Source organism: Chaetodon trifascialis, chromosome 9 (genome assembly GCF_039877785.1).
Source record: "Chaetodon trifascialis isolate fChaTrf1 chromosome 9, fChaTrf1.hap1, whole genome shotgun sequence".
Taxonomy (NCBI): domain Eukaryota; kingdom Metazoa; phylum Chordata; class Actinopteri; order Chaetodontiformes; family Chaetodontidae; genus Chaetodon; species Chaetodon trifascialis.
Window position 1 is genome coordinate 6,768,343 of NC_092064.1, and position 144,179 is coordinate 6,912,521.

At 43.2% G+C, this 144,179-nt stretch overlaps 1 protein-coding gene across 3 annotated transcripts; it reads left to right on the plus strand.

The window, feature by feature from the left end:
* Positions 1-47,433: 47,433 nt before the first annotated feature.
* On the plus strand, positions 47,434-99,316 carry epha4l (eph receptor A4, like). 3 transcript variants are annotated; one of them, XM_070970551.1, is made up of 17 exons: positions 47,434-47,751; positions 49,439-49,506; positions 52,475-53,138; positions 71,134-71,289; positions 77,836-78,171; positions 84,598-84,722; positions 84,840-84,999; positions 86,203-86,314; positions 89,001-89,059; positions 89,544-89,657; positions 90,212-90,397; positions 94,024-94,085; positions 95,021-95,230; positions 95,432-95,581; positions 96,032-96,228; positions 98,059-98,217; positions 99,132-99,316. In XM_070970551.1, the coding sequence occupies exons 1-17, from the start codon at positions 47,655-47,657 to the stop codon at positions 99,244-99,246; spliced, it is 2,970 nt and encodes a 989-aa protein (XP_070826652.1). In that variant the 5' UTR covers positions 47,434-47,654; the 3' UTR covers positions 99,247-99,316. The 3 variants fall into 3 exon arrangements, with proteins under 3 accessions (XP_070826652.1, XP_070826654.1, XP_070826655.1); XM_070970553.1 differs by having other exon boundaries at positions 89,004-89,059; XM_070970554.1 differs by lacking the exons at positions 95,432-95,581; positions 96,032-96,228; positions 98,059-98,217; positions 99,132-99,316 and adding an exon at positions 95,335-95,420 and having other exon boundaries at positions 95,021-95,252.
* Positions 99,317-144,179: the final 44,863 nt, after the last annotated feature.

Here is a 144,179-nt window from a genome sequence, read left to right on the forward strand (position 1 = left end):
TGAGTTTCTGTACCCAGCCCTTTGAACGCCCTACAGAGTCTGTTTTACATTTAGATTTAGACCTTCATGTGAAGAAGTTAACATATCAGAGTAAACACAATGTGAAAAATCATTAAAAATGATGTGCTCAGTATTTCTAAAATCCTGGAGATCTCTGCATCCAGCCGGTGAGTGGATTTATGCTTGTGGTGCTCAGCACAGTGAAAAATGCATTTGAAAATTCAGCAGCAGCATCTCTTTCCTAAAAGTAGTTCCAATGAAAACGGGTCAAAGTGAAGTGTGTGGATAATTCAAAATAACTACATTTTCTGGGTGAACTGACCCTTTAAAACCATAATAATTTATTTTCTCTCCTTCTTATTCCCATGATAGCCAGCAGTCCTCTCATAAAAAGGGAAGTAAAGTGAGTTAAATTCAGTTTAGCATCACTAAATCCAAACTTCCAAAGATAACAAATCGTGTTTTTAGGTGTTATCACTCGTGTTATGGTCTCTGCCCAGAATAAGAAACAGTCAGTGACTTATTTTAGGCATCTCTGCTGTTATGCTGGCCTGTGGGGCACGCTGAGATGTCTGAGGGAAATATGACGAGGTTGCCTCCGGATGTCTGTGAGGTGGGTAAACATGTGTTCAGAGATACTGGATACGGGTAAATACACCCACAGGCGCAGGCTGACACATGGCCGAACTAATCCTTCTCTCAATCTCTTCATCTGCCTCTCTCTCGCTCTCTCCTCTCCTCTCCTCTCCTGCAGCTCTCCTCCTTCATCGCTTCATCGTCTCTCACACTTTGAAAACAAAACTGCATAAACCTGAGGATCTAAATGATGAACGAGTGAGAGGGGGTGGGAGGACGATGAGAAGAGTGTTGGGAGGCAACTCTTTAAACATGGTAATGGCTGACTCTCCATCATGTGGAGCCTCTCAGGGCCTGCAGCCCAGACCCATGCTGCTAACGGCCCACCGAAACATAAAGATGAATTAATCATTGCCTTTCCCTCCATGCTCCCCTTCATGCTGTATTCCTCATCTCTTCCATCTCTTGCCTCTGCCTCTTGCCATTCATTCTCTCTATGTGTAAACATTACTCTTCACCCTTCTGTCTTTGCAGTACCTCTTTCTTTTTGCACTTACCTCTTTCCATCTTTCCCATCTATCTCTCTCGCAGCGTAAATCCTCCCCTTCCTCCCCACCGGCGTACTGATATGTACTACTGATGTGTAATGCTGACCCAATTTATCTGGGAAGCAGGGAAGAAGGAAGCAACGACTCAGGGAGAGGAAAGAAGGAAGGAAGGAAGAAGGATTGAAGGACAGCTCTCCTCATCCTCTTCTTCCTCCTCTCTGCTCATGTCCCACAGTGCTGTGTTTAAGGTAAATATTTTTACTGCACCACTCATCACAAGGACTTGTGGGACTGCCCTCCCCACCTTGCCAACCCCTCCTCATCACAAGATCAAATATTCATATGGTCTCCCATCACCCCCCCCCCCATCTCTCCATTACCCAGTGTGTTTAACCCCCACATCATGTCAATTTTTCTTCTGTCACTCCCACTCATGCTTTTTCACCCCCTGACTTTTCCCATCTCCATACTTCAACTCCCATATCTCTCTGTCTGTCTGCTCAGCGTACAGCACACTCTCCACACTAGTACATGTGTGTCATGTATGGCTTCCACTTCACATGCAGTTAACACATCAGCTGAGAGTGATATGCACAGCCCACTCTCTCGTGTGTATTCCTGTAGGTTCAAAGGAGCAGTGCAACACTCTTTCCAACATGATGTGCAAGTGATGACAGAACAAAACTGATGCATCTTCAGTCAAGCTGAAAGCAGAGAAGAATAATCTTGGACTGCAGGACTCTGAGTGGATGCATAACTTCTGCTTGACGTCCTTCCTGCATGTACCTGTGACTTTTTCTTAAAGAGGAAAGAGGAAAGGAAATGCCATAGTTGTGACAAATGTTGTGGCTTTACTTAATGGGAACAGGGTATATACATGATATACAGGAAGCACAAGATGGTGGGGGTCATTAGTGGCCCATCAATACATTTTTACCCGCAGGCACCCTAATATGTCATACATAGAAGTAAGAAAGCAAGATACAGTCATGATGAACTCACCATGAGTCCTTATAAGAACAGGAACATTGTAGTTGTAGTTCTAGTCTGATGGAGTCAATTTAATTCCAATAGCAATATCATAAGGATTATGCAAAAATCACTAAAGTACAATGGGATCGCTAAACTCAATACCAGGGGCCAGAAAGGAGGTAAGTGCATTTGCATAATGAGAATTTTGAGCTTCTTGTATTTTGAGTATTTCCATTTTATGTTACTTTATACTTCTGCTCCACTTGAGAGGGAAATACTGGTCAGCATGTAGAGAACTTAAAATCAGCTCCACCTTAACCCGCTGCAACACCGTCATGCTGCTTCCATATTAATGCATCAATAATATGAATCCGGTAATATGAGTAATGGTAATAATAAAGATTATGAAAGGGCATGTCTGAGTAATCTATATTTTCAATTCCAAAGATGCACTGATCAATAGTTTTATATTAACAGATGATAAAATGACTGTGCAAAGTAAAAGGGCTTGTTTGTATCGAGCAAAAACCCACAGACATTATCACTCAACTCCCCTCAGCTTTGTGGAGCATTTCAGGGTCTCTCAGCTCATCGTTTTGGTTTTAAATACGGCAGCTTTACTGTTTTCGTTCAGTCTCACTGCTCTCATCAACCAGCTTTCCGGCCGCAGCAGGCAGCTGTTTCCAGTGAACCCACCATACAATACCTGCCCTGCACCCAACAGCAGACCAGCTGCTGAACATGGTGGAGCAATTTTAGAGACCTTGTTAATGTGGGTGTCAGTGTCCCCATCAGCCCCAGCTACATCACTGGTGTGGTACATATAAAGATATATGGATCATATAGTTCTTTGAGGATATGGTCAGTGAGCTCAAACAGAAGGAGGTGGAGAGGAAAAAGTTAAAACAGCAAAATCTTTAGTTTCATAACCCCTATAGTTATTTCTTAATATGATCTGTTCAATTCTTTATGATGTTATAATTGAAGTTGTTGGAGACCAAAACTGTGGTAAAAGGAATGAGTCAATATTGATCTTAAATTTCATCATGTGACTAGAAACACTAATCCAAATGAGTGCTAATGTTGCTCTTTCTTTGCTAACATGTTCACCGTAAGAACACTATGAAAGGATAAGATGGCAAACTTTACAGCTTGTCCTGCTGGACCCAGTAGGCCAAAAAATAATACTGATCATTAACACTGCTTTACTGTCATAAAAGAATCAGAATACTTCTGCCAGGGGCAAAGTATTGTACAAACATGATACAAATATTATAGTAGTAGAAGTAAAAATACACTGTCTTTGTGTATCATAGATGTATTTGAAGTCAGGGAGATTTAAGGGGCATCTGAAGAGAGGGATGGAAGCTGGGTGGAGGACAGAAGAGCACGTGGTGAACCTGCCTCTCCTGCCTCTCCCTCTATGAATATTTGATGCAAGGGACTAAAACCGGCGCGGTGAACTCTGAAAAAAATGTGACAGTTGAAAATGCTCAGAGGACAGCGGCTTACAACAGCCATCTAGGAGCAAAAAGAAGGGAGAGCTGCTACTCTGAGACGTCTGAGAGAGGGAGGCGGAAGAGGAGAGATAACACGTGAGTGTGTAGAAGCATGGCAGGGTCGACAGGCTGGAAACTGTTGCGTATACACACACACAGATCTGGATTATGAGGGAAATGGTAGAAAAGATGGGTGCAGGCTTACATGAATCCTTTTCTAAAAATACAATTACATTGATAAGTCAGGTTAACCCGTTGCTTTTTATGGTGCATTACCACTCTCCTTTTGTCTTAAATCTAGTCTTAATTCTGATTTTTAACTTCAATCTATGCTCTCACTCTAACTCAGACACTAGAAGAAGTGAGAACTGCCACGTTGTCCTTATATTGGAGGATTCTGTCTATGCTTGTGAGGACATTTGGTCATTATAAAATGCACTGGAACACACACGGGGGCTTGCACACACTGACACACTGTGGGCAGGCAGGGCCATTGAAATATTGATGGAGGCTCTCTCCTTGCCATAATGAAAAATCGTCCTCCGATAAATGTTTCATCCCTCCAGATGCATCACCTACCCATTTTTAACAGATGATGCAATTCGCTGTAGAAACACAAACACTGGGGAAATGGGTCTCGCCGCAATTTGTTGCCCTCAGCATACAACGGAGAGGGACAAGCTGGAGGAGATTTTGAAACAGAAAGGGAGGGGAACAGAGGAGGCGGGAGCGGCGTTTCACATCATGTTCTCCCACACGCTGATTTCCCTCACACTCTTTACATAAACTAGCTGTCGGCTATTAGCTGTGTATAAGATGGTGTAATGGCCTGATTCACAAGGCCAGGTATTGTTTACTGTAATAACTGGGCATTCGGAGCTTCATTTATCATTTGCTCTTTCTCGATTCAGCTCCACAGGTAACCATGGCCCTGTCAGGTCCTATTTGTTCCAGCTCTACTCTTGCACAGCAATTAAAACCGTGGACAATGTTGAATGCTTCTGAATGAGCATTTGCTAATTAGCGCTAAACACAGTCAGTTAATTTGGCAAGGATTTCCTTCATTAATCAATTCATTGTTTTGTCATAAAATAGCACAAAACAGAGAAAAATGCATGTTAAAATTTCCCATATGTCTATGTGATCTATTTCAATAGCTTGTTTTATTGGAGTCAAAAACTATATATATATATGCACAGTATATGAAGAAAAGCTTCAAATCCTGACATTTGTGAAGATGGAAGCAGCAAATGACTGATTATCAAAACAGCTGCTGATAGATTTTCTGCTGATCTATTAATCAATTAAATCTATAGCACATGATGGCACATGATGACAAGTTTTATGACAATCCATCCAATGGTTAAGTGTAATTTCACTGAAACCACAAATGTGAACCCCAGGGTGGCTCTGGAGGAAAAATCAGGGGATCACCTTATCAATAACGATCAACATATGGTGCCAATCCCCAACAAAACTTTTTTTTCTTGTTCAAAACCACCACTCGGCACACATGTTCAGCTGGCACACCGGGTAATAATCCATCGTAGAGGAAGCAGAGATATCAATATTCCCAACAAAAAACAGAAAGCAATGCAGAGGCAGACATGTTGTGCTTTGCATGGAAGGTATGGCTGAAATGTGGGAACATGAATACAGAAAAAGTGCATCACTTTATCACAGAATAAGCCATAAAACTGAGTTTTGATAACTTCTAGAGAGTAAGAAAGTTTAGTAGCTGAAATGTGGCATCTGGCTATCCTGGAGGGGAAGAAGCAACTTTTCCCCGGGTCTCAATCAAGTGCCATGCTGATTGCTTCTCCCGGTGCTCATATCCTCCCTAAGCATGCATAGGAAGCTCCAGTTTACCGTGCGCCCCTGCTGACGAGGCTTCAGCACAGTGTGCTTGTCAGATGATTTGGCCCTGTGAGTGAGTCAGCAAGAACTTCTCTCCTTAAAAACAGCATCAGGGGAAAGCAAACTTTATATATCAAGGTCCCCTGAATAGAGACGCATGAGTCATTTACCAAAGGGCGATATGTGTGTGATAATTTATACCCCTCTTCTGACTTTAGCCCTTTATACTCTTTTATATTACACAAGTGAACACAAAGAACTCTCTTTTAGAGTTTGAATCCAGCTTGAATTGGACTTGATTTCTCTCCCACTATTGTGTGTGAATGTTTTATTGTGCCTTGGGTGCTATATGCTGACTTGACATATAACGGCTGAAGATAATAAATCAAATCTATACGAGAAGCTAGCGTGTGTGAAAAGTATATGTTTCCTATCAGCGCAGGCCTCTGACCCACTAACCCACTTTAAACCATACCGTAGCCCATAGTTTGGCCATGCAATGCAGCATCTGCTGTTTAGCTCACACCACCTGCTTGTCTATATCTGTACACTCTTCGATATACTATATATATATATATATATATATATATATGTATCTTGCATGCCACATGTCATAACTGCTAAAGTGGCCTGAGTTTGCACACAAACTGTTTCAACTGTCTAACCGTGACAACATCCATAATTGAGTGCATGGTTTAAAAAATGTGCGAATAGTTTTATATGAGTCGCAACACCAATATGCACCCGCTCCTCTGTAAACACTGAATTACAGTTATACTGGAATGATTGATTGTCCGAGGCCTGATATGTCGTCCAAAGCATGAAAAATAAGATGAATGTTTTGATTGTTCATGCATGGAGGGGCTGGGTGTGGCTGCTCTGGGTTAGATTACAGCAGAGACTTGTTTGGGACATATTTTCCTCCTCAGCGACTGTAATTAGAAAAGCCTCTCTGCTCACTCACACAGCAAACGTGTGCTGTAACTCCTCTGGGCGATTTTCCCAAACTCTTGCCAGACTGTAAATGACTGCAACTTGTTTGACTGGCAGTGCATGAGAACTTGACATGGAAAGCAGGCTTATACGCACAACCGGCTGCATTAAAATGCATCCGTCCTTATTAAGATTCCGAAAGGATTGGCTGATTCTGTCTTTATGGTGCTCTCTCTCTTCATTGTTATTGAGCGAAAACCCATTAAAGCCGGACTAAGACTTGGCAAGCTTGCAGGATGCTGCCAATACAACTCCGTTGACATTGTCTGTACCCTTGATACCTCAGCTGGTCTCGCACTGACTGATAGAAGTATTGGAATTCAACTGATTTTCCCTGGCTTTCTCAGCTGCAGTTAAACACAATACGTGAGGTGAAACAGCTAAATTGAAATGATAAAACAGTTACAGCAGCCTCTTTTAGAGACAATAGTGCCAATCAGGAAGGGTCGTAAAGGCATGAATGAGCAATGTCAATGAATTCTGCCACAATATATGCCAGGAGGCTGGGAGGAACATGCAGCAAAATGGCTTAACAGCGTTCCTTTCAGCACTGCAGCCATGCTTATCCTAATAATCTCTGTCACTGTTGGAAGGTCAGTATGACTAGCACTCCAGGGAAGAACACATGGGCCTCTAGTCCTCGCCTGGCTCAGAGGCCTAACTCTCTGTGCTCTGCTGTATTACTGCTGCATTATCCACCATATGCTATTTATTCTACAGCTGTTTCATTTTTAATTGTTAATTCAGTCGCCTGCTCTTTGGCTGGTGCCTGCAGTGGTGTTCCAAACCAAAAGCGTACTGTATGTTGTAGTTCATTTGGGCCGGTGCTGGGCTGGCCACCAAGACAAACACGCTAATCAATGGTGGCAACAGTCCACTATCAGCCGGGCTAATGGTCTGCTTATGCTGCCCTGATTTTTGGCCATTGACACAGAGGCCTGAGCGTACAGAGAGAGCTGTCTGCAGCAGCTGATCTTGCAGAAAAATGACACTAGTTAACTGTTGACTATGACACTCAAGTCTTGAGTCGCAGGCTTAGGGTTACTCAGCTACCCAGTACAATAATGTTAAACAAATAATTGTAAAGTTATTTATGTTTTTTCACAGTCACCTTTTAATAGAAATTAAAAGAAAAATCTTTTACAATCGTATTCCTATGCATTTATCTGCATGTGGGCAGCGTGTGTGCACATGTGTAGTCAAGCTTAAACAATTAGTTGCTGGACAAAAAAATAATATGCAACGTTTGATAATTATTCATTGCTCTTTTTCACTATTTCATCACATTTTATAAGCCAAACTAAACCTGGGCGATAAGGGCAAAAACAGAATCTCGATTTGTTTTGAAATTACAGCTGATTCATGATTCTAATATGTTCTTCAAAACAACAAATCCAGCCCGAGGCCAAACCATTAATTAATGGTGATCATCTTTAGTTGCTGCAAGTTGGGGGGGGTTGACCGTTGAGCAGTCTGAGTGTGAGGTGGCCCAAACTGGCCTGCAGGGGGTGACAAGCTACAGGTGACCAGAGCAGAATAAATGAAGAAGAACTGAACCACTGCCGCTGAGTTGGGACATCTGGAAGAAGACGATCTTTAGAAAGAACACAAGAATGTGAGTCACACTTGACCTCATCTCCCCATGTTCACAGGCTGAGGAGGGACAACGTACTACACTTTAATGGGGAAAAAGGAAATGGCAGTAATAGTAATTGTGTTAATGGGTTTGTATGTATTGATTGCAGTGGTTATAGCTTTTGAGTGAATTTTTGTCAACCCTCTTCAGTTTCCTCAATTGATCTTAAACTCCCAAAAGCATTGCTGGACTCTTTCCTATTTCATTTAAATTGTTGTCATTGAGGTACACCATTAACCTTACTGTAATAAACCATTTCAGGTAAAGGCTATTGAGAAATTGCATTAGTAAACTGAAGCCTATATTCTCGAACTTTCCATTTTCTATTTTAAGCCTTGACCGCAAAGAAGCTGAGGCAGTTTGTTCCTGTATATACGCAGCTCATCCAGATGAATTGTGCACAGATCTATAGTTCAGAGATACAATGTCATGCCTCAGCAGATGAAATAGTGTGACTATGTGTGCAGTGAGAGTTTTAAGCTCTTAGAAACTATTAACCCTGCTGCATCTTTCAGTGAAATTTAGACGAGTATGAAATGTCCTTCTCAGTCAGTTTCCATATTTCCATGAACCGTGTGCATTACTGATAATAGCCATGAATCTTTTAAACATAATAAAGCTTCTTTCATCTGTCACCCAAACAGAGAGTGTGAATACTACTGTGTCTTTGGATTGTATGGCGATGTCTTCTTGTCTTTTCTTTTTCTGTTAAGTGATGGTAGCAGTATGCTAACACTAATGCTAACTGTAGGTCTTATCTCCTGTTGGTTTTATAGACAGATTTTCTTTTGTTGTGATATCTGGACATTTTCAATAATGTTTAACGTTTTCTTGCAATCATACAGAGGAGTTGATAAATACCTGTTTACAAAGTGAACTGACTATGAGGTCATCCCTAAGAACAGTGTGCTTTGTTAAGACAGTTGTGGGGGGAGAGGTAAGTCTGAATGTTGTGGGATTCTGCCTTTGGTCCTCCTCCACCTCCTTCCTGCATTCCCCCTGGACAGCATGCAGGTCATTACTGGCTAAGAAGGAGGAGGTAAACTGGTGTGATGTGCTCCCAACACTTTCTTGAAATGCGTCTTGAAACAACCACAGCCAATGTGAAAGAAGCAGCAAAAGACGTTTTAGTGTTTTCTAGTTTGCTTGTGAAACAAATGCCTCTTTGGAAATCACCACTGTGGGAATCACGCGGCTGAGATGATCGCCTTTGTAGATGAACCCTGGTGCCGCAACCTGCTTTTACTTTTGAATTACAGAAACAAACCTTATGAATAAAAACGCCAATCATGCAAATCTGACAATACCCCATCATTCCATTGTGCATTTCTCCATTCATGCAGCAGCTTGCTGGCAGGCAAATGAGAATGAATAATCACAGGTGGTTGGAACAGACATTGGCATTACCAGAAGGCTCTTCCAGCCTGAAAGCACTGTTGTGTGCCACTGCCTTGCGGCATCAGACAGAACCCATGCATCATAACAATACAGCACTGGCACGCTCAGGACATGTTGACACAGCAGTATAGCCAGGTTGGCAAGGTGGCAATCATGGCCACACACTGTTAAGCCTGGCAGAAACATGATCTGGAAGAGCTGCCGACTGGGGCCTGGGGCATAGCTGTTGGCATGCCTTGGCATTTATAGTGCTGGTGTAATGAGTGTGTGATTGATTGGAACCACAATAGGGGCTCATGTACTCAGAGCGGTATACAGCACACACCAGGCGGCTGGCACTCCTGGATTAGAGGCCCCCTGGGCTCCAACCCAGATTAAAGGGTTACATTTAACAGCATGAATAAAAGATTGAAATTATTCTCTTTGGAGTGTATCCATAGGAGAAAAGATTGGATTGTGTTTACATTTGTGCCTGCTGGTAAGAATGCTTTGGATGAAGCTTTTACCATTTCCTGTTTCCTCTTGAAACACACACACTTACACACACACACTTGCAGCAAAATGTCTCTATCTGTAGCTTTATGCATCCAAGGGCAAGCAGAATTTAAATATGTAATTACCAGCTATAGAGATTGCACAAATGGGACACCCAGAACATGATTATGCCAATGTTAAAGGTTACCTCAGTCATTTGGATAATTACATTTACGTGCTCAGGGCCAGGTTCTCCTTGAGGAGGAGAGGGCGTGGAGGAAACAGTGGTGTCACCTGAACTGTTATGAGGTGGCATCCAGGAACTGAATGTTATCATGCTTTAATGAGGACATTTGCGCCTGTGGTCAACATAATTTTGCTTAAACCTTAAAAAGAAGGATGGCTGCAGGCACTTTTATGATTTTAATCTTTCTAATTGGCCCTGTGGTTCATGAGCTAATGTAATGAAGGAGGAAGGGATGCCTTAATCAACTACAGGAGATGTGGGTATAACCAGTGGGCAGCACGGGCCCCTGGCAGGGCCTGACCAGCCCCTGCCACACTGTTTCATCCTCAACTCACAGATCACTTAAGCAAATGAATATGCTGCTCACATGTCGTCATGGTGATATTTCACACCTTTTTACCAGCATCATAAATATTACAGTCTTTCCCCCACTCCTCCTCATTGTGCTTTGCTAGTTATTTATTTATAAACATTATGGTTTAAGCAGTGTTTTACATTGTTTTTTTTACAGCGATTCATACCCTGTCTTGCCAAGATTGAAGTCAACCACCTACTGCAGGATAAAAAGAAAGGAAAAAAAAGGCTCTAAAAAGTTAGATTCACCACTACATCAAGGGGAATTACAAAATAAAATCCAGTTTCAGTGCCATCCCGATTGGGGATTTATCAAGCACTTTCTATTGATTGGTAATTCATCATTCAATCCGCAGCAATGGGCTAACGCAAGCGGAACAAGAGTTGGCTCTTGCCTCAGATGATGACTCGCACATAATCAATGCCTGATAATACAGAGGCTGCCCTAACTATTGACGACCAGAGCAATGCTCCCCTCTGTTTCCCTATTCATTCACAGATGGGTCAATTAAATAGCCGTCTCCGCCTGCGACTCTGCTGTCCAGTTGGTTAGAGCAGGCTGGGGTCCCACAGGAGACAGAGGTGAAAGGGTGACAGAGCCAGGGATTTAGGGCCTAAAGGCACAGTGGTATGCCGTTGGTCTCTATGACCACAGAGGGATTAGATGCAGAAAAGATTTACTTATCTGTGAGCTCATCAGCAAACAGCTGCAGAATCACAGGTGCAGCTTGGTGTGAGATGGTCTTAGAGCAAAGTCATAACATCACCAGTAACACAAGGCAAGGTTACAGTCTCCTGCTCTGATATTGTCTGTTTTTAGTCTCTGCTTGAGGCTTGTGTGTGAACACAAGTGTGTGTGAACCCTTGTTTAAGTGTGGCATGCTCAGTGGCTTGTGGTTAGAAAACGTTTTCCATTATTTTGCACTTGGTGTGCTGACAAAAGCCTTTCATCGTGAGCATTCCAGACATTTCTCTGTCTCACTTGTGAAAAACAACTCGAACATGAACTGGAAAAATGTCTTCAACTCTCTCTGTTTCTCTTCACCACACACAGCCACTGGGCCAGAAGGTGATGCTTTGTGGTGAGTTGGGAAATTAGGTCTGATGAGGGAGGGTGGTCTGACATTTCTCCTTCCCCACCACAACACTGAGACAAACATAGCTCATAAAGCTGGGGAAATGCAGTTACACAATGAAAGCTACCCACCTTCACCCCCCCCCCCCTTTCCCAAAACCATATCTGCCGCCTCTCCCCTCCCCTCACCCAGTCCTGCAGGTATCCTCTTTCCTCACCAGGTGACCCTTGATCCCTCAGTCCTGCCAAGGGAGATATTAATGTTCAGTGTTACCAAACCACCAGTATGAGTGCCAGTGTCAAAACAATGAATGCTCTCACACGTACTGGCAACGGCAGGAGTTTCTAAAAAGCGGACAGCCATAAGGGAAGCTCTGTTTGAAAAGAAAGGGCTTCTGTAATCTACTCTTGCTCAGTCCCTATATTAAAGGAAACTGCAGTTTAAACTGAGACATTGATTAAATTACTGATTCGGAAAATGATTGCATTTAGTGTGATATTGATTTTCTGACCATTGTTTTCCTCAAGATCGGACTCTCAGCCTAAAAGGTGAATGCAGCTTTTTTACAGCTTACTTTCATAGATTTGGCCGTCACCATCAGTTATGATAAATTGTGTATTCATCAAAGTAACAGATGGTGTTCTAAACTAGCCAGGTTATCTGAGCCAACACATCCAGAGTTTTTGTATTATTTTTTTGTATTGTATTTTTGCCATTTGGAAGCAGTTGATCAAACTGAAAAAACATTTTTTTGAGGTCATTTAATAGAGTTATCTCTTCAATATTATCTTTTAATTTTAGGAGAAAGAGCTGTCAAAAATCCACTGAAGTGGCATATCACATATCACTGGCTCTTGGAAGTGTCAGTCATCTGCATACTTGGCTGTGACTGGCTTGATCTTCACATGGATGAAATGAAGGAGGCCCTTCTGTTCAACTTAGACTGCTATTGGCTTCTCTGGTTGCTAGGCTTCGTATGGCAGATTGTGATTGGTTAAGTGAGGTGTAATTTGAAATCAGACTCCACAGAGTAACTGGAGACAAGATGGCTGCCATCTTTATACAAGTTGTAATGAGGAAAACACAGGAAACTTTCTATGTTTTGGACTAAATATTTTCACTGCAGCAGATCATCTGGATATTTGTTGACTGTTTTTGTTGGTGTGTTTTCGCAATGGTTTTAACTAACTCGTGATGTAGAAGCCTGCTGCTATCCAAAGTCCTGCAAACCTAAATTCTGCGACAGCAGCAAATAAACGCTCTTTTAACACAAACTAATGTGGGGAATCGTAACTTGCCATGAATCATCTGTGAAAGGTTAGGATTATGCACCAAAACTACTTGGTTAGGTTTTGGAAAAGATCATGGTTTGGGTTTAACATCACTTTTACATAACTTAAGTACATTACATAAGATAAAATATGTCAACATTGACTTTCAGCTTCACATGGGACACAAACAGTGGCATCCTGGGTGACAGTCCAGTGTTTGTGTAACCCATCAATCCACCCCACCTCCTCCATATGAGGACTTTCTCACTCTTTATTCTACATCACCTGACTTCCTCCTTTGCTCCCATCCTAATTACTACAGCTGCTAGGTTGCAGCTTAACAATAATCTTAAATATGGGTCAGAATATCCTTACACAAAAAATATATATACAGCTGTTTTTCTGTGAGGATGGCTGCAATAACCTCGTTTTACTTCACGAGGGTCATGAGAATTTGTATCCAGAGAAATTGAATCCTATCTAATCGAATGAAAACTTGCATCATTTGCTTTGATTTTATGTTTCTAGTGATTTTGTTTGTGTATATGGCAGTTAAATAAGTAGATTGTCAAGAATTCATCGTTCTAATGCAATGTATTTCAGTGCCATTTCAGTGATTGATGCCATACTGAGCTGTGATGTCATCTTTCTCATCTGACATGTCAGGCTCTAATTAACTCTCTGTGATAAGAAGCACCGAGTGTAGACAGGATAACAGCGATCAATCTCTCATCCTGGTGTCAGATGTGTAAATGTTTAGATGTACAGCCATGTTACTTCCCAAGTTAACACACACATTCATTAGACAGAACCAGACGATCTATCCAGGCTCCCCCTGACCTCCTGGGCCTTTATCAGTGGGACACTCTGCACCTGGATACTAGACGTTTGTGTCTGTGTGCTAAGGTGCATGTATGAGTGGATTGGTGCACGTGTGTGAATGTGTGTGCGTGTGTTTGCACGTGTTCGTGGGTGCATACGCGAAGGTGTCAGAGACTTCATGAGTGTGACTTCCTGAGCATGAGTTTGTGAGTGTTTTTATGTCATGGGTCAGATTGGGAGAGACTGGGAGGTTGATGGGATCATGACAAAACAACCATAACATGCCACACACACACACACACACACACACACACACACACACACACACACACACACACACACACACACACACACACACACACACACACACACACACACACACACACACACACACACACACACTTCTCCCACCCATAAGGAATGCCATTTTTCAGCCCTAGTCTGACTTTCCTGTTTGAATTTGAGGTGCAAACATCAGCCTGCCTTGATAAATGTTGTTTATCCAGGGCCAAAGGATCAAGGCAACTGTAATGCAGTGTAAATTGATGAGGAAACAAAGAGAGAGAGAGAGAACAAAAGAGAGTGGGAAAAAAACTATAGTCAACACTATAGGCACTGTGTGTGTGTTGAGGGTTGGGGGGGAAGCAATGAGAGAAGCAGAAATAAAGGGATAGATGGATTTTAAGTTAGGTTAAAGAAGAGCAAGGCAGGGGGGCATCAAGAATGTCTGGAGGCCACTCTTATCTCTCTGAATGAAAGGAATGTGCACACCCACACACACCCACCCACCCACACACACACACACACAGAAACAAACAGAGCAGCTAAATTAAGATGTGCACTGAGGGAGAAACATGAACAAGGCAGTTTAAAACCCATCTTCCAGGGAATATAAGGATACCTTTAGGGTAAGGCACAAATGTGTGTATTTGGCTCTTTGTGTAGGTGTGTAGGGGGACTGCTGATTGAGAATTAGCCTATGTACTTTTAGCTGCAGGGGTCCTAGGTGGGAACACACACACACCCACACACTACCTCAATCAACATCCCCCTTCCCATTACTACTCCTGCACCCCAGCAGGCCCGTCTACCCAACTGCCTGGAACCTCTTTTTGTGGGGTGAAAAGAGTGTGGGTACATGTTCTGTGACAAGGGGGATGTTTAACGACAAAGCAGCGGGGTGTCCCTAAGCCACCCGTGGGTGTACCTGAAAGAGCACCACCCCCCTGACTGAGGTTTGAGCTGTGGTGGCTTTGTCAGCTTTGACTTGGTGGGCTGAGGGGATGGGGGAGAATCAGCATTTTATGTTGTTTTGTATGGCAAACTCGTCACATCAAACTGCATTCAAAATTCTGTCACTTTAATACAACCATATTGTATTCTGGCCCTTTTCAGACGTGGAATATGTCCATTCCTGGCTTCCTTTATCTGTTACAGTAATGGGTTTTTGTCATTAGACATTGGTGTTTATTATGTTAATATTCCTTTATTCAGACATGACAGGACATTTATGAAAAGAGTTACAATGCTTGTGGAATATTTTTCACTCGATAATGAACTGGAAATTTATGATGTAAAGGACGCTGATAGTTTTCTGTTCTTTAACAAAGTGCATCACAGATTGATGGATGGACTATGAAACTTTAAGTGATGACCAGGCGAGTGCCAACTCATCAGTTTCAGAATTTTTTGTGAGCTTCATCTGCTGCCTTTTTCAAAAAATAAAATCTGACCATGCACATGCCCAGGAGGACAGGATGTTAAGTTGGGACTCTAATGTAGCTCACATACTATCTATACTATACTAATCCCACCGTTCTTCTTTTACTTTGTGCTGCTGTAGCCTTTACTTTCATGACATTCAATTCAGACTTCTTGCTGAGCTGGAAGTGGTACAGAAATGTAATTAAGCCTGACATTTTTCTTGTGACTCGGCTAAAACATGTTAAATTTCCATCACATTTACAGGAGGTGCATGTCTGAAGGAGGTTTATGATACAGACAAATTGCGCACATGTCAGTTTTTAGACACACCACCGAACATAGTTAATTTTGATGGAGGAAGATGTAAAAAAAAACAGTAAAAAGTTTTCCCTGTGGATAAAAAGTACATTGCATTCATGCAAAATTCAAGCGTCAATCCCAATGATTGATAGGAGGCCTTGAATTATGTGCTTCCAGATATCAATAATTACATTTCAAATGGAGTTGGGCAACAGGTTCTGTAACTGCAAGTGAGAACGGTGCGTATTGAGTCTACTGGGGAATACAGGTGAAAAATAAACATTTAATAATGAAAGTGATATAACAGCTCCATTCCTTGGTTTTGATTGATAAAGTTAAACTACTGTAAATTGTTTCACATTCTGCATTTCATAAGCTGTTTTCCGTTATCTGCTGTAGCAAGCGAGTTTCCCTACTGAAGAAACATCTAACATCTAAGATTTCAGATAGATTTGATTCTTTTAATCACCCAAAAGCTTTTTTTGTGTTTTTTAAAAACAAATGACTCCGTCGGAAAATGATATGTACTCATAAGTTAGACTTATGTCAGAAGAGGTCAGATCAGCGAGGTTAGGAATGCAGCAGAGTGTCTGGTTTCATCGCTTTGGTTTGTCCGAATTTCAGTCCACTGACATTTGGCAGGACAGTTGAACAGAGCGTCTTCTGCTGAGTTGAGGAATTACATATGAACATGGAACATGTGGTGTAATGTGGAACACATCAGTTGATAAGTAGGAAAAGAGCCACTTTTCCCCTCTTTCTTTGTTTCCTTTTCTCCTCTCTCACACTCTCTCACACACACACACTGGCTGACCTCGGCGTTTTGTCATCATCCATTAGTAATTAGGAGCTGTTTCCTGAGTGTGTATCCAGAGGCTTGCTGAATAAAGGCTTTAGAGGAAATAATAATAAATAATAATCAGACCGAACCAATTAAGACTGATTACCCTCTGCATGGGTGCTCCACACTGCTCTGCTGTTGCACACATACCGCATTGACAGTTTTGTGCTGTTATGTGAATATCTATGCATACTTGTGAACACACACAGGCTGCCTGGTTTCTTCCTAAATGAAGAAAATCCCATGCTCCAATTCATAGTGTTGCAGTAATTGGGAATCTCCTGAACATTTTACCCCTCACGGAGACTCAGTCTGACTTCAAGAGACCTGGCCTCCGCCTCTCAGGAAGGCTCTAAGCCTCTTTAAGCTTCAGCCTTAGCAGAAAACAAAAGCTGTGTAGCTTGGGGAGGATTAGTCATCTTGGTGGAGAGGGTCGACATCCCAAAACGTGATTAAGTGTTTGGTAAGTGACTGAGCAGGGCTCGTGAGACTTAAAGTAACGCACTGAAGACGTTTGGGTCCTTTCTGATGTTAAATAAGGCTGGGAGATGCAGCTCAGTGGGGGAGGTGGAGTGACGGTGGGGAGGAAGAGGCAGAAGACGTCAATAAGGAACGCTTGCCATCTGACAAGGAAGATGTGGCTGCTTTTGTTTCTCTGCTGTCCTCGGGGTGGACCATAGGGAGCTGTGATCGCACAGATATTCACGCACATTTTTCACACACATTATTTCCATCTTTGCATTATTGATCCCAAAATGAGAATTGCCAAGCCTTCATGTTGGCCTAACACATTTACAATGACCCTTTAAGGTGCTGGAAAGAATTTGTTTGTCTGTTAGATATACATATGTCACAAGTTTCTTACTTTAACTCATTTTCTTTAAGTATAAGCACATGTTTAACACATGTGTAGTGTCTCCTTCTAAACCACAATGCACACATTTCTCCATATTGTTGCTGCAACATTGAAGATTCATTTTGCTACCACCTCTGCCTGTCCCTTTCTCTCTCTGTCAGTGGATTTTATGGCAGGTAATTGTCATCTGTCAGTGGCCTATGGGCCCATCCCCAACGGCTGGTTTGTGACTGACACCCACAGCCACTCTTCTAAGAAGTGCCATATGGCTACAGTTAGCACTGACATACAGGACTGTAATGCAGCCTCCTGGGAAGAGAGAGACAGGGCTTAAGGATATGGTGTAATGTGTGCGAAAGAGAGTGAGAGCAAACACACAGTAACAGATTGGCTTTCACAGATATCTCTATCTGTATTTGATGGTGGGAGTGGCTCTGATTTGTCAAGATGAAACACTGATTTATCATAATGAAGAACCCAGAAGCCAGAAGAACTCATAAAGTTTAAGCAAATAAGACCAAAAGATCAGAACTAGCTCCTGTGATGTATCGTCAGAACATGAAGGAAATCAAAAGAGTGTTGGTCATACTCGAAGCTGGAGCGACAAGCTGACTGTCAGACAGTCTCTCCTGGAAGACATCAATAGTGTTGCACTCAGTTGTTACCATGAAAAGTGAGAGAAATTGTTGTGTCAAAAGTGAAAAAAAGAGAGCTGAGAGAGAGCCCAAACCCAGCTCATTTCTCACCTTCAGGATGTTCAAGTCACATGACAGGGAGAAGTGTTATTTGTCATCCATTTTACTGAGAACCTAACTTGCTCAGAGGAGTTCAATCATTTCTGTATTTCTTCCTGTTTAGTGTCCCAGTCGAAGAGGAAGGGGTCATGTTACAGTGGAAAGGTAAGTAATATGACTTTGCTCAGCTTTTATCTTAAGTATAAGTAAACCTACTGCATGTTTGAGAACACTTTGAGAGAATATGTTCTATAAAAACGTGAGGAAGTTAGTTAGACATGCGTGTGCTAAAATAACATTAATACTGGCTGCCGTCAATGAAGGCACGGCCAGTGAGCCAGTATTGTGCTGCTCACTGGCGTGGGTCAACGGCACATGGAGCTAGAACAGAGCCATTATTAATGTTGTTTTCACCCTTGACAGAGCTAGGACAACCATTTCCTCCCTCCTTCCAGTCTTTGTGCCTTACTATACTAAACACATACCTGGCAAAGTCAGCAAAAAAGATGACTGCTCCTTTAGAAGCACCTTATTTCAAATTTAACATTAGCATACCCAAATACACACACAAAAATAATTTCTTCGGGTCCTTTCCCCATAAAATAACAAAGGAACAGGTCATTTGGTCATGTACATGGCTAATTTGAGCTGATGGGTGCAGAGAACAATGTTTAAGGACAGATACAAATGAATGAACCAACCAACCAACATGAATATGCTCCACTGCATGCTCTCATTACTCTTTCAGCTATAAAATAACCAACTTTATCACAGGCAAAAAAATATTACAGCAATCTTAAAGACAAAAACTCAAAAGCAAAAAAAGCTTCCCATGTTTTACATTTTGCTACTCCTGCATTCACTGATCATGCATTGGAAAAGTGCATGTGAGAGAGCGTGCTGGCCTGAGTCATTTACCATTGGCTTAGTGTGATAAATATGACCTGTCTCTGCTACGCTGGGTTATGTGCCATTGAGGGATAGCGGCTGTGTTTTGTTACTGAGGAATGAGGCGGGAGAACGGGCCTGGTAAATGACTTTAACCCTGGGAGAGAGCTGGGTTATCATTAACAGAGGTGCAGCACCGTTGCACTGCTGTCAAAGCTCTAACCTGTGACACAGACACGACAAGGACATGAGATGTTGCGCTACAGTTTTGACCTTGTGTCATTTTTAGAGGGGCTGCGTCTCAGGCAGCTCAGCTGTTTGGCTGGCGGGCTTCCTTATTTTTCTGCGCTTTCTCGATTTATGTACCTCGTATGTCCCTGAGTTCAAGAATGTCCATGACTGTGAGTGCAGGAAAACATGCTGACACGCACGCACGTAAACACACATTCCTCAGTGGCTGTCACTTTTAGTTTGTGGGTTCTATTTCATCCGTATTTTCAGCCAACTATATTCTACAGAATGCTCTCATGTCACATCATGCGCTTGCCAAAGCTTGGTTTTATGTGATGAAAAACTTTCAGAAAATAGTTCCTTGTGCAATGTTGCTCAAATGATCCGACAAAGTCCCTTCATTAAGAAGAAGAAGAAGAAGAAGAAGAAGAAGAAGAAGAAGAAGAAGAAGAAGAAGAAGAAGAAGAAGAAGAAGTCAACTTTATTTATCACAGCACACAGAGTTACAGGGAGGGAACTGTACACGCCATGCAAGTGAAATTATTTCTCTGCATTTATCCCATCCTGGAATGTCGTTCCTCCGCGGCAGACCAGGAGTGGTGGGCTGCCAGCCGACAGCGGCGCCCGGGGACCCAGTTTTCCTTCGTCACCATTGGTCAGGTGGTGATATTCCTGCATGTTTTTAGTGGGGGTATTTTATGGAGGATACCCCAGGTGAGCACGGGGAGAACATGCAAACTCTACACAGAAAGGCCCCTTTTTCCTCGAGCAGCAGGCACTGAAGGCATGGTGGAGGACACGCCACCAGTGCCACAGCGGGATTAGAACCAGGACCTTCTAGCTGTGAGGCGACAGTGTTACCACTTGGTCCACCGTGCCACTGACGATTATTCTGTTAATCCACACTCTTAAGAGAATTTTCTAAAAAAACACATTTTAGTCTGTGTCTCTGACCTTTTTAGCCGAGCTATGGGCGTGGTGTCAACATGCTGAATTAAGATGGCGAACATCACACGTGCTATTGTCACTGTGAGCATGTTAGCATGATGAAGTCACCGTCCCTGTGCAGCTTCACAGACCCACCAGTATGGCTGTCTAAGACATGTTAAAACAAATTTTTACTGCCATTAAATTATTGCTGAACTCCTGTCAGCATCGAAGAAGCGCTGCAGAACCTTCCTTTATCTTCGTATAACCCACCTGTCTACATTTCACATAAACCTCTGTCACTGCCGCCGTCTTCTCTTCCTCCCATTCCTGTCTCTCTGTCTCCTTCCCCAATCAGTTTGTCAGTCATTCACTTTCTAAATAGGCTAAGGCAGAGCAGCATTGTTGTTGATTTCATACATGTCATACGACACAATTACATTAATGACTCCATGAATGGATTTCATGGAGAGTCGGTCGGATTTGTTTGGGAGGCAGTCTAGAGACACAAAGAGGCTGTCATCTCTGTTTGGCCATCAGCGCCAAGGCTCTCATTAGCAGATGAGAGATTTGACAGGCCTGCTGCAAATGAAGTGATGATTTCTTTATATTCAGCACAGCAGAAAACTGTTAAAGATTAGTTCATAATCTTTCTTTGTTTGTTTGTTTACTTCTTTCTTTTATCCTCTAAAATGTTAATTTGCAGCTTTAAAACAGGTTTTGCATTGATAAATGATGGTAGATGGGTTTATTAGACATTATTTTTACATTTTTTTGTATTTGAAGGTGTGGTTTTTCTTTCTTTCTTTCTATTAAGAAAAAAAAAATGATATGCACTGTAAGAGGTTTGGATTTAATACTCAAGCACCTGAGGTATTAGAGAAAAGACAAGCAAACTTGATGTTTATGTGCAGATTGACTCTATGCACAGACCTGCTATTTGGCAGGTGGATGTCAAAGCAGACAAAGGCTAAAGTACTCCCAAGATGCCGCTCTGTGTAGGCAGCTGCTGGTTGTCAGATTTTGGAAAGATGCTAATGTCTGCATCCTTAGTTGGGGCTAAATGGAGGTAAACAAAATACCAGAGTATTATGTGGTAATTATTAATTATTAATTCCAGGATTATCTACTCCCAAAGCAGGTCTAATGATGAGTGTGCAGCAGAATGTTAATAAAAAGTTTGACAAAAATCATTTATAGCTACAAATGAGATGCAGATGAGTTGCCCCGAGCAACAGTTTTTGAGAGGCTTATTTCACTTCACTTATTGCTGTACTTATTTCCATATTTGTCATAGGGACACGTGTACATAACATGTATACAATCTGCAGTACTGGGGTCAGGTTTTCTCCTGCAAGCAAGCAAATCTTTATCTATATAGCACATTTCATTGCAGAGTGTGGGCGACCACGGAACTTGCAGCCACAAAATGTGGATAGTAATGCATGAATCCATAAATACATAATACGACAAGACAAGACCAGCAACCGAGCAGTAACAATAAGACATGTGAGCTAAAACCATTAACAGAGATTAATGAAAGGATTAAAGAAAAATGATAATTAAGACCAATAATTGACCAATTCAGTCAAATTCAGAAATGTATCAGAAACCAGTGTAACGACCTCAGCAGAGGTGTTAGATTGTTCATTTTTCCTCTTTTCCAGCGTCTCTCTGGGATAGAAAGCTCCTTATCCTCACAATATTCCTTAAATGATAAAATCTAGTTTGAGCGATGCTATTAATGTGGCTCTGGGAAGTAACGTCAACGCTAGGATGAAGGTTTCTGGCCAAAAGAGTGCAAGACTGAACGACCCTTCCAAGATCATCAGCACTGATAATAAAATAATACTGAATTGAGAAGGAGGCTGGGTAGGAGCATGGGCGATCGTGGGAATATTTGTCCTAATAATCATTATTTTGTTGTGAAAGAAGGCTGCAAAATCCTTATTGGTGGAAATAAAATAACCTGGAATTGGAGTTGGTCTGCAGCAGAATAGAGAGCCTTTATGAACTACCTTGGACATGATCAAATGAAAGGTATGGTCCAGATGCTGAGACAAACCATAGGCCTCCAGCAGGTTGTTTAGCTCCAGAATAGCAGTCCCCAGTGTAATATACATGGATATTAAAGTCACCACAAATGAATTTGAAATCAAAGAAAAGTAGGTCATTGAATTTACCAGTAAAAGAGCTGTTTGTTTTTGGTAGTTGATACACGGCTGTGCATTTCAGTGTCAGAGCAGCATACTCGAGTTGTCTGCATGAAAACATAACAGAGAAGAGTGCAGCCACACCTCCACCTTTCCTGTAAGACCTGAACACATTTCAAATGTTCAAATTCAACACTGATACCTCTGTTAGTGTAAAAGCACCACCAGAGTCCTGCCAAGGTTCAGTTAAAAATACTATGTCCACCTTATGATCTGTGATTAGGTCACTAACCAGCGCAGCTTTACCAGTTTAAAATCTCACATTTAATAAAGCAAGCTTTAATGTGCTCTCATTCATCCCAGTAGCTGAGACTGCAGGCTGTGAGAGAGCAAAGCAAGTGGTGAGCATTGGAGAAATGGCTCAAATTCCCACCACCTTTCCTCTGAGAGGCCTGACAGACGACAGAGCTCTGCGCGGCTCCGAATTGTATCAGACACTGTCTCATAGTCTCACTGGAGCTTAATTAACTGTTTGTCTCATATCGTTTCTGCCCACGGAAACAATGATAGTATGGGCAGTTGGGAAGATGTCAGTAGGAACAGGGATGAGACCGACCACATCCAGAATTTTGGCACCATTCCAGCAGTATCCAATTCCATTTGGAATTTCCACAAGCCGTATGACAGAGTCTGCACAGCCTCCACCGAAGACCGCAAGGTGCAGAGGAGCCCTGCTAAGGCTGCGGACAGCATTATTTCTAACACTCTTCCCCGCTGTGACTATGGGTCAGTCCTCTGCAGGACGTTGAGCTGCGTTAGAATGTTGTCCACATCATGTTCTCAATGGATAGCAGCAGCAATTAAGATCCGATCTAAAACAGGGGCTTAAAATGAAGAAAAATGCTGAACTAACCCACATGATCTGAGTGACATCTATGCACATGCATACATCGGCTACCATAATTGGACATCCGGGATGAAAAGCAGGGAAACTGCCCAGTTCACCTACAGGTAGACTTTTGGCTGAGCTTAGTTTTATTTCCCTCTCTCAGCCGGGAGCACAACAGCTGAGCCTGCTATCAGAGCTAGAACTGCATTTCTAATCAACTTGCCAATAAACACACACAGTCAACAGGAGAGATTGCTCCATATTTTATGTAACCAAAGTCAAAGCAGGGCTGAGTTAATGGAGCTAAGACAGAGGGAGCGGCTCTTTATGCTGCTGCCTGGCGAGCAGCCACCTCAGCAGCAGCCCTGCTAGTCAGGATGTTGCAGACGGGGAGCCTGGAGTATTTGTGCTTCCATTGCCCACCATGCCAACCAAAACTGAGTCACTGCGCTGCGGGGAGTTTCACCGAGAACTGTTAGTTTTTGTTGGATACTCTTGCTGACGCCAGTGCAGAGGAACTTCTGGTGTGTGCGACAGCGCTGGACTTGAACCTCCATTTTCCAAAGATAAAGAAACAACCTCTGCCAACAGGAAGAGGGCAGCTGACTTATGTAACCTAATGCTATGACTGTGTCTGAAATATCTCCCTCATTCACTCACTTGTTCCTGAATGATAAGCCCTCAACAAATTATCGGGCCTATGAGGTTATGAATTGTTATCTTTTGTGTCAAAAAATGAGAAGCACGTCTGACCTGGAGCCAGTGCTTACATATAACAGATTTAACAGACAGCATGCTTTTTGATTTTGGTTGTGCATAGTGCTTATTTTCATCAGTTTCTTTTCAGTTAGTTGGCAGAACTTTTCTTTCAGTGCTAAAGTGGTCAGTGAAGTGGATATATATTTAAAGTATTCTATAGACTACCAGTGGAGACACATAATTAGCTACAAAATGTTCCTTTAATGGCTCCGAGCCTGAGGTTATATGTGACGTTCTCTTTCTTTCTTTCTTTCTTTCTTTCTTTCTTTCTTTCTTTCTTTCTTTCTTTCTTTCTTTCTTTCTTTCTTTCTTTCTAAAAATATAGTTCCATATATTTCTGGCTGAAATTTCTGGTTTCTGTACTTTACTGTATGTTTTTATAGTACAGTAAGTTCAAAGAAAAGTTTGTCTTCTGAATCCGACAACAGATGTATCTTTTCTCTATGTTTAATGTGGCTTAGTTGCATCCCTTGTATGTACAAACTTACCAGCCACTAAAACCAGCTCTGGTTCTGCGGTTGGTGACTGTTGTGGTTCGCAAATGTGTGTTTGTGTGTCTGCAGCTGACAGGGTTTAGAGTCCTTCCGTCTTTGAGGGCCTTTGTAATTACTCTATTGTCTTAGAGGCCAGATGCCCGGAGAGCCTCTCATCTCCCAGCATTAACTCTGCTGGACGGAGCTGGGACGGTGAACAGGAGAGTGACGCACTAAATTAGTGTGCCTGCATGTGTGTTAACCTTCAGCACAGTGACTGGGGATGTAGTGGTGAGTAAAACAACCCAGGGTGTTTTCCATCTTTTCAGTGAGCACTGCATGTTCTCAGACCTCGAGTATCACTAATGCACAGACCAGCTCCAACACTGAATCAGAAGACATTCACCACTTTCTCACTTACCTTTGTATTGAATGATGAACAAATGTTGTAAAAGGATATTTTGGAAAAGGAAGCTCAATTTGGGTATCACTGAATTTTGAACCCCCCACTGTAGGTTGTGTGAAACAATTCACCACTGCATCACATATAGTAATACGTTCATCATTAACACAGTAATGTTACATTCTCCATGTAAGGAACATGTTGCAATTTTGAAAACTATTTTCTCAGCAGAGTCCTAAATTTGTTTCCATTATATTTACCTTCACGTAGCAATAAGAAATATTTTTGTATCAACAATGGACCACATGATTTTGTTTATGGGAAAGGAGTTGCCCATAAAATTGTACAATAGTTTTCTGACTTGATAATTGGTACCCACCCACTGCTCATCTCGATGAACCAACTCCTAATAATCACATACTGGTAGTGCATGTAAACAAACATTCATTGGCATTTTCTTTTGCTGATTTTTTTTTTTTTTCAAAATTTGGTTAAAATTTGTGATATATTGTATTTGATGAACCATAAAGTGTATAAAACATGGATGTCGTCCTCATGACGTCACCGATTGGTTTCTGAGGAGCCATTGTGAAGCTCATTGACAGTGGCTCCACCATCACCATCTTGGCAGTGTCTGAGGTTATAAGAGAAAAATGGGCAAAGAGGTGGAGTGGGGGTGGAGCTGAGGCAGGCTGAATGAAGCTTGGTTGCTGAAACCTGGTGGCTAGCTGTCACTCAAAGTGGCCATCACCCCCTGTACAGTTAAAAAAGTAGCATAATAAATGACCATCAAGTTAAACACAAATTAGAGTGACTTGTACATGTTAAAATGTATTTCCTCATCGTGAGGATTAACACATGGCATGTGATTTTCTCAGCTCTTTAAATTTAGAGCCCCTCCTATGAATACTAATTATTTTAAGAAAGCTGAAAGCAGAAAAAATTGCATTGTGGAGTGGAAAGAGGAAACCATAAATGGATTAGATTGGCTTGCAGTTTGAGTAAAACCTGACCACAAAGAGACAGTGCAGACTCAGAGAGACGGAGATGGGGTGTGTGTGTGTGTGTGTGTGTGTGTGTGTGTGTGTGTGTGTGTGTGTGTGTCTGTGTGTCTGTGTGTGCGTGCTGGTCAGAGGTGGCGTTAGATGAAATGCTTGCCTCTCTGGTGACCCCACTCCCATCCGTCATGGTAGGTAAACAGCCCTCTGTCAGCAGCTGACACTCCACCAGGACCCTGATCGCCTCAATGTGCCAAGTTATGGGTGGGCTTCTGTGGACACGAAGATCAGGAACACACACACACACACACCAACACAGAAAACCACCGTTAACAACTTTCTTTCTATTACTGCTTTGGTTCTGTCTCTTTCACATGCACACTCACACACACTAACACAGATTCACGTAGAGCAATAAAACAATCTCTCTGTATTACACACACACACACACACACACACACACACACACACACACACACAGAGGAGATCAAGCCACATTTCCTCCTCGTTATGGGGTCAGTGTGGGGTGTGAGGTGGCCGGCAGTTTGTTGTCACATTCGTGACAACAGTGATGGGGTCTTCCACCACCTGGCTTAGATTAGCACCCGACACCAGATGTATCTTTTCTGCAACACACACACGTACCAAGTAAGGACCAGCACACACAACCAGAGCGAGTGCATGCCACAGAAAAAGGGGTGGCAGCGGGGAAGTTGAGCTCGGCAGCCAGAGCGCAGTCCAGGGCGTGACATGCATGATTGAATGAGCGAAGCATCTGCTCTCCTTCCCAGCCTGCTGCAATAACAAAGCCTGATTTGAAAATCTGCTGCCCAAGGCCCTGGTTTACGCTTCATATGTGGCTCGATGTGCAGGAGCCCTATGTCTTGTTCATGCTTCCAGTGCTTGGCTGAAAACTTCAACACGTCAGTGATAAATGTAGGGAAATTAAACTTTCTAGGTGGTACATTGGGAAGAAAAGATCTCTCATTCCAGCTCGTTTTTGGGTTTATTTATTCATCACTGACAAAACAATCTCACCTCAAGTCCCATTTATTGACTCTTTTGAAACTTTTGGTCTCACCACATGGTCTTCAAAACTGAGTTTTCTCAGTTGCCATGAAAATTGAATAGCTCAGATTTCTTTTTTCTGAGCGTTTCAGAATGTCGTGCCCAAAGCTTCTTGTTCACATAGTATAAAAAAAATCTGCTGACAAAGATCAGAATTTGATAGAAAGCTCCAAAACAGTGTCTAAAAGGACCTTGAGGTCAGATTGTTTTGTAAACTGGCATTTTTTTTTTTCCATGGTTAGAAATAAATGTAAGAGTTACCTTTGAATCAAACATTTTTAGTGCCGAAGTATTCAAACACAATCCTAAGGAAATATTTCTTGGTTCTCCCATTTTTGGTTTTTGCAGTAATGTTATGAAAGAAAAAAGGTGGACAAAAGTAATCAAACCAAAAGTGATGCAGAGCTGCTGGAGAAAAGTGTAGAAGAGGTCGCTTATATATAAATCAGCAAATATAGGGGTTTTTGACAATTTCTTGGCTGGACAGTTGGGTTGGTTTGGATGGGTCAAACACAGGACTTTCACCCAGGAGACTGTGGTGTGAAACCAAAAGTGACCATTTATTTCTTTTGTGAGCAACATAATGTATGTAAATTAACCTGTGTACATAACATACAGAGCTAATGCACTTATCTTAAGCCAAACTGTGATCCTTTCCTAGACCTGAGTAGTTTTAGTACTTAACCCTAACTACTACTTTGAAAGTCTAACCTGGACGTTGCACATTTGTTATTGCTAACTTGACTGCTGAGCCCTGCAGGTTGACAAACGATGCTAAACGGATACCCAGTCCTTTGAAAAGTGATGCCATGGGGTCCTGACCAAACATCTGCATGTGACAAGTTGGTAGTAAGACTCTGTTGGTGTCCATGTAAAATGGCTAATTGTCATTTTTACACTGCTGGTTTTTGTACAGATCAAAGAACTGAAGCACAGTACAGTACAGGCGAGCATGTAATTAGTGAGTGAAGTGCTGATATAGACAGACTGTTACCTTGAGACAGGCTTGCTGTTTCCAGTCTTTTTGCTAAGCTAAGCCAGCCAGCTGCTGGCTCCAGCTACATATTTACAGTACAGACATGAGAGCGTATCAGTTTTCTCATTTAAATGAGAAAGAATTTAACTGAGACAATTAGAGAAAGGAGCGCAGTGATGGAGAGAGGAAACACAACAAACTTCAACAAACTGTAAAATAAATGTTGGACTGTGGGACTTCAAGTTTATCTTTAATCACATTTTTACTGGAGTACCCATGTAGTTCATAAGTCAAAGCGTTAATCTGCTTCATGTGTTTCCTCATGTGCCTTTATGCATTCCAAAATAAAGACAAATGGCTATGATGTCATGCTGCTTCAGATTTTCACAGTGGAACTGGAAATATAAACGGCTGACACACCTCTTGTGTAACAGTCAGTTGGCTGTACATAACTCAGAAGAAAAGCTGATTTCATACTCTATTCTCCACAGAAAAGATAGTGTAATCTCATGTATTTTCTTTTCAACTTAATGAGCTATATATTATGCTTTCAAAGCAACTTTTCCAACAGTTAAGATGAGATAAAACTTTAATGACCCCTCTGGGGAAAGTGGGTCATTGCAGCAGCAAAGAGAAGGTTATACTGTCTGCCAGGGGAGAACAAATACACACTTCCATTGTTCCTACAACACTTTGTTAGGACACAGCTCTACTTTAGTGAACTTCTAAGTAGAGTAGCTATCGTAATATTTAGGAGTGTTGACTTTGTGTTCTCTTTTTTTTTTTTTTGGCTTTTCTGGGACATCTTTTTGGGGGTTGGTGGTACCAGGCTCACACACGAACAACTTCACACCAGAAACAGTCTCACGTCAGCTGGTTCCCCGCTGTTTCAGTGCCCCCCCACCTCTGCTCTCACACCAGCTCCAATGCTCGGCTCATTATCAAGCCGTTAGCCCTCACTGATCTTCAGCATCTGTCTAAACCCACCCACCGCTTCCATTCACCATCCAATAAACATTCCAATGACAGCAATTGGAAGTCTGACCTGGGATCAGGCCAGCTTTGTTTAAGTTCTGTCTGTCTGTTTTGGGTATTTTGAGGGCTGAGCTTCAACACATTTTAATATGACCATGTGTCAACCATCAGGGAACTAGTGGAGGTCAATGCTACAATAGATGTATGTAACAGAACAGACCTTATAATATCCAAAGCAAACTGATAAACAGTGGTGGAAAAAGGATTCAGATCCTTTCATTTAATAAAACTACAACAATGTAAAATTACAACATTACTAGTGCATTTAAAATCCTACTCAATTAAATGTACAAAAGTATTGTTGACAAAATATATGAAAATATCAAATACAATTAGGCAGTTTTGTACAGTGAACCAACCTAAGGCCTTGGGGTCTTGAGATAAAAAACTCAAAATCACATTCCCTTCCTTATATGTCAGTCTTTTGTTCAGCCAAGTGGGAAGGGAGAACTGCTCAGAGGTCAGATTAATTTCACTCAATAAACATCCTCCAATTAGTCAAGTGCAGTTCCTTTGATTGTAACCCTGATGCAAACTAGAGCACATGTGTAATACAGGAAGACAAAGAAACATCCTGCAAAACTGCCTGTTTCAAACAAGAAAGACCGTCAAAGAGAGTGAAGAGTCACAGGATGGACCAACAGGCTCGCTCTCACCTACACACCCCCAGACAACACACTGCACTGCTGTCATTATTAGCAAACCAAGAGGGGATGGGAGGTCTGGGAAAGGGAGGAGAGGGTGATAAAGCACTGAGATCTTGTTGACAGGTAGTTGCCCGATGGACCAGACTGTGTCCGACAGGCCTGCCAGAGAAGTAGTGTTGACGTGTTTTTCTTTGAAGAGACAGCCGAGTTCCTGTGTCGTGGTCGTCAGTGTAGGAAGTAAACGAGCATCTCCTACGATGCCACAGTTGCATTACAGGAAGTTCTTGACATGTTGTGATGTATCACATTGTCTCCTTTTCAAGCGATTCAGCAACACAGCACTCAGAGCAAGGAAATAACATAACATGCAATTTCCCAATTGTCAAAAGTAGACAAAAACTGGGATGAATGTCACAGGAAAACACAACCATATGGAGCTCAAACTCTTATCTCTGATGCAAGCTTGAAGCATCTGCTGTGAAGACTCTTATGTGGTAATAATTCAAGTCATTGAAGAGACAAGTAGAATTAGCACATGTGCTAAAACCTCAAGTGGCTGTGTCATACTTAACATACTTTTTAATTGTATTATTTTGTTCAGGCGGGCTGCCGCTTTGCAGAAACATTGCTTTATCATTCAGCTATTTCTGCACTGCACTGCACTCAATCTCACATTTAAAAAAAACAGCCTCGTTTATTTGCTGTGTCTCAGCGCAGAGCGACCTTGAGTGTACGGTTGGTGAGTTTCTGCCCCGGTGATGACGGTTGGAGGCGCTCTGTGGGCCATGGCGCTGAAACCCAATAGGGGCTCCATATTAGTGGGCACTGAGTGAAACAGTCAACAGCAGTGTTTCAGGGAAGCAGTGGAGCTTTAACACCTACTGTAACGCCCTGCCCTGCTTCCTGCTCTGGATTACATCTAGGCTTAAGGTTTATAGAACACACACACACACTTTTACACACACGCACACACACATACAGAAATGCTGAGACTTTCGCTCAGTGCAACTCCCCATTTCACCCCTGTCTTGCACCTTTCCCACCCACTCTCATTCACATCAGGGTCATTCAAACTACTGTACAGCACAAACACACACATATGCCATGACATCCAAGCTATTTCCTATCCCACTTAATGTGGATTTGTTATAATCTGTTGCAAATGTTATGTTAATGGATAAACAGCAAAACACCTAAAGCACTGAGACACATCATCCAGAGCAGCTATGATAGGCCTTCACACGCATGTGCACACACACATCACATGCACCCTTTTGTTACGTACATGTTAGGGACCTGGTGATGGAAAGCCCCCCTCCTATAAGTGCTGTCCTCATTTTAGTAATTACAGCTGATGTGGAAGGTGTAATGGAAGTCTATCCCCTTGAGCAACGCACAGTGACATGCATGCACACTCGTGTTGGCCCTGTTTACACCTGGCATTAACATTAGGCTTGGGTGATCCAATCAGATGTGGAAGGCTCTAAGTATGTCAGTGCACACCTAACGTTAAAGGGTAATTTCTCTGTTTTTCAATCTGAACACTATTTTCCCATGTTTTTGTGTGCTAACGATTAATTAAGTGAAATTGGAAATATCGGGAGAGGAGCAACAGGAACGGCAAACATCGCAGAAGCAGCAGGGAAAAACACTCGTCACATCTAACATGGTGAACCAAGTGTTTATTTCAACCAAACCAGAGTTGGTGATTGTTGGAACAGTGGAAAGATGAACCAAGACGGTTTTGGTGAGTTTTATTTGGATCTGAATGAAGTATGTTTATTGATGCTAAAATGACTGTTTCTGTGAACGGAGTCTGGTGGCTTTGGTGAGAGTCATAGTAGCTGTTTCTGGTTAAACAAAAAGCATCTTGTTCTTTAACAAATAGCTCCATCTCTTTAGGGATCGCAGCCTGTCAGTGGCAAAAACAAAGTTAGAGGATGTACATTGACGGTGCCTGGAGGGATTGCACTACAGCACTTGACAATACACACAATACTACAAACTACAAAACTCAGTCAACACCAGACCAAATTAAAAAAATGCTGTCACCATCAGTCACGTAGACACAGGTTGAGAATTACCAAAGTTACCTTGTAGAATACATCTACACATGCTTCTTGAATAACCACGTGTACATCAGTTCTGTTTGCAAAGACCGAATGTGTTGTTGTTTTTAATGGGCAGGAGGCAGTGGAAATCAGACAGCATGTTCTGTGTGTAATCCGTCCATAAGGATCCAGTTTGCTTGTTGTTGTGGCTTCTGCTTGTTGTTTCGCACTTTAATATGACACCATTGGAGTGTGAATGATTATGAACTTCCACTTATGCAGAGAACATCAGTTGAGTGGGCAGTTCTTCAATGGGACCCAGGACTCATCCGTGTACACACTGTTAAAATACTGTGGCCACTTGTGATTGGATCACGTAAGATGTATGTTAATACCAGGTGTAAACAGAGCCTTGTGCACACGTTCGCTCTTTCATACAGTCCCATTGAAGCAGTTTCTGCATTCCTACCTGTTCATCTTCACTGTTACACGCATAAAATTCTTCCACCAGCCGCTCCGTCTGCCACACACGTGCACACACCCACACATGCCATCTCTCGAATGGCCAGTCCTATCTGTTATCAGCATGTCTTGGCCTGTCATACCTGCCTGTCGTCTGCAGCCTGTGTCCCAGGATGCTGACAGATAAGCCCGAGTGTGTCTGTATGCCAGTCAAGCATCAGTGTGTCCTTTTTGGATCTCACACTCATCCACTTTCAAGAGGTTCCCACGTTCAGCTGGGTTAATCTTGGCCCCACAAGTTGTAATTCAACCAACTGGTCAGCTATTAGATCAACCAATCACACTCACAAAAAGGAGTGGAGTCTCACCAGTGAAAGCTGTGACAGGCAATAACACATCCCCAAATGCACACAGGCATACATATCACTGTCGTATGGATGCAAACATGACCACATGATTCAAGCATAAAGACGCACTATAAGAAGTCACAGTGTCGAAATACCGTGCTCACTAACCATGACATCAATTCAGCCCATTGTTTCATAGCATAATAAGGACCAACAATCCAAACAGCTACTTGCACGACGCAGACTGATTTTTTGCAGCATGGTTTTTGATGTCAGGTCTATTTAACTGAAACACAGCAGTCTAAGGTCATATAGCAATGGCTGACTGACACAAAAATGTACTGAGGTTGAGCAAACAATGCCAGGAACTCTGAAGCCTGAAGTCAATTAAAAAACATATCAGAAACTGAAAGTTGTTTACACATTCCTGTTTCAGAATCTGAAGGTTAAGCAAATTAGACTAGTAAAGGATTAAAGAGCCATAGCTTTGTATGAGACACAGCTTTTGGATGAGATAAGACAATAACACAGCTGCTTTGTTTTTCTGTGCATTGAAATTGAATGTTTTGGAAATATGAGTTAAGTTTTAGTTAATTGTGTTTTTTTTTCTCTGTCTCATTTTTATTTATCTCACCAGGGTCCACTTTATTCTGTCGGAAGCACTTGTTGGCTGGTCGAACAGCTTCAGATACCCCCTCCCTTACACTTTTCTGACATTTGTTTCGGTGGGCTCCATCCAGTCCAATCTAATATTCACACCCTCTTTACGTTGTGATTGGCCAGCTGAGCAGAGGTGAGACAGGAGGGCAACTGTCTGAAAATATCCACCATTACCCCCATATTTAGACAATATCAAACGTCCCCCCTGACAGCCATCTTTTCTTTCCTCGTTTCAATGTGGCCATTTGGAACAACTATGAACACACCTTCCAGTACTGAGCGTCACTCAGTGGTGAAACACACACGTGGCTGCTGTACCGTCTGTGCAGCTCACACAGTAAACAAGCACCAGATGCCACAGTTATTCATATTAGCATGAGCTGTTAGCGTATTCAATAATGCATGGCCCTAAAAATAATCTCATACCATAGTATAACTTCCTGATGACTTGAAAAAGCAAAACAAACAAAAGAGAGGGAGCAGTGATCAAGAGCTTGCAGGTGAGTGAATTGAACGAAACGTTACTGCTCTTTGACTCAATGTGGTTGCACACAACAGCAGAAATAAATAATCATCAAACATCTTGGTCAACTTCACTACTTTGGAGATCTCTCTCTGCAGGGTTCAGTCCCTCTTTCCAGCCCTGCATGTCTTCTTTGCATTCATTCATCTCATGCATTCAAACATTACTGTTCCCTAACAAAACATTCAGTGAACAACATGAATTTGTTGTTCATGTGTGAAAACAACATTGTCCCTTCTTAATCCATAATCAATTTGCGTACTTGCCATGGTTTCTTGGATGCACTGAGATGCAGGGAGAAATGCTCAAGAGGGACTTTTTGTCTCTGAGTTTAGCTCCTCAGCATAGTTCCTGTGGCTCCCTACTACCTGGAACCTTTCACTACTCTGTCACATTATCCAACGATGCAACATCAAAAGTAGCCAACAAACAGCGGTCGCCACTCAAGCACCATCTACCAGCATACATACTGTTTCCATACTGTATGTACTGTCTTCTACATTGAATTCTGTATATCATGAATATAATACACAGCATAGGTTGTATCCTCAAAAGACTCTCTTCTCTCTCTAACCCAAACTGTATTAACACACACACACACACACACACACACACACACACACACACACACACACACACACACACACACACACACACACACAGACAAATCTAGAGCAAACGGGAGGGGGCTGAAGACATAGTGGTGCTTGGAGGTGGGTGGCACTCCTCAGTGACTCTCAGTAATAAAAGTCGAGCGCGATTTGAAAAGGCTCTATTGTGGCTTCATTCTGTTTTTCCACGAGGGTAGCATTCCTCCCAAATTGGACAAAAGAATTTTAATGGGGCGGCTAATGGACTGTGATTAGATAGGGGGAGGTAGAGAGAGAGAGAGAGAGAGAGAGAGAGAGAGAGAGAGAGAGAGAGAGAGAGAGAGAGAGAGAGAGAGAGAGAGAGAGAGAGAGAGAGAGAGAGAGAGAGCTTTTGGGAGTGGGCAGGATGGGGAACTAAATGATGCGATTTGGAGGGGGGGGGTTGAGTTTCATCCATCCAGAGGGAGGGGGCGATGGGCCAGGAGATTACCCCATTTACCTGCAACCTTTGAGGGGGGAACTGGAGAGGAGGACAGGTGGTTTTATTGCGGAGGTTAGGTTGCGAGGAGCACACAGGGGACTCCACTCCAAAGGTATATCCGTACATATAGTGGTGGGATGGATGGAAGCCCACCTGCTTTTAGCTGTAAGTGGATTCAGTGTGGCTCAAGTGGCTTAATGCAGGCTTACTCACTGCTGTACAAAGAGACTGCAGGATGTTGCAAGGATGCTAAAAATAGAGCAGGAGTGATATACCTTTTTGTCAAAATATGAGTGTAAAGTTTAGAATGATGGACAGATAACCAGGATGTGACATAAAGCAAGTTTAATGTGTTGAACTTTATTGTGAAATGCTGCTACTTCCACAATCCCCACATGTTAGTACTTTACCTGTTGGAGTTTCTGCTGTAGCTCTTAAACTCTTTAAGTTGGACATGTAGAATCTGCAACATTTTTATGACAGTATCAAATTTTTATCAGCTATCAGCTGTAAATTTGAATGTCATGGACCTGAATCACACGAGGAGGAGCTGGACTTAGCTTGTAGCTAATCACATTCCAGAGGCAGGAAGGTTGCCTGGTAGGGAAAACCAGAAAATACACTACGTACGTATGATCAAATTGACATTTATATCAAAAGAATTTGTTGTGGTCAACACTAAATGTAAGGCAACATGCAAGACAGGTTCACAGGATGAACATACCAAGATGCACCTGAAAACCTTAAAAAAAATAAATAAAATAATGTCACATGTTCTACCTGTTCATGCAATAACCCATGAACATAATGCATATTATGGTGACATTCATAATAGTTTTATTCATTGGATTTCTGTATGAGTATAAGTCTAACCTCTCTCACTGACACAGGGGATTATTCATGCAACATTGTATTCTTTTTGTTTGCTTTTCAAAGAATTTAAAACCTCACACTAAACCTCCAGTGAAACACACCATTCACACTGAGATTTTTTGGTAAAAATATTATTTTTATTGAAACACACAAAACAGTGTGAGTGGAGAATTAAGTAGCTAACTGACAACCTCAGTGTCATTGTAACAATGTGTTTGGCTTTCTCAGTGACGTCAGCCGCATGCTTTGTTAACGCAGTGCTCTGTGACTGTGGCCATATGAGAAAGGTCATGGGGTCTTGTCTGAGGTGAAAGGAGAAGGATGGTATCTCTTTATCATCCACCTGTCTGAGCTCAGACAAACAGCAGCCCGTCAATTATTAGCCAGCTACTGTTGACTTTTTAGCCATTAAAAGTAAGTGCGGAAGGTGCTGGAAATCCGATAAATCAGATTATATTGTAACTGTCGTTGCTTCTAGTTAATGCAGTCTTGTGACTTGTGGGATTTTGTGTTGTTTGTGAGGTGGTTAAATTTTATTAGTTGCTTTTTAGAAGCGTTAGTAGCATGGCTCCAGGGACACCAGTGTCCGTAGGTTGGTCAGTGCATTACTTTGGTGCAGACTGAAATGTCTCAGAACCTGTGGGATGGATTGCCATGAAATTTTAACGATCAAGAATAATGAACCCTAAACGACTTTAGTGACACCTCCCCGTTATCATTTCATATCATTTCCACAATGCTTTACATTGAACTATCTTTACATCTGAAAGAATGGAATGTCTAAAAACATCATTATGCTGCTTTGATTCAACATTGTCTATCATTTTATAACCATCGCTGAAACCAGCAGATTAAAACCTCTGACACCAAAAGAATAAAAAAAAATCAAAATCCTGTGCTGTGTTCATATGTATATAGTACAAGCTGTTTGTCTGTATTAATGTCAAAGGATTGAAACGTCAGAATCAGCTTTATTGCAAAGTATTCAGTATAGTTGTAGTATAGTAGTATAGTCGTCAGTGTGCAGGATCTTTTTTGTTCTTTCAGATAAAAGTTATTGTCGCATCATTCAGATGTTGGAGATCATCTTGAGATAAGATCTCTCCCCACACATTGTCTGTATATTTTAAAGCCATTCGTTCTCGATAGTGTGTGAAGCAGCATCTTTTCTTTTAATAACCCATTGCTATTCCAGATGTATGGAAATAAATGTGTTTAAACATGTCTCTCTGCGTCGCAGCTCCACTAGACTGAAATTACTTCAAGTACACTGTGTCTTCACAAGTGTGCGCACAGCACACACAAATGCACAAACACACCCTCTGCTCTTACCTTCATCCCCATGCAGATAAACCTCCTCGGCACAGACACAGGCACATACATATACAGACTGTCATTCTTCTCCAAATTGGATAGAGACACTGCCATGCGATATTTACATAAGTAATAACAGGCGGCTGCTCCGGGGGCCAGCAGCGCCTATCTCACAGCACAGGATGGGTAATTGCTATTTTGGCACTGAGGTGCTACCTGTGTGTGTGCTGAAGCGTGACTGTGTGCGTGTGTGCGTGCGCGTGCATGCGCGTTTGTGTGTAAGGAGGGCTCATCAGAATAAGAATCAAAGTAAGAGTGGTGAACTTATTAAGGATTTGTGGGTGCATGTGTGTAAGCGTGAATTTTCGGATTCTGACAGAATAAACTTCTTCTTCTTCTTTTTCTTCTCTCTGTATTTGTAGCACATGTCTCGATGACTGTTTGTGTTAGTTTGGGTCCAGTGGGAGACAGCAGGCTGCATTTGTAGCCCACAGCTCCTCAGCTTGATATTTGGTGTTGGGCTGGCGCAGTTTGTTATCAGCACATATTGTCCCACGCTGCAAGTGTGCTGCTGTGTGTTTTAGCTGGTTGGTGCGACTGGATCTCGCTGTCTCCGTTGCTTGTTCATTCTTTCTGTGTGTGTGTGTGTGTGTGTGTGTGTGTGTGTGTGTGTGTGTGTGTGTGTGTTTGAATATGCTTATTTCCAGCAAATATGTGGGCAGCTGTCAGTTGCTGTGGATGACTGTGTTTCTCGGTGAATATGTTTATTTTGAATGAGTTTGTTTTTGTCTTTGCATGTGTTTTTGAGCATGTGCCCATATCGCATGTACATGTGTGTTCTTGTCCTGCTATCCAAATGTGAACCATTTTATTTGACTGAGGTCAATCTTTATGTCCCTCTCTCCTAAGTGACTAATTTAAGGTTTGGACTTAGGCTGAAGTCAGGTTTAAAAGCCACCTCAGTGGATGAATGCAGCTAATAGAAGGTCTTCACAGGTATAGTAAGTTGAACTGTGCTGTGTGTATGTGAGTGTGACTACGTGTGTGTAATCCTCAGCGCTCTCGACAGCTCGACAGCTCTCTCCTCTTCTGTGCAACTCAATAAGCTCTTGCTGCTGTCACTGTGCAGCAGCGCGACGCCATAGCAACCAGCCCACCTTTAGGTGATTACCATGCTCAGCCCTACCTCACCCACCTCCTCCATCAACACCCATGGTGCAAATACAGCCCACCCCCAGGAGAAGGAGGGGGAGAGAGAAGGAGAGGAAAAGAATAGCTGGTCTGAACAAAATATTTTACCCTCGCGTCTCGGTATCTTCTTTACAAGATTAGATGGCTCCTGCACTGTGGGTTTTGCTGATATCTTGTAAGATTGTCAGGTTTAGTGTTTCCTCTCGTTTCACTGGGGAATGGGGAGCGTAAATGATGATCAGTTGTATGTGTTTAGTGACCTCGCTGAGCCTGTTAAGTATGGGAAACAGTTTGGAGTGAACCAATAGTTGAAGTTATTTAGCTCACCTTGGGGAATAACAGACTCTCTCTCTCTTTCTCTCTCTCTCTCTTACACACACACACACACACACACACACACACACACACACACACACACACACAATGCAAAACAGAGCATATTAATGTGTTAAATTAACTATGTATCATTGATGCAACACCAACCATGACAAACACTGCTAAAGGCCTTTATATGCTTCAAACAAAGTGCTTGTTTGGCTGTCTGACAGCATCTGAGATTGCCTTCCATTGGTGGAATTGGTGGGTCCTGCATCACGATAAATATTCTTTTAACTTTCTGAGACAATCTGACCATCATGTTTGCTCTATACAACGATTGGCCGGGTGTGCAGAGGTGTAAAATGTATACAGTTTAGAGCAACATCATGAATTCCTTCAAAGTGAAATGTTAAAATGATCTCTTTTTCTACTACATTTAATCTCGGCCTTCTTTATGAAGGCTGGCTTCTTGCGTCGCCTTTTAGTGTGGTCATTCAGAGCAGGTAAAAACACTTCTGCTGTTAGATGTGGTCAAACCAAACCTCAGTGTGAACAATATGTCATTCAGGTTTACAAGCTTACAACTGCAAAGGTTTCTGAGCCAGTATGACCGAGTTCTCTAAGATGACAAAGACAAACAACAAAACATTACATCTAAATGTGTGAGATACACCATCCCTGTAACTCTCTATGGGGACTAGGGATGTGCTGATCTGACCTTTTCTTTCCTGATTTGATACCTAACTACCAGATTGCGGGACATTACCCTTCCCACATTTTCAAATTTTTTAAGGGAACATGAGACAAGCAGGCCACCATGACTAAATGAATGTAATGATCCAATGACCCAGAGGATAGGCCTGGTGCATCCCTACCAGAGACTGAATTGTCAAATATAACAACCTCTGGCTGCTCATTAGCAGCTTAGGTGCAGCTTTTGTCTGTGCAAACACATTAAAGCTTAAATCTATAACTTTCCACACTGTGTCACCCTTTGCAGCAACAGCAGGTTGATAGCAAAAATGTGTGTGACAGACGATCCCTTCATTTGAAGCATCATTTGCAGCTACCATAATGTGATACTACGTGTGTTGGCTCTGTTCATACTTTGTTGTTAACCAGGCAACCCAATCTCACATCAATATGTGTAACAGCAATGTTGGTCCACAGCGTAAAATGTAGTAGTTCCACAATAATGATTCTAAAATTGGGATACTGGAGTTTCTGCATGAAGTGTCTGCATTCAAATGTATTTTTAGAACAGTGAGTAAGAAATGTATGTTATATTTTCATAATCTTGATTACTGATGATCTTTAGTTTGTTAATAATTGCAAAAGATTTTTCAGGTCTTGCCATCAAATGCAACATTCGGATGGAGATGTGAGTGATTTATTAATTAACGATAAAGCATTACAGATACCAGTGTCAGCACAGCTATCCAAACTGAATTTAATCTTTAGTTCTTTTTTTGTCATTTCATCATGTGCTTTAACACAAAGTGCTACACTAAATCCAAACAAAGCTGCTAGGCACACACCACAAACACCAAAGGAATTATCTAGATAAATATTACAATGAAATGTAAGCATGACTGTTGATGCAGAGGATTGAAACACAGCACCACAACAAGCAAAAAAAAGAAACACACTACGCTCCATAACATTGTCGCATTTACTGTAACAGTCTATTGCCACATCATCTCAGGTCGTGGATGACCTGGATGACCTCTTCCACGTGTCACATTTCTGCCATGTTTCTTTTTTTTTGCCCTCATTGGCATCAATCTGTGTAATGAATAAGTAGATTAATGAATTCAATCAGTTAAAGATGGTGAAGCATGTGTAGCCATTTAACACCAATAAATCATTACCACATTCATTTGCTGGCCTCTTGCCAGTTTTGCACGTTGCTTGTTGTGACAGTGGGTTGTATTTGGCAGTAAAGTTTGATGGTTTTATGGCTGAGAACAGGAAGAGGGGGGCTGTATTCAAATGGAGCTGAAGCTTTTTTCTTTTTTTTTTAGCAACAATCTCTGACAGGAACCTGCTGGAAAACCTGATGTACATTTGGTAAAGCCCCAGTTTAACATCAGTAACACCACTGGCATGAAATGAAGCTGACCATGATTTGTTTACAACGATCCTATCCCTACAACAGTCCTTCACATGGCACCTTTCATTTGTACCAGTTTGTCTGAGAGTAACAGCTGAAAGACCAAATGTTCATTGTGTGCTTAGAAACTCCCACTACCTTCTGTGCCTTCTCTTGATTCTCACTAAGTTAGGAGATGACATCAGTTGGAACACGAACTCCATCACCAACTCACACCGTCGAGTTCGATGGTTCAGCCAAGTGTCACTTTGTGTGTGACTGTGACGCTCGTGTCTGCATCTGTGTTCTGAGTCGTGAACTCACAACAGGAACAATATCTCAGACTGAGAGAGAAAGACGGTCTGTATACGGCTTTCATTAATGCAATGTGGCTCAAATGTTTGCATGAGCGTAAATAATCCATGTGTACATTCACATTTGCGTACACACACACACCGTTACTAACACACTAAGGCTGAGGGTAATGTGTCTCATGGAGGCATTCGTGCCCTCCATATCTTCCACGTGCATATGTTTGCCGTCACTGCACCACCTCCTTGTCTTTCTCTAAGTTTGATGATTAGGAGGTTCTCCAAAGCGCCTGACACCGTGCCATAAAATAACTTTGAGACACCTTAAATCATCACCCCTGGAGCGCTTATTCCCTTTTGCGGTTGCCAAATGTCTTTGGTGTGTTATCTTTTACATACAAATTCTAAAGCTGCCGAGAGTTGGAGCTGATTTATAGCTTGTGTTGATGCTTTAAGCGCTGAGTGACTGTGCTGCCACAGACATATAAATGCATCTAACGGCAGCAGCTTAATCTGGAGGCCAGATGAGAGTTTGCTGGATCGTTACCCAGCCCCCTAACAACCAAAAATGATGCTTCTACAACAAAACAGTGGGATAAGTGGGTTTTCATGGGATTACAAAGAGTAATTTGTGACTTTGATACAACTGCGCTACCTTTACACCTCATAAAACAAGACACGGCAACTTGTAAATCATACACCTTAGTCACAGCCTAAGAAATAAAGGTTTCCATTAAATGCACATTTCAGCTGCACGCTCTATTCATTTCTCTTGGACTTGCCAGAAAAAGGCATGTAACCTCGATACGTCTTGATCAGGGATGTTATATTACAGTGTGGCATTAGAGAACCTCTCTGTTTGAGCACATAAGTACCTCCCGCTGGCAAGTCTCAAACCAGTGGCATTTCCCAGAACAACAACTCGGGACTGGAAAATGAAGGGTGGTAAACAACGGGGTAGACACAACAACGGTCCGCTTTGAAAACCCTCAGGTAATTCTGAAACGACACAAAGGGTCTCTTGCCGCTCGGTTGCTTTTCCACAACCGCAGAGAGAGCTTGCCCCTGCTGGGCTCCACTGCCGGACCTGCCGTGATGCTTATTGACTGACACACTGCCCTCAGGGGGTAGAGCTGGGTGGCAGGGGCATGAATAGGTCAGATAACAGTCAGCGGCGTGGCATGGGGCATGGGGATGGATAGTGCATGGTGCATGGATTCAGAGCTAACACGGCTATGCAGAAGAATAGTTTTTTGTTTTTTTTTTGAATGGTGTGATCCTTTTGCTTTTTATTGAATTGTATCACACTTGCAGAAATTTGCTTTTGTTGTGTCTTCATGTAAAACGTTATCACCGTATTCTTAAATGGAAATATTATTCAGAGTGCCAATTCACCATTCACTGAACCCTGCTCCCAAATGGTGATTGTCCAATCATACGCCATAATCATAATCATAGCTAGGCACAGCATGCCTGTCAGGCTTTGCATTTGTTTACATGTTGGGGCGGTGTGCACAGGGTGATACTTGATATCTAAAGAGTTTAGAGGGTGGTCTCTGAATTTGTTATCATTTCAAAGCCAAAAGCACAACAGCAAAAGTGTTAAGGGATGGATTCAACTGTATGTTTGACTTAAGCTGCAAACATTAGCATGCCAGGCTAACTATATAAGGAGACACTGTACTGCAGTTTCCTGTTACTTATCAGCTAACATGCACACCGATACAGCTATATCTGCAATTAGATCAAGCTGCATATTATTAACTTAGCATTATGTCCAAATGCAAGGGGCATTTCATTAGCTAACAATATTATACAGGATTACAAGTTCTGTACAGTAACTGTTCAGGACTGGAAGTGTGTGGGAGCCAAGATGCTTGAATATCAGAGTTTAGAGTAAAGACAGAGGCCCTTTTTATTTTGTTTGGAGAACTTAATCAGTTACTCCTCATCCCCCTTTTCTCTTGTAAAAGGTGGAAAGCTTGAGTTGTGAATAGTAAGTAAGGGAGGACAAGGTGGTACACTTGCTCAGACAGCCTGCCTACATAAGTTTATTAAGAAATGTCACAGGAACAGATCTCAGGCTGGAAGCTGTATTAAAAAATATTGAGACTTTTTTTTTTATCTCTTCAAGTCCAAACACACACTAGAGAGCAGTGTATCTGATTGCCACCAAATGTATGCCCTCAGTCAAACTGATGGCGTTGTCTTAATCCTGATAATGGATCAGGTTTGTAAATTGCTCTGGATGACAGCATCCGCCAATATTTGGCTTACATTTAAATGTAAATGTAAATAGAAAAGGACAGTCAGTGGTCAGGCAGTGGTTCAGTAGTCAGACATTATGGTTCATAAACATTTTAAAAAGGCTTTTCTGGGGAAATAAAGAGGTAACAGTGGAGGGGCATTATGAGTTCTGCAACTGTGAAATAGTGGAGTGTCTAAAGAAATGCTGAAAATAGATGTAGGGTATGTCCTGAAGAGGAGACTTTAATAAAGAATGTAGAAAAGCATGCAATTAATAGAGCTCTGGATGTAACACATTAACTCTGATGACAGATTTATACCTTTAAAATGGATCATCAGCAGCTCATGTTATAATAATTGACTTCAAATGAGTTGGCAGAATTAATGGGACATTTATGTGACAGTGAAATGTCCTCAGGAGATTTGGATTATGATAGTCAAAGATAAAAACAAGTGCCATCATGTTTTAGTACTCTAAATAAGTGTATAGAGTGTGTCGATGCGAGCAATATTTCCAGTCTGCTGGATTTTATCTCATCTCTGACATTCTGGTTCAGATCTGTTCTCCTGCTGCTCCTTTGATCTCATCTTCCTTTTTTGCTCTTGTCTCCACCGACTCCCACTCGCTCTGACCTCCGGGGACTGTCTTCCTGACTGCAGGACCGAAGAACACCGCGTGACGCTGGGGATCCGAAGGCGGTGGGAAGGGCCCGTAGCCCGAGGGTCACTGGCCAGCAGGAGGGAGTTTAGGGACTTTAGTTAAAACAATGGCTCAAACTGTATGGAGGTAGGTGGGAGAAGATGGAAGAGAGAAGTGTGTGTGTGTGTGGGGGGGTGCTTTGTTCACAATAAATGTGTGGTGCACTTCCTGAAGATATGTGAAAGAGAGAGCATGGTTACTGGAACTAGCTGATGGGTTTTGGCTAGTAGCCGATAATACTGACAGCTTTTGTTTCTCAACTTGCTGGCTGCAGTCAACACAAGTCAAAGTTCTGACTGGTTCCCACAACACTATAAATTCCTAAAGGTTGGGAAAACAGGACCACATTTGTGAGGTACAAACTATCGAAATTTAAGTGGATTTTAAAATTACCACACCCACATACTGTATATACCAATGGGTTGATGCTCTCAAAACAATTAACAATTCTTCTAGTACACAATTCCATCAATCCTAAAAAAATATATATATAACAGAACAGATATAACAGAATATCAAATAGGCTAACCCAGAAAAGTTGTAAGTTATCTGACAGAAAACATATTGTATATGATGAAAAAAAGGCAATATTAAACAGAAAACACCAAGCAAGCAAATATTTATCATTAATATGCACAAACACATCTGTTTCACAGTCATCCAGAAGCTGTATCCACAATGTCTAAATTTACAAAATCTCAGTATCAAGTGAGTGTTTTATTTCATATTTTTGAATGAGTGGTGTCATGCTCTGAAGAGTACAGGTGTAAAAACTCTCTCTTTGATGTCACATCCTGTTCTTGAGGTTCTCACATGCTCAACGCCCATGTTTCTCTTCACTATGACTGTTAACTGTAATAAGATGACTATTTGATCAGGAGAGCTGATCTAATGAGCACAGCTATGACTGCTAATGCAGTAGCAGTCAATGTTTTTAAGGCTGCTGGGGAAGAAAGACTCTCATTTTCTCTTTTTGTAAAATTGGTCAAATGTTTTCCTAATTAGGATGGAAAAGGTTCTGAAAACAAACAAACAAACAAACAAACAAAAAAAACAACAACACAGAAGATCCAGATATATTTATGATGTCAGTGTGGGACATAACTGACCAAAATCCAGTTTTTCCTAAAGGTGATAAGAGTCCCAAATAGCAGCAAATCAATCTATTGCAAAAAAAAAAAAAAAAAAAAAGTGTGAGTTTATGAGAGCGAGCTCGATGTGTGCATGTCTGCTCAAACAAAGGATTTGGAGTCGGTGTGCATGATTGGCAGACAATGCAGATGTGTGGGCAGCGGATGCCATCTGGAGAAAGCAGAGTGGGCTGGTAGAGGAAGAGAATGGGGGGGGTGCTCTGCCACTTCCCCCCCTTAAAAAAAGGCGGTGGTTTGACAGGAAGATAAAGGAAACGATGGGAGTGTAATCAATCAAAAACACAGTGACACAAATACAAGAAGACAAGAGACACAACCCGCCCACTCGCACCCCATCCCGACCACCATCACGGTCCGTCATCGTCAGTCCACACAATGTTTTTGCCATTGGTCAGAAAGATCAAAAGTGGCCCTCTGGGTCCCCCCCTGGCTTTTTAAGGTTGCCAGGCTTGTTGTCAGGGGAGAAAACAGGGGAAGTGCCCTTCATCTAGGGATGAGTTTTGTCTGCTTCATTACATCGAGAGTCGAGATACATCCGCAGGAGAGACGATGTCCCCACAAAGGCACAGTATCCCATCCCAGGAGACTCTCGTAAACTCACACACACCTCTTCATCTATTCCTAAATCAGCCTCATTCTTTTTGACCTAACATCATATCCGTGAGCAATCCAAGATCAGGACTCCCTAGTTGACTTCTCACACCAGTTAAAGATAATAACACTATGCTTCCTTTTTCTTTGAGTGGTATCTGTGAGGGAAAAACAAAGCCACACTATGTCTGTGGAGGCATTTGAGACAAAGGCAGGTCTATTCGCAGTGAGATCACCCCTATGAGAGAACTCCTAGATGTTTCCTTGTATGGGCAGAAATAAATATATCGTAGCCAAGTTTTGGAGGCCTGAGGTTGGTGTGACAGCTACAAAAAGGCATGGGAACTAGAGCACTTGAGATCTGCCAAACATGGATGCTAGAGGCTACAGACAATAATTCGACACAAAGACACATTCATATGTACGGCACTGTAAGGAGTTGAGAGGAAAAAGGACGTTCAGACACCTGCTGAGTGTGAGGAAGACTTAGAGCCTGCTCTGTCTCACCATCACAAACAGGATAAATGAAGCTTCCTAAATTCAAAATGCATGCGGTGTCATTTAAATTTGAATGAGAGTACGTTTCACATAAGAGTAAGAGTAATGTCGGTGGATTCATGTGATGGAATTCTGTTTTGACTCCCCACCTTCGGAAAGGATCAGCAACCCTACAGCTGACAGGGATCCCATGACTTGCCCAAGGACAGTTAAGCAGGGTGAATGTTTTCTAGCTGAATCACTGTCTCTGTAATCCGTGAAAGGCCACATTCCACTCTATAGGAGACACAATATGATAAAGGTGCTGGTTGTGGTTGTGGAGACCTATCTGTCGTCGCTGGCTGCAGTGTGTGGTGATGCAGAACGCCCTAACCTGCCCACGCGGTGACAATCTCCTCTGCAGATCATTGAAAGGTTGCCTGCCTGCCACTGCAATGGGCACATCTCATGGGAGCAATAGAGGACTTGTGTAGGAGGACACAAAAGAGCAAAAGCACCCTGGGCAAAACCCCAAACCTGGACACAGCTGGCTTTTCCAAAAAGTGAACAATGCAGCCTTTGTTTGAATAAAAACTGCATTAGTAACATCAATTCCTGCACATCATTCACATTTGCAGCTCCACAGCACCAGGTCTGCTCCATAACCTGTGCTGTTGGATCTGTGCACATTCCTTCTTAAATACCCTTAAAGCCCTGATAATATTAGAATAACAGCAAGTGACAATAATCCAATACAAGCTCAGCACCGATCACAAAACGGGCATTGTCAATTTCACAAAGTGCAATACCGTGTAATGTTAGGGAGGTCATGCTCATGCTTGTTATTTAATCCAATTTTGGAGGCAGAACAGGCGTCAATATCTCCGCTAGGTGGCGACCTTGGTCTGATGCGGCTCACCTTGGACAGCGCTGCGCTTGACTGGAGCCAGACTACATGCAGGATCAGCACAGTGTGACTGCTGAGGAGCACCGAGGACAAAAACTGACGCATTGCATTTACGCATAGAAATATAGAGATGAGGAGCGCTTTCTATTTTCCATTTAAAGTAGAGGAAGCAGTGACTGAAGCAGACTTTATTTCCTCCACAAACTCAGCGCTCTGCATGAATTTGCGCACACACGATCTCACTTCCAATTTATTTTCACTGCTGACAAACAGGATATTTCCCCCCGCAGTTTATTTCTGTAATGTCAGTCGGTGCCTCAGAGTCATGGAGAGGTTTCCATCGCCTCTGTACTTGCATGGCAAACGTCGTGAGCAATCCCACCTAACACAATCACCAACTCATCGCGTCTCTGGCTGTAGCGTCTACTGGTTAATGAGAGACTGAGTTGTTTGGGATGTGCGGCGGGGGTTGGGGGGTAGTTAATGATTATTTTGCCCCCCCCCCCGTTTCCTATATGGATTGACGGGGTCCGCGTCAGAGCACACAAAGTAGACCCGCCTCCTGGCTCCGGGGCGCTCGTTGCGTCTCTCTCCCCTGTCCGCTTCAAATCCATATTCCACTGGGAGGGAGAGAGAGAGAGGGGGGGAGAGAGAGAGGGCGACAGAGTGAGGGAGAGAGAGAAAGAGAGAGAGAGGGAGAGAGAGCAGGACCTAGGACAAGAGCAACGAAAGAAAAAGAGGAGAGAAAAACGGAACGACACAAATGGCACTCATGGCAGGGATTTTGTTCACGGCCACCTTTCTTGTTGTCGGGACTTCTACATTTGTTTCGTCGGCACGGATATACCCCCCAAATGAAGGTAAGGTTGTCGGGAGAAAAGAAGTGCGGCGGACTTGTGACTTCATCCCCGCTCCGCGTGTGCTTGCGCTGCGGAGCCGCACTTCGTGGCCCCTAGTTGCGAGTGCGTGGAGCCGCCGTGAGTTTAGCGGTGGAAAACACCGACGGTCACCTTTACGCGACTTTCGCCGGTTTCCATGTGAACGAAACTGGATTGAGAAGTGGCTGTCCAAATGCGCAGCGGCTGTTTTGGTCTGGGCTCGGGCTCGGATTGTGCCAGCTGCCGAAAGCCTGGGATCAGGAATACTTGTAGCCCCGATACGTGCTGATCGCTCTGTTATGAGAGAAGGTCAAGCTGAGCTCAGCTCAGAAATTAGTTTAACGCTGCGTTGCATCTACCCAAACATGACATACACGTAGAAGAGAAATGAAGTACATTTTGGAGTCAGCGGGAGAGAAATCGGGCACATGCAGCTCCTTGTTTATCAGAATTGTTCACAGTGATCGCTCCGGCTGTCACTGTGTGTTTGGTGGAAGGTGATTGTGGGAATGAAAGGAAAACTAATTCTAAAGTGAAATTACGCAGCGAATGGTCCCCAGTTATCAACAGTAAAGGGTATTGTGTTATGCTCTAGCCGATACATTTACTGAAAAGCGACCAAACACTAAAGTGAAGGATGTTTACAGTTACGGTGTGTCCTGCGCACATCCAGAGCTCGGGAGGTTTCGCAGAGTTGCCTGCCCGGGGTCCCGGGGCGCACTGGATCCAGTTTCAAAATGTTAGGCCCAATACAGATTCAAGCCTGCTTTCTAGTGTAAACATTAATAAATGAAGTGCTTTATTTTATGTAGAATAACCCCTTTCGATGCATAGAATCTGCCCTCTGCAGCATTATGTTTCTGTTTGACACTCGTCCATAACGATGCATCACGGACTCATTATCCATTTAAATCTGAAACAAAGGTTTCCGAAACAAATGTTTCAGATTTAAAATGGATCAGTCTGTATAATGTCTTATAATTATAGTGTGGACTTACATAACGGGCTTATTTATTAATTTATACTGAGTTGATTTATAGTCACACCGAATTCAAAACAACCCCAAAACAGATGATCTCATCTTTTCATTCAATCGAGCATATTTTTTAATTAATGCTCCACGGACACTATGTTTTACTTTTTCTCGAGGAAATATTGTGTGAGACAGCCTCTCTCTGTGTTAGGGCCATTTTAAATGCGTTTTGTTCTTCAGCGACCAAGTTTATGCAGACGGCTCCCTAATTGATTCCGATCACATCAAACACGCTCAAAGCCGACGCTGAGCAAAAACAATTACTTTAAAGACACTGGGGAAATACATTTGTCATTTGCAGAAAGTCTTGTTCTTAACGAAAATCAATCTCACCGACACGCAGAGCGTGGAAAGGGGCTCCGCAGAGCAAAACATTTACACGTTGATCATTTCTAAGACCCTTGGCCTAGCATTTTTATTCTCTATCTGTTCTGACATCAATCACGAGGATATTTTTCTATTTGATAAATCGCTTTAACACTTATGTCTATTCAGTGAGCCTCTTTCTTGAAAAGAATAAAGGAACCTATTTTCTCACTAAGTCTGTTAGGCTGAAGTGGATTATTACATGCCGGTGCTGAAGCTGTATGGACGGACGGAGACTGCATGCTCACTTCTCCCATTCTCGTTTTCCAGTCACGTTATTGGACTCCAGATCTGTACAGGGGGAGCTGGGATGGGTCGCCAACCCGACAGAAGGAGGGGTAAGTAGCCTACTGCAAAGAAGTGTCCCCTTGTTAGGACGCATGGTCCCCTATTGAGTAAAAATGGAGAGATAATATCCATTATTGGCAGGAGCTGTGGAGTGGTCCGCCAAATAGATACACAGCGCTCTTTGATAAGATTCTGTCCTGGTGAGCCCTTTATGGGAATATCTTTGTTGATGATTTATTGTGCAGCTGTCTGCACTGTAGGGGTATCAAGCTCAGGGTTAGGCTCAAGGCATCACTTTCAGTATCTTACACTAAAATATCAGTAAATTTCAATTTGCCATTATTTTGTGCACAGAGACCCTCTGGATCTCCCTCCAGGGCCCCATGGGGTCTCTGGAATCCACTTTGAGAACCATCGTCTATAGGCACCCCCCTTCTCACCCCAAGCCCCTGCTCCCCTTTCTCCTCGCTTCCCTTCTCTCTAACCACTCTGTAATGGTCAGATGCAGGGGCCGATACTGCAGCGGGCGTCAGGTTTCCTGAATAGATGGTGGATTGAATCGGTCTTTGTGGAGAAACTTTATATCCCTTTCCACCATTGAGTGGAAGAGAGGGAGAGAGAGGAACTTGGCAGCAGAGGGAGGGTCCTCTGGAATGGATGAATAAAGGGAAAAGTGCAGTAGGGTTCAGCTCTTGCCGCGAGACTACTGGATCTTGCTATAAAACAACGGGGAATAGGGTCGACTGAATGCGTGATCCCTCAGTCTAATTGGGATATCTACAGTGGCTCTGATAAGAGGAAGAATGGGGGCTGCAGTTGGGCCTACGGTGTGCCACGGGCATTAGAGGGAAACAGAAGGCACATATCATGCCTAAACCAAGTCTCAGTCTGATCATATTGAAAGGGCTAAAATTGTATTTAAATGCCACATCTTTGAAAATCAGTGGTGACCTAAATTATTAATTGTTCCAACAAACAAGTAACAGTGCTTTGTCAGTCTGAAGTCACCCCTGCATTTGTTCTACTGATGGAAAGTGATGATGATGAGCACAAGCGATTTAGTCACTGTTTTATTAGAATGAATCCCAATTAGCAACAATCATGTCAACTAATGAATATGAACCCAGGGGAGCAGAATTTCACCTCATGCCCATCAGCTTTTCTCAATGAACTTGCCCGGTGCTGCGCTCGGATCCTCCCCTCGACCATTTTATCACAAACAAGTGATTGACAGGGTCCTGGCAGCCCCGGCAAGCCTGCATTCACCCTCTCATTACAACCAATTGGCCTTATTCTCCTTCTTTCCTGCTATCGGGGGAAAGGTGCGGCCTTATCTCAGCACCGCTTGATTTCCACAACAAAAGGGGGGTTGAGGGAACAGAACAGAGTGGAATGGAACAGCAGGGAATGATAGACATTTTCTCAAATCATACAGCCACAGCTATGTTTAGCATTATCCCACCCTTCTCCAGGGATATAAGGCTTTAGACCAGATTGTTTATGATAAGGCGTCAAATCAAATCTGTCAACGTAAACCATATCTTCCACTGTCCCATTATAAGTTTTTTTGCGCAGTCTTCTAAATGTTTGAAGCTACGGCAGCCAAAGGCCTGTCTGCTCTTGTTTGCAGCCCAGCTTAGTCAAAGACTCTATTTAAAACAGGCGGTGAAAAACGTAGGGGAACACACCGCTTTGAGCCTCTCAAGACATGCATGTATTTGCTCAACGGTGATCTGTGGACGGGGGAACTTTATCATAAGTAAAACAAACATTCCCTCCCGGCAAAAATAAGCCAGGTCGCGCTGGATAACGTAATCCATACAGCCCCACGTCAGCGTCTCCCCCTCTCTCCTGTGAGTTCATACTAACAACAGCGGTGAACATGTGTGCCTCCGTCTCCCAGTCCCCATCATGTATGCTGATGTAAAGCAGGCACACATTAGATCATTAGCATTGATTCAGACCTTTAGTTTTTGCATTCACATAATCCCGTGTTTTTATTCTTTCACCATACAGGTCTGTGTGTGTGTTTGTATGTGTGTATGTGTGTGTGTGTGTGTGTGTGTGTGGGTGTGCGGATGTGTATTACTCATGTTGTGAGGACATAAATCTGTTTATACAGTCACATTGTGGGGACTTGCCTTGCAAAGGGGGACAAAATGCATGTCCCTGTAATGTAGAACATTACATATTGGGTTAAGGTTAGGGTTAGGGTAAGTCTCCAGGAAATTAAACTAAGTCTGTGTCAGTGTTTCTCAATTCTGGTCCTCGGGGCCACTGCCCTGCATGTTTTAGATGTCTCCCCCCTCCACCACACCTGATTCAAATGATCAGCTCGTCATCAAGCTCTGCAGTGGCCTGATAACGAGCCACTCATTTGAATCAGGTGTGCTGGAGCAGGAAACATTGAAAACATGCAGGGCAGTGGGCCCAAGGACCGGAATTGAGAAACACTGGTTTATGTAATGTCCCCAAATGTGATGGAAACACAATTCTGTGTGTGTGTATGTATGTGAAGAGGATTTTGTATACCATTCCCTAAGTAATTGAACTGCAGGCATTACTGAAGCATAGAACTAATTACAAATTTCCTTTCTCACAGTTGCGGAGCATCCATGAATATTAATATCTTTATGATTCTATATTAGGACCTAACAAGTCTATTAGGTGCCATTCATAAAATATGCATTAAGTTTAGCCATCAATTAATTGCTCTGCTGAGACTCAAATATTGACTAATCTTTCTCGCATGGCATTTTGCACAGTATCTCTCATTCTTGGCATAGGCTCTCAGTCATGTGAAATGCTTTCATAGGCCATTTCAAGTAGGAGAGCATTTAGTTTTGATATTTCTCTGATGTTCTTAACCTTTAGCAAGTCTGCCATGACAATGTTATAGCATTTCCTACTGTTCTGAACATTCTTAAACTATGGTTTAGAATAAATCATAGGCAATTCATTTGCAGATGGCAACTTTGGAATATTCTTCTAACATTTTTAATGTTGTGTTTTCCCCAGTGGGAGGAAGTGAGTATTATGGATGAAAAGAACATTCCCATCCGGACGTACCAGGTGTGCAATGTCATGGAGCCAAACCAGAACAACTGGCTCCGCACTGACTGGATCCCCCGAGGTGGTGCCCAGCGTGTCTATATTGAGATCAAGTTCACCCTCCGAGACTGCAACAGCCTCCCTGGGGTCATGGGAACCTGCAAGGAAACCTTCAATCTTTACTACTACGAGTCCAACAATGATAAGGAGCGCTACATCCGTGAGAACCAGTTTGGCAAGATCGATACCATTGCTGCAGACGAGAGCTTCACTCAGGTGGACATCGGCGATCGCATCATGAAGCTGAACACAGAGGTCCGGGATGTGGGCGCCTTGACCCGGAAGGGCTTCTATTTGGCCTTCCAGGATGTTGGAGCATGCATTGCGCTGGTGTCTGTGAGGGTCTTCTACAAGAAATGTCCTTTAGCAGTGCGTAACTTGGCCCAGTTTCCTGATACCATCACTGGAGCCGATACCTCCTCACTTGTGGAGGTTCGTGGCTCATGCGTGGATAATTCGGAAGAGAAGGAGGTTCCCAAGATGTACTGCGGGGCTGATGGAGAGTGGCTGGTGCCCATTGGGAATTGCCTGTGTAACCCTGGATACGAGGAGCGCAATGCAGAATGTCAAGGTAAAGGACTGACATTTGTCTTGTGTTTCTTGGGGATGACTCTTTCTCTATTTATGAATCACTCTTTCCTTCAAACCCTGCCAGTCCTACAGTATCCTACCTCTTTAATTTCTCCCCATCCTCTCGCTCTGTTCCTTTGTCTTTATCCCCCACGTTTCCTTCTCTTTGTCTTTCTCTTTCTTTCCCTCCCTCAATTTACCCACCTCGCACTCTGTTGGATATTTATGTCTCCTCGCTCTCCCACTCTCAACAGTCCAGTGTCTGGTTGGGTGATAGAAGCAATGATTATTGTAAATGGAGTAATTAGTGGACCCACTGAGGGGTGTTGTGCAATGGGATGCATCCCAGGAGAATCGGTGACACTGGGAGAGGAGGGTAGAGCTCCGACTGGTTTGCACTACTGCTGTGTCTTTCACCCCCACTTGCTCTTTCTCTTATTCCCAATGGTGCCTGAAGCTGGAAGAAAGAGATAGACAGCTTTAGTGCAAGAGAAGGAGAGAAAAAGAGTTTATCATTCCAAGCAGGTATGAGAAGAGTGAAAATACACAGCTGGGAGATGGGGTTGAAATAGTGCTATTTGGTAGGGGGGAATAGCCCTTGGTGGATGATTATTCTAGTCTCAGCTCGCTGTGATCCTATACCACACTGTTTGATGAGGTTTTAAGGTCAGTGCACAGCACCTTCTTCCAAGTTTTTAAAATCAGGAGCATTATAGAGCCTTCAGCATGTTGGTGAAATCAAAACGTTGCCCAGAAATACATGTTGAAAAAACACGTCAATAGATTTTTTCAGATTCTTTGCTTCAAGGCATTTCAAACTTTGGCTTTTATGATGAATTCCGTTTTTGATAAACTCTACCCTCATTTAACTTGCAGTTTTAGCAGTAGTTTATGGTATGCAGCAGTACATTGTGGATAGCATCTAGTAGTATTCTGCAGCTGCTTTGTGGATCACATCCAGCATTTTGCCAAGCTGAGGCGCAGTTGTAAGCTGGCCAGACAAGTGGATGCCAATTCTGCCACAATAGTTTATTGGTATACCCCACCAGCCACCCACCACCATCACACACAAAAACCAGTGAGCCACAGCAGTGAGGGGTCAGAGGCTGGGCACGGGTGATTAACAGGGGGACGGACCACTACACCTCTCCTAATTTACGAGGGAGCCTTTATCTTGGAGGACTAATTGCATGACAAGCAGGTCTGGTGATTTAGGGGTAACACTGGCTGCTTGGGGGTGGGGAGGTAAAGGGGCACAAGTAGCCACAGATGGGTTTGTGTGTGTATTTGTGTGTGTATTTGTCCAAAAAAGTATCATCTGAGCCGTAAGAACTCTGTTGGAATGCTGCCCGTCTCCCCTGTCACTGGGTTCAGATGGCTCTGGCCAGATTTCTGTCGCCAGGGTTGGCTTCAAAGAAGCACAGAGAGATGGAAGGGTGAGGGAAGGAGACCAGAAAGTAGTTAGTTACAGACTTTAGGTAAATCTCCCCTGGATTGGCTTTCCATCATGCCATTTACGATAATAACCTCTCTTATTTCAAATCAGAATGAGAACCCTGATCTCACACTGTGTATCATAACTTTCATTTCCCTGCAACATTGAAAAAGCCTCCTTATCGCTCCTCTTTAATTTCAGTTGAGATAAATAGCTGTTACTCTCCAAAGAAGGCAACAAAGGATTTGGAAACCTTGGTTTTATATGACTAATGCAGTCTCATAGTGTCTGCCAGCCTCTGAGCTGGCAGAATTGCTTTTCATGCCAGTATATCCATTTAGCTCACATATCACTGCATGTGCTTTAGTTTGTTTAACTTTTCACTGCCAATACATCCACTCCATTCACTTTCAGCATCAATTCAACTGTTCAAAAAGTTTCTTAACACTTCACTTTCATTTGGAAACTGGATAACGTGCTTTGGGTTTGACACTGCATGGCTGCCTGAGGTGTCAGTGTGGGTCAGCTCCAGTGACTGAAGGGTTAAGAGGTGCTGGCCAATGTCAGTCTTCAAATGCACTGATGAGCTGGTTAATATTCCCCCATGTGACAGCCTGTATGGGAGAGGGGCTCCTCTCTGTGAGCGTGTTGATCAAGGGACTTCAGCAGGAGGTTTTGGGGGAGGGAGGGTGGCTTTCAAGGGAGAATTATGGGTGCATGTTAATAGTTTTTTCTCATATATTAAAAAGTTTAACTAAGTGTGTGAGAGCGTCTCTTCATGTACTTACACTTTATGGCTTGATCTGTGTCAGTCTTTTCTTTTTAAAGGTTTTCTATGGTGCACACAAGCCCAGTTTTGTGTGTGTGTAAGTTTGTGTTTGCATACTTGTATGTCTGTGCTTGTCTTGTGTTCGTGCAGGGTTACAAGGCCACCTTGGCCCCTGGTTCCCAGCCTGGGATGAATGGGCTCTCCTCCATCATTGTTGGGGGCAGCAGTGGAGGTGGCTAAGGCTGGTGAAGTTTGGGGGGGGTGGGGTGGGGGGGGGGTGGGGTGGGGGGGGGGGGTAGAAGGGGGGCTGATGGGGCTCATAGGGGTTGTATTCTCCACCCCTGGCAGAGGTCAGGGGTCATCCCCTCCTGCATCCATCTTACTGTTGCGTCTGACAGGATTGTGGATCCAGGATTGATTAAGACGTCAGGGTTTTGACAGCTGTGGTGGGGGTGTGTGTATGCATGTCTGTGCTCGAGGTGGGCCAAGGGTGGCCAGGGTTTACACCCAGGGCCAAGGCGAGAGGGGCAACCCAGGGCACTGAGGGCCAAGGGGCCCCCTGATCTAAGAAGAGGGGACTCTGTCTGTTTGCATTTGGGATCCCTTTCCATGTTAACTGCCCCCCCCCATGCACTCTGTTGAAGGGAGGGAAGGGTGGGGGTCAGTGGTGTCCCCTCGCTCCTCATCTGGTGAGGGGGTTCCTACTGCTGTTGGAGGGGAGGGAGAGATTAGTGAGAGCTGTGTATGTCATTATGGGGAAATGATAATTGCTCTGTTATTGTGTTTGTTTCTTTTCTCTGTTGTCAAGTGAGAGAAACATTTGAACAACGTGTGCTGTGGCAGCAGTTTTGCCTCTGCAGGGCAATGATTGTGTTTTCAGGAAAATCAGCAAGGTGTGTGTGTGTGTGTGTGTGTGTGTGTGTGTGTGTGTGTGTGTGTGTGTGTGTGTGTGTGTGTGTGTGCGTGCGTGTGTGTGTGTGTGCGTGCGTGTGTGTGCGTGCGTGCGTGTGCGTGTGTGTGTGTTTGCCCTGAAGTTGTAGCAGTTGACGTGTTTGCATGTGTTTACTGAAGATATAGTTTGGTTGAGGAGTGAAGGTGGCAGATCCTGCAGAATCCTAGTTTGTGGTTGAGCTGTTCACTGGCACCCTGCAATCATCAACACACGCGTACACACACACACACACACGCACACACACACACACACACACACACACACACACACACACACACACACTTTGTTCTGCTCTTATTGATTTACCACAAAACACAAAAATGTATCTCTGCCTTTTCAGATAAATGCTGCATTAAGGCAACTCTGAGAATGACTTTCAGCATCTATTATTTTATCATGTGTTTCCTTAAAACCTGTTTGCACGTGTGTGTGTGTGTGTGTGTGTGTGTGTGTGTGTGTGTGTGTGTGTGTTTGAATAATGGCTTAGGGCCCGGTTGTGATGTCAGCATGTGATCGGGGCATTTTCTCACCTGAGACCCCCCTCCACCTTCTCTATTCCCAGCAGTCTTTGCTGAGCTGGAAACTCTCATTCATACTGGATTAAGAGGTTTTAGGGATGAAGTTTCTCTCCTGTGCTTCGCTCATTGTGTGTGTGTGTCTATCTGGGTCTTCCATTCTCTCTCTCCCTCTGTTGACAGTGTTAAATATGCGCTTGGGAGCATCATTCTAAATTCACCACGTAATTCTGTTTAGCCCGCTGGTCCCCGATGGCTTTAAATACACAGACACAGTCCCGTGCTCTTCCTCTCCCTCCATTATTAACCTCCTCCTTCTTCCTCTCTTCTGCATATACTCAAATTAAGTATTTGCATCTTCTTCGTGGCCGGCTTGGTTGGTTGCTTGCTTATTTTTTCTGTCTCTTCAAGTTTCCTGTTGCTTTGATGGCTCCTTCTCCTTTTATCTCCATGCATTTTTTTCTGTGAGCAATTTTCACCCATTCAGTCTCTTTTCTCCTCCTGTCTTTTTTTTTCTCCTTCTCTCTGCTCCGGCCATCAAGGTGGTTAGTGTTCGTCAGCCTGTCTCTGGCGGCAGCAGCAGGAAGTGGGCTGAATAATGAGATTACCTTCACTGTTGGGAGGGAGGCACACAGAACATCATCACCCGTCATTGTTGCCACAAACACACACGCGGATGCACACACATAGACAGGTGCACAAGTGTGTGCGTGTGCTCCCAAACCTGAATAATAAGAATCCAGACACACATAGGGAAAACATGTACAGCCATGCATGCATGCTCATACAGACTAACAAAAAAAAAACAGCTTTACACACACGTGTAAAAAAGGGCATGTTAAGTAACAGACTCAAGTACACATTCATAAATATGTATAGCAGATACACACACACACACACAAGGTTTAGTCTGCGCTGGCACACAGACACACACTCAAAGCTGAGCAGAGCAGAATGGAGGTGAATGTACTCATCACTCTCCCTGCCGCCAGAGAGGCTCATTTTGTGCTGCTGAATAGAGACGCGGAATCTATTACCGACGGAGAGCTGGAAAGAACAACAGATACAGAAAGAGAGGACAAAATGTCTCATGAGAAATCTTCCACCACCCTTTCCATTCCGGCTGAAATAATTGCTTAAAGCATTTTTTAAAAATATTCCACTCTTCTTTTAACTCCTCAAATGACGAGAAAGCCCCCTCAACACGCACAAATGCCCCCCTGACTGTGTGGAGGAGGGAGGTGGGTGGGTGGCGGTGGGAGTGGTAATTCAGCCGTCATTAGCTGAGGTGCTGAAATGTTTTTCCTGCTTGGGCTGCCGTCCTGCCTCAGTGTTTGTTCCCTTTGCAGTTCTCGACACTCATCACCCCTCTCTCTTTCTCCTCGTGGTGCCCTGTTCAGGAAAGGAAGTCATCAGTGATTGAGCATGACCCAGGGCTGATGGCCGTAGTGCTCCCACAGCGCCAGCCATGTCCAAATGTGTAGGAGTACGCTACCGCGAATATTTTTAAGTCATTCATCTTCCCAATGAGTTTTGAAAGCTCATGTTTTTCTGATGAGATCAAGTTAGTTTTAAGAATTTTCTGCAGCAATGAACTTCATTGTGCGGAGTTTCAAGGAACTGACACTGATTTCAAGAATGTGCCAGAGGCTCGGCAAAGTTCAGTAGAAATAAGGACAATTATCCCAGCCTCAACTGTTTTGTGGAAAACTTTTCATGACTGGATATGAAACTATTGATACAATGAAAACTTTTGTAAAGCTGTGTAAAGCTAATACCACACTGTAGAGTTCGTGTCATGGGGCTCAAGCAAATATGTTCTTCTTTGCATCGTGTTTGTTTTGTTATTTGACAGTAAAAACTGTGAGATCGTTGCACTGGTTTGAACTGGTGTTAAATGACAGTGTCATTTAAATCCTTGAAACAGGCTGATAGACATTTTGAATCATGATTAAATAAATTGGTATAATAAAAGCTGGCTTTTCTTTTTCAGAATGAGAATAAAAGTCATGGTGTGTCCCAGCCCCAGTTTTAGATTTTGCTATTGATGGACACTGTTGTCTCGCAGCACCAAGCACAAAATGACGGAGCTACAGGGATGGGAAAAAAAAAAGTGTGGAGAGTGTGTGAGACAGTTCCAGAAATCCTATTTTACGTATCTTCTCCATCTTGGCGAAGAAACGTAAAATAAGATTAAATCTGTGCCATCTGTTGGTGCATGCCAGTTACGGTACAGTAAATAAATGAATTTCATAAACTGGCACTCTCCTGTGAAAACCATGTATCTCCAACATGGCAACTTTTAATGAGCTAAGGGAAGCGACCCTATATCTAGCTTTGTGACGATGCAAATCTACTGGTTTAAAAACATTTCCGAACCATAATGGAACACTTGGTCCATCAGTTTATCCTAAAAAATTAAAATTCACAAAAACAGCGAGGATGGACTACTTTCTACGAAGAATACTATGGAGATTAGTGCAAATTGTATATTTAATAGTGTACTATTATCAGGTAGTGTGGAGTATGCACAGCTTACAGGATCTGTTAAGATGGATGTTGTTATAGTGTGAGTGGCTGTCAGCTGGCATCAGGAGCATATAGCTGTGGAAGTTTCTAAAGGGGTTTAAAAGGATGATAACATTACTCTTTCCTCTCCTCTCTGCTCCTCTCCTCTCTGCTCCTCTCCTCTCTGCTCCTCTCCTCTCCTCTCCTCTCTCATCTTTTTGAAAAGCATCCTCTCTTTGAAGCCCGCGATGGGAAGAGGGAGCGATTAAAGCAGTCAGCAAGCAAATTAGCATGTCAAAAGGCCCTGAATCAATACCCCAGCTCTCTACCAACACAACCCTGCAGTCCTCCACCACCACCCCCTCTATCTGTCCCTGCCATTCCCCCATTCCTCCGGCTGTTTCCCTTCTTCTCCCTCCATTTTCTCCTGCACTCCTGCACACTCTCCCTCTTGCTCTCTTGCCCTTCTCTTTCTCTTTCACTCACTTTAAATTTCTCTTCCCCCTCTTCCTGCAAACCCGCATTTTCTCCCTCAGCTGACAGACGAAGGGAAGGCGCAGAGTTTGTAAAGAGAGATGGACAGATGTATAGGCAGAGAAAGACGGATAGAGGGAGAAGTGGACAGCGATCAAGTGGGCATGGGTGGACTGTTTCAGAGAGGTTATGAAAGAGAAAGAGGGCCTCTGCCACCGTCTTTGTTTTGAAAGAGAGGGAGAACAGACCTCTCTCGCCAAGGAGAGTGGAGGAGATGGAGATGAGGAGGCAGGGAGGGAGCTAGAGAGAAAAAGAGACAAAAAACACGGGGGGGAAGTGAAGTGGAAAGAGATTTAGTTCCAGTCTGGCAGCCGTGCTTTTTCTACACTTCACCCGTCGGTTCACCATTGCACGGAAATCCCTTTGATCTGGAGCAATGTGTTACTGATAGTGAGGACTGGCTGTGTGTGTGTGTGTGTGTGTGTGTGTGTGTGTGTGTAGACAGACAGTGTGTGTCCGAACCATTATCTGTCCTATATTTATTCTGAGCATCTGTCGCAGAAGGCATATCGCATGCTGTATCATAACCTTCTATTAACGTTCCAATCGCGTTGCATGATCTGAGCCTGGAGACAAAGCAGGCCCGCAGCTCTTCAGATGGACGGCCAACTCTCCCTCACTATGTGACAATGGGAGGCTGATTGCAAACACCTTGAAAATGTTTCATCTCTCTCTCTCTTTCCCCCGCTGATTTCTATCTTAAGCTCCCTCCATCCTGCCAGGGTGAGAGTAGGTGGTCTTTTCTTCTCTCTCGTCGTCATCCTTTTTCTCAGGGGGCGCAGAGTTCAGTGGCCAAATCAAAGGCTGCTCCGTGGCAATCAGTTAGGGGTTATGACAAAAAGCCTTGCAATAAAGGGCCGCTCTGTAATCTGATGTGCCCTGAGACTGGACACAGTGCCCATTTTAATGAGCTGTGATCCCCCTTTTCTAATCATGATGGTGGAGGAAATGGCACACTGGCTCATTCTCCCTGGCATTACACGCGTACGCTTAGAATGTGTGATTTTTATGTAGGAAGAAGAATGAGGAATGCAGGCAGGTTGTTGAAAGGACATCTGTCAGTGCAGTAGAGTTGCGAAGTGGGAGGAGGCATGTAAGGTAGTCCTGTTCATTTCCTGCATAGACAATGTTAGATGAGTTTGGAGCACTTCCAAAGCTTGAATAGCCATAAAACTCTCCCGCATGAATCATTACCACAAAAGAAAAACAGCTGCATTAGAAAAAAAGCTGATTTGTTGATTAAGCATTGAAGGTACAAGCCTGTGTGCACAGAAACACAATGAGAGAAGTCAACTATGGCTTCCAGGGTGCATTTAGGTAAGAAACATCCAATCGCTGAACTTCTTATCTAACTCTCAAGAACAAAAAAGAGAATCAGCACATTCCCCAAAACTCTTCCCTTTAAAGAAATCTTTGAAAAGGGAATTTACAGTGGGCAACTCTTTCAGATAAACTCTAACACACATACACGCACACATCCCTGAGTTCAGCCCAGAGCTTTGCGATCATGTGGCTGACCTCTTGCTGCGAGTACATGTGTATGCACATGGGCATGTAAAGTACGTGTGTATCAAACACACCACAGGGCTGCCTGTGAGGTGTAACCTCTCTGTGGGAGAGCTGAAATGTAATTTGGGGATGTGGAGGTCTTGCAGCACCAGGGATCCAAAGCTGCAGATCTCCAGCCAAAGGCAGAGGTGTGTCCATGCTAGGGCACGTCTCTGGGATTAGAAACCTTGATCCCCACTGATCCGCAGCAAGCTGTCAAATACTGCTGGAAGAGGAGGAAGAAAAAAAGATGCGATCCGTTGAAGTCTCACACAACGGAGAAATGTGAGGGGAAGAAGAAAGAGGAGGGGAGAGAACACAGAGAAACGCAGATAGGATAGAGATTGAGAAAGAAAGGAAGTCACTGGAATGAAACAGAGTCACATAGATATCCAATGTGTATGACAGAGGGAGTGTGTGTATTGAATAAAGGAGAGAGGAAGATGAATTGACTCCTGTCTAGTGAGCCTGATAAACGGCTGGAAATGTGAAAGGTGAAGTGGGGGGTTAAGGGTACGGACGGTGATCACTCTCTGAACAAGTCTAGAGTGGTTGTGTCACGACCTCTGGCAGCTGTAGTTGATATTACTGTCAGTAGCGCTACCTGTGTGTAGTGTAGGGTTGTTTCACCTGACTTTGAACTGTTTTCATTGGAACTACTGTCAACTGAAGAAATAGTCCCTATGAAAGCTGTTGATAGCATAGATTATCCAGAGTTTGCCATAGTCTACAGAATTGACCTTTTAGGTAGTTTAAATGGCAAAAAGAACTGTGTGTTGGGTGGAATATCCTTGGTAGATCCTTTGTGTTTGATGTGTAAAGATACAGTAATGGCAGTGTTAAGCAAGAGAATAAAGCAGGTCATGAACGCATTTTTGGCAGGTCTGCAGGGCGTCAGGTGCTGCTCGAATCACAGACAAAGCTGCCAAGTATGGAGCATAACCCTAAGTGGTGAAAGAACCCATAAAGATAAGGAGAGACAACAGACAAGGCAGGAAGAGAGCAGGAGACATACGTGGAGTGAAGGAACGCGAGGAGTCCAAAAGATACAAAACATAACACATAACTTGACGCTGGACCTCTTCCAACAGTGCCCACACACTTACTTCAAAGCTTGCAGTGCATTTGAATCTTTGTTTGCCTCTTCCCATCATCGCCGAGCCTGTGTGTCTGTCCTCACATCAAAGCTAGAGGCTAAAACATTACACATTAGCAGAGTAACCCAGTCTAAGCAGCAGCCATTAACCCCAGGCTCCTGTTACACACCCTGTAGCCCCCCTGTAAGGCCAGGTTCAACTAGCCTGGGGTTAGAGAGGGCAACGCATGCACCTAATGGCAAAGTTTGTGGACACACATACATGCTATTAACTTAGGAATGCACACACATATTATGCAAAGCCATACCATGCGAACAGGAGCTGACACAGTTTCAAGTTGAGACGGTATCGCTTCCTTGACAGCAATGACCTCGATGCTGTTTTGAGAGAGAGCGAGAGAGGGGAGGGGAAAGTGGTCTGGAGAGAGTGAGGCCTGAGTGACACCAGGAGAGGTCAAAGGTTAAATCAGTGACAGCCACAGTGGAGACCAGCAGACCGTCATTGGGCTGACACGAGCTGTTGAGGAGCTAGTGACCCAGGAAAGTTTTTATGTATGACTGAGCACGCACGCACACACACACACACACACACACACACACACACACACACACACACACACACACACACACACACACACACACACACACACACACACACACACACAGTGCATATAACTACATGTCGTCACACACACAATGCAATGACACAATTGTGTGCACAGTTTTCTCAGGGACACACACCCTCGCGCACACACACATGCACAATAGAAGGTGCTTCGAGGCCCCAGACAGGCTGTCGTCTGGGAGCTACGAGTAGATTACCTAAACAAACAACCTAAAAATACCTTGCTTTTCACTCAGAAGTTGACCCTTCCCAACCCCCCTCATAACCCACCAAGCTGCTTCTGTGAAACCAACTAGGTTGATGTTAAACTTGCCCCTGAGACCAAAGGCAGCAAGGTAATTAAAGTTTTTGTATGCTTGTTTCACCGCACTTAAGTGTTGACACGTGCGTTCTCCCTGAGTGTGTGAGCTGTGTTCAAGTGTGCTTTGCTTTATGATTTCATTCAATACGAGGATGTAGCAGAACCAAAACACTCACTTTGACCAGCGGTTAATGTAAATGTAAATATTTGAAAGTGGTAAGTGCATCATTATACTCTTCTAAGTGGTTAATGCATTCGGCATGATGGGCCAGTCCCCTTCTTTGTTTATGCTAAGGACTAAGTAAAGGTATTTTCCAGTGCAACTGATTTGAATTTTGGATTGTTTGTCTTTTAAAAAATCCCCTACTGATGGCGACTGCTTACTCATTTTGTTTTCATATTTTATCCTGGCTGGCTATTTTATGAAAGGTTTATTTTCATTTTACAGCACATGTGATATGGTTATGTGGTAATGACATCATACTCTGGTCATTTTCTCGTACCATTGTAGCCACCTGAGGTCACACACGTGCGGCAGGAAGTCAGAAAGGGTTGAAAGAAGTTGAAGTTTTAGAACTGGAAAAAGAGTTATGAATCTACCTAAATTTACCTGTACCTCAATTTGCAATAAATATCACAGAACTGACCCTTAGCACACAAATGTTCCAGCATCAATAACTGGTCATTCTATAATTAAGTGAGGCAACATGAGAATAGAAATGCATGCAGTGATGCATAAGAGTCATGTTACAGGAATTGCTTAGTTGGTTGCTCTGATCACCTTGATCAGATCTTCTTGATTAGAACCAGATGGGAATTAGTACAGGGTGATTAATATGCTTTATTTATTTATTTTTTGTACTGGGAATATAATATCATTTTACTGAGCAAAGCTCAAACCATTCTGCCACTTGTTCTAATGCTTTCCTGAACTTGGAAAAGACACCATTTAAGATACAGTTTATCTCATTGTCACAATAACTGAATCTCTCATGCTTTTGAATCCACAAAATCAATATCTATAATGAATACGATGTATGATGTGCAACATGAAAAAAAGTACAATTAACCTATGTTAACATGACAAATCTATTGTAAATGTTGCATTGAGGGGGATTTCAGTGATTTGTTATGTATTTGTGCTACAGTGTGACACGTGGTTTACACTTGTTTACAGAATTGGATATGAGGCCCCATTGAGACTGCTTCCCTATCGCTTCCTCTTCCTCTTCACCTATTCTTGGTGTGTGTTCGTGTGTTCTCCTCACACATCCCCCCTTTTCCTGCCCCATTCTCTTTGACTTGCTGCGAGCAGAATAGTTGAGCTCTCCCAATTGTTTAGCGGTGTGTGCCGATGTGAGTGTCCCCTCGCACAACAGCATTAGCATACACCCCCACGTCCCACCTCTCTGCCTCTTTTTTCATAATTGAATTGAAATGCAGCTCTTTTCATAGTAAACAATGTCAGGAAAGCATGCTAGGTACACTGCCTACTCACACACACACACACACACACACACACACACACACACACACACACACACACACACACACACACACACACACACACACACACACATACATACAGACGCACACACGTCCAACATGAGACTCAGGCCTCTGCAGACCTTCGGGAAATTGGACAAAGACAATACCCTGACTGAGTTTGTTTACCTCCCATCGTCCCTGCAGTGCTCATGTCCCCGTGCTTACCCTGCGTACACAAAGCCTGTTTGGTGTGTGTGTGTCTTTCTGTGTGTTTGTATGCATGCATGGTACTGCAAAGTGCATCTGTGTAGTCCAGAGAGCCTTTGAAAGGCCTTGTGTGCATACCTGAGATTGTGCAGGTGTGCAGAGGTTTGTAAGCCTCTGCGTATATATATATCTGTCTGTCTTGTTTGTCTTGAATTATAGCCCATTACCCACCTGCTGCGCAAATCTCAGGTCACAAAAGGTCTTTAGTGGGTTGGCACTGTGCCTAGCTTTGGGTGGTGCCACCCTTGTGGACCTGGCATGGGTGCAAAAGTGGAATCTGAGTGGCCCCCACCCATCGTAGCCAAGACAGTATTTGACCTAACAAAGATGGATCTGTTTGCTGCCTACACCTCTCCCTGTTCTGTCCCTCTAGTTAGCTTTCTTTTAGTGCCTTATTCTTTCTGTTACGGTCACTGTACCCTGGTCTCATTTTTAGGGAGGGGTGTAGTCCATTCTGAAGTGGTTGGGTGGAATACTTTAGATTTTTGTGATATAACCATTGTACTAATATTCCTTCTTAAGGCCAGGCTCGAGGAATTAGGGAGGAAGTTGAGGCCTACGTGTCAATAAGAACGCAGAGCCCTTGGTCCGCAGGAAGTCCTCGGAACAATATTTCAGTTTTTCAGTTATGCAATCCAAACAGAAACAATATAGGTGGCACCCAGTGGACCCTAGTCAACAGTATATTGGAGAAGGAAATGGTTTGACAGGCTTCTGTATTAACAGAAAGTTCCTTATTAGGCTTTAACATGTTACTGTATATGACCATTTTTAGCCATCAGGCTCAGCTTTTGTTGTAATTTTCATTTTTACAACATGCGCTGCTCATCTGCTACTTTGGCTGGCGCTCCCATGTGTCAGGTAGAGACATTTTAATTAGGGCAGTGTCGTGGGTGGCTCGTGATGGATCGGTGCTGCTGAAAATACAGTTATAAATCATCCAGCGTCTGACAGACAAACTGTTGGCAACTCCTGCACCCCCTGGCACCGGCCACCTTTCGCAAAGCTGCAGTGATTGTCAGCAAGGCTGGCTTGGGTGTTATTAACATCGTTAGCCTTGCTGACTTTTGTTCTTAGCCTTCATTAACACCAGTGAGGATGTCAACCCAGATGTCACTACCTAACTTTTTTGCTTTTGCATTTTAAAGGATGGTACCAGTAGTATGGGACCTTCCCCCCGGGTCAAGGTCAAGATGTGTGACGATGTATGTCATCAATCATGGTGATCAGTTTCGGTGGCCGTGTGTCCCTCATCCATCACACTGATGGCTTTCGCTGGCCGTGTGGCTATGTGTCGCCGTCAGGGCCGGAGGTAATTAATAACCCCCAGTGACAGAATTAATGAGTTAACCTGCTCCACTCTCCTGCTGTTCCAGTGACAGATGCTAACGGTCAGCAGCTAGTTATCCCTGCTAATACGCCAGTAGCTCAGGTGTCTTGATGTGGATGGTCATTTATTATCTGTATGCGTGTCTGGGTGGGAATAGACAGTATATACATCTAAGAGTTTGAAAGTTTGTTTTTTTGTTTTTTTTTAAAAAAAATCCAACTCAGGACTACACCTAGGGGCTACACAAAACACTCTTGGAATAGTAATCCTTTGTAGCAGGAGTCTCACCTGAGCAACAAACTCTCCACCGAGAGAAAGGGAGAGAGACAAAAAGAGATAGAAGAGACACAAAGGCAGAGGTATATGTCAGAAAGGCAGGTTGAATAGAAATCGTTGACTCCTCAAGGTGCAGGAGAAGGAGAGACTCTCCTTGCCCTCAGGTCCTGAAAGCCGATCGCTTCGTTTTTTTGAAAGAGCAGCTTTGTGAGGACGCCTCTGACTGCTCCTCTGAAGAGAGCTCACTGTCTGTTATGACTAAAAAAGAGTGACTGAGTTTTCATCACCCAAAGAAGATAAAGCGCAGCCTTGAAAGGAGGGAAAATGCTGTAGTTTGAACTTAATTCTCATTTTTGATTATAAGAGAGGCAATTGTTCTGCCTGGGCAGGTCTAGTTATTGTGAGCCGTGTGCTGGGTGTTATATTCCTGGGGCTTTGGATAGCTATTGTAGCGCAAGTTTGCTCTCATGCTTTCAGTCCCCAGTGTATTGGATACTTTGTTGTGTAGGCTGCAGAATAGCTTGCCTATCAGGCTTTGCATGCAGGTCACTCAAGGTGGGCTTCAGTGGGAGGGTGTGTGGGTAGATGTGGCTTTATTTGGCTGCAGTGTAGGGAGCATCCATGGCTGTTTAAAGCCTTGTGTGTAGGTTGTTGCCACTCAGAGGAAAACTTAGCTGGCTTTTAGATGGCTCGCGTGTGAGTAGCTATCATTGTATCATTAGCTTCTGTACACTCCCATTTTTTGCAGATGGTTGCGTCTACGGTTTTGTCTTGAACAGAAGTTCCCGTTTTCCCCTCCCCTCACGCGGTGCAGCCAATTCAGCTAGAAGAATCCCCACCACACGGACAAAACTACTCATTAACTCCCACAACCCTCTCCCTCCACCCTCGTCAACCCCTTTCCTCCAAACGTGCTTTAGCTTAGAGACAACGGGGATGGGGATGGGTGGGGGAAAGACTGACAAAAGGGGAAAAAGACTAAAGCCGGAGAGGAGGATTGAATGAGTGAAAGAGCTGCTGGGGGAGAAAAGGGGGAAGAATGCGATGTCCCTGTCTATGAGGGATTCCATTTTTTGCCTTTCCAGAATAGAACAGTAAGTCACCAGTCTCTTTGTCTGCCTTTGATCTCTCAGCTCAGGGATTTGGCACCTGACAAACCCCTCTCTGTCTGAAAGAAGGCCTGCCGAGAGAAAGCCTAGGAGAGTGGGTGAGAGAGATAGAGGGCGAATGAGAGTGAGAAAAAATAACATAGGAGAGTTAGAGAGCGACGGGGCGAAAAAGGAGACAATATAAAAAAGATGGTGTGGAAAAACTGGGTTAGACTTTTGAGAGCTGTATGAGAGGATATGATGAGGGCTTCCCAGCTCAGATCCCATAAAAACTAAATACATGTGTGTTCATGTGTGTCTGTATTTGCGTCTGTGTGTGGGTTTGCCATGGCTGGCCCGGGCAGTGATAAATCCAGCAAGTCTTAAGGGAGATTCCTCTCTGAAGCCACGGTCTCTTGGACCACCCACTACTGCGGTCTCTTCCTTCACACACACACACTCACACTCCTAATAGGAAGCAAATTCCCCAGCTTAACGTGGATATCGACTTCTCTTTTCCCTTGACTGTTCCTTTCTGCAGGGCAGTAGCTGCTATAAACAAGCCCTCATATGTTGACATCATATTTTCAAACACAATTTCTAAAATGCAGAGTTTCAAACCCCAGATTGAGATGCTGGATCATGACGATGGCAGACAGGGATTTGGAGTTGTGCAAAGAATTGTGGGACAGCCTGTGGGGACTCTGGGGTCAGCCTGGGACGGCTTAATGATTGATGAGCGAAAAACTCATCAACCGTGCACAGTTTGAGGTAGCCTGCTCTTAGACTGTGTCTCCTTAAAGAGGCTCAGGCCCAAAGGCTGTGAAGCAGAGTACTCAATTAACTCTCCCTCCAGCTTTTAGCAAGGGGGCATCATCTCAAACAGCTGGTTGACCCCACTCTCAACTCTGGACACTTTCCTGGTCAGCGCACATGTACAAACCCTAACAGCAACTTTGTGTTTTGTCACCTGAAGCAGTCACAACCTCTTAAACAATACCCACAAATCCCAGTGTCCTCCTGTCTCTAGTGATGAGACTGGGTGTTGAAAGATTGCTTTAAAGATAGAGAGATAACACAAAGCACCTCCCGACTAATCTCTCCTCTTTTGGAAGAAAAGAAATGGAGGCTTCACGCACCCCTGCAGGCTACAATCAAAGGGACTCTTAGCTTAGCGTTAGCGAGTGAAGCGGCAGGGATTTAGCCCTGATTGACTGAGTGGGAATGGGCAAAGAATGGCTCAGCAGGTAGCAGCTAGCCCGATTCGGTTAACGCCACGCTACGCTAATCCAGCTGCAAGAGAAGTGCGGCTGTGGGGCAAAGAGCCTGACTTTATTACGCCTCCAAGACAGGGTTTTCCCTATATTTTAGGGGGATTGTGGATTTCCTCCTCTGTGTGTACGTGTGAGCATGTCGGGTGGTTGGTGGAATGTGTGTTTTTGTTGGATGACAGACTTCCTCCTCACTGTGGTGTATGTGCATAGGCACTGATTTGATTTCTAGTGTGGTGAACACATGTGGGAGTTTGTTTATATGACTGTTCTTCTGTATGTATGATCCCCTGTGTATTTATGACTGTGGCATTAAAATCAATGCCTTTCAAATGCACGTTCAGATCTGCGTTGTGTGTGCTTGTGACGACAGCGAGACTATGTGTGTGTGCCAGAGGGATCGCTTTACCCCTGCAGAGTATAAGTGTGCAATTATCTGATTTATATTGGGTATGAATTTACCCATCTGTCTCCGGTGGGTCTTTTTACATCATAACAAGACAGACACACACACACACACACACACACACACACACACACACACACACACACACACACCCACATACACTGCCTACTGTACCAAAACCCAAACCACCGACCCTCCGGCCCCAATATCATTCGCCGCCCACTGCTAAGCACACGGCAGCCTCATTGATTGACAGGTTATTTGGTCCAATCGGTGTTGTGACTGTCTGCACCGCACCTCTCACAGAATTGTTCTTTTGTCCTCCTCTTCTGGTTCAGCGCTCAGAGGGTGAAATATAACCCCACTCGGCTTCCCCGGCCATTATAGAAACAGATAGATGAGGGAGAAACTCCTTGAAACACGAGCCCTCCAATCAAACTGTCACTCAAAAGAAAGGCGAGCGCTGTCGCCAAAAGTAGGAAAAGTGTCACTTAGGTTACCGTTTCAGACTGAGGTGTGTGTGTGTGTGTGTGTGTGTGTGTGTGTGTGTGTGTGTGTGTGTGTGTGTGTGTGTGTTAGGCCCCACAGAGTGAAAACAGCCTCCTGAGAGTGACAGAGCCCCTGGTGTGCCAAGTGTGGTGGCATTTGTTTGTTAAATTGTCTGAAATGCCAGTGGCTCTGGTTTCATTGTGCCTTTAAATCGTGCCAATAGAGCATAGCTTAAATTTGTGAGAAAGGCAAGAGGTAGTTATTTGATCTTTTCTTTTTGTCAGAGGAAATAGCGCTCTTTGCTCCTGCTCTGTTTTTTTTGATAATAGAATGCAGGTTCGTGAGAAAGGAGAAAGGGGAGAAAGCACTGAAGATGGAAAATGAAGACAAAGGGATGGAGAGAAGGAGAGGCCTCCGGGCAACATACTGTTTTCTTGTTAGTAATTGGGGGAAAATGAACAAGATCACAGAGTTCTCTTCCACTCTTCCATTAGAAAACAATTATTTGATGTCAAGTGTGATGTATAACAGCATCTCTGTATTACAAAAAACCTGAGACAGCCACCTATACCAAACTCCATTTGTGATACTTACTCTGGATGTAGCTTTCAAATTGACGTTCAGTGTTTTATATTTGAGGTGGTAATGTACGTTTGTCACTCAGTCAACCTCTTTGGACCAAACAGCTGTCCTGACTAACATATCTCAGCAGCTATTGGATGGTTGGCATGTCTATTTGTAGATTCATGGACCTCAGAGGATGCACCCTGTCTGGGCAAGTTTAACTTATCCAGTGAAGTATCTCAGTATGGCATCACATTTTGTACCGACATTCATGGTTCCTAGAGGATGCATCCTAATGGATTTAGTGATCCCCTTACTTTTCCCTCCAGCGCCAGCATGAGGCTGACATTTTTGCTTTTGACTGGAATGTTTCGGCAGCTATCTTTGTTTGTGAATGATTGCATTCTGTTTTTATACAAATTTTACACAGTGTCCCAACTTCTGTATGTCAGGTTACAGCCAATAGACCGCTGATGTTGCATGTTAATGTCACATCTAACCAAACCTCCCCTCTGTCTCCCTCTTATCTTTCAGCCTGTAAGATTGGGTCCTACCGTGCACTGGCCACTGATGGCTCCTGTTCCAAGTGTCCGCTCCACAGCTACTCCGTCAGGGAGGGATCCACCTCCTGCGTCTGCGACAAAGGATACTTCCGCTCTGAAACGGACCCAGCGTCCATGCCCTGCACCCGTAAGCATACGCAGTACATTGTAATACATAGGAATATGTAATGTAATTAGTAACACAATGTTGTTATGGAAAAGAACACATAAGCAGAGTGATTGCTCTCTCTTTTTCTCTCTCTCTGTCAACCTATATTACCCGCTCACACACAGAGACAGTCTTTCTGCACACATAAAGTAGGAGACTGCTGGTTTAATAGGTGTCTTTTGATTCCAGGTGGTACTTAGTGATCAGTCATGGTGACAGAAAACTAATGAGGGTATAAACCGCTGCATCCCAGATTCAGTCTTCCACAGAGAGGCTGCAGAACAGTAGAGGAGGACGAGAACGACCGAGAAAGACTAAAACGTTAGTGGAGACGCAGGGAGGGGACGAAAAAGGTGGAAAAACAAGGGCAAATGGAAAAGCGGGTGATGTATGCAAAAAGAAAAGAAAAAAGAAATGAAGAGAAAGGGGGTAAGATGCCAAGGAGAAATACAGGAAGAACATTTTTTTTATTCCTCACTGTCTCCACTTTGCTCCATCCAGCTGTATGAATCAACTGCTGATGAGTCTGGTTCTTCCTCTCCTCCCCCCCTGACTCACACTGACTGTGATAACAAATATTGTTAACAATCCTGCAGCCTAATGATACCTCTTCCTTTTTTAGACCTCATTCTCTCTCTGAGTCATGGAGCTCGGAGTTCATACTGGTAGAAACACACACAAACAGAGTGCAAACAGAAAAACCCACATGAGACATAAAGCCCTATACTTTCATTTCCCAGGAAAATAACAGCATTCATTCTTATACATGACAGATGTTTATGTATGAGTGAGTATGTGTCATTGAGCAATTTTAACAACTAAAACATCTGCTAAGTCGCTTAGCTCATCGTTGGCTTGCCATTTGGCCCGAGTGATCTGTCAAGTGCCTGTGGATTCATCACTCAGCAAAACAGTTTATGAAATCAGACGAGCAGCCGAACTCCTCCTGCATAACACTTAACTGTCTAAGCAGCAGCGAAGCCGGACGGCCTCTAATTATTCCCTGCCGTACAGGATCTGTGCAAGACCATAAACAATGTTCTGCTGTGGCATATTTTCATGATCAAGAGTATGAGCAAATGGTATACGTGAACTAATCTGCAACATCCTTCATTGTAACATTTTGGGCACATCTCTGCTGCTGAGCTATTTTTGCTTTTCCAAATATCACTAAACACCAAAGGAGTTTACTGGGGCAGCAAAAAACCTTTCGGAACTTTCACAGTTGTAACGCATTGGAAAAACTTGGCAACAGAAAGTAGCACAATGGGTATTTGTTGATGTGAAAATGTCCCAGGAAGACATGGAACAACAACCTTAAAGAGCGGTATTGATTAGTCAATTAACCGATTGTTCTGGCTTTCAAATGCAGGGATTTGCAGTGCTTTCCTATCTTACACTGCAATAAATTGAATGTGTTTGGGTTATTTGGGCAAAGACATTTGATGACGAAGTCCCCTGATGTGTTATAGACCAAACAATTATTGGATCAGTTGATAAAATAATCAAATTTTTTAATCAATAATTGGATAACTGTTAGTTACAGCCCTACATCAATCCCTTGTAATAAGGCATGTCAGCAATGTGGGAGTTCACGCTGTTTCATGCATTTAAGCTGCAAAATATATTTTCAAACCCTGATTTTCACCTGGATTTTTGTATTATTTATTCCTTCCCCCCCTTTTTTCAGAACTTGATTTGTCCAGGAGAAGTGTGTCGTTGAGAGCAGCACATAGAACATGAAACATAGAGCTGACAAAACAACATAGACCACAACCTAAACACAAACATCCCAGACTTGTTTAGCTTTGATACTTGTTTATTACAGCTTGTTTAGTTTTAATAAACACTGACAAACCCACAAATATTTTGATGAATATGAAAATATTAGCATTGCTTCCTTGTCATATGCCTACTTTCTTACTGCTTTGTCACATCACTAATATATTGAGTTACTCTTTTAATGAATGAGCTTAGGGCTCATCCCCATTGTCCTGTTAGTCATTATGGCATTTGAGTATGGCGGCTGCAAGCAACAGCTGTCAAAGCTCATTACTTGGCCTATTTCACTGGAGCCTGCTATGCCGTCTCCACTTCGTTCCCGACACCACAGTTAGGAACTGAACTCCAGCCGGACTCTCTCACTGACCTTTGCTCCGCCTCGTCAGCCGGTCAACATTTGATCTCTGATCTCTCACCCCGTCTGTCGTCTGCTGTTTTCCTTCCTCGTGCATTTTTTTTTTTTTAACTTCTCACCCACATGTTAGGGCTCTCTAATTACAGCTGTCACTCACACATCCGTCCTCATCCACATTTTGTTTTCAGTCGCTCTCTCACTTTCTCTCAAAACCCACTCAGAGTCACGAACAGAGCAGATGAAGAAAAAAAAAATCTCTTAAAGTCATTTCCCAGTTTGCCTGGCTGAAGGTCAGGCTGGGAAAGAGCCAGCATCTCTGGTAATTGGTGTGCGCGTGTGTGTGTCTGTGCAAGTAATTGAAAACGCTTTTCCCCTCACTTAGCTCGGAGTCTAGCGATGTACGATGATGATTAAAACTGGATGTTGTGTAATTCGGTCATTGTGTGACTGCCTGTGTGCAGGCCCTCTGTATTTTATCTGTCAGCGTCTTTCTTTGGATGGAGGCTTTTTATGTGTGATACATTTGATCGAAACACTCGCTTTCCACATTGGAAACATGAGACAATCCAATCATTTGCCTTCCACACTTTGGATCAACCTGCCTGAAGAACCTGGCAGGATGAATTCTTTTTTTTTTTTTTTCAAAAGAGATTTTCTCTTTTTTGAACAACAACAAAAAAGCCCTCTTTTGTGGTTTATTTTGATTTCTCTCATCTTGCTTTTGTCTTTTTTGGCTCGCCATCACTTTTTTGTTGTTGTTGCTTTCATGCTTCTTTGTACACTTTTGGAGCCATGCTTTGAAAAATACCACATAGATGACTTTTTTTTTCTTTTCTCGTCATTTTTGTCAACATTGTCAAGCCTCCTGCGATCCACTTGAACTTTAAGCATATAGTCCACATAATTTATGGGCAGATATTTGAGTTATTATTTTGACATAGAATGCTGAGCTCGGCCCAGTCAGTTCATAAGCATACAGTTTAGTATAAAATATCAAATTATGCTCAGGGCAAATAGGCAGTACACATGAATACATGTGAGTGAGTATAAATACACACACATACACTACCAGGCACTAATGAGGACCAGAGACAGACATCCGTGGGAGCAGGTTGCTCCACCATGTTCAGGTCATAAGAGGGGGGGTGTTCTCCATTTTGGGGTTTCTGTTGGCCCTTGATGTGTTTCTCAGATTTTCCCAGTTTTCTTAGCAGTGACTTGGTAGAGGAAGAGGGAGGGACAGAGTGAGGAATGAACGCAGGTCGTGGAGGACTCGAGGGGGGCATTGAATGAATCCCAGCCGGATGGTAATAGCGGGGCCGACGTTTCGGCCAATTTAGCCTGCTCTCTACCTTGGCCCTGCGTAAGACTCGGCTAACAATTACTGATAGAAAGAGACAGAAGGAGAGAGGGATGAAAGAAGGAGAAAAGGGGAGAGGAGAAGGAGAGGGTGGAAGCATGCAGAGAGAAGAGATGGAGCACGAGAGTGGAGTAAAAATGAGAAAGACAGATTGAAGAAGGGGGGGTGGAAGCGACAGAGCAGCAGGAAGGAAAGAAATAAGGCTCTGAGCAAATTGCAAGGCCGTAAATGAACAGAAAAGGAGAGGAGGGAAAAAGAAATCACCAACTTTCTTCAGGAGAAACTTTGTAGCTCTCCCTCTGGATTCCACCCGTAAGGAGCATGAATTTTAAGGCCATGTAGAGCTAACGTTGTACGAAGGTTGTGTGAGCGTTGAGCTCCCGTCTCCCCCCGTCGTTCACTCTCCCAGGATTAATTACCGGGTGTCAGTCACAGCCGACGGCTCTCCCACGCTCCCTTGCTCCCACTGGTGCATTCTGGGAGAGCGACAGGTACAGCCAAAGGTAGTTTGTGTGTGTGTGTGTGTGTGTGTGTGTGTGTGTGTGTGTGTGTGTGTGTGTGTGTGTGTGTGTGTGTGTGTGGAATGAAGGGGGAACACTGAGGTGTGGTGGAATGTGTTTAAGACTTTATACAGTCATAAAGTTCTATACTGCAGCACTGTTGCACCTCTCACCATAGCAACAAACAAACAAATAATCTTCCTGAAGTGATTATACACACACCTGCTGACACACATATACAAATATCTTGGTACATGTTTGAGGACATTACTATCACTGTTACTTAAATCATACTAAACACATTTTATTGCCAAGAGTTAGATAAGAATTTAAATAATGCTCTCATGTCTGTATATTGACTGTGAAGCTGAAGCCAGGAGACAGCTAGCTTAGCTCAACATCAAGGTAAGGCCAAGCAGCGCTCCTTAAGCTCACTTCTTACTTCTTCTCTGTCAAATATGTGAAATGTTTCCCTCTGCTTTCTGTCTTAATGCTAAGCTAAGCTACCCCTCTCCAGGCTCCAGCCTCTTAGTTATTGTTACAGACATGAGAGTGGTATTGATCCTCTCATCTAATTCCCAACAAGAAAACGACTAAATGTGTTTCCCAATATGTCCCAGTATTGCTTTAATTCCTTGCAGCTCCTTTATTCATTTCTGCAAGTGCGAACTAAATCTCCTGAATTGCGGAGACATTTTCATCTTTTTATCCTTGTGAGGACAATAATGGAAGAACAAGAGTGCACACATGTCAGACGTTGACAGAAAACATTGATATTGCCTTTGCCCTGTTCAGTTTATGGCACAGTGACTCCGGATAACAGCTGAGTAATGACTTTATAGTCTATCTGCGACAGCGTATTATTGGGTATTGAAAGGGAGTAGAGGTTAGTTGAACCTAGCACACTGACAAAGGCCCTATTATAATGATAGTTGGGTGTTGGCACCTTAATTTAGAAACCCCATCTGTAACTTGTTCCCATTGTCTGAGAAGCAAATGGAGAGAATGAGGTGAAAGAGCGAGGGAGAAAAAGTGGGTAAGGCAGAGAAAAACGGGGAAAGGGGGGATGGTGACAGTGCTTTATCATAGTTTTTAATGAGAATTTATTAATAGGTTTTCATGGAAGGCTGCGGTTGGTAAGGGGAAGTAAAGTGATGCTAATATTAACACCGCGTGCCCTGCATCCTTTCATCTCACTGTTTGTCTCTTGTGCTCTTACTGACCCTTTAAGTCATTTTCAGTCCTCACCCACCACCATTCATTTCTGTCCTTCCCTCCCTCTCATCCATCCATCCATCCAGACCTGCTCCTTCCATGCTAATCAGTGGCTTTCTGCTTCCTGGATGAACAGACGGTGTTTGTCTTCTCCTTATGTCCCTCTCCATATCCTTCCTCACAGCCTTAGCTTCCACCTCTCCGCATTCGCTCATTCACCACTATCTGCCAGACTACTGCTACACATACACAATGAGCGTCTTGCGAAGACGCATGCATCATGGGTAAAATTGTGCTTCCACGTCTCCATTCATATGGCAACACCCGTGCACAAAAGCGCACTTATTTCTCCTCAGGCGACCACCGCGCTCTCCCACACACTGTCCCCTCTGCTGCTCCCCGTGTCTCTGTGAAATCACTCATTGCCACACTGCTCCTCCAAAAATAACACTGATAATTAATTTCCGTTGTGAAATGATTCGTCTGCGGACTGCCTGGCTTTCATATTTCACCCGGCATCGATCCCCCCAGCCTGCTCGCGTGCGCTTCATTAGTCAGAGAGAGAGCGAGACAGGGAAAACAGAGCGCGAGAGAGAGAGAGAGAGACAGTTAAGTCAATTACCATCGCTTATGTTTGAAAGCAACGCAAAAAAACACATTAATTACAAGAGAGCTGACATGTAAATTGGGACTGATGAGCAGGGGAGTATCTGTCAGATATCGGTGGAGCTGCTCCTCATGTAAAACCACCGTGGCCTTGCATCAAAGCAGGAACTTAATAACAGGCTCCAAAGCAAACTTTGTCTAAAGTTATTGAGTGGGTGCCATAAAGCCCCACTGTTAGCAGTGGGCTCGGGCACTCTGCCACCTCCAGCTGATTCGACATATGAATGGGAAAGAAATCTGCTGGGCTATTGGATTTCAGTTAACGTGCTGAATTAACTGAGGTGAAATCTGAGCCTCCCTCGTCGTAATGGACAGGACATTAAAAGGGAATTCAAGAAGCCTCAGCTCTCAATAAAGGGGCAACCCAGTCAATTACACATTTACATTTTTGTTATATGTAGGTATGGAAAGAATCAATTACCAGACCCTTTGGAGACTTTCTGTGCACAATTCACCAAAAGCTTATTGTTAATATTACGATCACCAATTTACTGTGTTCCTTTTTTTAAAGTCTTTTATGTGATCGTAGAAATAATCTCTTTTGACTCTGTTTTTCAGCTCTCACCACAATAATATAACTTTGTACTTGGCTTCTAACCACGACTGGTAATGACATCACCTCCATCGTGTTTCTGTTTCCTCCACAGGCCCTCCGTCAGCGCCTGTCCACCTCATCTCCAACGTGAACGAGACCTCTGTAAACCTGGAGTGGAGCCCGCCCCGGAGCTCAGGAGGACGCCAGGACCTGACGTACAATGTGGTGTGCAAGCGCTGCGGGCCTGACGGCCGGCGCTGTCAGCCCTGTGGAAACGGCATCCACTTCAGCCCCCAGCAGCTGAGCCTGAAGGGAACCAGGGTGTCCATCAATGAGCTGCAGGCCCACACCAACTACACCTTTGAGGTGTGGGCGGTGAATGGAGTCTCACCTCAAAGCCCTGGGCCGGAACAGGCCGTGTCTGTGACCGTCACCACCAACCAGGCCGGTAAGACAACCAGTGATGGTGTGAGTGAGTGGGTGACTCAGGCTGGGAAAGTGATGGACAGTTTAGCTAATATTTTTGTGGGAATCCAATAGCGAGTCAAAAGATCAGAGAAGGTTAAAGGCTTCACATAGTGGAGCATAGATTAGTTCAAGAATTAAGAAGTGTTATGTCAATCTGACTGCAAGTGGGCAACACTGATTGGCCTGATATATCGACATACCAATATATTTTTTGAACCCTATTGAACATGTCATGGTGGGTCCCAATGAGACACTGCAAATGACATGTTTTTAATGCAAGATTTATGAATTTATGGATTACAGTAGCAGTCATTGAGAATGGGAAATGGAACTCAACGTATTTATCCCTTTATAAAATGGCCAGAGAAAATATTGATTGGCTAAAGGTTGTCTGTGAAAATTGCTTATTACAAACCTGATTCCATACATTTAGGTGCTGTATATAAAAGTATACAGCACCTAAATGTAGTAAATAAAAGCCTGTGGAATGCTCCATACAGGTGTTTTTGAGCATTCCACAGCTTTCCCACTCTTTTGTTGTCGCTGTCCCAACTTGTATTGCTGGTAGCAAATTATTACAAAAATCAATGAAGCTGATGAGATAAAACATTCAATGTATTGTCTTTGTGCTGTTTTCAGTTGAATATACTCTTATGTCAAAAAAGCAAACAAATTATCACATCGTACAAGTACAATTTCACCTCAGGGTCCACTCAGTAGAGCCAGTAGTGTTAAATGAGGATCCTCATTGATTATTTTTGTACATTTAGGACATCTCCAGTGGTTCGCTTGCCAATCCAACTTAATTTTTTAAGCACTGTGTAAAGGAAAGAGTACATGTTGATACAGAAGCTTTGTAGTTGTGTGTGGGCGTTATATTTAATGCAGAGCACAGGTTACAATGAGCGCTTGAAGCACTTTTTAGGGGGCAATCTGCGTGTCAAAACATGTTTATTAAAGCTGTAAATAATTTGGGTGAAGGCTGGATGATTACTGAGGAGGATGATGGATTCTCTGCAGTGGGAAATGATTTTCTGCAATATTTCACTTGAGTTTTGCATAATTAGGCACGAGAAGCCTAGGCTGAAGATAGGGGCAACATGCTATTTTTAGCTCTCAGGGTAATGAATTAGATGAGTTGTATTGATCTGTGGAGGCTTCATTACAAATGCTGCTGGGTTGTGTGTCTATGTGTGTGTAATTATTCTAGTAGAAAATGAATGAATACAGCCTCTCCTCCAGAGCTGGAGAAGAGCCCTCTAGCCTGGGGGTGCGTTCAAAGTCTCCCGTTGTTTTGTCATTTAGCCATTTTGTAACCAGTTGTTGTGCAAATGGATTTTACAACCCTGGCCCTTTCTCTTCATCCCTCCCTGCTCTTCTCCACTTATAGCCGATCATTACCTTGGTCTTCTTTACTGCTCTGCTCTTGGGTGGCAAACTAAGTGCCTTTTTGTGTCGTTTTTTTATCACTAATTTCCATCCCTGGGAAAAGCGAATATCTTGAATAGGGCTCGGACTGGCAATTTAAGGCCACAGTGGCTTGATTTATCAGCTGGGGTCAGGAAGATAGAGATGAATGGATGTGCTGACTGTGGGAGAGCTGCGAGTCCTGCCAGACAGGCATGTGTGGGAGCTGTAATGGAGCACACCCTGGAGCCCAGGCCGAGGGCTCGTAATAGCATGTCAGTATGGTCACAATGATGCGCAGTTGCGCCAAAACTCCAAAGTGCACAGCCTCACACATAGATTCATTCAACGACACAGTAACACACACGCACACATTGATGTCCCCCTGAGGTTGCCCGAGGCTAATCTGCTGACTTCAAGTTGTAAGATATAGATGATGTTGCCTTTGGCTTGTCACTGGTGCATGTTTCACAACTGTTCCCCAGGATTAGTTACACGAAGCTTGCAGCTGGAAGCTCTATTATGGTGTGCATGCGTGTGTGTGTGTGTGTGTTTGCACATGTGCAGAACTGAGTGCATGCTTGGCTAAAAGTGAGAAAATGTGTTATGCAGAATGTTTATACGCTCATGGATGGAGATGATCTACATTTGCCTCTCAAACAATGTCCTCTATGTGTCTCCAGGCGTGCATGTCTCTTTTAATTTGTGTGCATGTGTGTGTGTGTGCGTGTTAAAGAGAATAGCTCCAGACTGATTGGATTTCTTCCTGCTAATGCTCGGTAGGGGCTTTGGAAGCTCTGGTTTCAGCCGCTGGTAATCCAGCCAGTCATCTGTGGCTGTCCCTCTCTCTGTATCGCCTCCCCTCATCCAGACACTGTGGATTACACATTTATTGTGATAGATTTATTAGGATTTATAAGTGCTATGGAAAAGACACCCCTGCCACCGCCTTTCCATAAAAGTTCAAATTTCGGCTAGAGAGGCACAAATGCAGTAGGCAGGTTGGAAGGGAGGAGCGCGTATGTTTTTTTTTTTGCATGAGAGGAAAATGAACCAAGGTGCAGTGGAGAAATATGCCAGCAGACAAAAATTAAGACGTGTGTGTTCTTGATTGCACATCCATGCATCTGTGACGAAGCATGCTTTTGTGTGCGTACGAAGAGGTCAGATTCGGCATCTCGCCATGAACAATTCCACTGTCGTAAATCAGCCGGCGTGTAACCCTTTCACCCGGGCTGCATGAGGGAAAGGCGGGGAGAGAGGGGACATGTCCACGCTTTGAACTGACCCCTGGCTGTAAATGGATGTTTTTCCCCCCTTTATGAGATGAAGCACTTTGTGTGTGTGTGTATGTGTGAGAAAGAGGGAAAGGGAGAGTCAGAGAGAGAGAGAGAGGTGTTTATGTCTCGATACAAAATACTTGGCAGGCTTATGTGACTAAAAGTGAATTAGTGCATGAGAGAGTGTGTGTGTGGGCACGTCTATCAGCGCACATGTGTGTGAGTTTCCATCTCTCTGGCACATTGGACAGACGTACTGTACATGTGGAAATGTGTTCGGGGAGATGGAAGTAGGCTTTATAGGCAGGGGAGAAGAATCCTGTAAGGAGGAGCCATTTTCTCGACACCCTGAAAAATGGCTCCCTCCTTGGTTGTTTTTCCTTGGCGGCTGCAAAATCGAGTGACTCCAATCTGGCAACCAGGCTCCAATCTGGCAACCACATGTGCACCGGGGCCCCTGTCTCTTTTAATGTCAAATTGTAATCAACCACATATTCGTGCAACTGCTCAAGCCGACCACAGCTGCTCCTCGCAACATGCTCGCAAAGACAAACTTGCTCACTTCACAAACTGTGTTCCACACAGAGAGAAAACCTCACAGACGTCTGCAGCAAACTGATGAAAACCTCCTCTGTTTATTGTCTCGGTGATTTTTTAAACCAAACCAAACCCACAGCTCTATTTGCTTCTGCCAGGTTTTTGCTCATTGTAATGTATGCATAGGTGGTATGATTGAGTTTTTTTGCTGTCTGTCTGAGATAATGGGACTAGGTGTATATTTTTCTATGTGAGTTTCTATCTTTCTGTTAGTGTAATGAGGTCCTTTGTGTTGCTGGGTATGTGTGTACTGTATGTGTGTCTGTAAGTGTTGCAGGCTGTGAAAGAGTTTTTTTTTTGTTGCGCACAATTCTGAAATGAGATCTGAATATTCATTGCATCTAACACTTATTATTCCAGCAGCATTTTTAGCCCACGCGTTCAGGAGGCAGTAAGAAATTACAGATCTGCCCCACATATTTAAATTCATCTATAGAGGTGCCAGCGAGTCTGGCATGGTCTGCCCGAGTCACAGCCTCGGGTTAAACTTCGCTCTGTTCAGGATAGACATGTCAGATTTTTTCTTGTGTTAGCTCTGTGTGTTATGTGCATGCATGGTTTTCCAGTATTTTACATCAGTCTGTGCATCAGTTCCTTTAAACATTCCTCTGACTAAGTTATCCAAATCCTAAAACTTGATGGATTGCTTATTTCATGTTTGGGCTGTTCTTAACCTTTCCAACTCACGTAGGGAACCTCAGAAGGGACCACTAAGAAAATCACTCATCTTTATCCTCACATTAGTCGAGGGAAAAATAAAAATGCAACAAGAGGAGGCAACACGATTAAATTGCCATATCTGTCATCTTTGGAGAAAAGATGGATGTGTGGATTATCTAGGGGGAACGAAGGTCTGTGACCCCTCAGGGGTTTTCTTTCTGAGCCAGAGCGTCCTCGGTCTGCCCCAGGAGGGCCTTCAAATTGGCTCTTGCTGCTGGGTAAGATTGATCGGAGGGATACAAATGGCCGCCATCTAATTGTTTAACGGAGACGCAACACATTAGGCCAACAGGATTACACAACCTTGGGTTAATCTATTTACCAAGAGATGTCTGCAATCCCATCCCTCTCCATCTCCATCTCAACCCCCAGCAGTCACAAACCCTCCGCCTCCCCTCCTACCGCTTCTTCACCCCGCTGAAACTCAATCCGAGGCTGGTGCTTGAATTCCAGGCCCGTTTGAACTCAATCCCCAGTTAAAAGCTGGGGATTGGGGGTTTGTTAGCGTTAGCTTGAAGCCCAGGTTCCCTGGAGCCCCTGGTCAAAGTGATGAGAATGTATATAATGTCATAGATAATCCAATCTTAATCGGTGGACGACGGACCCCTCATTAATCATCCCACTGTAATTTTTTAAAAGGCAGATGGTCTGGAACGAGTAAGTTTACAGTATCACTGAGGACTAGAGGTCAAAGAGTCACTCCGTGTAAGAGCAGACCTCACAATGAAATGCCACGTGGGCATGAGTCAAAAACCCGATTCTAAAAAAGTTGGGAAGCTGTTCAAAACATAAATAAACAGAACGTAATCATTTGCTAATTCTTTCTAACATGCGCTCAACTGAAAACAGTATGAAGACAATATATTTAATGTCTGAACTCATCAACTTCATTGATTTTTGTAAATATCTGAATCCGAATTTGATACAGCAACACATTTCAAACAAGTTGGGACAGCAGCAACTAAAGACTGGGAAGGATGTAGAATCCAAAAACACCTGTTTAGTACATTCCACAGGTAAACAGGTTCATTGGTAACAGGTGATAGTATCATGATTGGGTATGAAAGGGACATCCTGGAAAGGCTCAGTCATTCACAAGCAAGGATGGAGAGAGGTTCACCACTTTGTGAACACAATTGTATAAAGGATGTTACTGCGTGAAACCATTGTTGGTAGACACAGTTTGTTTGCACATAACTGCATTCTGTTTTAATTTACTTTCTACACAACATCCCAACTCTTTGAATTGGGTTGTTTGGGATAAGGTTGTTTGGTTGTTGAGGGTACTGTGAAAATGAGGAGTTTTAACTCCTACGGGAACTTTCCAGATGCTTGAACACCCAAAGTGCTAGAGTGTGTGTTTGTGTGTGTGTGTGTGTGTGTGTGTGTGTGTGTGTGTGTGTGTGTGTGTGTGTGCGCGTGTGTGCGTGTGTGTGTGTGTGTGTGTGTGTGTGTGTGTGTGTTTTGTTCCTGAACTACGTGTTCATCTGTGTAACCTTTTGTTCCTTGGTCTATAACTCCACCTGTCCCACCATATATCTTCCAGTCTGCTCAAAACTCAATCCGGATGAGAGTGTTTCCCTGTTTACAGCACTATCTCTTCTACGCCTATGGGTTTCTCTTTGTAGCATCAAGAGTGCGTATGACCCAATTTTAGTGCTGTCACACTCCCTGAAGATAGAGGTTTGATTTGTGCAGCAGCGACACACTGGAGGGAGGGGACGAGTGTAAGCCATTATCAGTGCTTTAACCTTCACATGTTAAAGGCGTCTGAATGCAGATAGCATGGCTGCTTGAAATATGGCCTCATTATCAGCTGCAGCAGAAAGGGCTTGAGATAAGATCGCTCACTGGAGCTTTAATGAAAACCAATTGATTTGCTCTTTTGAGGACAAAAAAGAAAAAAAAAAATAGCAAAGGCGTTGAGCTCATTTTGAGCTTTCCGAGGCGGACTTTGTAGCATAAGGTTTCCCAGGGTGACCAGGGTATCTGCAGAAAATGAAGGTAGACATTATTTTGCCAGCTTGTAGGAAAAGTGGCTGAGACGCTAACGTCAGCCAAGGGGAAATTGGATCAGTTTTATTGATGCCGACCATTAGTTCAGAAATAGAGCATTGCCATACACTTCAGCTTTGGTGATTCAGCTGTGTGGCCATACAGCTCTGTAACACCTCCGATTTTGAATGGAAGCCAAGTTCAAAGACAAATGGAAGTGATTGCCTTGCGGCCCGGCCCACTGTTTGACTTTCCCAACAGGGGTAAAGTGTGGGGGAGCAACGCAAAACACGAAAGAGAGACTGTCTCCAAGGCTGAAAACAACATGGAGGATTGGGAAAAAGCAGTGGTCTGAAATTCTTTTTTTCCTTCTTCTTCTTTCTGTCTCTCTTTGATCATCTCACTAGCTCCCTCACCAGTGACTTCCATCCAGGCGAAGGATATCACAAGACACACCATTTCCCTGGCCTGGCAGCCGCCGGATAGAGCCAACGGGGTCATCCTGGAGTATGAGGTCAAGTACTATGAGAAGGTGAGAGGTCCCATGGGAGATCTCTAAAATAGCAGTGCAGCCAACAGACTGTAAGAAAACCGCTGATTGTTTTCTCACTGGTTCTTTTTCTGTTTCCCCATTGTCTGTCACGCTCAGGACCAAAATGAAAGAAGCTACAGAATTATAAAAACTTCGTCAAGGAACACCGACATCAGAGGTCTCACCCCCCTCACTTCCTACGTGTTCCACGTGCGCGCTCGCACGGCGGCCGGCTATGGGGAATTCAGTGGCCCATTTGAGTTCATGACCAACTCCGGTGAGTTCATCCACTTCTGCTCAGCTTGCCTTGATGACATCAGTGCATTGCGGAGGCAGAGAGGCTTCGTCGCCAGCTCTGTAACGCCTGTTTCTGCAAAACACTGCAATGATAGCATCTTTTACGAGTGTGTCTCTTTCATTGTACAGTCATTCATCAAAATAGCTGTCGTCTATAAAAGATAATTGATATTGTGCTCCAGCACCTGACTGGCAACTTGAGTAGCTTCCATTATTCAAGTTGCAGTGAGCCTCAGTGGAAGTGCCAGCTAGGGTTCAGCCTGTATGGGTTTTTGAAGAATGATAGTTTCTGATAGTTCTCTGGAAGCTGCTGGTAGCTGTGTTTTGCTTTTAAATGATATGTTTTTAAAGCCAGAGCATGAGTATGTATGTTTCAATCAGACTTTGAAACTGTAACCCCCCTCCTCCACGTGGTTGGACTCTAATCAAAATTTCAAATTAGCCTCTGAAATCCCAGTGACCCACCAATGGGTCAGACATCAGACTCATGCAGTGCTGCCAAAGACTGTTAAAATCCACAGAACTTCATTTTGAATTCTAGTCAAGTTTCCCAATGTTTCCATTTGATGCAATGGAGCAGTGACAGAAAACACAGAGTCTTGGAACAAGCTGATACGAAGTATGAATAACACTGTCAGACAGCATGGAATGACAGGATTTGAACAACCTTAAAGCCACTTAAGGGGAAATAAACAGGAAAACTGATTGTTAAGGAGTCAGAATTAATTCAAGTGAACAACCTTGACAAACACTTCATCACTTTAGTTCTAACATTTAATCTAACAAACCTAAGTTTAACCTAACCTAAGTTTTATCATATACTTATGCTGCATAATATGAGCTGTTTATGGGAGATTATGACCCAGAGGGTTACAGAGATGCACTGTAAGGCCAGATGTCCCCTTTGTAATGCAGACGGAGACAGCAGCGCATAATAATGACACGGTCAAGCACACATCCTAATGAGGAGTCATTGTCTCTCAGTGGTATAGGAAGAGAGACATTGGGACGAAGTGGGAGGGGGTGTCGGTGACAAACACACAGTGTACACTGGCTCTTTCATATGCAGCAACACACGATATTGACTTTGGTCTTTGTCTCTGTCCCCCCGCCACCCCCTTTTCTGTCCCTCACTCACCTCCCTCTGCTTTTCTTACCCCATCTTTCCTTCCTTTTCCCTCAGTCCCAGCTCCCATTATTGGAGATGGGGCCAACTCCACAGTGTTACTGGTGTCAGTGGTGGGCAGCGTGGTCCTCCTCCTCATCCTCATCAGCGCTTTCGTCATCAGCCGAAGGTGAGCTTCATCCATCTGTCCCTTCTGCTTTCCGTCACTCCCTCTTTCCTCCCAGATGAAGGATGTCTTGCTTAACGCTGGGAAAAGTAGCTGTCAGGAGATGGACATCACTTGAAAACACACACACACACACACACACACACACACACACACACACACACACACACACACACACACACACACACACACACACACACACACACACACACACACACACACACACTGAGCCAGACAGCTAGTGCAACAGCCTCGTCAGATGAGTGATGACTCGCCACACCGGAGACGTGATTGACAGCTCTGACAGCAGAAGAGATGCAATCAGCGACCCCTCGCTCTCTGTCCTCTGCATCCATCCCCGCTCCTCGCATCCCTCTCCCTCTATAGTGGCTATAATCCCAGCCGCTAGTTATTTTCTCCCGCTGCGCCTTGCTGACCGCCGTGAAGAGAATGAGAGAGAGAGAGAGAGAGAGAGGAGAGAAAAAAAGAGGGAGAGGGATAGGAAGGTGGACAATGAGATAAGCTGGCAATGAAAAGTAGGAGATAGAATACAGCGACAGTGAGACAGAGAGGCATCAGGTGGATTTGCAGTGACCCAATCTCAGGGTGTTAACCGGCGAGCAGGACAAAGCACCGTCACACAGATGGGATTACATGCAGATGGGGCTGCTTCACCTCAGGGTGTTAACGACACTCCCCTGTGTGTGTGTGTGTGTGCGTGTGTTGGGGGTGTATATGCGTGTGCATGTTCTTATGTGGAAAAAAAAGAAAAAAGAAAGTATTGTTTTCATGTGTGTGGTATCACTGGAGGAAGGGGAATGTTAATGGTCCGTGGGTTGATTCCTGTGTGCATATGTGTGTGTGTGTGTGTGTGTGTGTGTGTGTGTGTGTGTGTGTGTGTGTGTGTGTGTGTACCTTTTATGGCGTTTGTTGATCCTCTTTGTGTGTGTAGGTGCCTCTTTATATGGAAATCAAATCATTGTTTGCATGTGTGTATTGGTGTTGAGGATGATGGGGAGTGAAGGGGCTGTTGATTGTGTGTGCATATGTGTGTGTGTGTGTGTGTGTGTGTGTGTGTGTGTGTGTGTGTGTGTGTCCTTTTTCCACGTGGTCGCCTCTCTCCCCGGCCAAGCAGGTGGTTGTCTCTCCCTTTTTTATATGCATGTGACGGCCACTGTCATTGTGCTGCTGCGGCCATCCTGTGATTGTGGGGAGGGACTGTAATCACGTAGCTATTTACCATCATTACACAACCATAGAGGAGGACAATGTCTTGCACATCTGGTCATTTCCACCACTGACCCAGCACATCAATATAAGCACAGGTGTCCGGCTGCCTGAGGGATTCGGAGGGATTTAAGTGCATCTTCTCTAGGATTGATTTGCTGCTATATGCTCAGTGCCCTTCACAAACCTTCAGTGCTGAAGGATACTTTTGACTTAAAGTAGTAATACTACAATGTAAAAGGACCCAAGTAAATGTTGTTCGGTTTACTTAAAGTGTAGAATTATTTTCAATTAGAATATACTATAAATTACAAAATATACTTTAAGTATCAAAAGTAAAAGTATTCCTTATCCTATTATTATGTTATTATCTGTGGATATTACTTGTAAACAGCATTTTAATGCTGATGCTGTTCAAGGAGGAGCCGAATTAAACTCATAGATACAGCACGTTATTCATATATATTTTATCTTAAAGGAAGAGTCTGCGATTTTTAGAAAATAACACATACATTTTTCACATGTCAGTTTTTGTACTCAATTAAAGAAATAAGATATGACATTAATTTTTGATTTATAGACGGCAGAGCCATGCTAAAAGGTTTCCCTTTGTTTCCAGTCTTTATGGTAAGCTAAGCTAATGCTCCATTCGCTTCTTAATGGACAGACATGAAAGTGGTATCAAAAATGACAGCAGTAGTAATTATGATAAGAACAAAGGAGGAGTTCAGGTGACATAGTATAAAGAGCAAGAAAGTCTGCATATAGAGGAGGTGGAGTGAATGAGTCAAACAAAGAGGACTTTCATCCAGGAGATGATGTGAAACTAAAAGTCAACATCGACCTATTTTAACGTACTGAATGTTCTTAAGTAGCATCATGTACCTAATAGTACTTACATACATATGGATTTTAACCCATGATCTTTTCCTAAACCAAACCAAGTAGTTTTGATGCCTAAGTCTAAGCAAACTGCGACCGTTTCATAAAGTGAATGATGTAAGGACTCATCCTATTTAGTCATTGAAGTATGAGGGTGTGTTGAAAATGTTGAATTATTTTTTAAGCTTTTATCCTTGTAACTAAGTGCAATTACCGAGACCAAGTGCCACAAAACCATATCTAAAAATCACACTCAGTTAGTATTCAAAAACTGTTTTTGTATTTTTAATGAGCTCGCCTTAATAAATAATGAATATCAAACAAGAATATCAATGTCTCATCAGTAATCAGTGACTGTGTTGCCACTTCACATAATTTAATTCACACAAGAGGGTTTGAAGTCTTGTTTTAGGTTTTAATTAGGCTTTACTGAATTGACACTTGTGTTCCATTGTGAGTTTTCATTTGTACATGAGATGCTTTGCTTTTTATTCTGACACATTCTCCCTGACATTTCAAACTGAAACCCAACATGTGCTGGTGTCACTGTGACTGATCGTCCTGCTGTTTTTGCCCCCAGAAGGAGTAAGTACAGCAAGGCCAAGCAGGACTCTGATGAAGAGAAGCACTTACATCAAGGTAACTCATAGTTAACACTCCGCCCACACACTCTATAACTGAAAAACATTAGCACTGTCAGGTGTGTTCATGTGCATGCACTCTAAACCGCAAATGAAGCCCATAAAATGGAGGGAAAACAACAAACTATTTTGAAGTTAATGTTCTTGCATCCCAACATGCTCCAAACACCTCATTATCAAGTCATCAAGCACTGTTATTTGCATCCCACAAAAATTTCAAGTTAATGAGCTTCATTTTCATTGGAGTCATCCATAGTGACATGAAAAGCAATGGAGTTAGAGTGTGAAGTGAGGTATGGAGAGAAGAAAGGATAGGAGGAGGAGGAGGAGGAGAGGTTCCACAGAGGAAGGCGGTATAGCCTGCAGCATGATGGAAATAAAGAACAGATGGAGTGTAGTTGCCGGAATGAATTAACCTTCACTTTTCACCCCCTTATTTCTTCTTTTGCCTCCTCCCTCTCTTTCCAACCTTCTTTCCTCAGGAGTAAGGATATACGTTGACCCCTTTACCTATGAGGACCCAAACCAAGCCGTCCGTGAGTTTGCCAAAGAGATTGACGCCTCCTGTATCAAGATTGAGAAAGTTATCGGTATTGGTGAGGAGCTTTTATTTTTTCCAGACACTTCAGTTTGTTCAGCTATTTTTTATCCATTATTGTAAGTGCAGTGTTACGGGGAGCCTTTGCGGCATATTGTAATATACTCTGGATAAAACCATCTACCTAATTGGATAAATATCCCTGCTTGTGTGTGACTGTGTACGCTCTCCTGTGCACTCCTTGAGAGTAACATTTGGTCTTGTAAAGAGGTCAACAAGTAAAAAAAAAAAAAAAAATCAAGGAAAGCTAAATATGTTGTCCGTTCTATTCCTGTGGCCAGAGAAAAGTCAACCAATGACAAAATAATAAAGAGAAAGAATCAATACCCATTTCCTCTCTCTCTGCTCCACTGGCTGAGGGGAGGAGGGGAGTGAGGGATTAAAGACCCTGATCAATGTTTAAAGTGGACCCCTTCTAACCTGCACAAACACACACACAGGCACACACCATCTCCTACTCCCTTCTTGATGTGATTTATAGTCTGTGCAGTGTAATATCAAAGTGCTTGTGTATCATCATTCCACATTTTCAACCGGGCCGTGTGTTTTCAGGGGAGTTCGGCGAAGTCTGCAGCGGCCGGCTGAAGATGCCGGGCAAGAGAGAGATCTGCGTGGCCATCAAGACACTGAAGGCCGGCTACACCGACAAGCAGAGGAGGGACTTCCTGTCCGAGGCCAGCATCATGGGCCAGTTTGACCACCCCAACATCATTCACCTGGAGGGCGTGGTCACCAAATGTATGTCAAGCATGTTCACTTTTTACGCACTGAGAGGTGTAGGATGAGAATCTTTCCACAATTTGGAGCATAATTCTTTCACTGTTCAAGAAACCTTCTGCTATTCTGAATGACTTAAATTGCTTTAGGACATTACAATAATACTCAGCTCTCACACACACAAACCTATTAATGCACGCAATACTATATTATAATATTACAGAAAGGACATTTCTTTAGGCTGTCCCCTTTCCCCGTTAAAAAAACCCATAACAATAAATCATTACAAACCACGTCTGCGGTTTTTGGGTGACTTTGGAGAAGGGTGAGTGTAGGGGACAATCTTTACTAGCCAAAGGTGCGTCATTGTGTGTTTTATTGCCTGCATACCCACGGTATCTAAAGACATACGGCCACATATGTTGCATATATTCTAGGATTCCTGCATTTGCACATATAGGTGCTTGCATTTGTGCACATGTGTTTTATCTGGACGTTCCATCCGGGGTATCCCCAGGTGGGCTTTGTCCAGATGGAAGGGGTCCAGCATTGGTGGGAAGGGGGAGGTGGTGTTAAAGGTAGCTGGGCAGTTGGGAGGGGGTCTAATGGGTCCAGGAACAGACCCTGTAGCGCAGCACCAGGCTCATTAATCATGGTGTCAGCTGTAAATGTGTTTGGGGTTAGGGAGTGATACCCTATCCCTCCTCTATCTGCTGCTGCATGGCCACAAAACACCGGCCAAATCTCCCTCCGTCTGCCCTTGGCACTCTCTCCTCTCCGTCTCTCTGTTCCCTACCTTTTACACCTTCCCCCAATGCTATTTGTTAGGCTAGATGTGTGTCTGTGTGTGTGTGTGTGTGTGTGTGTGTGTGTGTGTGTGTGTGTGTGTGTGTGTGTGTGTGTGTGTGTGCATGTGTGAATGTTTAGTCAGCACGTGTCGGTGTCTGTGCACCTTCAAATGCATGTCTGTGTGTTACCATAGCTGATGGCCAGCCTCGATTCGGGCTAGATGGATGAAGTGCCTTAATGTGTCATGACACAACAGCCTGGCCCTATCTGTGCTAGATAACACCGTCCCTCTCACTCGTGGAGACACCATTCACCCACACACACACACACACACACACACACACACACACACACACACACACACACACACACAGATATAAGCACGCATACACATTTAGCCCAGTCGGAGCTGAAAGTGGACAGCAGCATAGGCAGAATTGCTTATCACCTATCACACCTCTCACCATGGGGAATGACCTCTTAGACCTCGCAGGGCTGGAGTGAGAAAGACAGAGAAAAGGCAAGCCGCTGGACAAGAGGAAGGAAAAGAAATCAGAGAGACAAGCGTCAGGCAGAAGGTGCAAATAGAGACGTGGAGAGAAGAAGACACGAAGGTGGTTAGGAGCTGATGGATTAGAGGAAAGACAGAGAACAACAGTGGGAATAAGAGAGAGAGAAAGCAGAGGGTGGGTGAACTACTGAACTGGAGGTTGAAAATGGAAGAGACAGAGTGAGACAGAGTGAGAGAGATGAAGGACAAGCAGATCGGCTATGCAGCAGTGACAGGAGACAACATGAAAGGATGGTTAGCCAAAGCAAGAAGATCATCCGATAACTCCCACTCCACCTCCTTCCACTGTTGCTTTTGAGAGCTTGATACAAGGTTTGGGCAAATTAGTCCTTTACACTTGAACGTGTCAGTGGAATCTATTAAATATCCATTATTTGAATTGCACTCCCCTCTCCATTACAATCAAGTTAAAAGGGATTCTCAATCTGGCCTCAGTTTACTGGCAAGTCCAATAGAGCCAATTAAGCCTTATTAATTATGGAGGAACTCCAAATACGCTCTGAAATACATAAATGTGCAAAACTCTCTCACTCTCTCAAGACTGCTGGCTGTAGTCCACCAATCATAAAGACTGTGTATACCGAATGTTCACATCATGCTAGTGTGTAATTAAAATCTAGCCTCCATTAGAGCTTGAAATCAGATGTGATGTGTTTAACAGCTGATTTACATAAAGTAAGAGCGTGCTAATTTAAAAAAGATCTGCTTTTAAAAGCCGGATCTCGGTTCGCTGCAAACGCCGGGGCCTCTAGAGAGCGTTTGCCCAACGTTCCCCCAATATTGTCCCCTGTTGCATTTTTCCCCATCTTCTGTTTTGTTGGCAGGTGATAATCGGCCCACTGGCGGGGCCCTTGCCCGGAGTTCATTGCCAAAGGCGGCAGGCCGTATTCAGTAAACAAGGAATTAGCATGCAAATGGGAAGGGAGGAAGAGGGCGGGGCTGGGAAGGCGAGAGTTTAAGGTCGCAGGTCAGACGCTCCTCAGACTTGATTGGGGAGCTGTCAATCACTGACGGCCCCGGGGCAGAGGCGTGCAACAAAGGGAACAAAGATGGCTGACAAAGAGAGCCCCTGCACTCCCCCAACTTTAACTCCACTTCCTCTTTTTGGGGCATCGCCGGAGCGCCCCATAATTAATGGAGTGCCAATCACGCTGCGGGTAAGGCGGTGACTGACGGCCTCTTGGCATGGCAAGAGGCCCGCTGTGGAGCGGAGGAACTGCACCTTCAAGACCTCAGCTGCCAACCACTCAGCTGGCTCGGTGCTGCTTCGGGCACTCTGCTGGAGTGCACAAGAGATTTCACACAACCTCCCCACAAGGCATTAGATTTAAGTCAGCACTTTTCTTCAATGCAATAAGCTTTTAAGTCCACCTTAACTGTGCCACTTGAAATGGAACGCAAAGAACAGCTCTGTTCTAGGAGGAATTTGCGGCAGCACTTTTGGGCATGTGTTGTTGCCATGGCTGGTTAGGCACCAGCTTGCTGCCATTTTGGGACAAAAACAAGCCGCCCTCCCTTCCTTTCCTTTTCCCCCTCTCTTTCTCTCCTCTCCATCCTAAGAGACAAAGACAGACAGAGACACACCAGGGAATGTCCACCCTCCCTACAGCCTGCCCCAGCTCAGATAAAGACACAGACGCTCCCCCAAGAGAGACAGCGAGGGGAAGACAGAGGGATGGGGTGAAAAAGGCCAGAGAGGAGTGGAGTGGCAGAGCTCGGGGGGGGGGGGGGGGGGGGGGGGAGTGAGAGAATATTAGAGAGGGAGGAAAAGAAGAAAGCAATAGAGAGGAGCTAGCAGGAGAGTGACAGATGCGTCGAAAGTTGGCAGAGGAGAAAGAGGGCAAAGGGACAGTGAGTGACATAAATAGCGAGTCAGAGGGATTCGGGGTGGATGACTGTGATGAGACTTTGGATAATGTGTCCAACGTCAGTTCGTATTTGCATAAACACAAGATGGTGTGTGTGCATGTGTGTGTGTGTGTTTAGTGGTCTTGTTTCAGTGGAGATGCCTTTGCATGTGCAGGGAAAGAAGGGGGACGTCAGGGCAACCGTAACACTGAGCTAATTAAATCACTACGGGACAGAGATGGATGGCCCCACACACACACACACACACACACACACACACACACACACACACACACACACACACACACACACACACACACACGCATGTGCATTCCCTCGAGAGCCCCCTCGCTGTGTTGGGCTGTGATGTGCATCGTTTGCTTCCATAATCATCTGCCTTTCCTTCTCTCACTCTTTTTCTCTCTCCCTCTCTCTGTAGGTAAGCCAGTGATGATTATCACAGAGTACATGGAAAACGGATCGCTGGATGCATTCCTGAGGGTCAGTCATGCGTTTCTGTCTGCACACATGTGTGCATGTGTTTGAGTGTGCGATACGACTATAGAGTGTTGATCCCATCTTATCTCTGTAATGTCATCCCCCAAAATTACAAGCGTTCGTTCCCAAACATTTGCCCTAATCTCCATCCTCTCCTTGATCGACTTACTGGTTTTCCGACAAGGAGGTTTCACCTCTGTGTTTCCAGGGTTCACTGCACTTTGGGTTTTAGATGGTTCTGAGCCACTTTATCCAGTGAATATACACAGTGTTAGAGCGAACAGAAGACTCTTAAAAAAGTTAAAAAAGTAGTGTTTTCTTGGCATAAGATGTTGCAGAAATAACTTGTTGCACAATGGTAGGTGTCATATGATATAAGGACGTTTTTTCATTAATTCCATTCCCTGCTCCGCAATGTGTCTGCATGAGTTTAAAACACATTTAGAAACAGTTGTGAATGATCTGAACAGGCATATAAACGTTAGGAAGTTAACAAATATTTTATAATACAACATGACTTTTTTCATTTCATTGTGTTACAATGCATTTAACAAAAAATAAACTTAAAAGTGTCCTATTCGCTTTCAGCTGCATTGTAATATATTGCAGTGTGTTATAAATCACCTATTATATTTAAATGATGCTTATGAATGCTAAAGACTTATAAAGTAATATACTGCAGTTTATATAGTCTATAAACAGTTAACAAATGCTTTATAGCACACAATTTTTTTATGTTTATGTGTTTATTCGCACTACTATGTTATACTGTGTGATCAAGCACTCCTTAACTGTTTACACATAATTATTGACAAAATCATGTATCATGTACATGTATAACTGAATTATTGTAAATGGATTAAAGATGAAATATTTTCAGTTAAATGTTCAGTCAGATGAAATATAACATTTTAAAAAATCTTCGTTTTTTTCTACAGAAGAATGACGGTCGCTTCACAGTGATCCAGCTGGTCGGCATCCTGCGTGGAATTGCATCAGGTATGAAGTACCTGTCAGACATGAGCTACGTTCACCGTGACCTGGCGGCTCGCAACATCCTGGTCAACAGCAACCTGGTATGCAAGGTGTCTGACTTTGGCATGTCCCGAGTGTTGGAGGACGACCCTGAGGCTGCGTACACCACCAGGGTGAGTGTGTGTGTGTGTGTGTGTGTGTGTGTGTGTGTGTGTGTGTGTGTGTGTGTGTGTGTGTGTGTGTGTGTGTGTGTGTGTGTGTGTGTGTGTGTGTGTAGGTGAACATGTGTCTGACTGAATCAGTGGTCTGCCTGTGTGTCACCTTGCTTGTCGGCTTTGTCACCTTTCATTAATCAGCCCATCTTTCAATTACAGGGAGGGAAGATCCCCATTCGCTGGACGGCCCCAGAGGCCATAGCTTACAGGAAGTTCACCTCGGCCAGCGACGTGTGGAGCTACGGCATCGTCATGTGGGAGGTGATGTCATATGGCGAACGACCATACTGGGACATGAGTAACCAAGATGTAAGTCTGGATGAATTTGATTACATGCAGATAATCATAAATAACACACAGCTTGAATCAGGTGGAACATTAGAGCTCAGACAATAATTCCCACATGCATGTGTCCTGTCAAACATTTTCAAAGACACTTCATCATTTTAACATGGTTATATAATCAAATTACCTGCAGGGGTGATAAAACACAAGCAGTATATTCCCTTTTCTCATTACACATTGAATTCACATTTCTAGCTTCACTAATGATGATAAAAGATTTAATTTTTGCATAACCAAATGTCTTGCGTAGGTGCCTAAAGCAAAGTAATTAAAGATTAATCTGTGGGTGTAAAACATGGGGGGAAAACGACAGGTGTAATCAAAGTGCTTCCAGTTTTTATTTTAGTTCAAGTATCTCCACACAAACAGACTCAGAAGCAAAGTGATTTACAGCAGCATTGATGTACTCTCCAGGTGATCAAGGCTATTGATGAGGGCTATCGGCTGCCTCCGCCCATGGACTGCCCTGTGGCGCTCCACCAGCTCATGCTGGACTGCTGGCAGAGAGAGAGGGCCGACCGGCCAAAGTTTGGACAGATCGTCAACATGCTTGACAAGCTGATCCGCAACCCCAACACTCTGAAGAGGACCGGGGGAGAGACCAGTGTCAGGTGAGAATGCGGGATGTAAACATGCAATATATATGGTGCTGAAGTGTCAGTTCACACAAATCACAGAAAAAAAACCAAAAAAAACATATTTGCTCACTTGCCTCTTACTACCTCACCATGCAGAAAGTTTAATTTAAAACAAAAAAAAAAAAAAGAAACAGTCCAAATAAAAACTGTTAACAACTTGGCTGGATACCACATGAGTTGAGTCAGGAAAATATGTGATTGTGACAAACTTTTGAAGTTTGGTGAACACACATTATTCATATAATATGACTATTTTATGAGTTTATTTAACTTCACATTTAATTCTTCACATTAATTGGTGTGATTTTAGCCTGACTGTTCTACTGCAAACTCCAGTAACACTTCCAAAACAGACATTAGCTGTATTGCTCCATTACTGAATGCTGCTTGCATAAATGCACATGTGCAGGCGGACAATGCGTTACGTATGAATTGTTCTACTTTAACACAAACACACACTCACACACACGCTCTCCTATTCTCTCTGTGGTGTTTACATACACCATTAAACATTATCTACCAGTGACGTGTGGCTCTTTTCAGCACAAACACCCTCCATAATGGATATCTCTGCAAACTAGCTTAATGGTGCTGCACACTCAGGAATGTAGCCGCTCTAACAGGAGGGAGAATAACGACGTAACGCAGAGTTAAAAACAAACATGACCCCACGGCTCCGACACCATTACTCTCGAGCGGCCAAACGTGTTAAGAATGACCTACGTATGTTTACAGACTCGGCGCTGGCCAGCGAGAGTCTGTTTGAGTTTAACGAGTGCGTGAGCGCATGCGAGAGGGTCGTGCACAGACTCACCTAATGGGACACAGTGAGAGCAAGAAAGGGGTCCGTGTGGAGTAATTAGCAGAGCCGAATCTATAAATGCAGCTTTTACAGTTACAAGAGGGAAGGGGAAAGTAGAATGTGTGTGTGCATGTGTGAGGTGTGTGTGAAAAGGCATCCCCACGCATAATCTTTTCCACCTACTGAGTAGAGATGACTTATTAAAAAGTCTGACATCCTGTTCTCACAGTTCAACCGAACATCCCTTTTAGAAAAGAGAGAACAGTTAAGAGAGACAGTGTGTGTGTGTGTGTGTGTGTGTGTGTGTGTGTGTGTGTGTGTGTGTGTGTGTGTGTGTGTGTGTGTGTGTGTGTGTGTGTGTGAGTGCAATGCTCAACAGAAATTAAGGATAAGAAAAAAGTAAGAAGTGAAAAAAGTGGGATGTAGTTCTGCTGATGAATATCTGAATGTGAGGAGGAAAATTCACCGAAGCGTTCCTGGGTGTGCCCCAGGAGGAACCATGTTTGACTTGACTGGGTTTCTTGGGTTGGACCCACAAAACAGGGACACAGCACAGAGCTTAACCCATGCTGAGTCCATCAAGGAGGAAAAGCTAGTGAGAAATGTAGCATGGAACATTTGACAGTTTGTGAGTAGCGCTCTGTCATCGCACAAAGTGTATGTGTCATGCCCTTCTGATACTGCCGTACAGCTACATAGTGAGGAATCAGGAAGTCCTGCACTGCTGTTGTTGCTGCAGCTGTCATGAATCAATGGTGTTCCGGACTGTGGAAGAAAGTGGATCATTACCTTTCAAGTCAAAAGTACTTAAACAGAATGTAACTTTTATTGTCTTTTTGCACAGACAGTTGCACACATCGTGGTTGTGGGCTGAAGCTTGTAAATTACAGCAGCTTGAAACACTGCCCGTAAATACAGAATCAAACTGACAACGTTTGTAGGACCTGGGAAAGTTAAGTTCATCAAATAAATCCTCCACTTTTCTCTCCTCCACCCATTAGGCCTAAAACCACCCTGCTTGAGCCAGGGAGCCCTGAAGCGTCCTCGGCCATGAGCACAGTGGAGGACTGGCTGCAGGCCATCGGCATGGAGCGATACGGCGACAACTTCACCGCTGCCGGCTACACCACTCCTGAGGCCGTCGTCCACATGACACAAGAGTGAGTACAGAGGGGAGAGTTGGAGAAGAGGGAAGGGAAGAAGAAAATAGAACAAAGGAAAGAAGCAAAAAGCTTCTTAAAGCGAGCGTATGCTGTGAATGAACACATGTCTGTTTTTAATAAATCATCTTGTTGGATTGGTTGCTTAGTTAACAGTCACAGTTAACTTAAGTTTATGCACCAAAACTGCTTGGTTAGGTTTGGAAAAGATCACAGTTTGTGTTAAAATAAGTAGCATACAAAGGACAAACATAATGTAAAGAGCAAGAAAGTCTGTATAGGGATGTGGTGGGATGGCCTGATGGAGACCGGGGTTGGTTTTCCATGTGAAACTGAATTATTTGAACCCAAATCATTATTTCTTTTTCTTTTCTGCCATTCTTAAATATCCTGTGATTATCACGGGAAAACAGACATGCGAACCTGCCATGTCTAAAACCAATCACTTTGCAATCTTTTGCAGACTAATTAGAGTTGATTCTAATTAAGTAGTTAAGAAGTTCTCGCCCTGGAGCATGGCTAAGCTATTTGCCTGCTGGCTTTAGCGTCATACAGTATTTAGCGTACAGACACGAGCGAGCGATCTGCTCATCTAACGCAGCAGGAGAGCATTCCCCAAAAAGTCAAACTGTTCCTTTATGATTAGAGTTCATCTGTGACATCTTTTGCCAAATCTGCATGAGTTGAATGTCTCTTAGTCTCTATCAGTTGTCTATAATGTATTCATTTTTCACTTATTAGGATTACAGGATTAGGATTGCTGTGTTGGCAAGTGGAATTCCTTGTTCGGCAGTTAAACTGTCAAGCCGGTTTCCACTGGAAAGCTGTAAAATTCATCATGTAGATCAGGCCTACGTGTGTTTGTTATTGTTGTCTCCGGTCCTAAAAGGCCTCTTTTCCCCCATCCTTTTCAGGGACATGGCTCGCATAGGCATCTCCTCGGCAGCACACCAGAACAAGATCCTGACCAGCGTCCAGGGAATGCTCTCCCAAATGCAACAGATGCAAGGCAGAATGGTTCCCGTCTGAGAGAGTTAAACAAAGAAAAAGGAAAAGGAAGCAAAGCGACTTCGTTTCTTATGAAAAAAAAAGAAAGAAATCACAAAAAAGATTAAATATAAAAAAAGAGACAAATTAACTATGAAGAAATAGTTTACCTCATCCATGCACTTTAAATTGGATCTAAAAGAAAAGATGTTGATGAAGAAGAAAAAAGTGGTGAAAATGGCACTTTTTTTTTGAAAATCAGACCTTTACCTTGCCCTTTTTTTGTTGTGTTGGAGAATGGGACACTTCTGTCTGCAGCATTTATGGAAAGATGGAGGGACGGCTGGAAAAGTGCTTCCGAGAGGCCAATCTGGAGTGCCTTTAATGGTCTGGAAGGAAAAGCGAGAGAGGGGGGAATCGTACCTTTCTTCCTCTTCTTGGGCAGAGTGTTGTTTCTGGAACTTTCTTTGTGGAATAATCCGTGGAGCAGATTTTTTGATTTCTTGTGACTATGTTTATTGTACATGAATTGTTTCTGTGGGACTCGCAGGCTGCCCCGGCCACCATTGTTCTCTCTCAGCAGGAGCTGTTTGATATCTCACAGACAAAATGGAGAATCCTGACCGTCATATATAAACAGTGAATCTCTGAGAGGTTGAGGGTTAGATTCTGGGGGGATACGGCGGTGCAGGGAGGGCTATTGTGGAGCTTTTTGTGTTTTTTGCTCTGTTCTGGCCTTGTTTTTCTCCCAGATTGCTGTATTTTGTTGCCCTCAGGACATTGCTGAGAATGTCTTTGATCTTCCAGAGGAGCCTTCCCACTCCCCTGTCTTCCCAAAAATGCCCTCCTACACTCCAGATAAACACACAATTTGGATTCTTCCATTCAACTCCCCATCTGAGTCAAAGCCCCAGCCCCCTGCTCCTGCAGGACCCACCAACTCTTCCTCTCCACTCATGATGGACAGCTGTTTGCACCATTCGAATTGGCTTTAGAAATTAGAAGCAAGAATGAAGGAATTTATTGCCAGCATTTATCTGGACAAAAGGATGCAACAAAGGCAATGAATCAGAACCATCAGCATCATCAGCATCATCATCGCCAAGAAAATAGACAAGAAAATACACAGAGGATTACTGAAACCGGCATCAAGGTGAGGATCAATACTACTTTGTTTATTACTGAGAGTCAGCACAAAAAAGCTCCATTAAAACTAAACAAATAGAGATATTGGATTAAGCCTCCTTTTATTATTGCAGCATGTTTCTAATATCAACTATGTCTCGCCACAGAGTGCCTAAAAGATTCATTAGACCCCTTTCACCAGTGGCCCCTCAGCTCCAGAAACTGTGTTAATTAACAAATGGGTCGCGCCACCTCAGGCAGCCAGAGCAGATCAATAGCCACTGGTCTGTGATCAGTCTGCAGGCCTGATGCTTCTGGCATGTTAATGAGAAGAATTAATCAGCTGCTGACTCCCAGTCAGCCAAACAGATCCCACCAGAGCTGGGCAACAGGAAAGTGGAGAAGGTGCTCCTGGGACATGTTTGTATCGAGCCAACACACCAATAAGTTGTCATGGTAGCAAGAAGGTCTTATGACATATTGGTCCCTCTTTTTGGTTGATCCAGATTTTTCATCTTTTGGTTTTCCAGAGCAGGAGATCACAATTTATACACACGAGAGAACACATGCTCATAAGCATGGGTTTAAGACTAATCTCACCAACCTACATAATTAGTTTAATGTATGTGACGGCATTGATTTATTTTATATACTTAGTCACCAGTTAATTAGAGACTGGAAACTAGTTAAGAACTAATGCGGCCTAAACTACAACAGCCCTACAATAAATTCCACCTTCAGGAAGGTTAGGATGTTCAGTTTTTGTTGTTTAGAGTGTTAAATTTTTATTTTATTGTCATTTGGGAGGCTGTAGTTTGGTGTTGAATTGTGCTGCAACTAACAATATCCTCATTAATCAGTCTCATTAATTATTTTCTCCATTAAGTATTATCTATGAAATGTCTGAAAATAGTGAAAAATCCCTATCAATTTGCTATTCTATATGAAATATGTCAAATTTTAAGGAGCTAAAATGTTCTGTACATCTACTAACCATTGTTTCTCTACTGGTGAACTGTGCGTCATTACTCTAACAGGTCTTTATAATATGTTATCCATCCTATTTATATCAATGTGGGTAAGTATTAAGAAGAAATGTATAAAAGCAGTAGAAATTAGTCAATCTTTCAGGATAAAATGCAGAAACACAAAACATGCTGTAGAATGTATTTTTGGAACATGAAACAATACCTGTAATAAATATTGAAAGTTCATATATTATAATTAATGAGTTTTCTTGTTGATGAATGTTGAATACTTTAAAAAGGATTTCTTTTCGCTGCATGGTGCTGTTGAATCTATACAAACAGTATTCATCTACACAAAAGCTAGTCAAATATCTAGTGGTGTGCTTTTGATGCGTGCCAATAAGTCAAGGGCATGTTTCACAAATTATGTACACACAACAGCATGTGGTGCACACAAGTTAATACATCGTTGCCACGAAATCCATATTTTCCCCCTGCAGGGCCGCCGCTCGCAGCCTCTGGATGCTCTGACTTTGGCATGTGATTTTGTTTAGCAGATGAGTTGAATGTTCCATCGGGCTGCAGAGCAGTGTTGTTGGTCAGGACAGGATGCCAAGCAGAAACTGTTTATATTCAAAACCACCATGACTGATGCAGCCTCTCTCCCCCCACTCTTCCCTTTCTCCCCAGCTGCTGCTGTCCATCACACACAGGATCCCAGCCTCGCTCGCCACAACCAGAATTCTTCCTCCTCTTTCTTTGTCTTCCTCCTCCTGCTCTCCCCTCTTCTCCTTGGAGTGTCTTCCGACACTGAGATGACAAATCCATCTCCAAGCGTCTGGGACGTCCACTGTCACAAAACTTCAGCTTGACAAACTAGCCACTGTGTGCTTGTGGACGCCCAGCTATGTTGTACTGGAATTACTATGAATGATTTAACAGCATAAAAAAGAGACAATAAGAAGAATGTAATATAATTGAGAAGCCCTGCTCCAGCGGATAATGTACTTTTATTTGGAAAGTTTCATTTTATTTTGAGATTTTTTTTTTTTAATTGTTCTGTTCTGTTTGCATGTAAAGTAACAAACGTTTGAATTGAGCGTGCGAATGCGATGGCGTGTGTGTGCAGGGGTGTGTGTGAGTGGGTGTGTCTGGCTGTATGAGTGACAACGTCTTTGAAGTACTATCAGTAATTGTGTCTGTTTTCATGCCACTGTGGAGGAAGAGGAGATAACAGAGATGTATTGTTTTTGACATAAAAAAGACTTTTGCTTTCGTGGCGTCTAAAAAAACGATGTTAGGTGCGTTGCCCCCGTCGTGCGAACTCTCCACAGCAACAGCATTTATTAAACAGCTTTCTGGAATGCAACCCACTTCTGCTTTGGCAGTAACAGCGGCTTGCAAATGGACACACAGAGACACAGACAAGTGTGACTAAAAGCCTCCTGCGCAGAGAAACACTGAACACAGAGGAGAGTTTGGACTCTCCCAGCTGATGACAAGTGAAGGAGGAAATATCGGAAGCATCACTCCCCTCGAGGAAATGAAAGCAGTTTCAAATGACACACCTGTATACAGCAAAGGAACCGAGAAGTGAGGAAAAGGTGTTTAAGAAGGGAAATCTGTTGGTTATTTTTGATTTTTTCCAGAGCACATCATACAGCTACAGGTTTAACCCAATGGACTATATTCTTTTTGTTCCCTTATCTCTTTAAACTATACTTATGTGAATGTTTTTGAACTTGTGACGCTTCATATAATACAAGAACACCTCCGTCCTTAATACAGCTCTACTGCTCTTTCCTTTGTTGGCAACGCGTTGTTCTTTTGGGTTTTATCTATTGAAAAAGGACCTGCTTGGAAATATGCAAGACATGTTGGGAAGGAGAAGGAAACCAGAATGTACTGTAAAATACTTTTTCCTTTACTTAAATGTTGGACAATTTAAAAAAAGAAAAAAAAAACAAAAAAACAAAAACAAAACGCAAGAGTTAATGTTTGTCATTGTATGCCTTCCGATGCCATATGATCTAGCCATGTAGATCTAACATTCTCTCAATCTTTTTTTGTACTTTTTTTTTTGACATGATCATGTTTTTTTTTGGCCTTGTTTTTTTTGTTTTGTTTTATTTTTTTTTTGTCAAGGAGCTCTAGGTACATGTAACTTATGTCATTTATTTATGTCCTTTTATATCTAGTTTGTAAAATAATAGCCTAAAGTGAAGAAAATAAAGGGGTGCCAAAGTGCATTCTTAATAAAGTAGAAACCATATGACGATCTCTCTGCCTCTCATTCTTACACACACACATACACACACACACACACACACACACACACACACACACACACACACACACACACACACACACCAGAGTGTCTGAGGCAATGACTGTCAGCACTGCCATCAGTTATTGCTGTCATCATTTCTGTTGAAGAGAGCTGATTATCTAACATCGCACACTGATTATTGCATTTTATGACTGCACGGAATGGATGGGTTACATAACAGAAAGAAGAGGCCGAGGTAGCAGTTCCTTGGCCTTGTCTTTGCTTTGTCTTTTTTATTTAACACACACACAGAATAAAGAAATGGCCAGTCTGTGTGAACCCTCTGCGGCACATACTCAGATATCATGATTGGACTCCAAGACTTGGCCCTCAACTCCTGTCAGTCCTTGAAGCAGCGGCTAGCGCCACTGACTTGGCATGGTGCACGTGTGTGTGTGGATGTGCGTGTTTAATCAGAGCAACATCTGCTTCCTGCACTCATTTCCAGCAGCGATAAACCGCTGATTGTCCGACGTCTTCGATAAGGGCCTGGAAGAGGGGGGGTGGGGGTGGGTAAGACAGTTTTAGAAACAGACCTCAGACGAACGTTGAGCCAAATGGTGTTTTACACATTTCCTGAGAAATCACCAGCACAAGACGTGCATACATTGAAGTTCTGAAGTTTGCAGTCAGAGATGCTTATCGGCCTCGAAGGGGAAGTAGCCTTCTTTGCAGATTGTTGGCAAGCTGAGATGGGAAGATGGGAGAATATTCGAGAGGCTGAGTTTGCCACAAACTGAGGGCATTTATTATTATTTTTTTTTTAGATTGAATGTCCAAAAACAATGATAATAAAAATCGTGCATGTGTAAAGCACGCATGTACAGACAAGGGGTACGTTAAGCAAGTTCATTCTCGGAAACAGTAGTTTGAACCATGAATGTAAATTTTGTACCAATCCATCTTGTTGATGTTACAGACGCCAAGTCAAAGGGTCTTCAAAGATCTAATTTCTCCTCAGAGACCTTGAATATCTGTAGCAACTTTCACAAAACAGAGAAGTCAGCCGTGACTGCAAGTGAGAGGAAGAAACTCAGACAGGGAGAGTTTGAGAGTGAAGGTCACATGGAAAGGAAAAGCTGGCTGTCTGCTAGACTTGGCAAAAGCAAGCCAAATCATGTTGAAAGTTCAGCTAGTGGCCATTATTTGGCTGGAATGACGCCTCCCTCTCTCAACAAGATGAGCACAATCCAAAAACTCTGTCAGAAAAGCTTCTCTTTTTATCTTCCCAGGGATACGGCCTGAGAAAATGCTCTTCCAGGTATTCCAGCTCGTGATCTTTTTTATGGGTAGAAACACAGCACAGATGGGGAAAAAAGACCCTCCATTATTTGGGTAATTGCTGAGTTTATCCACCAGTGATTTGAAGCTTCAGATTTACAATCAGTTCAAAAGTAGTATCTATTACGTGCCTAATGCTGGCCTGGAATTACCTCCATGTTGGACAGTTCCTCCACTGAAATTGTACTTTCAGGGCCAACTTTTAGGGTTAATGCTGAAATCATGTGAAATCATAATTAACGCATTTTAAGACCCTTTCAAAACTTCCATAGTGAATGCACATGAAGCCTTGCCGATACTTTTAATGACTCATGATATCAATATATATGTTTTTCCAAGGCTAGGCTTACCTTCTCTGTTGCACGCCACAATTTGGCCTTTGTCGTGGCTCAAAAACTGGTATCCATAGATGTCAGGAGGGACAATTAGATGAGATTTAGCTCTTTCTTTGGAAGGGAAGAGGCCTCGCAGAGAGAGAAGAGAAGAGTGCACTCTTCTAGTTTATGCTTTATTCTAGAATCAGATATAATATAAACCTTACAAATCATTAAAAAAAAAACACTGGTTTTAAACTTTCAGAATCAAGAACTCATCAGTGGTGCAGTCTTTTCTAAAGGCCTCTTGTTGCAGTGGACAGTACTTTTCTTAATAATGCAGCTCTGCTTGCAAAGTCTGGTGGTCTTCCTTGAAATCCAGGGACCTTTGTGAGTCATGCTACTGACAACTCAAATACAAATGAATTATATCTCTTTGCCTGATTGGTGAGATCTGTCACCAATGCTTATTTATCAGACTGAAACGCCTGAGACAATCAAGGATTCTGCAGAATTGCAACAGAAAACACTCTGTTACTGACACAAAGCATACACTCAAAAGAACATAGCTCAGCCTCAGATTGAACAAGCATACAAACAACCTGACTGCGTCTCACATGAATGGAGCACTTCAAGTAACTGCTCTAAAAATACTAACAAAAAGTCCACTTCCCTCCTTATATCAGTCCATCCGTGTTGCACACTGGCCGTAAGAGCTCCACACTAACCCCCCCCCCCCCCCCCCCCCCCCCACATTCCTGCAAATATCAGAGACTTTGTTTCTGCCCTGAAGACCCCCAGGTCTATCTTTCACTTAGCATCACTGTTACATTCAGCAAAATCAGGGGAGCAGGGTGGTGGCCTATGCAGAACAGGCAAAGTCAGATATACAGAAAGATAAAATGAGAAAGAAAAAATAGCAGAACATATTGTATATTTAAATGCAAAAATGAAGACGTCTTTATACAATGTATGACCTTGAATAGTGCTATAAAAAATTCAAGTTCTTCCAAAGGTTTGTAAGGATCATGGAGATACCCTGTTTGTAACAAGGCAGAATGTGAAGGTGTCAGGGTCAGGATTTGCTTCTAGTCACAGACTTGCAATGAACATTAACCTTTTCTATCAGCTGTAGCTACAAGCTTTCCATAATCCAAGTGCCTAACCTTAAGCAAGTATTCAACTTTCCTATCTCTAACCATTTGGGATGTCCTGAGCAAAGCCTGAGGATCATGCAATTTAAAATTGTCAACTTAATATGTTGAACCAGAACCTGCAGCATTTGGTTGAAAGTTTGTCAAAAATACTCTGTGCCAAATCTAGTAGGCCACACCTGGTATTTCAGTGTGCCAAAGGACTTCATCCCTTCAACCACTTCAAATGTAGTTTATAATCTACACATAGCCTTAGCCATTCCATAAGCGCCATGTGCAACTTGAAAGCGAGAATGAATGAAAATGGTTTGCATTTAACACAATCCACCATTTGCAGAATCCTACCATATTGACGTTCTTGGCTGGAAATCATTTGGCTTTGTGCACATTATTCAGAGAAATGAACAAACTTTGGGATTTGTGAGCTCCTTAAGATCACCTTAAGAACTGTCTCAGCTGTGATATCTCAATCAAGCCTCAATTCAGTGAACTCTCTCACACTTAGAGCCACACAAAGGAGCTAAAATGAAGACCAAGTCAAGAGACGACAATCCTGCTACTTTAGACCCTCTTTTGCACACACACACACACACACACACACACACACACACACACACACACACACACACACACACACACACACACAGACGCTGCTAGAAGCCTTAGTGCTTTTGTCAGTCAATCTAATTAAGAAACCTTTCGGTGAAGTGCCAGCTCTTCAAACTGGTTTAACCCTGGCAGCTCCACACTGTCACTGCAACCTTTCTCCTTGGGTCGCTTAGTTTCATAATTCAATATCCTGATTTGAAAGACAAAACCCCTCCTGGCCCGTCCTTTAAGCCAATCACAATTGGGCGTCACCCTTGGCACCGACATTACAATTACTCTGGCCTTTGTGTTGTCGTTCTTAAGTACATCCTTAAATCCACACACTATTGTAATCCATAATCCAAATGCTTCAAACTTAATCCCCAGCTTCTTCAACCAATTCTGACTTTTCTTTTTTTAAGTCTCCAGGTGAATGGTTGGCATTTTTGATGCGGTGAAGGACGACTTAAGAGGAAAACCGAGCGCTGTTATGATGTACGGGGAAATATCTGACAGGGGAAAAAAAGAGAAAAGCTTGGGGAAGAAAACAACAAGAGTTGAAAGCTTCAGTGGGAAAATAGCTGGGCAGAACCTCTCAAACGTCTGAGCATATTGATCGAGAGGCTTCCAGCATAGAGCTGACCTTGTGTCTGGTCTGCGAGGTATTACTTCAGAGGACTTTTGATGGACATCACATATGCAGAGATACCCGTAAAAGGCCTCAAAATGCCTATGTTGGTACAAAACAGGAGCAAATTTTGGCAGCATGACAAAAATGTGTCTTAATTTAGCTGCGTTTGAAATCTCTCAGTTCACAGTCAAATGCTGTCTGTGTAGCCGTCAAATGCAGCTTTGGTTCAGCAAACACCAGAGGCATAAACTATCACAGGCAAACACCCAACAACATGAAAAAGCACTTACTGGAAAAACACCCTCTCTTGGTTGCAACGCGGCCTAAAGGCAACCTCCCCCCAGAGTCTCCTGTGAGTAATGGAAATGAACGGGAGACGAACGAGAATCAGAGAACAAAACAAACATGGGGGAAACAGCTCTGAGTTGGTGCGACAAAGAAAGAGAGAAGAGGGAGGTAAAGCAGAGAGGAAAGTGAGTGAAGACTGATGGGTGACAACTTTAGAGACAAAGCTGAGACTGCGTTTGAGTCAAAAAATTTACTTGGCAGCAGATCTGAGAACATTTATTCAAGGATGCTTGAAAATAATAAAAACATACCCAACAGATGTCTACATGAGAACCTTCAATGAGGATTTTTCAAAGAAAGCACACATGCTTTCTTTTGCAAGGGTATCCTGGAAAAATAAAAGACAGCAGCAAAAATGTCCCCATAGATTTTTTGGCACTCTTTTGGCACTCTCTCTCTTTTGGCAATCTTCTAAATTTCTTGCCTCTCCTTACATTTTCAGCCATGCTAGTAGCATGGGTGGCAGTGTTGGTCTGTCCATTGCTTCTGTGCAGACTGAAATATCTGAACTATTATATGGATTGCCATGAAATTTGGTACAGACATTCATGGCTCTCAGACGGTGAATCCGAATGACTTTAGTGATCTCCTGACTTTTCCTCTTGTGCCACCAGCAGGTTGACAATTTCAGTGCGAAGTGAAGTGAAGTGAAGTGAAGTGAAGTGAAGTGAAGTGAAGTGAAGTGAAGTGTCTGGACAATTATGGGATGGCCTGCCACAAAATACAGTATGGTACCCTGATGACTATTGGATGGATTGCAGCAAAAAAACTTCTCTGACCTTTCATTTAGCACCATCAACAGGTTAAAATGTAAATTTGTACAATACTTATGTCTATATTTCTCAAAACAATGCTGTGCCTTGGTACATTCCACCATGGCTGGAGACTCTTAGTTTTGTTCTGTAACAGCTGAGAGTCCAAAATGGGAGTTGGACATGGAGGGATGATAAAAGCTTTTAGGAGGACATCTGGATGAAATGGTGGAGAGGTTTCCTCTGTTTATGAACTCACTATTCAGCACCTCATAAAACATGGCTGTTTTCAAATATGTTATGGCCCTGAACATCTGTCTAAAACAGGGGTCATCAGCTATGTGTGTCCAAGGGCCAGACCAAGCACACACTGTGGGGGCCGGACTTTCAACAAAACTAAGAACTAAAAACTATACTTTAATATTTTCACATTCTTAATAAATTAATGTTATTTTTTATCATTGTGTATAATCGTGAACAAACTCTGTAAAACAAAAAATTCATGATAATGAGACACTTAATGAGAAAATGCTCTCTGACCTCCACCAAGCAGGCAGTCAGTGCTCAATACAAACCCGCAGTTTAACTAAGAATGAACGGGTCCTTATCTCAACTCAAAACTCCTCGTCAGGATCCCAGATAGCAAACAAAAACACTCAGTGTGAGACTCAATACAACAGTCGACCAACGAAAATAGTGTTACCTCCCACAGTAAAGCCAGTGCACCACTGTCAGCTCCAGTGAATGACCAGCCTGGGAACCAAGCCATTTGATGGAGTCTAGAGAATATGGAGTTGGAGAATAATCCAATTCTCTTGAACACGTGAACTCTGAAATACAGACTGGCTTGTTGCTAGGGGATGGCAAGCTAATCAATGATCACTCTCAGGACAGACTGGGCTTCTTCCACTGGTGAGCAACGTTTCATTTTCTGAAGTCATAAACATTCTGAAGGCCGGATGGGAAGCTCTGGATGTGACCTGCTGGCCGCCAGCTGACAATCTCTAAAGGTTACAACGACCAAACTGAAAGACAGGTTTGCGGTGTAAACCAAACTATGTGCTGGTTTAACATGAAACCAATGCAATGTCAATGCATACCGCAGCCGCTTTTCTGGGAAATCTATTGTATTACAGTGACGACTGCATCAAACCTAAATTGGTATGTCTTCGCTCTAGGCTACATTCAACAAACCAACTGCGAGGAGAGCCTTTAAGTAAGTGGCCTCTGCGTCTCTCCCCACCTGCTTTGTGTGGGAAACTGTCCCCCTCCAGGAGCATAATCCTCAGTGATTGTTGGTCTGTTGGGAGGACGTGGAGCTTTATCAGCCCCACCAGACTAATCTCACCTCTGGGCCAAAGGGTGCCAGGGGGTGGTCTGTTTCCATATGAAGGCAGAGGGAGGTCATCTACTTGACCACTCAATTGCTCCTTATCCATTTCCACTGGCCACACTGCTGGTCCCACCTGATAGGCTGACCTCTGACCTCACTGAACACACACATGCATGCTATAGCCAAATCCGCACACATATACACAAACATGCTAATCTCTTGAGCAAACCACTTTCCCTCGCCACCAGGTCTCTTGTCTTGGACTCCTCTCTTCACAAGCTGTAAGGTTACGGAGGGAAAGTGCATGTGCGGGTGGTTGATGAGGATTTGGCTTCCATCTCTGCTAGAAAGATGAAGGTTAATCAAGTCAACCCTACCCTCGTCTTTCTCCTCCCTCTCTGGATGGCGGCCTGATGAAGGTCCAGCAGGCTATCAGCCCACGCAGAAACCTGGTTATCACAGTGAAGGCAATGTTCAAAATCCCCCTGATAACTGTCTGAGAGACTGAGATGGACAGACAGGCATGTATATATAGAAAGACAGAGGGAGAAAAGTGGACAGGAGAATTGAAAAGAAACCTGTAGATGAAAGCAGGAGCTGGGAGACAGCTGGGTGATTCAATTCAACCTCTTTCCAATTGCCCTCAAACCCATTTCTAACCTATTTTATTATAAAAAGTTGGAACAAAACAGTAAAAAAAGAGAGGGAATAATTGAGTAAAAGAAAAAAAAGCCCCTTGTAACACAACGACTATCCATCATCTGCTGGTTTGAGCCCAACGGTGAGAAAAAGGAATGCAGATTAAAGGAGACAGAGAGGCTTGGGGTTTTTCTGTTCAGAGCAATGTTGGCCTTCGGACCGTTGACAGCAACAAGATTCCTATCACTGCTCAGATGTAGGCTGCAACACATGAAAGCCAGCACACACACACACACAGACACACACACACAGACACACACACACACACACACACACACACACACACACACACATGCGTACACAAACATGTGGACTTACACTCGATCCACACAGTCTTAATCCTCTGTTTTCAGCAGGTTGGAGAATGGAATTAAAATAGCGTCCATGCCAGGGGATTTTGGTGCAACATTGATAAGATCACAAATAAAGAAATACAGTATGGAAGAGGTTTTTGTTAACAACAGACATGTGTTTGTGTGATATAATGTAATGTAGTCTTATATTTCACATGAAAAAAGTTTTACAACTGGTACAATAATACTTATCCAAATTCCAATACACTCTCTCTCTCTCTCTCTCTCTCTCTCTCTCTCTCTCTCTCTCTCTCTCTCTCTCTCTCTGTCTCGCTCTCTATCTCCATATACAGTATATATATATATACACACACACATACACACACACATATATATATACATATATATAAAATACAATACGTAAGATTACAAAATATAATGAAGTTAGATATATTAGATATATATCAAATATAAAAGTAGGATATAAAATACAACATAAAACAAAATATATATTATACAATTGAAGCATGACATATAATAAGAACACAGTATTTTGGTGGCAGCAAAATGACCAGCACTCTGGCAGTGAGGTAAAGCAACTTTCAAGGTCAGGAAAAGGTTGTGTGATATTTTGGTGCCAAACACAGAGTGCACGGTGCACAGGAGGAGGGAGAGGTGCAAATAGGTGAGAGGTTCATCAAAAAGAGACGCCAGTTGTTGGTATCTTTGTGGATGTTGGGATATTTGCATTAAGAATAGACGTCTCAGAAGAGCGTCTGCTTCTATCAGTTCTGCTGCCAGTCTCACGATTTTGTCAACAAGAGCAAAACAAAACAAAAATCATATAAACAAACAAAAAATGCTCAAAATGTACAGTAAATCAGTTAAACCATTCCCAGACAGCAGATTTGTTGAAATCAGCATAAACATATCAGCAGGTTAAAGCAGGAGCAGCTTAATCAGTCTGTATTTATCTATAAATTGATATGAGTAATTCTAACTTTTCCTCTTGTCCACAGCTGTATGAAAAGCTTCTCCTTCAGTTCATTAAATCCCTGCAGGCAACTGAAGGCAGAGGGACACATGCTGATAAATCTGCAGTACTGCGGTAGTATATTGAGATCAATCAATTAGCCTTACAACAACTGGTCGCCCTTAAGCATTAACATTTTGCCTGAGGACGACCCGCCTTAGATGAATCATAACTAATAAAGCATATCTTTTAATGGAGCCTTTAATGTGGGTTCCTCTCCATTTACTGGACTCTGGTTTCCTTCATGCACTCCAGTATCCTCTGGCAATCCAAAAGCATGCATTAAGACTCTAAATAAGTAATATTACTATTACTATTATATCTGCCGACCTCTCAAGGGTGTTTCCATTCCTGCTGCATGATGCATGCTGGGATTGGCTCCAGCTACATAGTGATTGTAAATGACTTAATAAATAGACATTTCCTGCCATGTTCCTCACTTTTTCTGCTGATTAGATGTCACTAAAAAAACGACTGAACTAGCGATAACACAGAGTGATAGAGTCAGATGTGAAGCAGGAGTGTGTTTTCCAGAAATAACAAAGCTCAGCATGCGCTCTTTGGACAGTGAAAATTGAGTACTTCATAAAGCTGTGTAATAAGCAGGGCTGGTAGCGGGCTGGTATGTGCCTGCATATTATTTGCAGCTCTTTCATCCAGCCTCTTTCAGCTTGCCTCCTTACATCCTATTTAAAGACATCATTCAATCTCTGAACTTCAGCCCCCACCATCAGGGCTCCGCTAACCCCTTCTAAGTGAGGGATTCTGGGGCTGGGCTGGGTTCTTCACCCATACACGACCCCATTGACTGAGCAGCTCTCCACCGGCTAAATGATTGATACTAGCCCTTGCTAACTAGACTCCTGAGTCCAAAAACAACTAACGCTGACTGGCCAGTCGGCTGCGGAGTATGTGCATGTGTGTCTGTGTGTCTGTGTGTGTGCACGCATTTATAATCAGCCCAGGAGACTCAGTAACAATATGTGAGCAGGAAAGAGGCAGAGTGTGCTTGTGTATGTTTGTGAGAAAATGTGCTTGCGGGTATAAAAGTTTAAAATAGCAAACCTTTGAGTCGTTAAGGTGTGTATATTGGGGAGTGTGTGTTTGTGTATTTCTAGTGAGCGTGTGTTTGTGTAAGGCTTAGCTCAGCATAGCTTTTTCAGCTTCATGTTTGCCCTCAAATCCCAACAGTACATGTACATTACATGAGCTCTTTGGTGTGGCAATATGTGTGTGTGTTTTTGCGTACAAATCTGACTGGTTGACTTCAATTCAGTGGGACCACACAGCATGTACTGATGGAGTCAGGGCTGGTCATAATAAGGTTACAGTTGAGGCTAATTGAATGAAGTGCTTCGTGCTTTGGTTCGCCGGTTAGCCTGCTAACGCTTTTTGAACCCATGACACTAATTGTGCAGTCCATTAAGTAGCTATAAAAGGGCAATGGCAAACATGGCATGGGTCACACAACAAGTAAAAAGGAGTTTTACCTGGAAATATAAGGACACAAATCATTCCGAGTGACATTAATGAAATACCCTGATCCACCATTCCCTGAAGATTTAATGTTTGATTATCAGAAGGGAACCCTTTATTTTCAGCTCAGGTCTGCTAACCCTGAGGCTCTGTACCTATTAATAACTATTGCAGCTGTATCTCACCATCATTACTGCAGGTCAATGGACCTATCCAGGGAACATATAGCTAGACAATCACCATGGAAACCAAAGTCTTGCCTCTTATTAATTAGCAATTAAACTGGGTCAAGAAACCTTAACAAATCATGGAGGTCCAATAAACTCCCTTCTTGTCCAACCACCAAGCTTGATCTCATGGGAGTTTGTGGTATTTCTAAAAGAACAAGAGTCACCTACAGCTCGCCTGTGAAGAGTGACAATTTCAATCAGTGAAAATAATTGAGACAAAGCATTCAAGAGAGAAAAGAAAGGTGGAGGAAAAAGTCCAATTAGAATTTTCTCCCAGTGTGTGCACAAGGAGGAATTTCAGCTGCATTCACTACAGATGGGAACTGCTGCTGACATCACATGGTTGCATGCAATATAAACATGTTGTGTTGAGGGCATCACCAAAAATATTTTCACCAAGATGGAAGTAAACGCATCAAAGTGCAACAGAAGCAACCGATAAATGATGGTTGAATTATTGAAAAGGTGTTGGACAAACGCTCTGTATCATGTGTTCTGTGTGAGCTGATGAAAAAGTCTGTTGTAGGTGATCATCATTTCTCTCCCATCTCATCAAGGAGACGTACCAGTTGTAACATCACTTTCTGCGACAATGTTTTGATTTCGGTTGACTGAGTTCAGTAAAGTGTAAGCAGAGATGATGAGATGATACAACCGAACAAAATGACAAGCTAATTAGTTACCATGTGGCAATTAATGTTGATTTGGCTTTTGAACTTCAGGGTTGTGTTCAGCTGGGGCAACAGGCTGCTGATGCAAACTGTTGATGTCTTGGGAGGATGCAAGGATGTTGATGTTCATTTCTGTTCTGTGGAAACCATGCAGCTGTGCTTCTGGTAATTTTCAGGTTTTCACTTCATTTGAAGGATTTCGTGGTTCTTCTGTGGGTCAAGAACAGTCTGTGACCCTCAAACTGATCAAACTGTCAAAAACCACGAGTGTTTTTCTGGAGTTGTTGAAAACTTGATATTTGAACATCCAGGCATGATCAGTGTTGTGAATTTTATGCTAAAATGTAGTTATTTTTTCACTGCCTTATACCCCCCCCGCCCCCCCAACCACAATACTTTCCTCCCTCCAGCCTCTGCTTACTCTCTCTCTCTCTCTTGTCTAAATAAAGTGTCTGCAGGGGTAACTCAGTCCCTGAAACAGTGGAGGTTAGTGTGTCCATTGGGGACAAGTGAGTCGAGGAGGAGAGAGAAGAAGAAAGTGTGTTGACTGTGTGGAATTCAGTTCACTTAAAAATAGACCCTTGGCTTTTCTCTCAGCATTTTTAGTAGAGGGCCACAACAGCCCTGTGGTTTAAGAAGCAGCACTATAGCTCAACAATGAAACTGTTAATTGATAATGTTTCTGTTAATATTTTTTATAGAATAGGCCTATATTGTGATCAACTGATTAATCGTCAAGTCTAGAAAATGGCATGCTGAAATGCATATTCACATGTTCCCGGAGCCAGGGGGCTCATCTTCAGCCAATTAATGCTATTATAGCCATACTAGGAATTTGGTGCAAACATTTGTGTTTCCCACAGGATGGATTTTAATACATTTTGATTTGCTTTGTAAGTCAATTTTTGGCAAACTTTTTTAAGTTTACAGTATCCATGATAATACAGATATTGCTAACCAACAGATGTATCATTTGTTAAAGAATCAAGTATTAAACTGGCATGATGATCTAAATTCAGAAACACACGCATGAAGTATGTAGACACACATATAACCATGACATCAGTATGGTCATATTTCACTCCTCACATACTCACTGACACCATCACACTTAAGAGCTAAGCTGCCGTACATAATGACACTTTCCTGCGGTGATAAAATGGAACTTCAAGACGGCTTGAGGGGTGGAGGGTGAGGTTGTTACCTCCAACCCAATCACTCCCAGCCATCCGAGGAAATCAAACAGGCGGCCCGACAGACAATCCTCCAATTTATTTGGCTCACAGCATGCTACCGGCGGAAGGCGAAGCTAAAATGGAAACTCGGTAACTGACCTTTAATGTAATATGGCGCCAATGGCTCACCAAAGAAAGCCTCTGGAGTAGCGGCCGCTGTGTGACTCTGGGTATGTGTGTGAGAAAGTGTGTGTGTGATGAGTTATGACCAGCTCTCATGTCGGCATTTGGGGAGTTGAAAGCCAAAGCCAGGTGGATTAGGACCACTCGCCTCTGTGAGAATGCTCAAAATGGATTTAAGAAACTAAGAGCGGGTGTGCACGTGTGTGTGTGAGTGTGTGTGAGAGAGAAAGAGAGAGAGAGGACAGAAATACACAACGGAGGCAGAGGCATAAAAACACCGCCTTCAACAAAAGAAAGCAAAATAAAGAAGGCAAACCACTGGCATTGCACGGAAAATAAAACATGTAAAAAATAAAATGTGACTCAGTTATAATGAGAAAAACTAACCCAGAAAAAACTAGAAAGTGGCTGCATGGACTGAGAGCTAGTTCCAGGCAATAAAGTCACAGATACACACTTCCTTGGGGCCTGCAGGTCATGACCCCTCTGACCTCCAAAACAGGTGTGTCAGTAAGGCCTCACAGACTCCCATTGTGTGGTGGAAACAAATGATACTTAAATGCACTCATTCTATCTCAGAAACGGGACAGGAGGCTAATGGCGGTGGAGTGGAAAAGAAGTTTCCATTGACTGACTCGTAGGAAGAAAGATGGAAATGAAATAGAGTGCAGTCTCGTTAAATGAACATTTCCTGTTGCCTCCATAATGTAAGAAATATGCAGATAAATGAGTCTGTAATTTCAGTCAAAATGCATCTTTGCTGCAAACCCGCCTTTCATACATTCCCTTATTGTTATTCAGCAATAAAATAAGTGCATTAGTAAAAAAAAAAAGTTCAAGCATAAAAGCAACATCACATTAAAAGTAGATCAAGCTAATGTTCCTGTGATCTTTGAAGCAACAGTTGCAGTTTGAAGCAACTGTGGGTTACACCAGCTCCCATATACAGTAAGTATATATATATATATATATATATATATATATATATATATATATATATATATATATATATATATATATATATATATATATAATCTTTCTCATTGTTTTGAGGGATAACTCAGAGGAGTGAATTGTGAATTTAAGGTTGTATAGTTATGACCTAATCCTAATGCTTTCTATTAGAATATATAGAATTACAGTGCAGAAAAGGAATGATGGAAAATGTGGTGCCCTCACTGGCAGTATGAAAAAATCCAGTGGCAGACAGCAATGCTGCTCTCCCTCCACAGATTGGACACTTTGAATTAAATGAAATTTGTTGGGAATTTCTCTACCAACAAAATCCATCAAATACTAGCCAGCTACATAAACTCACATTCAATACGACATGTGTCTTTCAGTATTTTAAGAGTTTCAAGCAAGTGTAAAAGTGTGTGAGGTGAAAGCTGTGAGTCAGAGAGGAGATATCAAACCATGTCCCGCTGCTGCCGAGAGTCGAGGGCTTATCAAGCATAACAGAGGTCGACGAATATGAGAAGATTCTGGAGCAGATCATGTGTGAGTGCTGTTGTTTAACAGTTATTAGCATCTTAAGTACAACTTTAAGTCTTTGTTGCGATCCAGAGATTGTACTGTTGTTACATGCCATTACATCACTTTCTCCCCTTTCAGAACAGACACTCCACTGTCATAGTGACAGAAAGAAAAAAGAGCTCCACTCGATGCTTGTTCCCTTCTTTTCCCTTTCAGGCAAGGACTAGAATTTACTCATTCATCTGTTTATCTGTTCCGAGCGACACATGAATACATTCATCAAAGCCACCCTAATCCTGTGTTTTGCTCACATGTGTTTTTGTAAGCGCGAGTGATGTTGCATTGGTAAACATTATTATCCCGGGACGAGGTGTAAAATGACAGTGAGACACAGAGAGGCAGAGAAAGAGAGGGAGAGAGATGAGGGAGCTGCTTAGGGGAGATATCATTTGTGTCAGTCGAAGTGAACACCTATCGATTTACATCCAGCGCTCCTCTGCGCGCCACAATGAGACCTCATGTATAATTCATGCAGGACCTATGAAAGAGCCATAAATACAGTCACTCTGCTCATCAGCATGGCACTCTCTCAGCACTTATATGGTCACCCAACACAGCTAGTTAGCAGAGGAAGCAGGAAGATGCAGGAGGAAGCACTTGAAACAAAGATTGGGCTGATATTAAGTTCTTGCTCTGTCTGCACTAGCTTGTATACATTCAGATTCAGTGCAGATGCATGCATGTGCACCACATGCCAGTACAACATGCCCCCAAAGGTGTACCCATGTGTGTGTGCGTGCATGCGTGTGTGTGTGTGTGTGTGTGTGTGTGTGTGTGTGTGTGTGTGTGTGTGTGTGTGTGTGTGTGTGTGTGTTGTGTGTGTGTGTGTGTGTGTGTGTGTGTGTGTGTGTGTGTGTGTGTGTGTGTGTGTGTGTGTGTGGAGGGGGTCCTTAATGATTGCTAGATGTCTTTTGTTCAGAATTGTACCCCAGAGTCATGGAGACCTTCTTCAGCCCAACCGCCCCTGCTTTGACGACCCAGAGGATTTACATCTCGCTCCCTGCCGTAAAACAGCCCCTCGCCTTTCATTCCCTCCACCCCGCCTTTACGATCTGGAGTGGAAAGGGTGCCTGAGTTATGGGCTTTGTTTGGGACAGAAGAAAAATAAAAATGTTATACAGCCACAGCATGTCAGAGATGTCAAGGAGGATTGTCTGCCTCGCATGTGTGGTAAATTTAGAGGGGACTTACCGTGGATGAGGTGGTTGTATGCACAAGTGTGTGTTTGCAGTGGACGCTGTTGCACGTGTGTGGTTTTCATCAAACCGTCATTATATCCAATTAGATTGTGGAATAAATCAAGCAAATGCAATACATGCACAAGACTCTGAATCAAATATTTGGGCTGAAAATCAACAAGAGGATGAAGTTACTGAAACTGAAGTGAGGCTGCTGGTGGACTTTTGGAAAAGACCAAAGTATGAACCAAGGACTCTCATGTCAACACAATACACACTCTGTCTGCCTCAGTGGTGGTGGAATGGGGCTGTCTAATGATTTGAAATACACACCGCTTCATTTGTCAAAAGAGCGCATTGCCCTCACACACTTCACTAAATCTCCACACTACTGAGGTCGTCACCTCACAACGGCCATCCCTCTCGAGTCATCTATCTCCTCAAGCTCTACGACTCCCCCCCATGAGGTGCACTTTCTCACACACACACGCACACACAAAGTAGAACAAACCTCCATTTCAGCCTGGCTCCTCTCCACCGTAAAGCACCAAACTACCGCTCTGTCCTTGAATGTAAACGTATTAGGGAGACAGACGAGGCGTAGGAGGAGGAGGAGGAGGAGGAGGAGGAGGAAGACAGAGAAAGCAGGAGAAGGAAAACAAGGTAAAAGAAAGAGCTTTTTCATACCGACAGTCAGCTTAATGAAAAAGCAGTTAGGGCTCGTATATCTGCTTGCCCCAAGGTTCAGCCTCCCCCTCTTTCCTTGGAAGGAGCTGCTGTGCTGATGCAAGCTGCGCTGTGCCATGCCATGCCAAGCTGAGGAGGGTCGGGTTTGGCTGAGGAGAGCCAAGCCAGGCCGGCGAGGGTCAACCAGGACTGGGCAGGGTCACGTTGGGCTAATGAGAGCTAAGCCAGGATAAGGGAGGTTCAGGGAGGGGCTGGGGGAAAGCAGCGCCGGCCTTGAGTGCGGTGCAGTCAGGCACATCAATCCACACCGGCAGACAGGAAGGATGGGACATCAGTCACCAGAGCTGCAAACCGCAGAGTGCAGCACATCCAACACACAGTTACCCACATCGAGGAGCATGTCCACAGTCATGCACACTCACACAAACACTCAATACTCCCTCTTCTCTTTCTTTCTCTGCAGCTTCAGCTGTGCCTCCCTCCGCCTAACACTCAGCTCCTCCAGAAACTGATGCACTGCAGAGTAAAACCCAAAACGACTAATTAGCAGCTAACGAATACATCAAGGAGGTCACGAGCAGTGAACTACACATACAAGTTATAAACCTTTTAATTCAACATGGCTACAGTGTGATTTAACAGTCTGACGCGTTAGGCCTTTTTCCTGCTACAGAGCGAATGATGAAGCCAGTAATGTTCAACAGCACGTGAAACGGCCTACATGGCTGCCATGCTGACGTGCATGTGATGAGCTGCAGATGAACTGGGCCAAGGGTATCTGCTACAGTCAGATGAAAAGCCATCCTGTACACAAGGGATCCTCTATCCACAGAAGAGCAAACTAATTTCTAGGCCAAGAAAGTTATCGGTGCTTGTAAGGGAAACTGAGAAAGGGAATGCTTTTGCGTGCAAGCAGCAAGACAAGGTGAGGCGTTTCAATCAATAAAACGGGTGTTTGTCTGAGGATGGAAAGGTCTTAATGTGTGGTGTGAGGGATAATTAGCTCATTCTATAGCCAGTTAATACAGATAATGCAGTATATCTAAGTCCACAATACTTCTCTTTGGCCTTCAAACTCCAAGGCTTGAATCCATTACATCAATGCAGGATATCTCAGAAGTATTTCAACCCAGAAAAGACAAGGCCGTGCGAAACTAACTGGTCAGGGAGCTTGAAGGCATCCTTTGATCAGGAAGGTAAATAAAAAAAAATGCGAAGGCAGAGGGGTAAGGGGAGGTGTAATTTGAGGATCTTTTTCTTTTGGTGGCCTTGAATGCCTCCCTCTATAAAAAGCATACCATTTGTAGGCAACAATAAAGAGAAGCAGAGTGGATGGCAGCAGACAGGTACGTCTGGAATGCTCTGAGAAATAAACTCACTGCAAATGATCTCTTTTTCATTCTCAGCATCTCATATTCCCACTCTTTCCCCTCCCTTACAGGTCAGTGCACACAAATTACAAAACCATTTTCTGACTTGCCTAGAGTGGAATACACTCACGCAGATAGTTTGGGACTTATTTGTGCTGGTTTTGAGAAATCATCTCTGAAAGATCTGCTTCTACTGCAGTGCAATACTGCAATACAATCTTCATATGTGGTGCCCAGAGCCCTCCACAGGGCCCCTTTAACCAGGTGCCAGATCAGATACAGGCAAGTTCACTGTGATATGAAATGGTTTTGGATTTAGATGTCACTTTTAGGCCTGTGCAGAGTTCTAGTCCCCGTTACTGTGCATAATACACAGAACACCCAGTCAACATTGTGCCAAAAAAAAAAAATAAAATAAAATAAATTAACCCTCACATTAGACTACATACCAATAATGGAACGATGCAGTGTGGGTTTTTAGTGTAATTTTTACTTCACTTTTCTCCTGCTTTTCTCTCCCTCGGCTCTCCCCCTTATTTTCTGTTTATGCACAGAGAATGTTAGCAATGACTTTTCCATGCAGCCTCCTGCATAGCAGCCCATTTAATAAACACTGAAATTCAGCCCAGTCCTTTGCCCCATATGTGAGTTATGAAAACGCAGAAGTGTAATAAATGTAAGTGCACAATAATAAACACTGAGTACATGTGTGGGTTTATGCTCTGCTCCTGACCCTGAAACCTGAATGTGTGATAAGACGTAATGAATTTCTCTGGCCTGACATAAAACGTAGCATTACAGTGCCAGCTACACGGAGCCGCTCTCTCTCCGAGTCTGCGCTGCTTATATCGGATGACTGCCATCCCACACACACACACACGCACACACATACAAGTAAGATCTTTTAAATTCATCACATTTTTTTCCTAATCTTTACAAGGCTGTTAAACTGAGGACAAGGTGTTGTGGTGTATTTTTGTAGACAAACCCAACAAAAAGGTTGTGGATGAACACCCGTGCCTCATCTTTCAGGTATATGACAGCCATAAAAGCCTCAGACTGTATACTCGTCCCAGAAGGGAACACCAGGGCTACAAAGCTGCCTAAAATAGATACCTGAAGCTGACTCATCCAGATTTGATGCACAGGGTTGTCACCATTCAACAGATATTGGGTATTAAGTAATAAAAGCCTAAGAGGACTTCTTTCAATGTTCAGAATGTAAAGTTAACAGAAAGTCAGAAGCTAATGGTAGAAAATTCCCAGAAATAAGTGAAGAAGGGTGGTCTGCTGGGGAGACCCCTTAATTAGGGGGAGCTAATCAATGGATATGAGGCCTTCTGAATCAGTTTCAGTGTCTGTGTTAATGAACCAGCCTTGCTTTTGCTGTATTTCTGACCAATTTACAGTAAACCTAAGACCTGTGCCTGACTCTGCCTGTCTGTGTTTTATTCCAACCATTGAATCTTTTTAATAGTATTCTGTGTAAAATCAAGTGCTATGAATCTGAGGATACACTGGGCCATCTGAAGAAGTTTTTCCACAACACTGTCTGGTCATGTGTGTACATATGGGTGTGTTTTACCCTGCTCTTACAGTATACGCCTGAAACTTTGGTTCCTTCTCTGGAAATATTTCTTTCCACCGTTATCTTTATCTCTTTGTCTTTTTGTGTGTCATTGTCTCTAAATCAAATTGCCTGTGAGCCGACCTTCAGAACTAACTGTATGTATTTTTCCCTGGTGCCAGGATTGATAACTGGATTAGAGGCTCAGTAATAAGTACACAATGGCCCTCTTTGATAAGAGGAACGCAGTCAGAATGAGAGGGGAAACTGTGTTTCATAGAAACCACTGTGGATTACTAAATAAAAGAGCCATAAAACACAGCCCTTTGGCTCTAGCAAAGGAAAGCTTAGGCTAACACACAGCGGTAATGATTTTAATATCTGCATTTAGAGCTAGACACCACACGCTGTAAATTTCAAATGCACCTAGATACACCCCTCCACTACCCTGTGACTCCCTTTTCTCCGTCTGCCTCGCTCTGCCTTCCATCACCTCCCTTCTGGGTCTTTTCCTTTGCTTTCTGAGGGAAAAACATGCAGAATCAGCTCCTGTGTTTCTCTTTATTTACACAGGAGCAGATCTTTTTTAGAATTTTTTTTCTGCTCTTTGGATTTCCTCATAGAAGTGCAGTCAGGAAAACCAGTTTTAAAAACACGAGTTGTGTAAGCTAAGATTAAACTTTGTGTTCCTGTATTAATGTTAATATAGACTTTTTTCCTCCTTATTCTCCTCTTCAGAGAAGGCCTGTGAAAACGAATCTATTCACTTTTTAAACATGTAAGAAGAACAAACCTTTAAAATTATAGGTTCATTCATCCAGTCGCCAGTAAATGAAAAAACAAATGAAAAAAAAAAAACATGCTGAATGCCAAAACAAATACATTAAGAGCAAACATGCTGCAAATACAGAGACAATACCATGTCTGAAACACATAAACTCTGAAAACTGTCCGCATTTTGTCATCCTTTAACTCAAAATACTCAGTCATTCTGTTACTGTACAATTTCCCATTTTCCTCCCTCCCTCTCTTCTCACTGTCCTTCGATGCATCCACTCATGCACATGCAAACTGGAAACCCACTAACAAACACACATAATCATACACACAGCACAGCCGTCCTCTGGCTATATCTGTCAGTAGTGGTTTATAGTCAGAGTCAGGGACTTCATTAGCGGACAGCTGCTGCTGCTGCGTCTCCTTTTATACCTTCACTTCCTCCATCTCTCCATCCTCTCCCTCTCTCAGCTGCCCTTACCCTGAACCTGTCCTGAGGGGAAGATAGGGAATGAGGGAGGAATGGGAGAGGGAGGAAAGAAGAGACAAGAGGGGGAGGGAAGAAGTCTGAACTCTGCATGCTTAGATTGTTAAACTTGTATCAAGAGAAGGCTAGGTGTGTGTGTGTGTGTGTGTGTGTGTGTGTGTGTGTGTGTGTGTGTGAGCTTGACTCATCTAGCTTGCACTATGATCAGTACAGTATATAGAGTACACACAGAGAACAGATACTTTATCATCATACTGCAATGGACCTTCACCCCACAGATAAAAAGGGAATGACACACACACACACACACACACACACACACACACACACACACACACACACACACACACACACACACACACACAGGACAGAGGTAAGTTACAGTCGCAGAAAGAGAGAAATAAACATCAATGGTCTTGTATGAAATATTATATCGGCCTAGCATCGTGTTTTCAGCTACATCCATCTGACAAAACACTTATCTGTCCCATCTTGCATATCTTTTTCACCACTGGAATAAATCCAAGCTGTTCTGCTCTGAGAGCCTTTCACCAAAATCCTCCCCTGAAGGGCCGGCATCAATCCCAGCTCCTCTTTCATGTCTAATCGACTTTTACAAGCCTTGTCCCTCATAGGCCTACTTTTACAACTCTTGCTCCTGATTGGCCGGATGACTGAGTGTCACCGAGTGGCACAGGTGCAAAACATTACTCCCCTAATAGGAGCCAATTACAAACAGGTGTGTCAGCAGCGCAGGCTGGAAAGGTGACTTTCTGCAAAGGACGCGAGCAGCTTCTGAGGCAGGAGAATCGTTACATGAGCACACAGGGGGGTGTTTCATGAAGCGAACTGACTCGTTTTAATAAGTTCTGCTCATTGCAGTTTTACAAACCGAGGTGGGCCAACGCCAGATCAATTACAACTGTAACTTCTGCTGTCATCCAAATGTGATCAGGGGCAGATTTAGGGTGGCTGAACCAGTCACTCTGCTGTTAGTGCAACTCCACACCATGTTGGAGGAATTAAATGTGACTGATCACTCACTTTCAAATGTGCTTTTTTCTTTCTTTTCTCAAAACAGTGTTCCTTTCAACTGTTTCTCATTTCTACTGCACTTACAAGACAAGGGAGTGTCTTATGTCGCTATATTTGAGCTCAGAAATGTCTTTATTTTGTTCTTTCTTGTGGATTGTGACATTTAAAATGTTAATAATCACCAGTGTTCATTTCAGCCACAAGTTAGTGACCTTACTTGACCCATTACACTAATAAGCTACATCTTGCATTTCAGTCATGTTTTGTTTGTGCCAGTAATGTTAGTTGTTTTCTTTGGGCAGCCTTTATGCCATTAAAGAGATGACTCTGGAACAAAGTGTCCATGAGCTCATGTAGTAATCTCCTTTATCCAATCATGTGTTCACACAGCCTGTGAATACCCATTCATGATACTATCACCTGTTACCAATGAACCTGTTTACCTGTGGAATGTTAATTATATTGTCTTTGTAACTTCTTCAATTGAGTATATGTCAAAAAGGATTAGCAAATTATCACAGTCTGCTTTACTTATGTTTTACACAGCATCATGACTTTTTTTGGAATTGGGATTGTACATAATAATGATGCTAAAAGGAGCAATAACACACAAAAATCAACATGACTAAATCAGATATACTATAGTGACATACACTTTTGTTGAAAGACTGAAATTAAATGTAAATCAGCTGTCAAAATGAATGTTTATAGACAGACATCAGATCTCCATCCCAATGCAACACAGAGTTTAACTGAATTTCCAGATAATAAGCAGAGGAAAATCAAATTTACAAGTGTTTCTCTACACTACTGTTATGCGAATATTAGACGTCGAATGTGTGGAGATAAACATCTGGTGGCACTGATTCTCCAGTTGGGTGCAATTAAGCCATTCCAGAAGGATGGATGATGAGACAATGATGTAATGAAAAGAGCGCCAAATAAACCACAAACGGATGAAAACAATGTCGAGAAAATGAAGTAAATATGACATTTCTGTTTGTTTCATCATTCTTTTGAGGAGGTGACAGTCTCGTCATCGGTCCACTCTGATCTGATGTTTCCCGGTGAATTCTTCGTTTCTCCAGTGGAGCTGAAAGTTCAGTGACACATCAGTCACCTACACATATGTCAAGTTTCCATTGCCACAACTTCAACCAAGCGTGAAAACTTTTTTGCAATATTTATTTTCACATTTCCATTGTTTCCACTCCAGAATAGGTGGATGGAAACACACTTATTTACATACAGTGGAGCTGGCTTCCTGTCTCGCAGCCTAATCACCACAGATCGTTCTTTTTCTGCAAATGCTGCATAAGTGTAAGCCTGAGCGTAATTGTCTGAACTGATATGCAGTATTTGACCGCTGACTGTCAGGCTGTGTCGCTGGCTTTGTTGATTAGGATTTAATGCCTCTGGTTTTGTTGGTCTTCGAATATTTCTGAAACTGCATTATCATTTCATTTGTTCTGCATTCATTAAGGACACAATATGTGCTTCTGGCAGCGATCTGAATGATGTCCTGTATCCCTGCTTTTCTATTACAGCAGCACACTAAACTGTAGAGCTGACTCTCATCAGTGGGTCTATCTTACCCTCCAGTGTGAATAAAAGGTATTTCTCAGCAGTCGTAACTTCCTTAGCCCTACAAATCTAATAGCCAAAAGACAATTTTCTAAAACAAAGCAGAGCAGAGGAAAGATGGAGAAGCCAAAGGGTTTTCTTGCCAATCACAAAATATCAAGAGTGAATGACATGGTGACTATTTAAGAGTACAAGAGTCGGAGTCAGGATCTTAAAACAAGACCTGAATTACTTGATGTTTAAAACTTTACTAGAAAATGAACAAATGAGTGTTTAAATTGAAGGATCCCACCATGCACACTACAAAGATGTGTTTCCTGTTTCTAAGGCTGTGCAAGACTTCTCTGTAAATGAGTTGGGAAGAGGACTCTCCAGAAGGATTCAAATGTCAATCAGATAAAGACAACAACCCAACTCCCGACATTGTGAAAACACCGACCTTTATGTTGGTACAACATGCAGAGCAAGCAATCTCACTCCACTGCTGCTGGTCTCTGTGAAGACTTGGGTCAGTGAGTGGCACAGAGAGATACTTTAACATAATCATTGTCCACTGCATCAAGGTCCAAACTAGCATAATCTTGTCTAAACTGGAGAGTTAGTTGAGGTGGCCAAACTGTCAGAGAGCTGACAGAAAGACGTGCTCCTTTAAGCGCTCCCTGCCTGGAATGAAACATTTGCTGTTAAAGAATGGAAATAACTGTTTACTTTAGTTTTGGACTCCATTCAGACTTACAGACAAACATGACTTGAAATCCAGATGTTCACTCCAGACATACCCAAGATCTCATCATCTAAATCAGCTGTTGAAGAGAACGTTGATGAATTCGGTGTGATATAAATGGAAATAAGCTTTGTCCCGTGGATCCAACCTAGTGACAGTCAGCTTGGTAATAAAACATCCCAGTCAGTAACGGATTGTTGGGATAATGCAATAATCAAGACAAGGTGTGAACTGGCACTTTTACAGCATGTAAATATTAGGAGAGGGAAAGATATAAACAGCAATCTGTGTTTTGGCAAAGGAAAGAAAAATCCTATTTGACTTTGTTGGAGGCAGATTTGAATGCCAAATAAGAGTGTAATTCAGCTCAACAATACGCTGTCCAGATCCAGTCCGAGATGTGTGCTCATGCCAGATGGAGAGGAGGCTAATTCTCAGGAAGGAAGTGTTCTGAAGCAGGAACGTGAGTTCCGTCAATACACACATGTGAAGGCATGTATTAGAGATTGAGATCGGTAATGCAGACAGAGAACAGCGTGCAAGTTCTATGATCAAGGGTATAGAATCACTATGTTTGTCTATTAGACGCAAGAGGCATAACATGGGTTTATTTTTGTTGGCTAACTGTTGTATTGAGTCCCAAAGTGACTATTTTTGTTAGCTTCCTGGGATTCTGAAGAGGACTTTTTTGTTGAGATAAGGACTCATTCATTGGGAGTTGAAGTGTGAGTTTTTTCTTCTTTTTTCTCACTGACTGCCTCCTTGGTAAAGGTCAGAGAGCATTTTCTAGTTAATATCTAAGATTTTACACATATTTAAGGAGTCTGGCCACACAGATACATGCTATTTAAAAAAAAAAAATTATTTATTTAGTAAGAAAGTGAAAATAGCTAAGTGAAAGAATATAGCTAAGCTAAGCTAATTAGGCCACAATAAATGTGTTTCTTTTTGTTATTTGAAGGTCTGGCCCCCACAGTGTCTACTTTCTGGCCCTTGGACAAATGTAGCTGAGGACCCTGTGATAGAGGGTTGGTGCTGTTTACAGAGCATTTCACATTTCCTGTTTGACTCCATCATGTTTTATATTGTGTTTCTATATACAAGTTTTTTTTCCCTTTTTTCTCTTAATAAACCGATGGGCCCACCATCCATCTTTGTACATCTTTGTCAATGCTGGAAGTTGGAATCTTGACTTGTGAGTCATGCTGATTTCTCAAAAACTCAAAGTTGACCATTACTTAATTAGTTAAGTAAGATACTGTAATTTATTATGCAGCAGATGTTAAATGGTCATCCTGCGTCAGTCTTTCAGCAAAGCTTGTGCGGAATCAAACAAACAACGGAGTGACTCATTCGCTGACTAAGGCCTGCGGCTGTGTGAAGCATAAGCAGTTTTACAAGACTGATTAATTCTAATTCCTTCACCCTGATCCGACTGGCTTTTAACTTACAATGGTGAATGATGTGAAAATGAAAGCTACAGAGGAGTGTGTGTGTGTGTGTGTGTGTGTGTGTGTGTGTGTGTGTGTGTGTGTGTGTGTAAGAGTATGCTGCTGTTTGTAAGGCCAGAGGAGGACGACCATGCCAGAAACTTGTATAAACAGAGCAGCGGCCACAATAGCTCCCTTGCCAAACACTGGGTTTCTCATCAACCTCAACTAACCACACACAAACAAAAAGTGCACAAACACACAAACAAACACCCAGGGAAAGGGAGAAAGCAATACAAACAGGGACATAAACACATAAAAATACATGGGCATACAAAAAAGATACACACACACGCAAGTGCTAACAAACTGACCTTGTGGCTCACATCCCATTACATTACAGCTATGTGAGATTGAGCAGAAGCCAAGCAAATCACTGTCAGAGTGGATCCAAACTAAACATGAAACCACATCTCTCTCTTTAACCTCCTGCCTCCGAAAAAACACACACACAAATATATACACATCCAAATGTCAAAATGATCCAATCTATTTCCATTTTGCACATATTGATTTAGACAAAATGGACCACAAACACCACAACGCTAACAGGAGACAGCAGGTCCTATAGAGATGAGGGTTCTAAGTGAGAGGCGGAGGGGTTTCCCTTCATGTGAGAGGGAAATATGAGGATAGAGTGAGGGAGGATGAAGAGGGGAGGATGAGGAAGGGGGAGTTGTTTGGGAGCTGATATCCATCCACCGAGTTCCTGGGACAGGAGAGAGGAGCAGGGAGTTGGAAACTGGCTTTCCTCCACCTTGATACACGTCCAACTGCATCCTGGCTCAGAGATCAGAGTGAAAAGTAAGGTTGGAGGACCACAGGCAAGGACTCAGGCCTGAGTGTGCAGGGCCAGCGTCGAGTCTGTCCCTCTGGGTCTGACAGCGGGGAACAGTGGGGGTTTCTGGAGGTGGAGGTGAGGTGACGATAGTTCGGAGAGGGCCCATGTCCTACATTATTAACTTTTAGTGTGTGGGGTTCTGGGGAGGGAAAACGCCTGGCAAGTCTGTGTTTATACACGTGTGCAGGCGTGTGTGTATGCATGAGATGCGTGAACACTTGTATTTGGATGCTTTCCCAGAAAATCTTTTCAATGTTTTAATACCTAATACCAAAATGAAAGTCAAAGGATCACTCTGGTTTATTTCAGCTTGGGTCTTGTTTTCATAGTTTTAATCCTCATTACCATCATCAATTATAAAACTCTACTACTAACAAAATAATTGCTCAGATGATCAGACAGGGTGCAAACAACCGTCAGACCAGATTACTGTATCTAACCCTCCTTACTTGGCAGGGCACTATAAGTGAGCCGTTGTAATGAACCCAGTTGCACAGAAAAGCTCTGCATGTGAAACTACAAGTGCAGTTTGTACAAATACGTTGTTTGTGGGATATCCTCTGAACTCGGGTCGAGGCTGTCTGTAGGCTACTTTTCGTTAGCCTTGCTCACTTATACAGTACACAACTGTCCCTGAATCCAGAGTAAACCTCTTGACACAGCAGTATGCAAAATATTGCTAATAATGCTAAAAATATTCAAATGTAAAAACAAGTAAAATAAAGACTCGTAGCAAGTAAATACAGCTTCATGAGCATCCGTGAAAACAACTTGGAGTTCATCATATTCTGAAAACCTCAGTCATACCTTCAATAGAACAGAAATTACTTTCCAGTTTTTGTATTCCAGTTCTTTTATCTCCAGATCTTAAACGCAGGAGACAGGATAATTTCCGGCTGTCAAACAGTTGAGAGGGTGCAGGTAAATTGGAAAAAGACAACAAATGCCAACACCTTGTAATATCAGGTCAAAACTGTTCCTTCTGCTTGTTGCAGTGGTGACAACTGTGCGTTAATGCCGTGATGCAATGTTGAGAAAATGCACTTTTTTGGGGGTTGGAGTTGAAGTTGGCCACCTCCTGCATGTTGCTGTTTGTCAAAACCTTGCAGGGCTGTGGTGTGAATTGGGAAACTATCCAGTAATCTTCTCTTTCCTTTCTCTCCTCCCTCCCCTGGCAGGCACTGCTCTCTCTGTCTTCTTCTGTCTGTCCGCCCGTCGTTCTCTCTCACTTTGAGCAGTCGCAGGCTGCTCTCAGAGGAAGTGATGCAGTCCATCTGGGGTGGTCGTTAACATGTTCTGCAGAGAGCGAGCGTTTGGCAGGGGACACATGAAAACATCTTACGCACTGAATCCACAGCAGAACCCAGGGGTGCATTATAATGGGGAAAATCATTTTGGGGGGAAAACGTCTGGAAAGACAACAAAGCTGTGGGAAATGTTTCGGAGACAACCACGAGACCGCTTTATTTTCTTCTGGTTAGTTTCAGCAATCTGGGTTGGGACTGTTCAGGGGGAAAATGAAATCATTCATAAAGGATCATTTCTCGAATGTCTTTGCTTTGTCTGTGAAAATAAGTGGCTTAGATGTTTGCTTGTCTCTTTTTCTCTGCCGTTCCCGCTGATCCACTGCACTCTGCGACAGATGCCCTCAACTTGACTTTTTGGTACAGTAGCGTTACGTCATTGGCCTGCAATAAAATACCTACAGATTTTTAACACTGTCCTGCTTTCAAGATCAAATGACACCACAATGACCATTTTACACTGACACTTACAGAGGCACACATAATGTCATACAGCTGACTAAATCCAGTCTAGTCTCCTGGAAAGACGGTATATGATGAGGTCATAGTTAAAGTTTCATTTAATTTATGCAGATATAAGCTATAAATGAGGGTCTGCCTGCATAATGAGCTCAGTGGTGTGTCACAATGGGTGCCTGGATATGCACTCATAAATCTAGTGCCACTCTAAAATGCAAACCACTGTGCCACAGTGTTTTCAAGGAGAGGTGATGATCTCATGCTGCGTTTTTTGGTATTGAACGCCAGCCTGCATGCTAGAATTCTAAATACATGCAAATAGTACAAAAGAATACCATTTTAAAGAAGTAGCTATACTGTATATTATGGGGAATACCCCTATTGACTTGCCAAATAGATAGATTCCACTGTCATGTCTATATGGTGAATATGCACACACAGACACACACAGACACACACAGACACACACAGACACACACACACACACACACACACACACACACACACACACACACACACACACACACACACACACACACATGCTAAGCTAATCAACTATAATATATATTATAATATATATTTATTTAGCTTACAGACATGACAGTGGTATCAATCTTTCCATCTTGGCAAGAAAGCCAGTATATATCATATATTTTTATGTGTAAATATCTTTTTTATTCTGTTTTCTCTTCTTGTCTTTTAACTATGTCATTGTTTCCTTCTCTGAAATTTAAGTAAATGTAAAATGAAGTGAATGTAAAAACTATTTATGCCACTGCAAGCCACTTCTTCTGAAACACACTATATACACATGCTGAGTCATGAAGCTAAAAAGATGTTTGATGCTCAGTACTTTACATCTCATACTCTGGGATAAGGGCCCTTTTCTGCTTTCATATGAGTGTGAGGTAAAGTAAGGCTAAGTGATGCATATTAAAATGCAAAACAGGCTGGAGTACCTATTTATATGGGCTAAAGCAGCTGTAACAGCTATCTAAGTGATTCATTAATACCTCCATAGGAACGGCTCTTTCTTAGCCCAGGGGAGTGCAGTAAATGTAACACAAGCAAGTGTGTGCATGCACGCGTGCATCACCACATACCCACACATACACACACATTCTCATTCCACAGGAGAGGCATTTGGAGGTGTACAAATTAACCTCAAACTATCATTAGTCACAAACAGCACGTTTGCACTGTGCTACAGAGAGCACTTGCTGATTAATTTGTTCCTTCCTTCAGAGTAAAATATATAGGTAAACACTGAAGAGCGAGGCTGTGGGCAGCACAAGAAGAAGCATCCTACATACTGTGTACTCCCTCGGGAATGTGGTTGAGGCTAATGTTAAAGGGCCAAGTTATCAGTGTCTGCTGGAGGTTTATGTTGCTACTACTGAGGATGTTAAGAGGCATGCAGTAACTTTCTGCACATATGTAATGAATACACACACAGCACACACTAACAGCTACCAGTGTTAGACTGCAGGGCCAGCGAGATTCTTGAGTTTTGGTAGGAGGCTGGAACATTGTTGTTTCAAATCCCTGGACCAGGTGCCTGACTGGATTAACCAGCAGGGAGCTCCAGCGCCAAAAATCAGCTGCGGACCCCTATTGACACCTGTTGGATCTCAGCTTTGATGGTGATGCAAATTTGGTGGGAACAGCTTGCAGATTTATCAGCAAACATTGTGTGTCGCAGGTCAAGAACTCTACTTACTTTGCTTTTCAAGGAAGGGGTTATGATGTTTTTGTGGACTTGCTAAAGTAGGACGAGGAGGAGTGTCTATCTTAAAACAGCAGACATGTACATTGAAAGGGTTATTAGTGGCTGTGATTGTTCTTCCTGTCCATACTGGCCACGCAAAAGTCAGTGATGGGTGACAAAATTTACAGTCCTCATTCTGTGTAAAAATTAGTTTTTGAGCTCAGCTGGAGCGAATTTGTGGCTTCAGCTGTCGGAGTCAGACAAATCACGTTGATATCTTCCAGTGTTAAATCTCTGTGCTTCCCCAGACTTCCTCGCTGAGCTATGACGGAGTGACAGTAACACAAAGCAGGAATTTAAAAATATCCATATGATTTTTTTTGAACTGCTCAAGCCTCATTTTACACACCAAATCTTCTGCCGAAGTTGAAAGACTTTTGGTTATTTCACACGACAGATGTCTGTAATTCTGCTTGGACAAAGTTAATGTCACACACTGCTACAATCACGATTTGGCAACATTTGAGTTAAACATTCACAACAGTTGTGGGGTGGTTGCTTAAGTTGCCAGGTGGTGCAATTATTCAGATTTCCACAAACTAATTAGCACACAGTGAACGTTTGGGGCTTGTGAGGTTCTGGGTTGCCTGTTTTTCTCGACCTGGTGGGATTGTACTGGTGGAGAGCAAATATAAACACAATGCACACCCTCTGTCACACACACAGCTGGATCACCTGCATGCCTACAAAGTTTGACTTTAGGCCCAATATGCTTTTTTTACATCCTTTTATTCACCCTCCTCTTCTCTCGGCTACTCTCTTGCTTTTTCCTTTCCTGTCCTATTTTCTTCTTCAGGGGTTTTTCCCTCAACATCAAGCCCAATATTTCTATTCCACACTGGCTTTAACAGAAGCAATGGAGAGGAAAAACTTCAGCCTTAATTTGCCACTTAGGTTTTGTCACATATCCTCAGCCAAATCCTCAAGTCTCAACTTTTTCCCCCCTGCACTTGCCCTCCCCTCCCAGCCCCCTCCCCAACTAGCTCAGTATCATTTTGTAAATCCATATTAAGGCTAGAATTAGTCTGTCTCCGTTTCAAGCAGGAACATGACAATTTGAATTAAATCATCACCAAACCTCCTCCCATTCTCACTCCCTTTTCCAAAATGTCTTTGTCGCTTTTTTCTCTGTGCTTATTAGTTTCCACACCCCCCTGCCCCCGCCGGTTTCACCGCGGGTTCGATAATCTTCTTTAAAACCTTTGGGCTGTGCTGTCTTTGCAGTGCGACCAGCCATGGCCAAATGCACCAAGACACGGGAGAGGAGGGCGAGGAGAGACTAACAGGGTGTCTGAAATGAATCTGGATTTGTGCAGAGGGGGAGTGCAGATAGATTTCCATTTAAATACGTCTCACTCACAGGATTTGGCAGGTTGTTCCCATGGCAACAGTAGCCCATGTTCAGATTGTGTGAGCATGTGTGCACGTATATGCCTTATTGTGTGTGTGTGTGTGTGTGTGTGTGTGTGTGTGTGTGTGTGTGTGTGTGTGTGTGTGTGTGTGTGTGTGTGTGTGTGTGTGTGTGTGAGTCGGGACCTCTTAGCTTGACACCTTTAGCCCGTTAGTTTCGCTGCAGAGGCTGGGGCCGACCAGTCGCCCTCATTTCAGAGCAGATTTTGCCGTTACTCCCTTCCTCAAAATTAAACATTACTTCGACTCTGCTGAGCTCTGAGGTCTTCTCTGAAATACTTGCGACACTGCGGTTAGAGCAGGTACTTACTGCTTTTGACTACTCCTGACAAATACATAGGACTAAAAGGTGTTATTTGGTCTCAGATCATGGATTAGAACTGACAAGCATGACTACAAGCTGTACAGACAGATAGTGGACAGCAGTGGACAAACACACGGTACAAATACGTAGATGGATGCATGAATGGATGACAGATGCATTTTTTGTATCATTACAACATTTTCATCATCATATATCATCAAATCATACATCAAGTATCACCTATATGAACCTCATATGGATTACCAATAACTTGAACTCACTGATGCTTTTGTTCAGTGGTGGTTGATATACTGCTCATGCAAACCATTTTTGTTTGTTTTTGTTTTTGTTGTCTTCCCCAAACAAAGCCAAATGGTAAAGCCACCAGTTTTATTTTATCCCAAGAAGGCCAAAGTGTCTTGATTAGCAAATATAAAAGCTTGGCTAGACTGGCTATAGGTGTATAGTATATAGTACATTAGTTGGAGATAGAAAGGAGCAGAATTAACAATTAATTATTCAGATGCTGTGCTCACAAAAAGGCCTTTACCTTTGATCCTATTGCTATTCTGTTGTTTGCAGCAATTGTGTGTTTAATATACTTTTCCCCGTCATTAATCTGATGGAAAGAAAGAAGACATACAGTATATCTAAAATAAGACATCAGAACAGAAAATGACAAATCTGTACTGTGATCATGACACAGCAACACCTAATTTCAATCATATTTGGAGGAGGTAATACACATTTCAAGAATAACCATCCGATCCAGCCGATGTCGGAGCATGTAACAGAAACTGACCTGGCTCATTCACAAGGCTGACTGAAAAGACTAAACCAGCCGTGTGCTGATCAGTTCAGCTCCGATGCCTCTCAAACCCACGGCTTCAAAATCAAGAGACACTGCAACGGGGACGCCTGTGTGGACGGGTGGAGGGGGGGGCGGGTGATGTGATAAATGCACTAAAATGGAGGCCGCGTGCACAAACTAAATGGATTATTTCCCCTCAAATTGAGAGATCATTGTGTGTCAGGAAACTGGTACCCCATGCTGGCTTTTGGGCCAAGGGGTGCATTGAGGGTTAGGGTGCGGGTGAGTGGTTGGGTTCACTGATTTGCAGACGAAGCAGGGAGACGGAGGGAGCAGGATCTGACAGACTGCGGGAAGACAGAGTTGGGAGGGAGCAACCTGACAGAATGTCTCGAACAGAGGAGAGGCTCATAGAGCCGGTGCTGATTGAAAAATCCACAGATTCCCCCCCGGTGCGCGGGTGCAGCTGTGGTGCCGCATGTTAAAAGACTGGTGAAGAATTGGGGTGGGATGGGGTGAGTTTAAGTGTCAAAGGGAGTATGAAACGACTAGCTGTGTGTGTGTGTGTGTGTGTGTGTGTGTGTGTGTGTGTGTGTGTGTGTGTGTGTGTGTGTGTCTGCACACCCGCCTGCATGAGCTCACAGCACCAGTAAAAAGAAATGGTGCAGCAGACAGTTATTATTCAGTAATTACATTAGTTTCAGCTTTGAAAGATGAGTTGTGACTTTGGTTATCACAGCCTCTGACTGTCAAGCTGGAGCAGAATGATCCATTTATGATCCAAAACCTCCCGCTCCTAAAGTCTTTTCCTCATCCTCTTTCATTGTCAGAATAGTTTGCTCTCTGGAGGTAGAGGGATTCCAACCATTTTAATAAGCACAAGTAGGGAAAACAATGATTACTCATAGAAGAGTCCTCATTGGACAGTTGCTGGTGTTTTTCAGCATTTCTTTTATGCAGCTATGTAATGTCTGTCTAATGAAATAGATGATTTTATTTTGATATGTCACTTTCAATTATTTATGACATAATTAGTCCAGTCTTGCTTTCCCTATCTTACAAATAACGCAGAAATCACGAGTCCCTTTTCTGTTAAATGGTCTCCTCATATCACTGCTGTTTTAGCCTTCTTCCCAAAAGTCTTTGCAGTGAAGCTGCAGGTTTCACACACGCTCTGAACAGATTGTAGAATCCTACACCTCCAGTCACAACATTACAGATGAGTCTGAACGCACAGTGACAAAATTAATATCAACTCTTGGTAAGAGCCTTAACCCACAGCACAAAATGTCAAATTAACGTGTCGTGTGTCATTACACACCGAAAACTTCTCCCTGTCGTTTTAATTCTACTTCTATATACACAGTGCACAATGTGATACAAGGTTGTTGTTTGTCTTTCCACCAGTTCCTTCCTCCCGAATATGAGAACATCTGATCTGGCAGCAAGGCCTCTGTTACTCAATCCACCTCCACTCTACCTCAGGTGACTGACAGCTGTGAGCATCGTGAAAACAATAGGGCTCCAGATAAACTGTGTATCCTCAGGGGTCACAGGGTCAGATCGAGGGCCACCTGTGTGGGCTGGGTGTGCCATTTTAGTGCTTAGCCCCGACACACACGTGCGCACGCAGCGGCGCTGAATGACATGGTTCTCTTCCTCCCTGGAATGGCAGCAGACAGTGGTAAATTAAAAAGCTCTTTTCCTAATAATTAGCCCCTCGGCGGGGGCGACCTTTGTGCCTCCCTCAGCAGGAGAAGCACACAGGTAATTAATGCACCCCAACCCCACCCTCTTCTCCTCATCATGACACACACATACACACACACATACCCTGTGAGGCGAGGGCTACACGGGCCAGTGGGTCCCCTCTGAAAATGATATCCTGTCCTTCATGCCCCCTTCAGGCATCTCGCATGGGCATCCATGGGCAATGACAAGGAAACAGTGTGTGTGTGTGTGTGTGTGTGTGTGTGTGTGTGTGTGTGTGTGTGTGTGTGTGTGTGTGTGTGTGTGTGTGCATGTGTGAGTGTGTACTCAGTGTTGTGTTTGTGTGAGAAAAACACAGAGATTACTTGCATGAGGGGGTTATTGTAGAAATGACTGTGGTTTGGAAACAAGAACAGGGTGTCTGCAACTACTGAGTGTGTTTGTGTGAGAGTGTGTGTTTGTGTCTGTGTGCGCAGACATTTGTGTGTGTTCATGCATGCATCCATATGGGTTGTGTATGCGTATAGAATTTGTCTTTGTGTATGCTCAAGCAAATCTATTCAAGCATGTATCCATATGGGCAGTGTGTGATTTGTGTTCTGCTTTGTGTGTGTGTGTGTGTGTGTGTGTGTGTGTAATGGTGGGTTTTAGCCTGTCAGAATAGCTGTGTAATGGTGCGTGGTCCCTTTTGATAAGTCTTACAGTTGTGACCGCGGCCCCGTCCTCTTATCTCCAGAGGACAATGTTGCACTCAGAGCAGCTGCCGCCACAAGCACAACACACACCACCTCACACACTCCTGCCGCTTCACAGTCTCCCATTCATCTCCACACGCTCAGCTTCACACAGACATGCAGACACACACACACACACACACACACACACACACACACACACACACACACACACACACACACACACACACACACACACACACAGATTATTAGAAGCACAGAAAAGTGCACAAAGGTTCACACAAACCAATGCAACAAACACACAAATGCACACATGCCCTCCAACACATAACACACACACACATCTTCCCAGCCTAAACAACTTAGTTCTTATCTCTCCAACTCTTTCTGACTTCAAATTACTGCGTCATTATCTGGCACTCACCTCCTTAAACGGTAATAATTGATAAAATGAGATTGATTAAGCATGCTATTAGTGCAGGATAATTGGCTTGATAATGAGCAGATTGTCTGCTAATTGCTGAACAGATAATAAAGCCTCAAATCTGCCTCAGGCAAAAACAGTGAAATAGCAGATACTGTACACACGCTGAAGAAAAGATGAACTACAGGAAAATGTGGCCAGATATTAAAGATTGTCCTCTTTGCCTTCCAACCTTCCAGACGTTTACGCAGAGTCACAGTTTTCTGCGTTACAATGACGTACAAAGAGCAAGAATGAAAATCTGTATCTGTACCCAACATTTTCATAGACCATTTACATCAGGAAATATCCAAAAGGATATACCAGCAGTGTTATCTTATAAGCCTTTCAACTCATGGATGTGGAGCTCAAAACTGACTTCCTGGTTTTTACTGTGTTTCATCTTCAATATAACCCATCCTCTGGATCTCTATTCTACACCTATAACACTAAATTGAAATAGTTGTTCACATCAGGTATCAGGAGTGTAGAAAAGTGACAAGTCATGGAACCATCTAAAGTACACCCCACACCTTGCTGATTGGATGGCTTCCAGCTTACTGGGTTCAATCCATTCTCAGCATTTTTTTCCCCACACTAATATCTTGTAAAGGAAACTGAGCTCCGGAGATTTAGGCTGGCTTTGCTCGACTAAAGTTAATGCAAGTGTTCCCCCTAAACTGATCACTTTGTTCCCAGAAACTTAACTCTATATGTAAATGTGTTCAAAAGTTTGGTGGCATCAAAATAGTAACTGCAGGCACGTTGCCTTAGTGGAGAATTTAGCGAATTGCTGCCTATGCAGCTCATCTTTTTTCTTCCATTTCCTTTCTCTTCCTCTTCCTTTTTCTTTCTGTCCACTGGAGGTGTCTTTCAGGATCCCTGTCAATACGCTGGCCATCAATGGTGCTCTGTCCTCCTGCCTGGGCCTCTGTTTGCCTTAGGGCTTCCCCCTCGCTCCGAGCGGCCTCCCTTTGTGTGAGAGAATCACAGGCAAAGAAAGCAAAGATGATGGAAGGGGGGGAGAACAGACGTAGAGTTTTGGTAAACAGTAGCCTGTCACAGCTCAGCGGGAGATGCTATAGCCACTGCCTTCTCCTCTGCCACTGGGGAGATTTTTAATCGCCAGGGCGTCTTAAAGAGCCAATTAGACAAAGGAGGGTTTTGTGTCGTCTCTGCAGAGCGGTCTGGACATTGACAAACAACTGTGTGAGAACTGAGGGATGTTTGGGGTGGCTGAGAGGGGTCTGTTATGGTCAAGAGCTGTCTGATTAATGCCTTCTTGTATACTGTACTGACAGATGGGCCAGGCAGTCTCGACGAGCCTGCTGAGAGGGGTTTGGGTAGAAGTCACCTATGGAAAGTGTCTGAATATTTCAGGCCTGAGGACATACCGTGCTCTGTTTTGGTATCAGGTGGACAGCAGGAAAAGGTATGTGAACTTGCACAGCCTTCATCTGCTTTTATTAGCCATGGCATTTCAAGAATCACTAAGAAAATAGGGCACTTAGAAGCGCTTTTTCCCAGGTTTATCCAACTTAAAAGAGGATAATTTGAGGTTCAGGTTGCTCAGAGCTCATCAGCGCATACAGTTAGAGGAAGAGGATGTCAGATGTCCTAGTCTGGATTCCAGGCGTGTTCTCAGACACCAGGCCACTGTGGCCGACACAAGTCTCCACTGTCATTAACCTACATCGCTCTAAATTACCTCCTATTCCCAATGAGAGGAGAATGAGAAGAGTGTGGGGGTGTGGAAGAAAGAAAGGAAGAAAGAAAGAAGGAAACAGAGGACAAAGGAGAAAAGAGGTAGAAGACGTAAAGTTGGCAGGAAATTCAGGAGGTAGAGGCAGGAGAAAGGAGCCCAGGATAGATGAGGACAGTGATAGAAGCTGACAAGGAAGAAAAAAAAAGGAATGAATGAGCAAGGTAAGGCCCAAACCATTAGGAAATGAAAACCCAGCATAAAACTTTGTCATATTTTGTCACCGGATCCTGCATTAAAAGTGAAAAGTGTGATTTATTAGTGTTGTGTTTTCAGCATGAAGATGTAATTCATCGGATTGTAAATACTGGGCCTGCCCGTGTGTGTCATTTTCACGACGTTTGGGAGTTCTGGCTTTTAATTAAAATGCTGGAGAGGGAGGCAGAGACAATGTGTCCTTGTGTGTGGTTCCTGTCTTGTGCGACTGAACTGTACATGTGCATATTTCCATGTATGAGTGTGCCTTCAAGTGTAATTAATGTGGTGTTCTATTGGCTACCATGCTCAAGCTGTGCACAGTTTCACTACTATGGTCACACAACACATCCACACACACTCACAAAGCACGGAGAGAATGAGAGACAGACAGATAGAGTTGACTTGACTGAAAAGAAAAACACACTCACACACTCCACCGCCTCAATTACCAGGCTGAAAAGAACGAAAATGATTATTGAATTCCAAGACAATTGCAACTGAGGCAAACAGTAATAAGTAATGGGCATGTTGTGCAAATTGATTATGGGGAAGAAATGGCCATGAAATTGAAAAACAACAGTAATCAGAGAACATAAAAAGCTGAAACAAAAGGAGGCCTGTTAAAAGGCGGAGAAAGGGGAGGAAAGGCAGAGATAGTCGAGGGGCAGAGTGATGTGACTGGCAGCTATTGACGAGGTGACTGGCAGGTAATGAATGGCCTCATACACCTGAAGCCTCAGGGCGAGGGGGCGGAGACAAGAGCATCTCAGGTGACGCTGCAAAGTGGGAGAGAAAGATCTCAATCATGATATCAGTCACACAGATACTTACCACACATGAGGGGTCACAAACGCTCACACACTCCAGTCTGCTCATGCATGTAGACACATAAACACACTGCCCCCACACACACAATACACATGCTGACAATGATGCTGTGGGCACGGCAGTGCTGTAGAGACTGACTAATCAATGAATGAGCTAATCCACAGAAAATGAATCTGTTTTGATTATTAATTAAACGTTTCATCCTCTTATTAGAGTGCAGGTGATTTTGACTCGTTTGAGTTGTCTGAAATACTGATTTCCTTATTTTTTCTTCCCTGAAATCCTTTGACTTTCCCTTATTTAAGATCATGACCTTTGGTGTGAAATGTGGACAGAGCTGACAGGAAGTCCATTCATTCATTCAAACATTAGCTGTTTCTTCTTCTTTGCACTTTATATATCAGTTTTTTTTTACTTCGCTGTTTTTAATGTGCCTTCCAACAGGAGAAGTATCAACCAATCAGCTTGTTCTGCTGCCTACTGCAACCTAAAACCTCTTCAATAAGTCAATAAAACCATGTGCAGGAAGCAAACACTTATACTGTCCTTATTACGTGGAGAATAATAAAAAGTGAGGGGAATATATCTCCAAAAATTCTGAAATTATATCTACAGTCTGTGTAAATGGACTGTAATTGAAAGTGTGAAAATAGTTGTTAGTGCGCCTGATTCTATGTTTCCCTCACGTGTGACTCAGAGATGTGTGAGCAGCAAAAAAGTTGCTGGAATTTCTTTACAATTTCTTTCCAACAATGGAAGAATGCCAGGTTGATTATTTCAATTTCAAAGGCTTGTACCGCATCTGAACTGTGTTGAAAAGCCAAAGACGCAATGGTTTAAGAACAGATGTGACATCTTTTGTAACTGTTACACAAGCATGTCTTTTCTGCACTGCCAGTTCTGCACTGAAAGGGGATACGAGTTGCAACAAAATGGATATAAACAGTTATCAGAATCTGATATGCGCTGCATGTGGGAATGAACATGAAGGCGCGCAGTGTGAACACAGTGCATATATCAAAAACACATGGGAATGATTCACTGACAGGATGCACATAGACATAACATACATTTGCACATGCAAATAGCAGATCGGACACAGTGTCTAAACCTTACATTTAAACAAATCTCACAGTTTGATATGAGGAGCACCTTTCCCTTCTCTCCACACCTGTTTGGAATCTGTGTATGCTGTTGGACTTGTGGTATATTAATATAGTGCTAAATGTGCTACAGTATGTGCACATGTCTGTCAGTGCTTCAAGAGCCAAGGCCTCAAAGCTAGCAAACACCCCTCTGGAGGATAACTCCATATCCTTACATCTCTTCCCCTCCAAACAACATCCCTCAAAACCACGTTTCATCCTTATCCTTCCCTTCTTCTCCTTCCTTTTCCATCCTCGCTCGCCTTGTACTTTTTACTCAGCGATGCAAATGAAAAACAGTTCTCGCCCTGACGCTGGTTCTAACGTTACACTGAAGTTCTTTCAGCCTCCCCTGCTGGCGTTTTGTTCCAGGCTAGCACGGGAACTCAGCAGGACAACTTTTCTTACTAATGCTCAGTAGTTAGCTCATGCTGAGGTTTGAGGGAATACTAATTTGTTTTGGTTTTTTTGGTTTTTTTGCTAAGTGTAGTGGGTGGGGTTTGTGTTTGTGTTGTTCAGGTAGAAATGCAAAAAGAACCAGAACACAGAAGGGACGACTGATTTCAAAATTGCATACATGTGTGTACTCACAAAAGTCAGAATTTATGTTTGACTGCCTCCCTACATCAGCTTCACGGCGCCATAACAAAGAACAGGCAGCCATCCTCTCAGCTGCATATAAGAACACAGGTGCCTGTGTCTAGCTATTACTCATATATCACACAGCATATGCACAAAGGAGAACAATATCAGCACCCTGGTGAACAAAAATAAGAACTTTACAACAAGGTTGACAGGATTTTTTTCAAACAGGGCAACACACAAAAGAAAACCCCCAGTGGCCTGAATCAGTCACATAAATGAATTTGTAAGATATCTGGCACACAGGTGGAGGTATATGTGTTCGTGGTGTATTACAAGCTGTTATTTGGACTGTTCTTTATAAAAGAGGGTCATTGGCGTTGACAGTTGGCGTCTGTAGAAAGTCCATGAGGAAATGAAGAGCTGGGAGGAGGGATTTCTCCGTGATAGGTGACTGTTAGGCAAACATACCTGCTGTAAAAGCTCTCATAAATCATGACTATGAGGGGTGGCCCTGGCAGCACATCGTACACACTACACAGCCACAATGCCACTCACCTGGAGCTAAAGCATAGGGTGATGAGGACAAGTGCGAAGGCAGCGACAGGGAGGGAAAGATAAACAGAGAGAAAAGAAATACATGGGCAAAGATAAAAGCAAGACAAGGACAAGGGAGGGCAAATGAAAAGAAGTTTATAAGGACACCAGTGTTCAGGACATAGAGGGAGAAGAGACAGCAACAAAAAACAACGGACAGCTAGTTTGATTGAGGAATGTGGCAGAAGCAGAATTAAAGGAGTGAGAGCACAGCAAAGGGAGGAAGGGGAGGGAGTGATTGATGAAAACCCTGAGTTACAGGCCCTTGAAGGAGGACAGGACACCTCACTTCATCACAGTCGCACACACACGTCTTTGTCAATGCCGAACTCCCGAGAACACCCTCGACACCCTTTGATCCCGCGCACACCTCAAAAATCACTCATGAGTTGAGACATCCATGCCCATACATTTCTATTCACGGACTGACCCCGGACTCACCCTGTCCAGACACACATAACCTCCAGAGAAAACGAGGTGTTATCCAAACTTTGTGGTTACAATGATAATAATATCATGGCAAGTTAAAATTACTCCATCATGGTGTGCTAACATTGTTCTTCTGATTAAGCTATTTCAGCAACCACATTTGTGATAAATAAAAACAAAAACACTCTAAAGCATAGAGTTCTAGAGTTCCACATCTGGCTCGAGATTCCAAAGAAAATGACTCTTCCCAAATTATCACGATTTAAATGAGCAAGGAAAAGAAAGGATCCTATTAAATATTGTGCTTGCGATCTCTTTCACGACTAACAAATTGAGCTTCCTTGTCATATTAGCACAGTTAAAATTTTGCAGCTAACAAAGCCAGAGACCAACAATTTGAATTATCAGTTTTCATGGTCATCAGAGGATGACCCTGACTTTTCCTCAAGTGCCACCATCAAGTGGACATTTTTGGTGAACTGTCTTTGACAACTAGAGCGGCTGTGGCTGTTCGAAGTATCTTTGGGCAAGATACTGAACCTCAAATCGCTCCCCATGCTGTGCCATCATTGAGTGAGTGCTGGCTTGCCTTGTAAAGTGCTTTGAGTGGACAGTAAGACTAGATAGGTGCTACATGATTGCAGTCCATTT

What these genes read in the sequence shown, in the direction of transcription:
- epha4l (XM_070970551.1), top strand. Translation starts at nt 47,655, where the DNA reads ATGGCACTCATGGCAGGGATTTTGTTCACGGCCACCTTTCTTGTTGTC. An exon ending in AGCGTCCATGCCCTGCACCC is followed by an intron (nt 71,290 to 77,835) that starts GTAAGCATACGC and finishes TTTCCTCCACAG; the next exon opens with GCCCTCCGTCAGCGCCTGTC. An exon ending in GGGACATGAGTAACCAAGAT is followed by an intron (nt 95,582 to 96,031) that starts GTAAGTCTGGAT and finishes TGTACTCTCCAG; the next exon opens with GTGATCAAGGCTATTGATGA.